The sequence below is a fragment of the Somniosus microcephalus genome, chromosome 7, assembly GCF_052327205.1.
Source record: "Somniosus microcephalus isolate GS21.2 chromosome 7, FLI_Smic_1.0, whole genome shotgun sequence".
In the NCBI taxonomy this organism is placed as follows: domain Eukaryota; kingdom Metazoa; phylum Chordata; class Chondrichthyes; order Squaliformes; family Somniosidae; genus Somniosus; species Somniosus microcephalus.
Window position 1 is genome coordinate 214,466,643 of NC_140993.1, and position 144,179 is coordinate 214,610,821.

The 144,179-nt window shown below is 47.0% G+C and overlaps 1 protein-coding gene across 2 annotated transcripts; it reads left to right on the top strand.

The window, feature by feature from the left end:
• The first annotated feature begins 5,678 nt into the window (after positions 1–5,678).
• lrp12 (low density lipoprotein receptor-related protein 12) lies at positions 5,679–64,893 on the top strand. 2 transcript variants are annotated; one of them, XM_085993397.1, is made up of 7 exons: positions 5,679–6,066; positions 12,053–12,115; positions 16,070–16,205; positions 29,841–30,043; positions 42,196–43,297; positions 53,932–54,064; positions 63,567–64,893. In XM_085993397.1, the coding sequence occupies exons 1-7, from the start codon at positions 5,967–5,969 to the stop codon at positions 64,437–64,439; spliced, it is 2,610 nt and encodes an 869-aa protein (XP_085849523.1). In that variant the 5' UTR covers positions 5,679–5,966; the 3' UTR covers positions 64,440–64,893. The 2 variants fall into 2 exon arrangements, with proteins under 2 accessions (XP_085849523.1, XP_085849524.1); XM_085993398.1 differs by lacking the exon at positions 16,070–16,205.
• The last annotated feature ends 79,286 nt before the right edge of the window (positions 64,894–144,179 follow it).

A 144,179-nucleotide genomic window follows, 5' to 3' on the forward strand; every position in this document is an offset into this window, starting at 1 on the left:
GGAAGGGGAGTTGAGTAGGTAGGGGGAGTTGTGGGGGAAGGTGGGAGTTGAGGGGGAGGAGGGAGTTGAGGGGGAGGGGGGTTGAGGGAGAGAGGAGGGTTGAGGGGGGAAGAGGTGAAGTCGGAGTTGAGTGGGAGGAGGGGGGTTGTGCGGGGAGGAGGGGGGTTGTGCGGGGAGGAGGAAATGAGTGGGTAGGGGGAGTTGCAGGGGGTGGAGGGAGTTGAGGGGGAGGAGGGAGTTGAGGGGGAGGGGGGCTTGAGGGAGCAGGAGGTGGAGTCGGGATTGAGGGGGGAGGAGGGGGTGCTGAGGGGGAGTTGAGCGGCAGGAGGGGGAGGGGGATTTGCACGGGGAGGTGGGAGTTGATGGGGAGGAGGGAGTTGAGTGGGAGGAGGGAGGTGAGGGGGAGGGGGAGAGGGGAGGAGTTGAGTGGGGAGGAGGGGGAGGCAGTAGTGGGGAGGGGAGGGAGAGAGAGAGGGGAGGCAGGAGAGGGGAGCAGGGGGGAGGGGGGTGAGTGGAGAGGGGAGGGGGACAGATGGGAGGGGGAGAGAGGGGAGGGGAGAGGAGAAGAGCGGGTGGGAGGGGAGGGGAGGGGGTGTAGGGGGTGGCCTGTGGTGGTGGCGTGTGCGCCCAGTCAATTATGCCTCTGACTGTTTGTGAGCGGTTCGAATCGCTCCCACGCCCCTGGGTTCTAGACACCGGATTTAGGTACAAGGCGGCGGTACAGAGCAAACTCGAGTAGACAGGTGGTTGGATGTAAACAAAACCAAGATTTTACTGAAGAGGAAAAACTGATACAATCTTATGGAAAATTACTAGTGTACACATCTACAGGCAAAAATACAACAGAATAATATACTTATACAGGGAATGGGGAACACATGGCACATCGAGGGAAAACAACTATCTTAACAATCCCCTTATCCTTATCCCACCCCATATACCTAACTAGATTATGCTGTGAGTGGTCAGAACTTCATGCTCACCAATCAAAAGGGTTTGTTGGACTCAAAACAGCGGCGGGGTTCACTTTTGGTGCTCTTTGGAGCCTGCTGTCGTCACGTGGTCTCCGGGTGCTGCAAGGGCATTGTCCAGGTTCGAGTACCCCAAAGTTAAAGTCTCTGTTTGGGTACTTTACCTTGCAGGGATGATTCTTCGTCGTCAGCCGACAATTTGAGCTGGTGTGCAGATATTCGCAGGTCGGCTGAGGCTGAAGGCCCGATAATTTGAAGCCTCCCCTCAGTTCGTCTCCTCAGTTGATCTTCTTCAGTCGGTCTTCCTCAGGTGGTCTTCCCTCCTCCCCTCGTCGCGTCGCGTCCCGCCTGGCCTGAATTGACCGTGTCAGCCCGATGCAGTGCCAGGGCGATTTTCAGATGGAGTGGCAAAAGGCACGGGCAAAGGCCAGGGGCTAAGTGCGGGACGGGGAAAGAGCGACAGCCACGAGGGCGAGGGGCCGAAGAGCAGAGAGAGAAGAGCAGAGAGCGATTATACTCCTTTCAAAAACCCTTATCTGCGCGCCAAATCAGGTTAGTTCTTTGTCTTAATCTTGGCGGGCTATTTTAAATAATGGTAGCAATCCATGCTAACTGTTTTTAGATGGCTGGTAATCGCATCTACCGGCCCGATAATTGACTTGCATTGTCATGAATGTTCCTTGATGGGCCTGTCCAGCCTCGATGGCCCTCTTAATCTGTTTCCGATTATATATGTAGACTGCTTGATGGCCTTAACTATGGGCCTAATTGAATTTAGAGTTGTCTCCAATTCGGTCTAATACATAATTCAAAGTCATGTCTGGTTTCAAAATACAAAGGCCTAGAAATTGGGTTCTGGCGTAGCCAGGGCTTTAGCGCCGGAAGTTAGTGCCGGCGCTAAGTCCCCCTGCGCGCGCCAAAAATTCAGTAGTGCCGCGCCCAAACGGCTGCCGGCGCTACTGAAGGGTGTTTGCGGCGGTACATCGGCGCTAACTGCCGTTTCGCGCCGCAATTCCGGCGCTGCGGCACCCGATGCGGTGCGGCAGACTGGGGACGTGCAGGCCTCCTCCTCCCGTTAAGGAGGAGCTGCCTGCACCCGGCCGCGGCCCGCGCAAATCAGCTTAAAAACGAGCCCGGCACCTCGGACAAGTGCCGGGCTTGCATCTGTTCCGGGGGGGGGGGAAGAAGTCCGGGGAGGGAGCTGCGGGCAGGCGGCCGGCGGGAAAGTGGCCGGCCGCCGCGGGGCCTTTAATGCGCCGGTGCAAACTGCAGTAAGGCACCTCTGACAGAACGTTGCTTGCGGCTGCCACGGGCGAGGCGGCCGCAGCTCAATTTCGGAGTTCGGGCGGGTTACCACGGCAACCGGGACGCTGCGCACACCGATGACGTCATCGGTGCCGGCGCAGCGCTACCGGTGCAACGCCGATTTAGGGCCCCAGGGAATTTTTAAACTGGCCATAACTCTGGCGCTAGTCCCTCTAGCGCCTCAAAAGCGGCGCTAAGGCAACTGAATTTCTAGGCCAAAGTCTCTCTTCACAGAAAACTGCAGCTTGGGTTTCGATCCACAAGCTGTCTGCGTTGCAGAGTCCATTTTAAAATCCCACAGGCTTTCTGCCACGAGGCAAGCATGGAGGGGTCCAACACCCCTGCACCACTTGGTACACACATCTTTATTAAACCGCATCGCAAAAAAACAACAAAAGAAAAAACCTTTATTAAAAATAACAAACACAAAGAAACAACAATCCTTTACTTATAATACAGGAAAAAGACTTAAACCGGCGTATCACCCTCCACCTTTACATCGTGTTCCTTCCAAATTCTCTGGTTTAGGAATTCGGACCACCGACCTTTTCCCTTACACTGAATACAACACTATCCCGAACTGACAAACCACGAGAATGTGGGAAGCCAGTCTGATCCACGAAAGGACCTCATTACTGAAAATGTTCCACCAGGGTGGAGTCACTATATCCAATATCTTAGTCCCTATCTCTACTGTTTTCTGTTCGAGTGTGTAAAAATATTTCTGCGAAACTATAACGGCTTTGAGTATTTTGGTAAGGTGTTCAGGGAGAGGGGGAATTTCGTAGCCAAAGTGCGCTACGTACTTTTGCAAATCTGTAAAATTCTCCTTCACAGTGAGGTGAACAGTGGAGGGTTCAGGAATGGGGACAATTCGCTCCTCGGCCACTTGAACTTCTGCCTCGGGTTTAAAACAGACACTGCTGTCACTAACCGGACACCAGCTATGCTGTCCATGCTGGTAGTGGGACGCGCCGGTGGTGACACAATATGTCCCACCCCCTATATATGCTACCTGCGGGGGAACATGGCCTTGTGCCATTGCCTCCATGGTACAATTTATAGGTTTCGCGTCAGCAGCTCTGAACCCACACTGCGGTTTTGAAAAGGCATTCAAGTGCTGGGGACACAGGATTATGTGTGCTCCCCGGCTCCAGCACCCTGAGAGGTCAGTACCTGTCATAGCGTGCTCCCACTTAATGACGTAAGGCGGGACCGCTGTGAAACGAATGTGTGCACCCCCTTGAATGACTCCAATGTTCTCGACCCTGTGAACCGGTGCGGGTCGGGCTGTCCTACCCATGGCCGGCATCCTAACTACTACTCCCATGATTGTGTGGTTGGGCCGCCCACAATCCACGGGGACTAGGTAGGCTTCGGAGGCTAGCCAGAATTGGCACGGGCTCAATGCATTCTCAAAAGGGTGGAGGGTTGCAAGGTGCTTGTTTCTAATCCAGGAGGGGACCAAACCCTGTTTTAAATCCTCCAGATTACTGCGGCCCTCGCCCAGTAACCACGCCCCGTATAACACGCACACCTCATTCTGTGCAGCCTGGTCAGAAGCATTTCTGTCCTCCCTTATGAGAGCATTTACCGTCTTTGCGTGCTTTTCCAACTCGGCTATGATCTCTTTTAAATGGACCGTCATGGCCTAGTCCTCATGCAACTCCGAGCCCACTACCTTGTTCTCATCCAGTAATATCATCTTTAACTGTGTTTTTAAACCATTTATCTGGGTCTGCAGCTCGATGTCATCCCAAGCTGTTGATGACAGAGGACCCAGTATTAAACGCAGTAAAAACATCATTCCATACACCCCTTCTTTGCCTCCCTGCATTACCCAAAAACTCTCGGTGTGTGGTGTAGAGTTCGGTCTTGTCCACGTGGGCAAAATCGAACTCGTAAAACTTCTTGAACATGTCCTTTAATAGGGCCTGGTATAACTGCTCTGTTTCTTTGGGGCACCACTCCGGTAAATGTACCTCTGTGAGATTTAAAAGCACGGAGGCTACCGCGTAGTGTACTCCCTGGTACAGCATCTGATCGGTGGGGACTAATACCAACTCATTCCCTGGTCCCTTGGTGGCGGTGGGGCAACCTTCCCTGGGTAACCTCGCCGCCTGTGCCGTGGGCGGGGCACAAGCTCAGTGGCGTTGACTGGGATCGGGGTGTAAGGGACCGCGCACACCTTCAGGCTGGTATCCCACTTCATCCCCTCCCCGGTGTCATGCCACTGCCGGTGGAAAACAATGGATATGCCTGCGGGGCAGACCTCCTCTGACCCCCACATACAGATGTAAATCCCTTGATCCGGTTCCCACCACTTGAGCCAACACACGCTTAGTCCTCCATGAGTCCTGGTAATCGTCCGATGGGTGTTGTTTCCCAAACATTCACACTCGACTTCGGGGTTCCTCATGTCCTTGCTCAACTCTCTGAGCCACCACTACCACCTATCCAGTGGAATGTGTCCTTTACACGTCAAACATATTCGCTTTCCAACGGTGACGCTGACCCTCGTGGTAACGACTCGTACCCTGGGGCACAGGAGGGAGGCTTCCCCGTATGTGAATCCGGTTTGGCTGGAGTACTGAGATGAATTGGACCCTAGCCATCCTGGCCACCTTCCCTCGTGGAGGTAAACGGCGGTCTCCTCCGCATCCCGTTTACCGCTCCCATCGATCTCCAGGGGCGCCTTGTCTCCCGAACACCCGTAGACGTGGGAGTCTTGGACGTCGCCCCTCCTCTCCACACTCATCCCGATCAGGGCGAATAGGATCACGATCCATTCCATCCCGAAAATCTTTCTGCAAAAGATGTAAAAGAAACATGCAGCCAGGTCCCCAAGAGATTCTCTGGCTTGGTGAAGCATGGTCGGGTCCCACGACCTCGACCCAAAGATACACTCTTAACAGATTACTTAACTTAAAACTACCCATCACCTTATTTAACTTAAATCAAAAACACCCAAACTTAAGCTAAATAATTACACTTTACTTAAACTTAACTTAAACTAAACTAAACTATATACATCCGCCGCCCGTCCCCGGGCGGCCAGGCTAATCCCTGGTCGGACTGCGGCTCGCCGCTACCCCTGGCGTGACCACACTGTCCTTCACTGTTGGTCCCTCGCAGCCTATGGCTGCTGGCTGAGGGCCTGTGTCCTTGGACCTCTCCCTGACTAGAGGGGCAGCCCTTGGTAACTGGAGGGCTGGTGACGAGGGGGGGAGGGAGGAGTGGGAGGAGAAGAGTTGTGGGATGGGAGGGGAGCGGTTGAGGGGAGGGAGGCGAGGAAGAGGGGGTGAGCGGTTGTCGGAGAGGAGGGGAGGGGTTGAGGGGCGCGGGGCTGCAGTGGCTCCGCCCCCCGCTGTCTGCTGCTCTCTGACCCCGGGCTGGGCTGTCGGCGGGCGTAGTGAGCGTTGAGCGGCTGGGTGAGGGTGCGTGGACCGGGGCCTCGAGCGGAGCAGACTGCACTGTATTACACTGCGGAACGGAGTGCGCTGAGGGGGGCCGGCTCTGGACTCTGGTCGAGCACCGCTTTGCGGGGAGAGGCCAGGCAGGGCCCTCTGAGCCAGAGCGGCCTGTCGTGGCTCTGCTGCCCCGTGTTATGCGTTTTGTGAGGCAAGGAGCCGCTGGCCGCCGCTCGCCTGCCGGCTGGGAGTTGTTGTGAAGCCCGCTCTCTCTCTGGCTATGGCCGTGTCCCGCTCTGCCTCCAGCCGCTGCTGCTGCAGCAGCCGGTCTCCATGGACTGGGACACCGGCCCTCATCCTCATCCTCCTGCCCTTCACCGGTGAGTACTCCACTTCTCAGCCGATTGCACCGCATCCCAGACAGACAGACATCATCACTGTCTTTTTCCACTCTGGTCTCGAAGTGGAGAGGGGACAAATGCTGCATCTTGGTTATTGTTAACAGCTGCTAAGTCTCTTTTGTTTGGCTTTATTCTATTGTTTATTAATGTAATCTGTGTGAGACACACTCATGTACATGTATGTACGTACATGTATGTATGCATGCGAGTACGTATGTATGCACGCGAGCACGTATGTACTTGTGTACACGCATGAGCATGTGTGTACACGCGCAACCTCCTGATGTTTTTCAAGAGGAGGGAAAAAAGGCAGTGATCTAATGTGATAATGTGTGGAAACTACAGTTATAGATGATATATTAGTAGTTGGATATATTTCTTAAGGCTAAAGGGATCAAGGGGTATGGGGAGAAAACAGGGACAGGGTACTGAATTTGGATGATCAGCCATGATCGCATTGAATGGCGGAGCAGGCTCGAGGGGCCGAATGGCCTACTCCTGCTCCTATTTTCTATGTTATGACCTTTTTATTTTAATCCCCTGCTGTGTTTTCCCTCCTCCCTATGTCGTGGTTCCCATGCTCTAGTCGGAGCTGAGTGTTGTTAGTTAACTTGCTTCAAGGCCTCTCTGCCAGTCCTGCTTTATAAGCAGATGCTAGGCAAAATGTAAATAGTCTGAGCTAACTTGCCTGCTTTTTTTTTATTGGGGAGACACAGTCCCTTAAGAGAGAACCTGAGATCATGAACCTATCATATGGGTTGTAGTTGTGAATCTGTTTCACCACGTGGTGTAATATACAGGACTATGTTGCCCCTTACCCCACTCCCCTGTGCTGAACTTTTATGAAACTTAAAGTATTTTCTATTTGAAGTTTGTTCCTGTTGGAGTTGCTTGGTTTTGCCTGTCTGTCCATTGTAGGCCCCTGTTTACTGTAGAAGACTACATACAGTTTAGATCAAACTGTTTCATTATGATATTGCAACATTTATGGTAACATTCCAGGATGATTTGGACAGGTTGGGTGATTGGGCAGAAGCATGGCAGATGCAATATAACGTGGATAAATGTGAGGTTATCCACTTTGGTGGCAAAAACAGGAAGGCAGATTATTATCTGAATGGCAATAGATTGGGCGAAGGGGAAGTGCAACGAGACCTGGGTGTCCTTGTGCACCAGTCGCTGAAGGTAAGCATGCAGGTGCAGCAGGCGGTTAAGAAGGCAAATGGTATGTTGGCCTTCGTAGCGAGAGGGTTTGAGTACAGGAACAAGGGTGTCTTGCTGCAGTTGTACAGGGCCTTGGTGAGACCACATCTTGAGTATTGTGTGCAGTTTTGGTCGCCTTGTCTGAGGAAGGATGTTCTTACCATGGAAGGAGTGCAGCGAAGATTCACCAGGCTGATACCTGGGATGGCAGGAATGACGTATGAGGAGAGATTGGGTCGATTGGGCTTGTACTCGCTGGAGTTTAGAAGAATGAGAGGGGATCTCATTGAAACTTATAAAACTCTGACAGGACTGGACAGACTAGATGCAGGAAGGATGTTCCCGATGGTCGGGGAGTCCAGGACCAGGGGTCACAGTCTAAGGATAAAGGGTATGCCATTTAGGACCGAAACGAGGAGGAATTTCTTCATCCAGAGAGTGGTGAACCTGTGGAATTCTCTACCACAGAAGGCAGTAGAGGCCAATTCATTAAATATATTCAAGAAGGAGTTGGATATATTTCTTAAGGCTAAAGGGATCAAGGGGTATGGGGAGAAAGCAGGAACCGGGTACTGAATTTGGATGATCAGCCATGATCACATTGAATGGCGGAGCAGGCTCGAGGGGCCGAATGGCCTACTCCTGCTCCTATCTTCTATGTTTCTATGTTTGTGCCAGATTATATTAAATTACCAGCCTTCTTATCGTGTCCACGGACAGTCTATACATAGCCCAGCCAGAACTGGACACATTTTTGCGCCTTGTTGTTGAATTTGGCAAGATCTGCAACAGTGCAGGGTTCCTCTAACGTTGGGCATTGCAGGAGATGTTGCATAGTCTGTGCCTCAGTTCCACATTCACAAGTTGTCGGGCTGGCTGAAAATCCCCATTTGCTTAGTGACACCTTTGAGCAACCTACACCGGTCCTAAGTCTGTTAAGGCACTTCCAGGTTGTCCAGTTGCAATTAGCTCCTGGGGGAAGGCTTTCATCAAGTAAAATTTCCATCGCTGGGGGTTGTTCAAGACTGGCGAGCCGGTCTTTCCACAAGGCGATGCGGGCTTCAGATGAGGTTGATTGTAATGGAACAACACGGTGGGGGGCATGGTGGCATAGTGGTTTGCACTGTTGCCTCACAGCGCCAGGGACCCGGGTTCAAATCTGGCCTCGGGCGACTGTCTGTGTGGAGTTTGCACATTCTCCCTGTGTCTGCGTGGGTTTCCTCCGGGTGCTCCGGTTTCCTCCCACAGTCCAAAGATGTGCAGGTTAGGTTGATTTGGCTATGATAAATTGACCCTTAGTGTTAGGGGATTAAATACGTGGGGTTACGGGGATAGGGTGGGATATGTGTCGGTGCAGGCTCGATGGGCCGAAATGGCCTCTATCTGCACTGTAGATTCTGTGATTCTGTGAACACTGTTCATGAAGCTCTTTCTTGACTTTAGGCGGCTGGGTGTAGGTGTATGACAATGCAGAGGGTGTCTCTCATCTGATGTTTGACGGAGTCGCTCTTTCTTGCTGGCTACCGTTCTTATATCAGGGGGAGCGATACCCACCAGGATATATAGGCTGTTGGTGTTTGTTGGTTTTAAACATCCTGTGATAAATCGGCAGCTTGCATTCAGAACGGCATCCATCTTCTTGGCATGAGTAGACCTTTCCCATGCAGGGCAGGCATATTCGGCAGTGGAATAGCAAAGAGCAAGTACACTGGTTCGCAATGTTTTCAGGCTTGTTCCCCATCTTGTGTTAGTGAGCTTATTCAGGATGTTGTTTCGTACGCTCACTTTTGCCTTTGTCTTCTCGATGTGGCTCTTGAAGGTGAGGCATCGGTCAAGGGTGACTCCTAAGTAGATAGGGTGCTCGCAATGCGTCAGTGTTGCTCCACACCAGGTTACTTTCAGCTGGCGTTTGGCGTCACGGTTTCTGAGGTGGAATGCACAAACTTGCGTCTGATGGGTTTGCGCGAAGGTGGTTTTCTTCATAGTAGGATTACCAGCCTGATCCTATACTACATATTCTCTGGAAGTGCAAACTGTCTCGAATTTTGAATCAAACTGTTTACACTATTCTGTTTTCTTGATGTGAAACTGGTAGCTTGAAGCTAGTTTGAACAGTGATCCATGCAACAATAGTGGAGAAAAGTTTATATGGCTCGCAGTATCGTTTCTGGGCAGATTTAGCATGCTGGTACAATTACACTTTATGAATAATCCCACTTGAGCCCATGTATGCTTTAATGTGGCAATATGTTTAAATAATTACCCTAAATGACTCCCTATTTCAACCACCAGTAACGGGCCTGTAACCACCTGCAACTTCACCCTGTTGTATGGCTCAAAGTGTTCTCTCCAAACACAACCTACATTTGGATGAACCGCTGTATTTTTCATAATTCAACTGGAAATAGAAAATTTTTCCATGATTACCACTGTCATTATGTTCTCTAAAGCACAACACTGCTGTCTGGTATGTCATGACTTCTGATATTGTGCATTTGCCACCCCCTCCCCATCATGACCATCACCATTGATTGCCCTGCCCTCACCGACTTAGGCCCCATACACTGGAATTCCCTCCCTGAACCCTCTCCATCTTGAGGTCTCTCTCCAAAGCCCACTTCTGGCCAAGCTTTTGATCTCCCTCCATAATCTCGTCCCCTTTGTCTTGGTGTCCATTTTCTACGCACCTTGGGACCATTTTCTACAAAGCTTTAAGCTACAGCAATTTTCATAAGAGCTGAGTGCAATGTATGGTCTGGTAGAAAATGGCGATCATCACGGGCAAGGATAATTTATTTTAACAACCAAATGGGCTACTTATACATTGTAGCGGTAGTTATTAGCCTGCCATGATGCTGGTTTTTGCAGGTCAAATTATTTGATCATCTTGCTCAATCCTACTTTGCATATATTCAGGCAGTGCTAATTTCCACCTGATTCAATTTAACAGTCGACCATATATTTACTGTAATGAATGTTCCCACAGGTTAAATTAGTCACCTAGGCTTCGAACATTTTATTAACCCAAATCCTGCTTTGTAGCTGTTCTAAATTTTGAACCCCTGCAGACCGATTACATTTTAATCTTGCTGAGCGAGCACTTCACCACAGTAGAATAGAATCCAGATGCAATGACTTTAGGTAAAGTACAGCAAGATGTGTCACTGATGGAAGACGTTAGAATTGCACTCAAATTATCTGCTTTTAGGAGTAGAAGATTGCAGCTTTAAGTAAACTTGCTGAAGTCAAAAGGTTGTATACTGTTGCTAAACAGTGGATGTGGAGTGCATCATATTCATGATTTGAGTTGACTCATCTGTCAGGAATTATGAATCATGGCAGCTTTCCATGCTAGTTCAGTACACATTAGCAAATGTTGTGGGAAGACTGCCCACATCCAGGTTCACATCTGGCTTTTATTGTGTAGTGTGTTTGGGAGGGAAAGGGTTAGTGTATTTGCTGCCTTTAAGCAAGGGAATGGAATTAGGATTATTGCTTTTTTTTTAAAAGGACTTGCTGATGCTTGCACTTGGTGTGTGCCATTCAGGGATATGTGCTGTTTAGCATTCATTCCCTGAGATCCAACAAAAATGCCAACACCTCTATCACTAGTCTTCCTATATTGGTTTTAAATATCTACTCATTTGTTGTGACCATGTAGGTTGCACGTATTACACTGTATATATAAAATATACAGGAGTTCATTCAGAAGTGCACATGAGCCAGATATGAATGAGTTGTCAACAGGTTATGAAATTCCAAACTGTTGCAATTAACTTTGTAGCAACCATATTTACCCTGCCCAGTGACCAAGTGTGATAATAATAACTTCCGGGAAGTTATGTGCACATCACTTCCTGTGAACTGTGAACTCTGTGCATACATCACTTCCTGTGCATACGTCACTTCCTGTGTTTGGACTAGTATAAATACTGAACTGCTCAGTATTGTAAAAGGGCTTCACCTAGAGGCATGGTGAAGACCGCTCTTGTATATAGTTTAATTATAAGTTGCTTAAAGCTTACTTTAAAGTTCCTTGATGTGTGAGCCTTTTTATTACATCACCAAGGTTCTAATAAAATATTACCAGGCAGCTGCAGTGTTATTTAGTTATTTTTTTAACATGTCCCATCCGAAGCAGCATGGTGTTTTGAATCCTAATTTTTCATGGTGTACTGTACCTGTGTTTAGTTCTGCATGAATGTTTCGGGTCTTTTAAAATTATCTTTCGAGGTTTTTCGGAAAGCTCAGCTCCTTCTAAGAAAAATATTGCAGCTCCCTTGAAAAGAGATTTTTGTCTTGAATCATTTGTATCTAGATTTGACAGGTCTGGTTTGAGTTCACAACTCGATGAGGTGATGTTTTCAACAACATACCCTGTCGTGTTTGTTGCGTTACAGGAAATGCCCTGTTTTGTACTTGTTGTAGTATAAGCAATGTTTTGAGTAACTTGTAAATTCAATAAAAGTAACTGTAGCATTGTAGCTGGTAACTTGATTTGCAAGGATCACAGTTACTCTTTCAACATTGCACAGTTATAAAACTTACTGGTCCTCATTTCCTGCTGGCATGTTTTAATTTTAACTTATTTCAGATGATGCATTTCATAATTTTTTTTGGATAGTAATCCATCGGGAAATAAATACATGTCTCCAGTAGTTCCGTTAACAATTATTTTTTTTACAGATGAAGTAAATAAAATCTGCTTATCACAGCCGTTCTCGAGATGCTGAATTTATTATTCCTTTTACTTTTGTTTCAGGCAACATCGTTCTGGGAGAAAAGTATGGTTCGGGAAATGCACAAATTTCAGAGATCTCAACTGGTATATTTCTATTTTTTCTAATTAGTAATTTTTCCGGGGTTGGGGGGGGGGGGAGGGTACAATTGGGTAAAGGATAGATGACTTTCGAGCAATATCAAGGGTTGAAGGATTTTAGCTGCAATATTATTCAGCAGTTTTTCAAGTAGTGTGTGTGCTGGTAACTGCAAAGGCTGCATGACAGAGGTGAAAGAAAGTTAGCAGTTGATGTAGAACCTGATATGATACTATGATAATTTAGAGATTTTATTTTTGGCTATGAAGAGTGAGTACATTCAGTATATATGTTGTATACTGACCACATATCCGCAGCAGAACAAAGACCGCCTCTTTCCATCTCTGTAACATTGCCCATCTCCGCCCTTGCCTCAGCTCATCCGCTGCTGAAACCCTCATCCATGCCTTTGTTACCTCCTAGACTTGTCTATTCCAATGCGCTCCTGACTGGCCTCCCACATTCTACCCTACGTAAACTTGAGGTCATCCAAAACTCAGCTGCCTGTGTCCCAACTCGCACCAAGTCCCGTTCGCCCATCTCCCCTGTGCTACCTGATCTCCATTGGTTCCTGGTTAAGTGGTGCCTCAATTTCAAAATTCTCATCCTTGTTTTCAAATCCCTCCATGGCCTCTCCCTTGTCTATCTCTGTAATCTCCTTCAGCCCCACAACCGCTCGAGATATTTGCGCTCCTCTAATTCTGCCCTCCTGAGCATCCCTGATTATAAACGCTCAACCTTTGGTGGCCGTGCCTTCTGTTGCCTAGGCCCTAAGCTCTGGAATTCCCTCCATAAACCTCTCCACCTCTCTTTCTTCCTTTTAAGACGCTCCTTAAAACCTACCTCTTTGACCAAGCTTTTGGTCACCTGCCCTAATTTCTCCTTATGTGGCTCGGTGTCAAATTTTTTGTCTTATAATGCTCCTGTGAAGCGCCTTGGGACGTTTTACTACGTTAAAGGCGCTATATCAATACAAGTTGTTGTAAGTAACTGCAAATGTAGTACAGTTTATGTTAGTGGTTATAGTAGCGGGTTATTAGATTAGAGTGAGATTGATATTGGTGCAGTGATCAGTTAACACAACATTCTAAATCCCTGGGCATATTCATTGAGAAAGATGCATTAGACTCGTCTATAATTGTATCCTGTGAGTTTCTCTGCTTAAATATTCTGTCCCGCATTGTTGCAATTTATTCCCGGTGCTATCTAAAGCAGTACTGTGTTATAAATAGTGATTTGTTTGATTCACATGATCCTGATGTGTTTGGTATCAGTAAGTCCATTCAAACAAGCTGTACCAAACTGCCTTGATGGCCCTAGTGCACGAGTGGATGATGACTAATTAGGATTTTTACTGTGTCGAGACTTTTTAGTTCCTTGTATTGTTTCCTGCCTCAGAAAAGAATTTATTGTTGCAATACTTTAAAGTAGAATACCAACTACCCAAACCAATGGGTTTTTTCCTCTCTGCAGCAGCAATTGTAAAGCTTATACCTTTTACAGTCGCATTTTTGAAGGGTCTCTTGTTGCCAACACGGTAGCACCAAGTTCCACCCTATTCAGCATGAAGCTAAAGTGAGACCAAGGTGTTGGTAGCAAAACAACATAACTCAAATCTAATTTGGGAATCTGGTTATCCAGCATTACTTATAGGAACTTAAGAGAAGGTTGTATTCCAGTGGCACTCATAATATGGCTCGGAACTGCTTACAGGATATCTTTTCCCCCTCATCTGTGGCCCTCGGAAGACCCGCTGCTCTGTGTGTGCCTGGGCCTCTGTTCAGTTCACAGCCTGCCAGCCAGCTCGAAGCATTGATAAAGCTGAGGTCAAGGAAAGGGAAGAGTGGGAGGACTTTTTTTTTCAATTAAAAAATAAGACATGGAGTTTGTTTCTGGTAGCCACTCAGTACGCCCTTGGTAAAAACGTAATGAGAACCACTGGTATGTGCCTTTCCTGTGCTATTTTAGCTAATCGGTAGCTGTTTCTCTTCCATCTACACGGTGGCCTCTCCAAGCTCATCTCATCCATTAGAATTTTTTCCTGTTCCCTTATCTCCATTCCACTAAACTCCTGGCCACCCAAATTCCCCAACCAGAGTCACAGTGACTGTCACCATGGTGCATTATCTCTCTTGGACTCCTCGGCAACCTTCATTGTGATCAATTTCACCATCCTCCTCCAACTCCTCTCCTCCGTTGTCCAGCTTGGGAGGACAGTCGTCACTTGGTTATACTTTTGCCTATCCAGTCATAGCCAGCGCATCTCTAGCAATGGATTCTGTTCCCATCCCTGCACTGTCACCTTAGTAGCCCCCAAGGATCCATCCTTTGCCCCTTCCCTTCCTCATCTGCATGCAGCAACCTAAAGAAAAAGAAAGACTTGCATTTCTATAGCGCCTTTCACGACCACCGAATGTCTCAAAGCACTTTACAGCCAATGAAGTACTTTTGGAGTGTAGTCACTGTTGTAATGTGGCAGCTAATTTGCGCACAGCAAGCTCCCACAAACAACAATGAGATAATGACCAGATAAGCTGTTTTTGTTTCGTGGATTGAGGGATAACTATTGGCCAGGACACCGGGGAGAACTCCGCTGCTCTTATTTGAAATAGTGCCATGGGATCTTTTACGTCCACTTGAGAGAGCAGATGGGGCCTTAGTTTAACGTCTCATCCGAAAGACGGCACCTCCGACAGTGCAGCGCTCTCTCAGCACTGCACTGGAGTGTCAGCCTAGCTTTATGTGCTCAAGTCTCTGGAGCGGGAGCTGAACCCACAACCTTCTGACTCAGAGGCGAGTGTGCTATCAACTGAGCCATAGCTGACACTTTGCTATTATCCACAGACACGGAGTCAGCTTCTACACGAGCTCTGTCTATTCACCACCCCTTCGATCCCTCCACTGTCTCTGTGTTATCAGACTGCTTGACTGACATTCACTCTTGGATGAACTGTAATTTCTTCCAGCTAAACATTGGGAAGACCGAGTCTGCGATCTCCAGCCCCCGGCACAAACTTCATACCCTCTACACCAATAGCATTCCCCTGCCTGACCACTGTCTCGGGCTGAACCAGACTCTTTGCAACCTTGGCATATAGTTCAACCCTGAGCTGAGTTTCCAATCCCACATGTTCACCATCACAAAGACCCCCCACTTCCGCCCCTACATCCACACATTTGTAACTGAAATCCTCATCCATGCCTTTGTCACCTGCAGGCTTGATTTACACCAATGCCCTCATCATCCGCTTCCAATCCTCCAGCTCCATAAACTTCAGCTCATCCAAAACTCTGCTGCCAGTATCTTATGCTGCACCAAGTCCCGCTCACCCACCATGCTTGTCCCCACTAATCTATGTTTCCTAGTCCGCAATGCCTCAAATTTTAAATTTGTCATGCTCGTGTTTAAAACTGTCCATGGCCTCAGCCTGTCTCTACCTCTCCAACCTCATCTAGCCTTTCATCACACCACCTCTCCCTCACTCTCTTCCTATGACTTTGGCCTGTTGTGCAGCGCCTCTCCCTTGCCCCACAGCTGGTGACCGTGCCTTCAGCAGCCCAGGTCCTGCACTCTGGAATGCTCCTCTCCTCTCTTTCTCCTCTCTTTTCACTCTTTCTCCTCTCTCTTCTCACTCTCTCCTCTCTTTTCTCTTCTCACTCTCTCCTCTCTTCTCTTCTCACTCTCCGCTTTTCTCACCTTTTTTTCTCTTTCACCCTCCTTTAACCTTTAAACCACCTCGTTGGTCACCTCTTAATCTCTCCCTCCTGCTTCTTTGGCTCAATGTCTATTTTTTTGATTATATCTCTGAAGTACCTTCGGAAGCTTTTCCACTTTTAAAGGTGTTAAATACTTGCAAGTTGTTATAATTATGGTTATTTTATTTCCTATTACTGCAATTACAATTTTATTCAGACAATGTTGCACGTGTTAGCTGCATTAACTATCCAACTTCTTCTCTTAGCTTGTGGAGATGCACCAGAACAGCTCAGGGCACCAAGTGGGATAATTACAAGTCCAGGTTGGCCCTTTAACTATCAAACTAGAGTTAACTGTAGCTGGTACATCCAGGCCAATCAGGAGGAAGTCATCACCATCAGGTAAGCTTGAACAACTCTGGGCACTCAACCAGCACAAATTCAGGACCTGGTATTTTGCAGAAATTTTTGGATGTTTAGCCTGTAGAAAGAAAAGGGGATGGTGATGAATGTCCCTGATAGGTGTGTACTATATGGCATGTTACTAATCTGGCCAGGAACGTCTTGGGTTCAAATCCTGGCCTGTGTTGATAAATCTCAAATGTGATTGTAGCAAAGGCGTTACAATTGGCTTCCGTGTCCCAAGGCTAGGGAGGGGAAACAGTTTGCTAGCGTTTCTGTTAGCAGTGCCGTAACTGCTCCTGGAAGTGAATGTTTGTGGGCATTGGATGCGGATAGGTTAAGGGTTGGTTTTAAACTCTGCCCTCAGTGACCAAAATTCAGTGTCCATGCTCAAAATGAAGAGGTACTTGAGGGAGATACTGCAGGGCTATTGTGGCCAGTTCTGAGAAGTATGAGAGGGCAGCAAAGAGGTGATAGCATCCATGGCTAGGTAATGATACTAATAAACTTGAAAGCTAAACTGCACAAAATGCTCCAAACGTGGTCTCGCCCATGCTTGTACAATTTTAAAATCACCTCTTTTGATTTATATCTTACACTTTCCACTTTGCAGCCTAACATTTACTTTGTTTTATTTGCTACCTGGATCACTGGACTGATGGTGTGAGTAATCTGTCCATCGATATTCAGAGATATTTCTCCTCCTTTGCCTTCAGTATGTGTCCAATGAGTCAATATTGCATGTTCGATCCTTGGGTAGACCACACTTGACAAGCTCTGACGCATCACTACTGGCTACCTCCCATGTGATTTGGCCAGATGCAGTTGCCATTACTGTCGAGCTTCATCCTGTCCTTACTCAACATCCAGATGTGCACTTCCATCAAGAGCCACTAGATATACTAAATCTTTGTAAACCATTGGTTAGGCCCCAGATGGAGCATTGTGTCTAATTCTGGGCACCACACTTTAGGAAGGATGTCAAGGACTTGGGGAGGGTGCAGAGGTGATTTGCTTGAATGGTGTTAGGGGTGAGGGACTTTAGTGGAGAGACTAGAGAAGCTGGGATTGTTCTCTTTACAGCAGAGAATATGAAGAGGAGATTTAATAGAGACGTTCAAAGTCTGAAGGGTTAAGATGAGAGTAAGTAAGGAGAAACTGTTTCCACTGGCAGAAGGGTTGGTAACCAGAGGACACAGATGTAACGTAATTGGCAAAAGAACCAGTGGGGAGATTAGGAGAATTATTTTTTCACAGTGAGTTTTAATGATTTAATGAAAGGGAGGTGGAAGCAGATTCAATAACCACTTTCAAAAGGGAATTGGAGAAAGTTGGAGGGCTATATGGAAATAGCTGGGGAGTGGCACTAATTGGACAGCTCTTTCAAAGAGCCGGCACAGGCGCGATGGGCTGAATGGCCTCCTTCTGTGCTGTATGATTCTATTGCGATCAGTAGTGGGAGGCTAGCTGATTTTTTTTTTTCTTCCCTATTCTCTAACCTGGGGACGCTGAGGCCAGTTGTCAACACTCGTACTGCTCTGTTGAGGTCAGGTAACTCACACAGACCAGCAATTGAATGTGGGACCTTTCCAGCCTGTACAGCTCAGCGTCTCACTGGATAAACATGCTGAGACATCAGGACTGTTTCATATGTGGTAATATGAGTAATAGGAAGCAGCATACAAATAAGGTCTAATTGCATATTTGTTCATTCATTATTACTGTATGATTGTACCTTTTTAATTTAGCAATGGAAATATGATAACAGTGCTGTAATTTGATTTGCGCTGTTATGCAGACAAGCCTAAAAAAAGTGCATGTTTGTTGTGGGGGTGAGAATTCTGGTTCACTGGTAAATGGCCTATGAATCTGTAAGTGCAAATTCTGCTCCAGTAAAGATGCTATCCAGATACAACATGCAGAAACTGTTACATTATCAAATGCTGCATGTGCTTAAGCTCATGTTGTGTGGGATAAGACTGCTTTTGAATTTCACAGCATGCACACGTCTCCTGTAGAAGTTAGACAGATTTATCCAAGTCGAAAGACTTGCAAAGAATGTTCTTTCCGTGTTCAGATGGCAATTCAAGTGAGTAAAATTATAGACAGTAAAAATCCGTCCTCCTTTTCTTGTAAGGTTGGATAACAGCTTCAAGCTTCCATACTGCCAGCTGCAATTTTTAGATGGAGTTGGCGGGGGAAGTGGGGGTGCGGGGTGAGAGGGGAAGGAAAATCCTGTTCCTTCAGCTTTTGATTTCTCTCTCTGGTTCTTACTACAGCTTACACTGCCAGAAATTAAATAAACTGTTGAAGAGCAGTCCCAAATCTAGGATGTGGAGCTGTATGTTTTTGCTCTGCATCTGTTGAAGATCTGTTTGCTCTGCAGTGTTTGCACTACATTTCACAATTTGATCTGGTTGTGAATTTGCAGCAAATGTGAATTAAATGGCTGTAATGTTAAAGCAATCTGAGCTGGATTGAACTGTGCTGGAGCTAAATTAAACCATGCAGTGTATGATTAGGAAATGTATATATTTTTCTTTACAGCCTGAGTTCTGAATCCCAGATGAAATTCTCAACAAAAAAAACAACTTCCTCAGAGGAAGAAGGACTTTGGGGAGGAAAATTGAAGGGTGCATCAGCCTGTACCCTTTCTATGTACCACCTAGAAGCATGCATAGACTTTAGATTAGTGGTCCTGAAACTGGGACACAAAAATACTAGAGGAGAAAATAGAAGAACATCTAGAAACCAAAAATATAATAATAAATAGTCAGCATGGATTTCAAAAGGAAAAGTCTTGGTTGACCAACCTCATAGAATTCTTTGAAGAGGTAACAGAGAAAGTAGACAAGGGTAATACAGTAGATGTAATTTATCTAGATTTTCAAAAGGCCTTCAATAAGGTACCACATAATAGACTAATGAATAAGGTCAGAGAATGCAGAGTCAGGAGACAAGTAGCAGAATGGATAGCTAGCTGGCTTGAAGACAGAAAGCAGAGAGTCGGAGTAAAGGATAGCTATTCACAGTGGCAGAAGGTGGGAAGTGGTGTTCCACAAAGATCAGTGCTGGGACCACTGTTGTTCACAATTTATATTAACGATTTAGACTTTGGAATCAAAAACACAATTTCTAAATTTGCAGATGACACAAAATTTGGGGGGAGGGGGGCAGTCAATACTGAGGAGGACTGCAACAAATGGGATGTTGGGATACGAAGCTTGGTCAATTTACAAAACTGCCTGTACAGTACAGCCGCTTAACCCTTTATTGTCGGTTTACTTTAAGTTAAGTGCGTCCTTGCTGCAGGACTGGCTACAGGAGTCCATCCCCAAGTGACTGATGTACTGACTCCTCAGGGAATCGGTCACTTTTAGACCAACTTCTCCTGTTCTTGCTGAACCAAGACCTCGCGCATTCATTTTTGCTGTCTTCTTCCCCTGCCTTTTCTCCGCCATCACCAGACATAGCAAATAGATCACAATGATCAATTGGATTATGACCAATACATGAGGCACTATTCTTATCCAAGGATTTATCTCAACTGTAGTTCCCGAATTCCATAATTGTTTCCACCGTGGGATAATTTTTATATTTTGTATGTCTTTCCCCACTTCACTTTGTCTTTGTTTTAATTCCCACAATACATGCTGGGTTACATCAAGATCATTCAGTAATTTATTTATATTAGCCTGAACTTCGGGTTCAAGTAAATCTATATCATAGCCAAACTTACTAACAAATTCTTCCATGTTCAAATTAGAGAGTGGGTCTGATACATCGATACCCGTTTCCTAGGTGTAAGGGTTGTAGGATCCTATGTCCTATCAATACCACATGAGCAGGCTCAATACAAAAGGTTGGTTGTGTAACAAATTATTTCCATAAATAAAAGATTTTACAGTAGCGGTTACATAATACATTCCATTCCCTCTATAAGCAGAGTTAACAACTCCATGTCTTCCTGATGTAGATTCCATGGTACAATTTGCCCTCTTCCCAGAGAATCCACATGCTGATCCTTTGTGGTCATGTAGTCTATAGGGACAAATTACTGTCTCTCTCACTTGCTGACATCCCACCAGGTCTGTGGGAATCCACCTATCCGCTCCACTCGCGGAGATGCTATAGGCTACATAAGGAGCATTGTCTCGGTGCTCCGTTACTATTTGCGTCCCATACAATACATGTCCAATGTTTTCTACTCTAAACGGACATCCCTGATGGTTTGGAGTTATGAGAGGGAATTTCAACACTATTCCGACTACTGTATCATGAGCAGGACTATCACATTTGTGATAAACTACTTGAGCCTTAATCAATCTTCTTAATTTACATATACTCACATTAGGTGAAATTTCATAATCTGTCAATTGTGTTAAGTGTTCATTGCTAATCCAATCAGGTACGTATCCCTCCTCTAATTTCTCTAAATTATGGCGGGTTTGTTCTCCTAACCAACTCCCATACATCATGCACACGTCATTCTGAGCTGCCTCTGTGCTGGCATTTCAATCTTCCTTGATGAGCTGATCCACCTTTCTAGCAGTATCTAAAATAGGATTAGTGAGTTTTGTTAAATGGAGAGTCATTATCAGGTCCTCGTATAATTGCTGTTGCATTAAATCATTGCTGTAAGATACTTTTGATTTGCTGCTTAGCTTCCTTACTTCACTATTCACTGTTACTAAATCTAATCCTATTATAAGCCATTCCTGCCTTATTGACTCTCGTCACTATATCATTAATCAAACTCCTTCTCTTCCTCTTTCCTTGTGGGCTTTGGGCCGTGACCATGGCAGTAGGTGGAGTAGACCACTTCTCCACTTCTTCCTAATGATTTTTCAAATCTTTGGATTCCCATGAATCTCCAGTGTCCCCCCAAAAATCTTTAACTACTTGTTGCCACATTTTATCTAAGCTTTTGGGTGTCTCTTTTTCACCAGCTTGGCCATCTTGCCTCGGTCAAATTCCAAATAACTGGAATTATCTGGTAAAGTATGTTTTGATATAAAATCTGATAGGTTGGGACCAATACCAGGCCATTTTTGGTTCCTGGTACAGGTAGACTACCCTTTATCCGGACTTCCGAAAACCGAAACCCTCTAAAAACCGAAGGTTTTTTCGGTCAGCGTAAGTCGTGCGCACGACATGACCAGAGTGGCGCACGACTTACAGGCCTAGCCGGATAAGGGATAGTGTAGCATTTTTCCGCACTTCTGAAAACCGAAATCTTTATCCGCATATCCGAAACCAGAAAACCTCTGAAAGCCGAAAGTGGAGCAAAGCATGACTTCTGAAAACCGAAATGCACACGACCACGACCCCCGCCGACCTCCACCCCCGACCCCCCGGCCGAACCCGACCCCCACCGACCCCCCCGCCGTACCCCACCCCCGCCAAACCCCACCCAATTTCAGATAAGAGATAGTGTACCATCCTTTATCCACACATCCGAAACCAGAAAACCTCTGAAAGCCGAAAGTGGCGCATAGCATGACCCGACGCTGCCGATGCTTGACCCACGCAGGTGTTATGCTGCTCTGTGTGATATTTGCTGCTCTCTTAGATATTTGCTGCTACAGGTATTTGCTGCTCTCTTAGATATTTGCTGCTCTCTTAGATATTTGCTGCTCTCTTAGATATTTGCAGCTCTCTTAGATATTTGCTGGCTTTTAACAATTTGTGAAAATGCTAAAAAGAGCTGCAGATACCCCAATGGGTAACAGTGAGAAGCAGAGAAGGAAGCGTCGCTCATTATCGATATCGCAGAAAGTGGAGTTATTGCAGAAGCTTGATCGTGGTGTGTCTGTGCGACATCTTACTGAAGAATATGGTGTGGGAAGTACCACCGTATATGACTTAAAGAAACAGAAAGACAAGTTGTTGAAATTTTACACTGACAGTGATGACCATAAACTAATGAAAATTAGGAAAACATTGCATAGGGCAAAAAATGAAGATCTTGACAGTGTGCTGATTGAGTGGATTTGACAACGCAGAGGTGAACGTGTGCCACTGACTGGTTTGATGGTCATGAAGCAAGCTAGAATATACCATGAAGAACTGAACATTGAAGTTGAGTGTGAATATTCAGAAGGTTGGCTGCATAAATTTAAGAAGCGTCATGGTATAAAATATCTGAAAATCTGTGGTGAAAAAGCTTCTGCTGATCATGAAGCAGCTGAAAATTACATAGATGAGTTTGCAAAAATAATATCGGATGAAAACCTCGGTCCTGAACAAATTTACAATGCTGATGAAACAGCTCTGTTCTGGCGCTACGTTCCTAGAAAAACATTAGCAACGGCTGATGAGAGTGCACCAGCAGGTTTTAAGGATGCTAAGGACAGGTTGACTGTTCTTGGGTGTGCCAATGCTGCAGGCACACACAAGTTAAAGTTGGTAGTGATTGGAAAAAGCCAACATCCGAGATGTTTGAAAGGTGTATGCAATTTACCTGTGCATTATTATGCGAGCAGGAAAGCATGGGTAACCAGAGGAATATTTTCTCACTGGTTCAATAACCACTTCGTACCAGTGACACGAGCTCATTGCAGGCAAGTTGGACTGGAAGAAAACTGCAAAATTTTATTGTTCCTGGACAACTGCTCCGCACATCCCCCTCCTGAACCTCTTGTGAAAAGTTATGTTTTCGACATTAACTTTCCCCCTAATGTGACATCTTTAATACAGCCTTGTGACCAAGGAATTTTACGCTCCATGAAGAGCAAGTATAAAGACGTTTTTTTGAACTTTATGCTTGATGCAATCAACAGAGGCGAAGGAATCCAAAGCTTCCTGAAAGAATTCAATGTTAAGGATGCCATTTATGCAGTTGCTAATGCTTGGAACGATGTTGACAAACCAACATTTAAAAAATGCTTGGCACAGACTTTGGCCTTCAACGATGTTTCATGAAGATGGACCTGCAGATGACGAGTTTGAAGGATTTCCTGTCAGTCAGGAGAAGATGATGATATCAAACCTCCTCACTTACGCCAAAGGTTTATCATCCGAAAGTGTAAATACGTTAGAGGAAGCTGACATCGAAGAAGTGCTGAACATTGACAATGATGCACCTGTTGTGAATTCATTGAGTGATGGGGAAATTGCTGAAATGGTGTTAAATAAAGACAAGCATGAGGACAGTAGTGATGATGATGATGACATTGTGAACACAGGTGAAAAAATCCCCATAGACGATATGGTGACAATTTGTGATCAGTTAATTGCTGGCCTTGAAAAACGTGCATTTATCAGTGAGCAAGAGATTATGCAAGTTTACTCAATTAAAGAGAGACTGCTTAGACAGAAACCAATGTTAATGAGACAGATGACACTGGAAGAAGTCTTTAAAAAGGCCGTCTGTCGTAGTCATGCTTCATCACTTGAGAATCCTGCTCCTGGCCCATCTTCAGATGTCCAACTCCAACCTGATGACAATGATGACAGCACTGATGTACCATCTTCTCCAAGATCCTCAAGCCAGATGTAATGTACCTTTATTGCATGTTTATGTACAGGTATTTAGCTTAGTTTGTACCTGTACATGTTTGAAGTTTTACTGAATGTTTTCCTTACAAATAAACTGTACTACAGTATTTATCCCTGTAACTACAGTATTTATAGTCGTTATTTTCGGATAAGGGATAGTGTATCCTTTATCCGCACTCCCGAAAACCGAATTACCTCTGAAAACCGAAGTGTTTTCGCGCACCTTCCGAAAACCGAAACACGGCTGGTCCCGAGGTTTTCGGATAAAGGATAGTCTACCTGTATTTGCTTTGGACACTCTGGAGATTTGTGTTGTTTTAATTCGGGTGTTTTCTTTGGTGCCGTTTTTAAATGATACATTATTATAGTTTGATGGTTTACTTCTTTACTCGCACTCTTTCCTGCTGCATTATTCCCAAACGCACTACGCTCACAATATCTGCCTTCGAATTGCTTATTCCAATTCGGCCAACGGTAGACTATACCGTTACTCACAAAGTGATTGGTTTCATACAGTCTTACAGATACAGCCGGTTCTACATTTAACCTTTCCACACTAGGTTTTCCCGGTGCAGGCGTGAGCAGTACTACATCTGTGGCATTACGTAATTTAGATATTGTGCACTTGTTACCATCCCCGGGTGACTCAAAGCTACATTTTACACAAATTTGTCTCCCTTTACCTCTATTACCTTTACCGAAGCTAAATTACCCTAGAATCCTGTTGCCCCTTTTTCAGAGCTGTTATTACTGTCAAAAGGACATGCAAAATACAGTTCCTTAGGGTATGTTTCAGCTTCGGCCATTTTCCCCAGGTAGGTGACAGTCGATGAGCACCAATCTACTTCAGAGGTCAAACTTTCACACCACACGATCCCCCAAGAGAAGCACTAACACACTCTTCATCTTTTCCTCCTTTTCCCTTTTTCCCTGTAAAATAAAATAGGCAAAGGTTCGCTCTGTGTTGGCCCCTACAACACTATCCAGGCGACGCAGATCTGATTGGTTAAATAAGTAACTTATTCATTTACAGAATTTACATGTATGCCCTTGGCATTTATGACTCCAAGTTATAATTCGGGTCTCTCGGGCTACGGCCCTTTGGGCTCTCTCCCTTTCTGTTGGTACCTCTTGTTGCCATTCTTCGAGGAGCTGGGACTGATACTGGAGGCCCTTGTGGCTGTATCACCATAGATACACCCTCATCTTCCATGGTCCACCATTTTATCATACTCATAACAGTCCTTTCCGCTCTCTTTCTTTTGGGGTTTGTACAGTTTCATTTGATTGCTGTGGCACCATTTTACCTTCTTGGGTAGCTGTACTGCATATACCAGTTGGCTAGCTTTTTTCACAATATTGTATGGTCCCTTATACAGTGGTTCAAACACTCCTACCGGAGCATAATTCCTTACCATCACCTGCTCCCCTATGTCCCATTCCTGTGGTTTGTGTGGTTCTGAAGTCATTTTATTGGTTTGATGTTTTCTGCCAATATTCCCTGCAGCTTGTCTACAGAGCTCCTCCAACTGTTTCTTCAGGTCTCTCAAATCTGTCCCGAGTTACTTCCTTCTCCTGTCTTTCAGTCAGAACAGGTACCAACAAGTGTACCAGTGTTCTCCTAGGTCTCCCTGCCAACTCATGAGGTGAATATCCTGTTGTACGAGAGGTACTCCCCCTAATATTCATCAACACCAATGGTAACATTTCATCCCATTTCTTCTTTTGTTCATCTAGTCCTTTCCTAAGTCTGTCTTTTAGGGTTCTATTCATGCGCTCTACAATTCCTGAGGACTGCAGATAATGGCTTACATGCCATTTCCCTTCAATACCCAGCAGTTTCAAAGTCGCTTGCATTACTTGTAAAGCCGAAACATCCTCCGGTATCGCTAACTTTTGTACTGCTTTCCTTTTTGTCTCATCTATGCCTCTCTCTCCCGGTCTCAGTGTGAGTCCCAAAAATTGTACCGCCTTTTTAGGGTTTACCTTCAACCCGCAACACGTTAGGAGCTGCAACAACTTCAGCAACACCATATGTTCCTCAGGAGTCTTTGTGAATAGTAATAAGTCATCCACATACTGGATCAGCTTGTCCCTGCCGGAGAACCCTTCAAAACACTTAGTCCATCAATATTCTACCAGCAAATGGCTATTATGAAACCCTTGTGGCAGACATGTCCACGTGTACTGCCCTTTAAAGGTGAAGGCAAATTTGTACTGATCTTTTCTCATCACAATAGACTAAAACCCATTTGAAATATCCAACACCGTGCATACTTCCGCAGAGCTTGGTATACTGCCAATCAATTCTGCCACAGCAGCGACCGTTGGGCACATGCTGGAATGTTCTTATTTAATACCCTATAATCGACCGTCATCCTCCATGGTCTATCTGGTTTCTTAACAGGCAAATCGGTGAATTTACATGTGTCGCCAGAGGTCTTAAGCCCCCTTGATCCACGAGAGACTTTACCGCTACCTCTCAATCCCTTTCTGCTTCTTTGGGGAAATTATATTGCCTCTGCAGGGTTTTCATAGGTTCTCCCTCTACTACCACCTCTACTCCGGGTATTCTCCCGCTGTCGTGTTTGTGTTGGGCAAACGGCCCCTTCTCCTGCTCTCTAATGGCTTTACTCCACTCCGGGCTTTTTTTCACTAATGCCTCCCAGTCATATGCTCCCTTTCCCGAAGCCACACACACCTTTCCTTGCCCATCCAGCAGAACACACTGTCCTTCACTGCCCTTCCATAAACAGTGATTAACTAGATCTATCACTAAGCCATTTGCATCCATATAGTCTGGTCCCAATACTCCTCTCTCCTCGTCCCAATGCATTAATATGCATACCCACTTTATTTCGAGTGGCTCCACTTGTATGCAAAGAGGTTTTGATACCGTGCCAGCCAGCGTATTTCCCGTAAATCCTCCCCAAACGTAGGGTTCGCAGCTAGACCAATTGGACCTCCGCGGGTCCTTCGCGTTGGCACCGGTACGCGACGCCCCTGCATCTACCAGGTATTCCCCTTCCTTTCCTTCTACTATTAAATCCACAGTCGGTCTTCCGTGGCTGTCATATCTGAGTGGGCACAGGTATGATAGCTGGCTGTTACGACCCCTTCATTGCTCGGCGGGTGTGGAGGGTTCCAGTTTAGGTTCCCCTCCATCTCCTCCCTTGGAGGAATTACATTTACCTCCAGCCTGGCTTACTACCTTCTCCAAGGCCTGGGCCAGTCGTACTATTGCATCCTGAGACCCACCACCCCCAGGATTCTTTCTCGGTCCCTCCCTATTCCTCGGCGCATAGCACTCCTGTGCTATATGGTCAAGTTTCCCACAGTTATAGCATTCTCTGCTATCTCTACCTGGTTGGTTACCTACACTTGTTTTTCCCCACAGGTGGCCCCCTCGGCTTTGCTCCTTCACATCTTCATTGACTCCCCTGGCTCTGTTTAGCGGCCGGGTCTGGATTTACCTGGGGTTTCATCTCCTGTACTTTCCTTTCTTCCCCCACCCCCCCCCCTTCTACCTTGTTCTTATCCTGCTTGTCCTGTTCATCCTCCCAGAACATAATCAACTTCCTCAACACTCGAGCTTCTGTCATGCCTGGGTCTCCCAAATCAAACCCTGACATGGTTGTATTAGTAACTAGTTCTTTGGGAGCTATAAGAGCTTTTAACCATTGGCGGAGACCATCTCCTGCCAATTGAATACGATCCAACCCTCCTCCTTGTGTTTCATTATAAACAGGCCACAATCTGCTAGCAAACGCTTCTGGGTGTTCCTCCTTCCCCTGCATAGTTTGTGCCATGACCTTAATGGATCACCCCTTCTGTACTCGTTGCTTAGTATTGTCCCACGTTTCCGCGGGTTGGGCATACTTGGTGTCTTGGGGTAGCCCAGCCAGAGCCGCCCCATCCAGACTAAAAAGCAAACACCTCTTTTTCTCTAATTCATCGAAACCCTGTTGTAATGTAGAAAACGTGGCAGCCAATTTGCGCACAGCAAGCTCCCACAAACAGCAGTGTGATAATGACCAGATAATCTGTTTTAGTGATGTTGATTGAGGGATAAATATTGACCAGGACAGCAGGGAAAACTCCCCTGCTCTTCTTCGAAATAGTGCCATGGGATCTTTTACATCCGCCTGAGAGGGCGGACAGGGCCTTGGTTTAACGTCTCAGCTGAAAGACGACACCTCTGACAGTGCAGCACTCCTGCAGCACTGTACTGGAATGTCAGCCGAGATTTTTGAGCTCAAGTCTCTGGAGTGGGACTGTGAAGCCACAACCTTCTGACTCTGGTGAGGGTGTTACCAACTGAGCCACTGGCTGACACAAATAGAGGGTTATGCTAATGGAGTTAGATGAGGAAAGACAGGAGAAGGCTTGAGTGGAGCATAAATGCCATGGACTGGTTGGGCCGAATGGCCTGTTTCTGTGCCGTATAGCCTATGCAATGTAATCCTATGCATGCTCCGGGCGAGTGGAATGAATGCTTTGAAGACGGGAGCGTACAAGAAAAGGAAGAGACCAAAAAAAAAGCTAGATTCAATTTGCTGCAGTGTATGTGGAAATCACCTCACTTAGTGGAGCGAGCCTTTGGCTTAGTGGTAGCATTTATGCCTCTGAGTCAGTAGATGCAGGGTCTGAACCCCGCTCCAAAGAGTCCTGGCGAGTGGAGACTGGAGCTCTGAATTCTGAGTTTAAATCTAGTGGGGATACTCACGTCGGGTGGAAGTGGTTGTCTGCACCCCCTCCCACCCCCCCCCCCCCCCCCCCCGCCAAACCCAGAACCTCATCAGCCTGCAAATCCTTCCACTATTTTACACTATTCTCCAAGGGAAGTGTATGAAGATACGAAAAGCAAACAAAGAATTAGTTTTCAACTTTAATTGTAGTGTGTGTTGCCCAGACTCCCCTCTAACCCCTCCCCTCCCAGTGAACTGCACCTCTCGGTATTGAGACTAATCGAATCCTCTTCAATCAAACAGATGAGCTCCAGCCATACATCAGCCAGACATTGCATCAGTCTCTGCACACCACCTTTCCTAAAGAGATCGCAGCTCCCTTTAAAGACTTGCCTTCTCTTCTGGAATAGCCATAAATGATTTTTAAAAATTGTCAACATTTAATATCAGACCTGCAGAACATTGCACTGCTTTTCTTGGGTTCACTTCCTTTTAAATACATTGTTAAATGAATTTACTACTTGCCATGTTTAAAGTAACTTTTGCATATTTATACAATCCAAATGCCAAAGTGATCTGAAAGCAAACCTGTTTTATAACTGAATGGAAATACATATGTTGCTCCAAATGGTTGAGACATATGTGGATGAAAATGAAAACAACCCAACATCGAAGATAATGTTCCAATTTGTGACATTTTCTGAAGCCTACCTCTTTTCAATAAATTGTCAGCTGATACAAATACTTGCAGCAATGCGACACAGGACTGGCATATACATGTTGAATCCAATCAGCTTGTGCAAACATATCGTTTTTTTGTTACATTTTTCAGCTCAAGCTATTTTTTAGCTTCTGTATCTAGTGACGATGCCCTGGTGACTTGATTTGCTCGTATCTATAATTAATGGGAACAAGAAACAACAGGAAATTTTTGGTTGTGTGCCTTGTGAAAAACTTTTCAGAGCACCTGGTGCCCTTTTAATCGGGGAATGGCCTGCGATGCAAACAGAGCTATAGCTGAGAAAGAGTTTAAAGGAAGGGAAGTAAATACAGTGTAAGAAGAATTTGTATTTGCATAGCACTTCAGGTCCTCGGTATGGTCCAAAGAGCTTTACATCAAATCAATTGCTTTTCAAGTGAAGCCACTTGTTATGTAAGTGAATGTGGTAGCCAGTTTGTGCAAAGCAAGGTCCCACAAACAGCAAATAAATGAATGACCAGATAATCCATATTTGGTGGTTGAGGGAGGAATGTCAGCCAGGACACTGGGAGGGTTTTCTGCTCTTCGAATAGTGCTATGGGATCTTTTGTAGGCTGTCCGGGCCTCTGTTTAATGGCTCATCTGAAAGACACCACCTCAGACAATATAGTAATTGAGTTTATCATGATCAATCTGTTTTGTTGTTTTGCTCTGAAAGATGAGAACAATTGCACTTTTTTGCCTTAGCTTTCAGGATTTTGATATCCAGAGCTCTGCTTGGTGCAGTTCAGACTGGCTAACTATCGGAACGTACAAAAGCCTTGAAGGAACTCGGGTGTGTGGTTCTTCCATCCCAGCACCTTACATTTCTTCAAAAGACCACGTCTGGATTAAGTTTCATTCAGATGACAGGTACACTGGAAAAGGCTTCCGACTGTCTTATGTCACAGGTATGTATAGAATTGGTGAGTTTAAAAAAAAAAAGTGAACTGTACCTTGTTTTTCTGTTCTGGCCCTCCCTATCTCTGACCTCCTACAATCCTCCGAGATCTCTGCGCTCCTCCAATTCTGGCCTCTTGCGCATCCCTGATTTTAATCGCTCCACTATTGGCGACCATGCCTTCAACTGGAATTCCCTCCCTAAACCTCTCCACGCCTCTAGCTCTCTCTCCTCCTTTAAGACACTCCTTGAAACCTACATCACCTGTCCTAATATTTCCTTATGTGGCTCAGTGTCAAATTTTGTTTGATAATGCTCTTGGACATTTTACTACGTTAAAGGCGCTATATAAATACAAGTTGTTGTTGTCATCTTGCCATCTTCAGAAATGACAGAGTTGTTGGGCAGCGAGTTTCTGTTATGCACCCAGTTACCATATTCCAGGCTAACCTCTTGAACTTGGTTTTGAAAGAAAGATAACACCAAAAATGTTTTCGCAAAATTCATATTTCAGTTCCTTCTATGTCAGTGTTTTTAACCCACACTAGCAATTTTGTGACATGCTGATCAATGTTCCCTCTAATTTTTGCTGCGCGGCCCATTCCAAAATCCACGCATGCGCGGGTTTTGCACTTAGAAGCTGGCTCACCGACTGCACGGGACCTCTCGAGCACAGCTTAAAGGGAACGTTGATGCTGATGCATCGTTAATGAGACTCCATTATCACCAAGTTGTGAATTTGCATTTATGTAGTGCATTTCACATCCCAAAGCGCATCGCAGCCAACTAATTACTTTTGAAGTGTAGTTACTGTTTTGTAGGCAAAAGTGTCAATCAATTTGCATACAGCAGGGTCCCACAGAAAAGCAGTGAGATAAATTACCCGTTAATTTGTTTGTGGTGGTATTGGTTGAGGGATAAATGTTGCTCATAACATTGGGAACATAGAAACAGGAGTAGGCCACTCAGCCCCTTGAGCCAGTTCCGACATTCATTTAGATCATGGCTGATCTGTATCTTAACTCCGTCTACCCAACTTGGTTCTGTAACCCTTAACAGCCTTGCCTATCGACTCTTATCAATCTCAGTTTTGAAATTTTCAATTGACCTAACCTCAACAGCTTTTTGGGGGGAAGAGAGTTCCAGATTTCCACTACCCTTTGCGTGAAGTAGTGCTTCCTGACATCACCCCAAGAAAGACCTAGCTCTTCATTTAATGTTATGTCCCCTTGTTCTAGACTCCCCCGCCAGAGAAAATAGTTTCTCTCTACCCTATCGAATCCTTGAATCATCTTAAACACCTCAATAATCTTCTATACTCCAGGGAATCCAAGCCTAGTCTATGCAACCTGTCTTCATAATTTCACTCTTTTAGCCCCAGTATCATTCTGGTGAATCTGCACTGCAACCTCTCCAAAGTCAATCTATCGTTCCTGAGGTGCAGTGCTCAGAACTGAATGCAGTACACTAAATGGAGTCTAACCAGACCTTTATATAACTGTAACATAACTTCCACCCCTTTGTATTCCAGTCCTCTTGAGATAAAGGCCAACATTCCATTAGCCTTTTAAATTATTTTTTGTATCTGTCCACTAACTTTTAGTGATTTCTGTACATAGACCCCTAGACAGAGTCAACATGGTTTTATGAAAGGGAAATCGTGTTTGACAAATTTATTAGAGTTTTTTGAGGATGTAACTAGCAGGGTAGATAAAGGGGAACCAGTGGATGTAGTATATTTGGATTTCCAAAAGGCATTCGATAAGGTGCCACATAAAAGGTTATTACACAAAATTAGGGCTCATGGGGTTGGGGTAAGATAATAGCATGGATTGGTTAACGGACAGAAAACAGAGAGTAGGGATAAACAGATCTTTTTTCAGGTTGGCAGGCTATAACTAGTGGGATGCCGCAAGGATCAGTGTTGGGGCCTCAGCTATTTACAATCTATATTAATTGACCTAGAAGAAGGAACCGAGTGTAATGTATCCAAGTTTGCTGATGATACAAAGCTAGGTGGGACAGTAAGCTGTGAGGAGAACACAAATAGTCTGCAAAGGGATATAGATAGACTAAGTGAGTGGGTAGTAAGGTGGCAGATGGAGTATAATGTAGGGAAATGTGAGGTTATTCACTTTGGTAGGAAGAATAAAAAAACAGAATATTTTTTAAATGGTGAGTGTTGTGTATGTACCTTTAAGCGAATAACTGGTCTCAGACTGCAGTACCGGCAGTGAACACCCCTGTATAAAAGGCGCTAGAGAGCCTCTGTTGTTTAGTTTCGTTATTGCCTTTCAGCAGTAAAGATCTGTTTGTTTTCACTCCTGCTAGTTCGTGTCTCAATCATTCACGGACTTAACACTGGCGACGAGTAAGAAACGAACTTACCTGCAACTCGGCAGCAGCTCCGACGACGTTGTTGAAGGTCGGAGCCAGAAGAAAAAATAAAAATAGAGGCCATTGAAACTCGATAAACGGGCGTCGACCATCAATCATCGATTTAAAAACTTGCAGGAGAGACTGTCCAGAGCCAGGCTGGGTTCCTCGGTCCGTGGTTTCCCAGCTAATTGGGCTGGTGGCAGGTAGTGCTCTGATCCTTCCTGGGCTGCGGCGGGCTGAAGCTCGATCGGGTGGCTTTTCAACGGGGCCGGGCAGCGAGTCGGGAAGCAAAGAGAGAGAGAGAGGGTGGAGCACACAGGGCGCGGCCGGTGTTTCGAAGCCGGGCAGCGTTCGTACCTAAGAAGAGGGAGGGAAATGTCCCAGAGGGTCCGCTCCACGACGGGAAAATAATAAAAGAAAAAAATACGCACAAGAAACCGTGGAAAGCAGCGCTAACAACAGCGGGGAAGAAGGCAAATCGGGGACGAAGGCAAAGCGCGGGAGGCGCCATTTTAGATTTTCAAGATGCCGAAGACTGGCTGTATCACTGCTTTTGATAATACATTAGAGGATTGGACCACGTATGTGGAAAGAGTCGAGGTATATTTCGAGGCAAACGATATAGCGGAGGGGAAAAAGGCATCGATATTGTTAAACTTAATGGGCGCTAGAACGTACGGCCTATTGCGGGACCTGATTACTCCAGCCAAACCGAAGGTGAAGAGTTTTAACGAAATTGTTGCTGTCCTACAGGAACACTTAAACCCTGCACCGCTGTTGATAGCAGAAAGATTTAAATTCCACAGGAGAACTCAGCACAAAGATGAGAGCAATGCTGAGTATCTTACGGAACTACGCAAGCTATCAAAGCACTGCCAGTTCGGAGCAGGACTGGCAGATACCCTACGGGACAAATTTGTCTGTGGACTCCTGAGTGAAGGAACACAGAAGAAGTTACTCTCAGAAAAAGAGCTGACGCTAGACAAGGCTTTCAGCGTGGCAGTATCGTATGAAGCAGCAGCCAGGGGAGCTGCAGAAATTCAACAAAAACCACAGGAATACGGCACCCACGAAATGACACGGGGATTTGCAAAATGTTATCGCTGCGGCAGAACTAACCATGACCAGAAGGACTGCTGGTCCAAAGACAAAATATGCAGACAATGCGGGAAGATTGGACACATTGCATGAGTTTGTAGGTCTGGGAAGAAGACCAGCGACAACAAAAAGGCTACTAAGGAACCGTACAAGAAAGTACAAAAGATGACGGACAGTAGTTCCAAAGACCAGATGAGCGATACTGAATCCGGAAACAGGAGACTAAGCTGTCTCAAACTTCACAATGTAATCGCAAAAGAGGATCACCGAACCATTTGGGTCACTCTCACGATAGCAGGGTTCCAAGTTAAAATGGAATTGGATACAGGATCAGCGCTAACCGTCATGAATCGACGAGACTACGAGCGGCTATTTTCACACATACCCTTGAGAGAGACATCCATCGTCTTGACGACGTATACGGGGCAAAAAGTATACCCCAGAGGAAAAATAAGGGTGCCTGTCGAATACAATGGCAAGAAAATACGGAAATTGTATCTCTACATACTGCCAAATGGTGGACCACCGTTATTGGGACGGGAATGAATCAGGAAGATAAACTTAGATTGGCATTCCATTCATGCAATGACGGTGGACGGTAAAAAAGATGAAGACGTCACTCCTGGACGATTGTCAACAATCTTAGCTAACGCCAAAGAGGTATTTCAACAAGAACTGGGCACGTTTAAAGGCATAACCGCCTCGATAAAAATAGAAGAGAATGCAGTTCCCAAGTTTTTCAAAGCGAGACCGGTACCATATGCAATTCGCCCAGCCGTCGAGGCAGAGCTGGAGAATCTGGAGAAGGCGGGCATGTTGTCTAAGGTCGACTGGAGCGAGTGGGCGACACCCATCGTTCCTGTCATGAAGAAAACGTTAAGCAATAAGTCCGGAGAGCCAAGGAAGATTCGCATCTGTGGGGATTTCAAGGTGATGGTGAACCCTGTCCTTCGCACAGTACAATATCCTCTTCCAAGGATAGAAGACATCTTCGCCTCGCTGTCTGGAGGGAAGCGTTTTACAAAAATTGACCTAGCACAAGCATATTTGCAGATGGAGGTTGAAGAGTCCTCTAGGAAGTATCTTACTGGTAAAGACCTTTGTGAGTGTTTATCGTATCATCGATTGGTATTCGGAGTAGCATCGGCTCCGGCGATATGGCAAAGAGCAATGGAACAAGTCCTGCAAGGGATTCAGGGGACTCAGTGTTACTTGGACGACATCCTTGTGACAGGTGAAGATGACAGTGAACACCTTAACAACCTAGAACAGGTGCTCACTAGACTACGGGAACATGGGCTGCGAGCCAACCGCCCCAAGTGCGAATTTTTTAAGAAACAGATAACGTATTGTGGCCACGTGATTGATGAAGAGGGGTTACATAAGTCCCCTGACAAAATTGAAGCGGTTGTTAAGGCCCCAGCGCCTGAAAATGTGTCGCAACTGAAGTCATTCCTCGGGTTGGTGAATTACTATCATAAGTTTTTGCCGAATTTGTCGACAATTCTGCACCCACTGAACGCCCTGCTACGAACGGGGGTAGCATGGAAATGGAGCGATGATTGTAAGCGTGCTTTTCAGAAGAGTAAGGATTTAATCACTTCAAAGGAAGTATTGGCTCACTACAACCCAGCACTGCCAATCAGGCTGGCGTGTGATGCGTCTCCCTACGGCATTGGGGAGGTACTGTCACATAAATTCCTTGATGGTTTGGAGAGGCCGCTAGCTTTTGCGTCACGCTCGTTAACTTCTGCTGAGCGTAACTACGCCCAGATTGACAGAGAGGCCCTCAGCCTAGTGTGGGGGGTGAAGAAGTTCAATCACTATCTGCACGGTCAAAAATTTACTCTACTAACCGATCATCAACCTCTTGTCTCCATTTTAAACCCTCAGAAGGGCGTACCAATAATGACAGCACAACGGCTGCAGAGATGGTCCCTTTTCCTAGGGGCACACCAATATGACATCGAGTACAAAGGAACTAAACAGCATGGAAATGCTGATGGATTGTCACGTCTACCGTTGCCGACGGTGGAAGAAGAAGACCTTGCAGTGGATCCAATGGAGTTATTCCATTCGACCATAGTCGAATGTCTCCCTGTGACGAATGCAAACATAGAAAAGGAAACACGGAATGACCCGACACTATCACGGGTCTATGATTTAACGGTGAAGGGATGGCCAGCACATGGCGAACCACTGCTGCCAGCATTCTCGCCGAGAAGAGAACAGCTGTCAGTGTGCAGAGGAACCTTGATGTGTGGATCCAGAGTAGTAATTCCACCTAAGTTGAGGGATAGAGTGCTCAATGAGCTTCATGAGGGTCATCTGGGTGGGGTAAAAATGAAGAGCTTAGCCAGAGCGTTTGTGTGGTGGCCGGGAATCGATAGAGAAATCGAAGAGATGACCAAGAGCTGTGCAGGATGCCAGAAGGTCCAAAACGCCCCACCACAAGCTCCTCTGCATCCATGGGAGTGGCCCTCATCTCCATGGCAAAGGGTGCACATTGATTTTGCTGGTCCCTTCATGGACTCGATGTTTTTAATTGCGGTGGATGCACATTCAAAGTGTCCAGAGGTAATAAAAATGTCCTCAACCACCACGGAAAAAACTATCACAGTTTTACGAACCATATTTGCCAGGAATGGGCTGCCTGAACAGATTTGCTCTGACAATGGACCACAGTTTGTGTCTGAAGAGTTCCGGAGGTTCTTAAAGAACAATGGTGTTAAGCATTACACATCTGCCCCATATCATCCAGCCACTAATGGATTGGCCGAGAGGTTCGTCCAAACATTCTAGAAGGCTATCAAGGCAATGTGTAATGAAGATATACCCCTACAACACAAGGTGGACAACTTCTTGTTTGCCTACCGGAATGCGACACATGCGGTTACCAGCCAAACTCCAGCCATGATGTTCTTCAATCGAAGACTACGATGCCGCTTGGATTTGGTTAAGCCAAACGTCCGAAGAGATGTGGAGAACAGGCAGTTTCAGAATATGAATGAAAGGCCGACCAGGAGTTTTAAGATAGGTCAACCAGTTTTGGCCCGGGACTACCGCACTGAGAAATGGCAACCAGGAACGATTTGTACACAACAAGGACCTCTCATGTATACCGTGGACGTTGGGGAGAGAATTGTAAGACGCCATGCTGACCAGATTCTAGAGTCACTGGAAAACGTCAACTCCACACCACGATCTGATACACCTGGTAATGAAATCGACGTTCCAATTGCAGCTACCGCAGAACCGGTAATATTGGAAGCAGATGAACCAAACAACGACATTGATTCCGACTCAACATTGCCAGAAGAACCTGATACCCCAAAGAGGCGTTATCCAGACAGAATCAGGAAGCCTCCTCAAAGACTGAACTTATAATTGCTTAAACTTAACCAATGTATCTAGCAACAGTAATTGTGATTGTAATTTGTTATCATTTAGTTGTTAAATGAATGTTATGTACTGTTTATCTAAAAGGGGAGGAATTGTTGTGTATGTACCTTTAAGAGAATAACTGGTCTCAGACTGCAGTACCGGCAGTGACCACCCCTGTATAAAAGGTGCTAGAGAGCCTCTGTTGTTTAGTTTCGTTATTGCCTTTCAGCAGTAAAGATCTGTTTGTTTTCACTCCTGCTAGTTCGTGTCTCAAGTATTCACGGACTTAACAGTGAGAAACTTTCAAATGTTGGTGTTCAGAGAGATTTGGGTGTCCTCGTGAAAGAAACGCAGTAAGCAATAAGGAAGGCAAATGGCATGTTGGCCTTTATTGCAAGGGGGTTGGGGTATAAGAGTAAGGAAGTCTTGCTACAATTGTACAGGGCCTTGGTGAGACCACACCTGGAGTACTGTGCACAATTTTGGTCTCCTTATCTAAGGAAGGATATACTTGCCTTGGCGGCGGTGCAACAAAGGTTCACTAGATTGATTCCTGGGATGAGAGGGCTGTCCTATGATAAGAGATTGTGTAGAATGGGATTATACTCTGGAGTTTAGAAGAATGAGAGGTGATCTCATTGAAACATACAAGATTCTGAAGGGGATTGACAGGGTAGATGCTGAGAGGTTGTTTCCCCTGGCTGGAGTGTCTAGAACTAGGGGGCATAGTCTCAGGATAAGGGGTCGACCATTTAATACTGAGATGAGGAGGAATTTCTTCACTTAGAGAGTTGTGAATCTTTGGAATTCTCTGCCCCAGAGGGCTGTGAATGCTGAGTCTTTGAGTATATTCAAGGCTGAGATGGATAGATTTTTGGACTCTAGGGGAATCAAGGGATATGGAGATTGGGCGGGAAAGTGGAGTTGAGGTCGATGATCAGTCATGATCTTACGGAATGGCGGAGCAGGCTCGAGTGGCTGTATGGCCTACTGCTCTTATTTCTTATGTTCTTAAATCTCCCTGCTCCTCCACAGTTCCTAGCTTCTCACCATGTAGAAAATGCTCTGATCTATCTTTCTTGGGTCCAAAGTTGATGACCTCATATTTCACCACATTGAACTCCATCTGCCACAGTTTTGCCTGCTCACTTAATCTATCAATATCCCATTGCAACTTTCTGCTCCCATCTGCACTATTTACTGTGACACCTAACTTGGTGCAGTTAGCAAACATGGATATACAGCTCTCTATTCCTTCATCGAAGTCATTTATAAATATAGTGAAAAGCTTAGGCCCCATTACAGATCCCTGGGGGACATCACTAGCCACCTCCTGCCAATTGAAGTACAGACCCATTGTTCCATTGTCAATAGGTTGCCTCCAATTTGATGTTCTCTCATTTTTGTTTGCAGTCTCTTATGTGGAACCTAATTGAGATCTCCCCAGTTCTTCTTTGAATGATGCATTGGGATCTTTTGCATCCATCGGAATAGTCAGAATGGCACACACAAAATCTCAATTATCGTGAAATCTGATTCTCCTCTCCTGTCAGACATGTCATATTTTTCTGCCGCCCATGTAGTTTGACTTTTCTGCGCAGTTTTGAAATAAGATTTTTGATTATTGTTGCCAGTAAGAGCTAGTTTGTGACAAATTTGATGTACACCGTCTAGATAATGCAATTTTTCCTGCATATATAGAGAGTCTGTTTCAGTGGTTCAATTCTGTTGGCAATGCCTGGTTCAAATTAGTGCTAAACATAATTGGCCCAGAAATTCGGGTCTCCACGGGTGAGTATGCACGGGGTACTCACCCATAGGCCCAATGGAAGTGCCGGTTTCCTGCATGCACTGCGCATGCGTGGGAAACCAGCACTTCCGTTCCCCTGAAAGAAGGGGTTCAGAGTTCGAACGCGTGCGCAGGAGAGGCTGTGCGTGCGCAGGAGAGGCTGCACGTGCGCTTTGAACTTCGGGTTCTTTTGCAGGTTTTCCCGGGAGGGTAAGTCTGCAGAAGTTACACATTTAAAAAGCAGGCGTAAGGCCTGCTTTTTACAAGGTAAGTGGTGAATTAATTAAAATTAAAACATTTTTTCCGCATGTTTATTATTTTTAAATACTTTAAAACAAGGTAAGTTTATTTTTAGCCCCGTTAGAAAATAAAATTATTTTTTTCAAAAATTTAAATTATTGTTTAAAATAGTTATTTCATGTAATTTATAGTTTACTAGCTGGGGGAGCCCGGCTTTGCCAGGGCTGTTTTGGGCCGGGCGGTTTAAATCGAGTCCCAGGCTTTGGGGCCTCTGTGTCCCTCTGTGAATCTGCTGCCGGGCAACATTTTAAATCGAGTCCCAGGCTTTTGGGCCCTGTCTCTGTCCCTCTCTCAATCTGCTGCCGGGCAACATTTCTACCTTTTAATACCTTGAAAGATGAAAATGAAAGTACTTATAAAACGTTTTTGGTAAATCTTATGTTATTTTTAAAAGAGATACTATTTCGAAGCTGGATTAGCAGATTTTGAGCTGGAAGTAAATGGGGTTTTTAGCTTGAGGCAATGGCTGCCAGATCCCTGAGATGAAAACGATTAGTCCCGCCCACAGACGCAGCGATTGGCCAACCATCAGGCGACTGAACTGTAGGATTGGTCAATCGTGCCGGCACAGGATTGGTCGATCTTGACGTCAGTCAATCAATGCTACTTAGCAGATAATGAGTTTAATTTTGAAGGTTTTTTGCATAACGCGCGAACAATTTTTGTCTGGCCGAAGTGTAAATACGCTTAGGACGGTTCTGGAATCGTCAGCTTTCTTTCGACGTAACGCACGTGTAGGTACGCTCTATAACTTTCGAGTTAATTCAAGACAGACAGACGGAATGACAGACAGAAGTATCCTTTTTCCTTTTATATATATATATATAGATTTTTTAAAATGTGATTTTTTTTAAACTTATTTGAAGATTTAGTGATGTTTTGGGGCCGTAGTATTTATAAGTTTTGACAGCTCTTCCTGTCAAACTTATGAATGGAGCATTCCCTGCTCTGATTGGCCCCACGTGATCCCAGGGGACGCATCGAACTAACTGCGCCCCTGGGATACGCAAGCACTGCGTGCCGGCAGCTGGAGCAGGCCCCGGATCAGAATTCCACGGGGACCCGCAGCTCAACAGCCGGCACGCAAGGTGAGTGCAGGTCGGGGGCTTACACCTGCGGGAAGCCCCCGACCCGAATTTCTGGGCCAATGAAAATGTTAACTGGCAGTCTGGAGGAGGCATTTGGTACAGATGCTCTCACCCAGTGATTTATGACATGAAAGAGTGGGAGAAGTGGAATGCATTTTTAAGCAAACAAACTGAGGTTGAAACACTTTCCCCGCCCAACCCAAAACAAAAGTCCTGGAATCAGTCTGTGAAGAGACCGAATACGTTACCTTGAATGATACTGCAGATATTCTGAAAGCAACTACTTCGCTGGGGTCAGTCAGCACAGCTACTCACGTTCATTCTCTCAAAATGAAGGAGGTGATGTGCTTATAGTGGAACCAGTGAATGCAGAAAATGACTAAGACTGTACTTAAACATATAACTAAGTCTAATTTTTTCTGAAGTTATGTGTTTGTAACCTATTTGACCAAAAAGTAATAAAGGTTTGTAGGTGGGGTGAGGAGGGAGGGAGGGTTGGGGTCAGGGAAAGAAAAGCATTAAGTTCTGGATCAATGGTAACAAGAACCCTTTATCAAATTGCAAAGAAACCCATTTTAAACTCTGGGGATGGATCGTTTGTTGCTGATGTGCATGGCTAGGAGTTAGTAGCTGCCATTCCTGTATAATATCTATTGGTTAATTTGGAGGTAGAGATGAGGTCTTTTATCCTGCCTCTGCTGACCCAGCTACCGCCTCGAACTGTATACTTTCTTACCTTCAGCTTTATAATTATTGCAATATTAACACTTCTGTAAAAGCTCTCATGCATAATTAGCCTCGCACTACTCTAAGGAAAGACTTCCTTAATTTGTTGTTTGTGTCAAAATAGCTGTTGCTTCTCGCCTAATATTACATATCTCATTAATCAGCAATTATACGGATCATATTGGATTAATGAACGGATTAGTTGTACTCCTTTTTGAAGGTTAATTTACTGTAGGGTGTACTTAGAAGTTCACAAATATGTGAGGGATTAAAACCTTTCCCATTTCAATATTGCACAACCCTTAATGCACTCTGCTAGTCTGTTCAATGCTGAGATTTCTAAAGATACCTCCTAGGTTTTGTTTCCATTGTTTTGTTGCTGTCACTGAGATTTAAAAAAAAGTAGCTGAACGATAGACCTGCAGCTCTTTGAGGACTTGCAGTATTGTTGCACTAAAATTTAAAGAGTGGTGCAACTGGGGAGGTCCAGTGACACTGCTAATTGGAGGACCAACTTGCCATGACATGCATTGACTTTTTCTTCCACACTTTTCCTATCTGCCATTATATCCTGATGGGGGGAAAGAAGTGAGGAAATCTCCAATGGGACATTCTTGTGCGCTTCCCGGCTGCTAGTAAGCAGTTGCATTGATAACATGGATGCATTTGGCAGCCTGCCTTGCCCCCTTGGATGCAGGAGATAGATACCATGGGAGGAAGAAGCTGTGCTGTGCCCTCGTAGGAAGGTTGGGGGTATCTTCCATCAGAAAATTTAAAAAGTGGAAAAGGGAGACTAGCCTATCTTGAGTTAATGTCTTTAACTTTTGTACTTGTCACCTTTGCCTGCGGTAGGCTGTTTTTGCATTGATCCTTTCCTGGGAAAGAATTGGAAAGACATGTTCCATGATGGCCTATTCTCTATCTTTTGCTCACCCCCCCCCCCCCCCCACCACCTAAAATATCACCACCTTGGTGCCAGCAACCATACTGAACTAGAGGCACAGATTGCATTATGAATGGTGAGAGGAAGTTACAGTCATTCCAGTAACAGGCTTGTAACAGCTCCATCAATATTTGAATCAATGTGCCAAGCTGGCCCTGTGTATGATATCTTCCGCTGAAAAATTAAAATCATAGAATGGTTACAGCACGGAAAGCAGCCATTCGGCCCATCGAGCCCATGCCAGCTCTCTGCAAAAGCACTTCAGCTGGTCCCACTCCCTACCCTTTCCCCATAGCCCTGCAAAAAAATGTTTTTCTGAAATGGTTGATATAAGAAAGCATGCTTTAATATAAAGATTAACTTTGAAATTTCTGCTTCTGCAGTTTGACAAAAGCCAGTTACTTGAACAAATGCTACTTTTCACATGGTGACTTATGAGTATATTTACCTTTCAGGAAGATTTGAAGAGGCAGGCTGTGACTGGGACCAGTTCCACTGCAACAATGGAAAATGTATCCCTGATATTTGGAAGTGCAACACCATGGATGAGTGTGGAGACAATTCTGATGAAGAGCTGTGTGAGCGGTCAATGCCCCTGACTGCTTTTCCATTTCAGCCTTGTACCTACGACCAGTTCCAGTGCCTCTCGCGATATACCGCAGCTTATACATGCTTACCTGAGGCCTTGCGATGTGACGGAAATATTGACTGCCTTGATTTGGAAGATGAAATAGATTGTGATGCCCCTAGCTGTGGGGAATGGCTGAGAAACTTTTATGGCACATTTAGTTCTCCAAATTATCCTGCATTTTATCCACCTGGGAGCAACTGCACGTGGCTGATAGACACTGGAGACCGACGCAAAATCATTTTGCGTATCACTGACTTTAAGCTGGATGGCACAGGCTATGGGGATTATGTCAAAGTGTACGATGGCCTGGAGGAAAATTCACACAAGTTGCTACGTGTCCTGACCTCTTTTGATTCCCGGCCACCCATCACGGTCATCTCTTCTTCTGGACGGGTGCGGGTACACTTCTATGCTGACAAAGTGAACGCAGCCAGAGGCTTTAATGCCACCTACCAAGTTGAGGGGTTTTGCCTTCCATGGGAGATCCCCTGTGGAGGCAATTGGGGCTGCTACACTGAGCAACAGCGCTGTGACGGCTACTGGCACTGCCCAAATGGACGAGATGAACGCAACTGCAGCTCATGCCAGAAGGATGAGTTCCCCTGCTCTCGCAACGGAGTGTGCTACCCTCTGTCTGACCGCTGCAACTACCAGAACCATTGTCCGAATGGCTCGGATGAGAAGAACTGTTTCTTTTGCCAGCCTGGTAACTTTCACTGCAAGAACAACCGTTGTGTGTTTGAGAGCTGGGTGTGCGATGCACAGGATGACTGTGGTGATGGCAGTGATGAGGAGAACTGTCCGGTGATTGTACCCACCAGGGTGATAACTGCAGCAGTGATTGGAAGCCTGATCTGTGGCCTACTCCTTGTGATTGCTCTAGGATGTACCTGCAAACTGTACTCTCTGAGAATGTTTGAACGCAGGTAAGCGCTGAGTGTGCAGCTGGAGTACGGTCCAGTATTAGTAATGATTTCTGTAAAAATTGAAGTAGAGTCCTTGCATTTCAAATGCTAGAATATTTATTTCAGGTTTATCTCTTGACATTGAGTAAACCTAGCAGACGCATTTGTGCTTGTATTGGGCTGAGGAGTGAAGATTTTCCTATCTGCCATGTTCTAAACCTTTTAGTGGAATTGTTATCCAGTTGAAGGCTGGTATATTTGCACAAGAAATGGAAGAGGGGGAAAAATGTGAAAGGAAGTCACTCTGGGATCCATATAGACCAGAATTGTTAAGTAATTTGTCCCTGGGCTTCTACTTATCTCAGCCAGTGGTGATGTTTGATGTGCAGGGAAAACAAAGCGGGGGTGGGAGGAGCATGGCTTTTTGATTGAATGAGAAATCAGGCAAGAATGTCAAAAGACTTGCTGGATTAACAAGTATTTTCATGCAAAACCCTTCAAGCATACTATTACCATTATAATACCTGTGTTACAAGCCTAACTTTGCAGCGTCAGTGTTTAGAGCATCAGTTGGCACTGAGTCAACACTGCAGCTTGCAAATAATGGGAAGAAGCTGTGTGATGGAAATAGTAACACAAATATTGATCTCGGGTATACTGATTCATACTTTACTTTTCCATTTCCTACATAATGTATGGGAGCTGGGTTGTAATCCTACATGAAAATACTAAAATACCTCAGAATCATAGAATGGTTACAGCACAGAAGAAGGCCATTCGGCCCATCAAGCCCGTGCCAGCTCTCTGCAAGAGCACTTCAACTAGTCCCACTCCCCTGCCCTTTCCCCGTAGCCCTGCAAATTTTTTCCTTCAGGTACTTATCCAATTCCCCTTTGAAAGCCATGATTGAATCTGCCTCCACCACCCTTTCAGGCAGTGCATTCCAGATCCTAACCACTCGCTGCGTAAAAAAGTTTTTCCTCATGTCGCCTTTGGTTATTCTGCCAATCAACTTAAATCTGTGTCCTCTGGTTCTTGACGCTTGTGCCAATGGGAACATTTTCTCTCTATCTACTCTGTCCAGACCCCTCATGATTTTGAAAAGCTCTGTCAAATCTCCCCTCAATCTTCTCTGCTCCAAGGAGAACAACCCCAGCTTCTCCAGTCTATCCACGTAACTGAAGTCCCTCATCCCTGGAAGCATTCTCAGAAATCTCTTCCACACTCTAAGGCCTTCACGTCCTTCCTAAAGTGCAGTGCCTAGAATTGGACACAATACTCCAGTTGAGGCCGAACCAGTGTTTTATAAAGGTTCGTCATAACTTACTTGCTTTTGTACTCTATACCTCATGGAAAAAGACAAAGACGGCCCGGAAATAAGGGTTCTAAATTGGGGGAAGGCCGATTTTAATATGATAAGGCAGGATCTGGCCAAAGTGGACTGGGAGCAGCTACTTATAGGAAAATCCACATCAAAGCAGTGGGAGACTTTCAGAAGGGAAATAGAGAGAGTACAACGCCAACATGTTCCTGTAAAGGTCAAGAGTGGGACCAACAAGCAAAGGGAACCTTGGATGACAAGGGATATACAAAAATGCATTAGGAAAAAAAAGGGGGGCTTTTGGCAGTTACAAAAGACTAAAGACGGAGGAAGCCCTAGAGGAGTATAAAAAGTGCAGGGGCATACTTAATAAAGAAATTAGGAGAGCGAGGAGGGGCCATGAAATAACACTGGCGAGCAAAATAAAGGAAAATCCTAAGATGTTTTATAAGTATATTAAGGGCAAGAGGATAACCAGGGAAAGGATAGGGCCTATTAGGGACCAAAGTGGCAATCTGTGTGTAGAGCCAGATGATGTAGGCGGGGTTTTAAATGAATTTTTTGCATCTGTGTTCACTATGGAGAAAGACGATGTAGACATAGAAATCGGGCAAGGGGACTGTGATATACTTGAACATATTAGCATCGAGAGGGAGGAGGTACTAGCGGTTTTAGCAGGCCAAAAGGTGGATAAATCCCCAGGCCCGGACGAGATGTATCCCAGGCTGCTGTGTGAGGCAAAGGAGGAGATTGCAGGGGCTCTGACACAAATTTTCAGAACCTCTCTGGCCACAGGGGATGTACCAGAGGACTGGAGAACAGCTAACGTAGCACCATTATTCAAGAAGGGTAGCAGGGATAAACCAGGGAATTACAGGCCAGTGAGCCTAACATCTGGTAGGGAAATTATTGGAAAAGATTCTGAGGGACAAAATTAGTCTCCACTTGGAGAGGCAAGGATTAATCGGGGATAGTCAGCATGGCTTTGTCAAGGGTAAATCATGTCTGACCAATCTGATTGAATTTTTCGAGGGGGTGACTAGGTGTGTGGATGAGGGAAATGCTGTGGATGTGGTATACATGGACTTCAGTAAGGCTTTTGACAAAGTCCCGCATAGGAGACTGGTCAAGAAGGTAAGAGCCCATGGGATCCAGGGTGCCTTGGCATGTTGGATCCTAAACTGGCTGAGTGGCAGGAGGCAGAGGGTGATGGTCGAAGGTTGCTTTTGTGACTGGAAGCCTGTGTCCAGTGGGGTACCTTTGTGATCTACATAAATGATTTGGATGAGAATGTAAAAGGTATGATCAGTAAGTTCGCAGACGACATGAAAATTGGTGGGGTGGTAAATTGCGAGGAGGAAAGCCTCAGGCTACAGGACGATATAAATGGGTTGGTCAGATGGCGGAAAAGTGGCAAATGGAATTTAACCCTGAAAAGTGCGAGGTGATGCATTTTGGACGGACAAATAAGGCAAGGGAATACACAATGAGTGGTAGGACCCTAGGAAATACAGAGGGTCAGAGGGACCTTGGTGTACATACATGTACATAGATCCCTGAAGGCAGCGGAACAGGTAGATAAGGTGGTTAAAAAGGCATATGGGATACTTGCCTTCATTAACCGAGGCATAGAATATAAGAGCAGGGAGGTTATGATGGAGCTGTACAAAACGCTGGTAAGGCCACAGCTGGAGTATTGTGTGCAGTTCTGGTCGCCTCACTATAGGAAGGATGTGATTGCTTTGGAGAGGGTGCAGAGAAGATTCACCAGGATGTTACCTGGGATGGAGCGCCTCAGCTATGAAGAAAGACTAAACAGGCTGGGGTTGTTTTCCTTGGAGCAAAGAAGGCTGAGGGGGGACCTGATTGAGGTGTACAAAATGATGAAGGGCATAGATAGGGTAGATAAAGAGGAACTTTTCCCCTTAGTAGGGGGGTCAATAACAAGGGGGCATAGATTCAAGGTAAGGGGCAGGAGGTTTAGAGGGGATTTGAGGAGGAACTTTTTCACCCAGAGGGTGGTTGGAGTCTGGAACTCACTGCCTGAAAGGGCGGTAGAGGCAGGAACCCTCACAACATTCAAGAAGCATTTGGATGAGCACTTGAAATGCCATTGCATACAAGGCTATGGACCAAATGCTGGAAAATGGGATTAGATTGGACAGGGCTTGATGGACGGCACAGACACGATGGGCCAAGTCATTAATATATATCGAGAAAAGCAGCGGTCCAAGTAGCGACCCCTGGGGAACACCACTGTGTACCATCCTCGAGTCCGAAAAACAACTGTTCACCACTACTGTCTGTTTCCTGTCACTTAGCCAGTTTTGTACTCATTGTATCCCTTTGTAGCGCCGCTGATCCCGCTCTCTCTGTGGAGCCGCTGATCCCGCGCTCTCTGTGGAGCCGCTGATCCCGCTCTCTCTGTGGAGCCGCTGATCCCGCTCTCTCTGTGGAGCCGCTGATCCCGCTCTCTCTGTGGAGCCGCTGATCCCGCTCTCTCTGTGGAGCCGCTGATCCCGCTCTCTCTGTGGAGCCGCTGATCCCGCGCTCTCTGTGGAGCCGCTGATCCCGCGCTCTCTGTGGAGCCGCTGATCCCGCGCTCTCTGTGGAGCCGCTGATCCCGCGCTCTCTGTGGAGCCGCTGATCCCGCGCTCTCTGTGGAGCCGCTGATCCCGCGCTCTCTGTGGAGCCGCTGATCCCGCGCTCTCTGTGGAGCCGCTGATCCCGCGCTCTCTGTGGAGCCGCTGATCCCGCGCTCTCTGTGGAGCCGCTGATCCCGCGCTCTCTGTGGAGCCGCTGATCCCGCGCTCTCTGTGGAGCCGCTGATCCCGCGCTCTCTGTGGAGCCGCTGATCCCGCGCTCTCTGTGGAGCCGCTGATCCCGCGCTCTCTGTGGAGCCGCTGATCCCGCGCTCTCTGTGGAGCCGCTGATCCCGCGCTCTCTGTGGAGCCGCTGATCCCGCGCTCTCTGTGGAGCCGCTGATCCCGCGCTCTCTGTGGAGCCGCTGATCCCGCGCTCTCTGTGGAGCCGCTGATCCCGCGCTCTCTGTGGAGCCGCTGATCCCGCGCTCTCTGTGGAGCCGCTGATCCCGCGCTCTCTGTGGAGCCGCTGATCCCGCGCTCTCTGTGGAGCCGCTGATCCCGCGCTCTCTGTGGAGCCGCTGATCCCGCGCTCTCTGTGGAGCCGCTGATCCCGCGCTCTCTGTGGAGCCGCTGATCCCGCGCTCTCTGTGGAGCCGCTGATCCCGCGCTCTCTGTGGAGCCGCTGATCCCGCGCTCTCTGTGGAGCCGCTGATCCCGCGCTCTCTGTGGAGCCGCTGATCCCGCGCTCTCTGTGGAGCCGCTGATCCCGCGCTCTCTGTGGAGCCGCTGATCCCGCGCTCTCTGTGGAGCCGCTGATCCCGCGCTCTCTGTGGAGCCGCTGATCCCGCGCTCTCTGTGGAGCCGCTGATCCCGCGCTCTCTGTGGAGCCGCTGATCCCGCGCTCTCTGTGGAGCCGCTGATCCCGCGCTCTCTGTGGAGCCGCTGATCCCGCGCTCTCTGTGGAGCCGCTGATCCCGCGCTCTCTGTGGAGCCGCTGATCCCGCGCTCTCTGTGGAGCCGCTGATCCCGCGCTCTCTGTGGAGCCGCTGATCCCGCGCTCTCTGTGGAGCCGCTGATCCCGCGCTCTCTGTGGAGCCGCTGATCCCGCGCTCTCTGTGGAGCCGCTGATCCCGCTCTCTTTATAGCGCAGCTGCTGATCCCGCGCTCTCTGTGGAGCCGCTGATCCCGCTCGCTCTGTAGAGCCGCTGATCCCGCTCGCTCTGTAGAGCCGCTGATCCCGCTCTCTTTATAGCGCAGCTGCTGATCCCGCGCTCTCTGTGGAGCCGCTGATCCCGCTCGCTCTGTGGAGCCGCTGATCCCGCTCGCTCTGTGGAGCCGCTGATCCCGCTCGCTCTGTGGAGCCGCTGATCCCGCTCGCTCTGTGGAGCCGCTGATCCCGCTCGCTCTGTGGAGCCGCTGATCCCGCTCGCTCTGTGGAGCCGCTGATCCCGCTCGCTCTGTGGAGCCGCTGATCCCGCTCGCTCTGTGGAGCCGCTGATCCCGCTCGCTCTGTGGAGCCGCTGATCCCGCTCGCTCCGTGGAGCCGCTGATCCCGCTCGCTCCGTGGAGCCGCTGATCCCGCTCGCTCCGTGGAGCCGCTGATCCCGCTCGCTCCGTGGAGCCGCTGATCCCGCTCGCTCCGTGGAGCCGCTGATCCCGCTCGCTCCGTGGAGCCGCTGATCCCGCTCGCTCCGTGGAGCCGCTGATCCCGCTCGCTCCGTGGAGCCGCTGATCCCGCTCGCTCCGTGGAGCCGCTGATCCCGCTCGCTCCGTGGAGCCGCTGATCCCGCTCGCTCCGTGGAGCCGCTGATCCCGCTCGCTCCGTGGAGCCGCTGATCCCGCTCGCTCCGTGGAGCCGCTGATCCCGCTCGCTCCGTGGAGCCGCTGATCCCGCTCGCTCCGTGGAGCCGCTGATCCCGCTCGCTCCGTGGAGCCGCTGATCCCGCTCGCTCCGTGGAGCCGCTGATCCCGCTCGCTCCGTGGAGCCGCTGATCCCGCTCGCTCCGTGGAGCCGCTGATCCCGCTCGCTCCGTGGAGCCGCTGATCCCGCTCGCTCCGTGGAGCCGCTGATCCCGCTCGCTCCGTGGAGCCGCTGATCCCGCTCGCTCCGTGGAGCCGCTGATCCCGCGCTCTCTGTGGAGCCGCTGATCCCGCTCGCTCTGTGGAGCCGCTGATCCCGCTCGCTCCGTGGAGCCGCTGATCCCGCTCGCTCCGTGGAGCCGCTGATCCCGCTCGCTCCGTGGAGCCGCTGATCCCGCTCGCTCCGTGGAGCCGCTGATCCCGCTCGCTCCGTGGAGCCGCTGATCCCGCTCGCTCCGTGGAGCCGCTGATCCCGCGCTCTCCGTGGAGCCGCTGATCCCGCTCGCTCTGTGGAGCCGCTGATCCCGCGCTCTCTCTGGAGCCGCTGATCCCGCTCTCTCTCTGGAGCCGCTGATCCCGCTCTCTCTCTGGAGCCGCTGATCCCGCTCTCTCTCTGGAGCCGCTGATCCCGCTCTCTCTGTGGAGCCGCTGATCCCGCTCTCTCTCTGGAGCCGCTGATCCCGCTCTCTCTCTGGAGCCGCTGATCCCGCTCTCTCTCTGGAGCCGCTGATCCCGCTCTCTCCGTGGAGCCGCTGATCCCGCTCTCTCCCTGGAGCCGCTGATCCCGCTCGCTCTGTAGAGCCGCTGATCCCGCTCTCTTTATAGCGCAGCCGCTCTCGCTCCTCTCACTGCTCCTCTTAAAAGATTTGTTATTAAATTGCTTTTCTCCTGTACCCCCTTCCTCACTTTTCAACCTGACTGACCAGGCCGTCCCTTTCCTAAAGCTGAGTTATTTCTGGTCAGAAATCTACCACTTGAAAGTGTATTCATTACTCTCGGGCACGGGTAATTTTATGGCCATAGCACTTGTGCCTGCAGATGGCAACTCTTCAATAAGAGCAGTGTCCATAATACTTTTGTATTGTAAGTCCGTAATTTATAACTTTTATTTCCATTTTTAATGTTCCTCAAAGTATAAGACGGTTGCGGTTTTAACTTTCGCACCCAGTATCAGGATCAGCGTTCAAGTACACCACAATCCAGTGGCAGAGTAAAGCTTCCTCTTTTCTACTCCCGATAACAACTCTCAATCTCAACCTTAGAGTAACAATGATTATTGGATTTTCACAATGGGCACCCTCATGTTCTCTCATTTAAGACTGTCCATTTGTGCAGAATTATGGTTGGCATTATCCTGTGGATTTGTAGTACCTCAGGAGGTTGGAATGGAGTACCAGCAAGCTTAGGAATGGAATAAAGAGGGAGGTGGATGCTTATGCTTAGTAAAGCGAGGGCTCCTTAAATCAAACTCGGGTCTTGTAAAGGCCTAAGGGTCTCTACGTCGCCTTGTAGGTGAAATTGCAACTTTTTTCAGGTAATCGCAGGTCATTTTATTCCAATGATAATTGTAATCCACTCACCTTGGAATTTGCAATATTTAAAAAATAGAATTATCAAAAGTTTTCTCCTTAGTCTCAACCTGGATGTGGAGTGTCAGGGTGACTATGTGTTGGACAGTGTCATCTTTTTATTGTATTGATCTTGGTTGTAAACAGCAACTTTGAATATTTGACGCTACACGATTGGCATGTACAGTAGAGATTTCTAGTAATTAAAATCATAATTGCTGTATTTATCAAGTGTTTATTACTTCCGATTACTGTCAATTGGCTACATGGATTGTATTTACTGTGCCAGAAATCATACAGCTTGCAAATTAATAGTTGTGATAGTGTGCCTGAGGAGTACCTCAGGACAGTGTCCTAGGCCCAACCATCTTCAGCTGCTTCATCAACGACCTTTCCTCCATCATAAGGTCAGAAGTGGGGATGTTCGCTGATGACTGCACAGTGCACAGCGCCATTTGCAACTCCTCAGATAATGAAGCAGTCCATCCCCACATGCTGCAAGACCTGGATGACATTCAGGCTTGGGCTGATAAGTGGCAGGTAACATTCGCGCCACACAAGTGCCAGGCAATGACCATCTCCAATAAGCGAGCATCTGACCACCGCCCCTCGACATTCAACGGCATTACCCTCGCCGAATCCCCCACCATCAATATCCTGGGGGGTCACCATTGACCAGAAACTTAACTGGACCAGTCACATAAATACTGCGGCTACAAGAGCAGGTCAGAGGCTGGGTATTCTGCGGCGAGTGTCTCAGCTCCTGCCACCACCCCCCCCCCCCCCCCCCCCCCCGCCAAAAGCCTTTCCACCATCTATAAGGCACAAGTGAGGAGTGTGATGGAATACTCTCCAGTTGCCTGGAAGAGTGCAGCTCCAACAACACTCGAGAAGCTCGACACCATCCAGGACAAAGCAACCCACTTGATTGGCATCTCATCCACCACCTTAAATATTCACTCCCTCCACCACCAGCGTACCATGGCTGCAGTGTGTACCATCTACAAGATGCACTGCAGCAACTCCCAAACCCGCGACCTCTTCCATCGAGAAGGACAAGGGCAGCAGGCGCAAAGGAACACCACCACCTGCAAGTTCCCCTCCAAGTCACACACCATCCTGACATATCGCCGTTCCTTCATCGTCGCTGGGTCAAAATCCTGGAACTCCCTCCCTAACAGCACTGTGTGAGTACCTTCACCACACGGATTGCAGCGGTTCAAGAAGGCGGCTCACCACCACCATCTCAAGGGCAATTAGAGATGGGCAATAAATGCCGGCCTTGCCAGTGATGCCCACATCCTGGGAATGAATTTTTTAAAAGCCCTGACAAAATCTCCCAACACTTCACACAATGAAGTGCAGTGACTTGTGTCTGTTTTTGCAACAGAGCAATTTGGGCAGAAAATGTTGAGTGATATGGTTGGTGATTAACAAAGCTAGAAAATAACTCTGTCAAAGGAGATAAATAGGAAGAGCAACATTGACAGACTTGACACTTATCACATAGAGGACAATCACACACAATGTTATACATTTTTCGATCAAAAATATGAATTGAAATAAGCAGTACAATAAGGTCTCAATCCACACAATTCTTCCTTTATTCCTGTAATTAAGTGTCTACACTTCTAAATGTAGCTCACTATGTGAAGTGCTTCAAGAAATGTCAGCACAAGGTGCCACATGTATGCAAGTACCTTAATTTAAACAAGGTCATTATCTTCAAAATAAAAGTGGGGGATCTGTTTTCTGAAAGCAGTTGTTTAATTTCCAGCTGTTTCATTTATTTGAAGACGGAGAAAGCTGTAAGCCCAGTGGAAAAATATAGAGATACTGGGGCAACAATTATCAGCTTGTGTATAAAATTAATTAGTTTCAGTAATCCAAGGTCCTTTTCAAGGCGAAGGAAAGTCTACATAAGAGCAGTAAAGCATAAGAGAAGGCCATGCAGCCCACTTAAGATTTTCCCATTACTACCCTTGCTCTTCCAACCTAGCATCCAGCTACATTTTAATGACCCTTATCTCTGGTACCTTACCCGCCAGATTATTCTAAACATTTATCATTTTAGCAAAAACATTCTTTGCAAATTATATTTGTTTTTAAATTACTTTTTACTAACTTTTTAGTTTACCTTATTAATATTTTATACCTCTCTTGTCTAAACTGTAGAGCTTGAATTTCTCTAATGCAGTCAAATAGATAAAAATAATTAGTAAAATATATATCCTTTTTTATTTTTAACTTGTTTTATGGATGAGCAAATGCTTTTTTTTAAAAAAAACAAAATAGATCGTTCATGATATTTATATTAATATATAAATAAATTTCAAAGAGACGGCTGAAACACAATGGGCCGAATGGCCAGCCTCCTCCTGTGCTGTACGATTCTCTATGCTTTTTCTGAGATTGAGGGGTAATTCACTCGCAGGGATCAGCGGTCAGTGTTCTCACTCTGTCTCCAACCTGTACTCCCTTGAAGAGTGGCCTCCTGGGAATCTAGATTTATTTTTTCATCCTTTTTCTCATCCCCCCCGTATATTAATGAATGGATCTTAATGAAGTGTTTGCCAGTCATAAGCTGCACATTTTCTACCCTCTCAAGAGGGTTTCCTACTTGGCATCAAATAGCAAAATTGGTATGAAGTGGTACGTGGGAGGAAACCTGCTTGCACCTATGGATTTTGAGAAAATTATGTGACGCAAGTATCCATTCAGTCCTGTCTATGCCTCACATTTAAGATGTGCCAGAGTGCCCCACCTCCTCCTCTCACCACCTTCCTTCCCGCTACATTCCTCACCAACAGTGCATTGGTAATCAAACTATGAACAGGAAGTAGACCTTTTTGCCTATTAACTTAAAAGTCAATGGCCTCTAGAAGACATCCATTGATAAACACGCGATTAAGGCTTCCGATGCTCATTGTTTTACAATGCTCTGTGCAAATTTGTGCCAGATATTTTTGAAGAAATAGAAGTTGTTGGTGCACAATTTGTAAAGCCCTCATGGTACCCTTTAGAGTGAAAGATGGTAATTCTGTTTGGAAATTATTTTGGCAGTGCTGGAGAATCTATACCACTTCATGAATCTAAAGGAACAGTACAGTGCACGAAGAACTGAGAAGTGCTGTTGTATTAGCAGTTGAGTGCTTAATCAGCAAAATAATTCTCCGGTTTAGTTTGATGTATTTAAATGAAATCTCTCCAAACCAGTAACTTGTCTCATTTGATCTGTTTTGAGGAAATGGATCAATATCAATAAGTGCTACGGTGTTTACCAGTATCAGGAGATCTCAGTTGTTTTTTTTTGTTTATAAGGTCTTTTGAAACCCATTTGTCAAGAGTTGAAGCTGAACTGCTGCGAAGAGAGGCTCCTCCGTCTTATGGCCAGTTAATTGCGCAAGGCTTAATTCCCCCAGTGGAGGATTTCCCTGTTTGCTCATCAAACCAGGTAATGGCTTACAGTTTCTTGATTTTCATAGTACTTGACACATTACTACTGCAAGCTGCGTTATTTCAGATATCTTTTTGTACAGGTAAGATTCTGAGGCTGTAACTGCCTTCCTCGGTACGATTCCAATTAAATAAATCATGATCTTGCCTGTAAACCTGGTGAGACCGTTCAGGGTCTGTTGGAGTACAAACCCATGATCATAATCAGCTGTGTAATTGAACTGAACTGGAATTGACTGTGCCGACCCTTTCTCTGGAACCATATTCACCTAACCATCAGCTGCAGTATTGTTTTCATTAGCTTTTTTCTGCTGGTTGATCTATGGTGTTGCATACCAGTTGTCAGGACCAAGTGTAGAGATCCGGTCAAACAGGATTAGAGGTCGGGATAATTGGACCAAGGGAGAGGGGAGGAGGATGTCCGGTCCAAGAAAATTATCAAGGAGGGGATTCAGTTACATGAGGGGTGGGGGTGTAGCACTGGCATAGTAATTACTCAGTGACTGGGTGGTGCATGGTTCTGCTAGCACACTATAGTCCCTCATTTGGGAGAGAGGAAGATGCCACCAGCACGATGAAGTTACTCAGTGGGTGGGGAGCGGGAATCATTGGCACACCAAGATCATTCTGCGAGAGGCACAACTCTGATGGCCCAAGGGCCTAGGCAACTGAAGGCATGGCTGCCAGTGGTGAGGGTGGGGGCAGGTGGACTGGCTGGTGGATTGATCACAATGGTTGGGGGGCTGGGAGAAAGGGGGACAAATGCTGCTCAGTTTGGAACGGAGGGGGGGGTGGGGAAGGGAAATACACCTAATCTGTGGTGATGGAGGAGGATTGCAAAGTTCCTGGGGTGGGAATCGGTGCCAACATGCTTGTCAATGGTGACCAGGGGCAAGAATCCAAACTGTTTCTCGGCGGGAAGTTACAGAGTGCAAGTGGATCGGCGGGGTGGGGAATGCCAGAGTTAATTCCAGTTCTATTCAAATACACAAACAGCTATTTATTGGACATGAGGAAAAGATCACAATGCTGTCCTTTGGAGGAGGCTTAAGAATGGGGAATGAGTAGAATTCTGAGGGCACATGTTTTTTTTTGTTTATGGGATGTGGGCGTCGCTGGCAAGGCCAGCATTTATTGCCCATCCCTAATTGCCCTTGAGAAGGTGGTGGTGAGTCGCCTTCTTGAACCGCTGCAGTCCGTGTGGTGAAGGTACTCCCATAGTGCTGTTAGGGAGGGAGTTCCAGGATTTTGACCCAGTGACGATGAAGGATCGGCGATATACTTCTAAGTCAGTCAGGATGGTGTGTGACTTGGAGGTGGTGGTGTTCCCATGCGCCTGCTGCCCTTGTCCTTCTAGGTGGAAGAGGTCGCGGGTTTGGGAGGTGCTGCCGAAGAAGCATTGGTGAGTTGCCGCAGTGCAACTCGCCAATGGTACACACTGCAGCCACAGTACGCCGGTGATGGAGGGAGTGAATGTTTAAGGTGGTGGATGGGGTGCCAATCAAGCGGGCTGCTTTGTCCTGGATGGTGTCGAGCTTCTTGAGTGTTATTGGAGCTGTTATGTGGAGAGACTAGAGTAGCTGAGGTTGTTTCCCTTAGAGCAGGGAAGGTTAAGGGGAGATTTAATAGAGGCATCAGTAAATAAGAAGAAACTGTTTCCACTGGCAGAAGGGTCGGTAACCAGAGGCCACAGATTGAAGGTAATTGGCAAAAGCGCCAGAGGTGAGATGAGACTTTTTTTTATGAAGCGAGTTATTATGATCTGGAAAGCACTGCCTGAAAGGGTGGTGGAAGCAGATTCAGTAGTAACTTTCAAAAGGGAATTGGATAAATACTTGAAGGGGAGAAAATTGGAGTGCTATGGGGAAAGAGTAGGACTAATTGGATAGCTCTTTCAAAGAGCCAGCACAAGCACGACGGGCTGAATGGCCTCCTGTGCTGTAAGATTCTATTATTCTATGATACAGTGGACAGAGTCTTCAACTGCAGGTAGACTCGGCCATTTTTGGTATTAACAATGATCTGCATTCTAGGTGCTGTTGATTGATCATCTACACTTGTGGGACATTTAACGGTGAAAACTCCTATCACCGAGCCACTCACTACGGTTAAATGTTGACGGTTTGGTTCGGAGTTTTCCCACTGAGGTGGTATGATGTAGGCATTTTCAAGACGTTTTGAAATGGAATGTTGCACACCACTCAGTATGTTAGAGAGTTTTCTTTTCAGATGTTGTGATTAGCGAGTGCAGAAAGATCCAACTTTTAAGAAGTAATGGCGATCAATTCTTGTATTGAATTAAATGTAATGGATCAAAATGTCAACTAGAGCTGTTAATTATTCAGAATGGTGTGCCAAACTGAGAAATAGTGTCTCTTTTAGCTCAATTTACGCAAGAGTAGGATTTGCTGCCTTGGATGTTTTACACTAAAAAATTCACACATGGCTAGATTGTTGGTCATAGAGTCATAACGGCACAGAAGGAGGTCATTCGGCCTATCGAGTCCGTGCCGGCTCTCTGTAGAGCAATCCAGTCAGTCCCATTCCCCGCAGCCCTGCAAGCCTATCCAAACCCGTCATAATCTTGTACACCTCTATCAAATCACCCCTCAACCTCCTTTGCTCTAATGAAAACAAGTCCAGCTTCTCCAACCTGTCCTTGTAGCTAAGATCCCCCATCACTGGAACCATTCTGGTAAATATGCACACTCACAAGTGACTTCACATCCTTCCTAAAGTGTGGAGACCAGAACTGGATGCAATACTCCAGTTGTGGCCTAACCAGCGCTTTATAAAGGTTCAGCATAACTTCTCTACTTTTGTACTTAATACCTCTATTTATGAAGCCCAAGATCCCATATGCTTTGCAACCCATTCTCTCGATGTCCTGCCACCTTCAGGGACCTATGCACATTAACTCCCAGGTCCCTCTGCCCCTGCACACTCTTTAACACTGTGCCATTAAGTGTATATTGCCTCTCCCTGTTCCTTCTGCCAAAATGCATCACCTCACACTTCTCTGCATTAAATTCCATCTGCCACTTGTCTGCCTATTCTGCTAGCCTTTCTGTGTCCTGTTGCAGTCGATTGATATCATCCTCACTTTGCCACACCCCCAAGTTTGGTGTCATCGACAAATTTAGAAATTCTACTCTATTCCAATATCCAGGTCATTAAAAAAAGCAGTGGCCCCAGCACTGATCTTTAGGAAACACCACTGTCTACCATCCTCCAGTCTGAAAAACAGCCATTTCCCACAACTCGCTGTTTTCTGTCCTTAAGCCATTTCCTTGTCCAAGCTGCCACTGACCCACCTATTCCATGAGCCTCAATTTTGTCAACCAACCTTCTATGTGGTACTTTGTCAAACACCTTCCTAAAATCCATGTAGACAACATCCATTGCATTCCCTTCATCAACCCTCCCTGTTACTTCATCAAAAAATTCAATTAGATTAGTCAAACACGATCTGCCTTTCACAAATCCGTGTTGGCTCGCCTTAATTAGCTTAAACCTCTCCAAGTGCCTGTTAATTTTTTTTTTGATTATTGTTTCTAAAACGTTACCCACCACTGATGTTAAATTGACCGGCCTGTAGTTACTAGGATTGTCCTTACACCCTTTCTTGAACAATGGTGTCACATTCCCTGGACTCTGGAGAGGTCCCAGCGGATTGGAAAACCGCTAATGTAACACCCCTATTTAAGAAAGGAGGGAGACAGAAAGCAGGAAACTATAGACCAGTTAGCCGAACATCTGTTATTGGGAAAATGCTGGAGTCCTTCATTAAGGAAGCAGTAGCAGGGCATTTAGAAAAACATACTGCAGTCAAACAGAGTCAGCATGGTTTTAGGAAAGGGAAATCATGTTTAACAAATTTGCTGGAGTTCTTTGAGAATGTAACAAGCAGGGTGGACAAGGGTGAGCCAGTGGATGTGGTGTTTGGATTTCCAGAAGGCATTCGATAAGGTGCCACATAAAAGGTTACTGCATAAGATGAGAGCTCACGGAGTTGGGGGTAATATATTAGCATGGATAGAGAATTGGCTAACTAACAGAAAGCAGAGAGTCAGGATAAATGGGTCATTTTCTGGTTGGCAAACGGTAACTAGTGGGGTGCCACAAGGATCGGTGCTGGGGCCCTAACTCTTTACAATCTGCATTAATGACTTGGACGAAGGGATCAAGTGTAATGTAGCCAAGTTTGCGGATGATACAAAGATGGGTGGGAAAGCAAGTTGTGCAGAGGACTCAAAGAATCTGCAAAGGGATATGGACAGGCTAAGTGAGTGGGCAAACATTTGGCAGATGGAATATAATGTGGGAAAGTGAAAGGTTATCCACTTTGGCAGGAAAAATAAAAAAGCAAATTATTATTTAAATGGAGAGAGATTACAAAATGCTACAGTTCAGAGGGTCCTGAGGGTCCTTGTGCATGAAACACAAAAAGTTAGCATGCAGGTACAGCAAGTAATCAAAAAGGCAAATGGAATGTTGGCCTTTATTTCAAGGGGGTTGGAGAGTATAAAAGCAGGGATGTCCTGCTACAACTGTACAAGGTATTGGTGAGACCACACCTTGAGTACTGCGTACAGTTTTGGTCTCCTTATTTAAGGAAGGATATATTTGCATTGGAGGCAGTTCAGAGACGATTCACTAGTTTAATTCCAGAGATGAGGGGTTTGACTTATGAGGAAAGGTTGAACAGGCTGGGCCTATACTCATTGGAATTTAGAAGAATGAGAGGTGATCTTATCGAAACATGTAAGATACTGAGAGGGCTCGACAGGGTAGTTGCAGAGAGGATGTTTCCTCTCATGGGGAAATCTAGAACTCGGGGGCACGGTCTCAGAATAAAGGGTCGCCCTTTTAGAACTGAGATGAGGAGGAACTTCTTCTCTGAGGGTTGTAAATTTGTGGAATTCTCTGCCCCAGAGAGCTGTGGAGGCTGGGTCATTAAATACATTTAAAGTGGCGATAGACACATTTTTGCAAGATAAGGGAGTGAAGGGTTATGGGGAGCGGGCTGGGAAGTGGCTTTGAGCCCTAAATCAGCCATGATCTTATTGAATGGCGGAGCAGGCTCGAGGGGCCAAGTGGCCTATTCCTGCTCCTATTAGCCACTTTCCAATCCTCAGGCACCTCCCCCGCACCTAGGGAAGATTGGAAAATTATGGCATGCCCTTCTGCTATCTCCTCCCCCAATTCCCTTAGCAATCTGGGATGCAAGCCATCTGGACCAGGCGACATACCCAGTCTTTCTAGTACATCCTGTCTATCAATTTTCACCCCATCCATTGCTTCTACCTTTTCCACTTCTACTGATATTTTGTCAGCATCCACCTCCTTAGTAAACACCGATACAAAGTACTCATTGAGTATCCTAGCCTTGCCCTGCGCCTCTAAGCATATATCACCTACTTTGTCTCTAATAGGCCCCACCCCGTCTCTTACTATCCGCTTACTGTTTACATGCCGGTAGAAGATTTTTGGGTTCCCTTTTATGTTAATCGCCATTCTACTCTCATAATCTCTTTAATCTTATTTTCATCATCACTTTCCCTCTCAACTTACTGTATTTGGTCTGGTTCTCCCTTGAAGAATTCACCTGACATTCATCATACACCCTCTTTTTTTGTTTCATCATCTTCTCAATCTCCCTCGTCATCCAAAGAGCCCTTGCTTTGGTGCCCTTGCCCTTCCCTCTTGTTGGAATGTACCTAGCCTGTAGTTAGAACATCTCCTCCTTGAAGTTCACCCATTGTTCCGTTACAGTTTTTCCTGTCAGTCTTTGGTTCCATTTTATCCTGGCTCGATCCTTTCGCATCCCATTGAAGTTAGCCCTATTCCAGTTTAGAAGTTCCACTCTAGATTGTTCCTTGCTCCTCGCCATTGCTAACCTAAATCTTATGATACGCTGATCACTCGTACCCAAGTGTTCTCCCACAGACACTTGGTCGACCTGGCCCACCTCATTCCCCAGCACCAGATCCAGCAATGCCTTCTTCCTAGTTGGGCCAAGAACATACTTGTCAAGGAAACTCTCCTGAATACAGTTCAGAAATTCCTGCCCCTCCTTTCCCTTTACCCTAGCATTATCCCAATCGATATTTGGGTAATTAAAGTCCCCCAATATCACCACTCTATAGCTCTTGCATATCTCTGCGATTTCCCGGCAGATTTGCTCCTCTACCTCCCTATCATTATTTGGAGGCCTATAGAATACCCACAATAGCGTAATCATACCCTTTTTGCTCCTCGCCTCTAACCAAATGGATTCTGTCCTTGTCCCCTCAAGAACATCCTCCCTTTCCAACACTACAATGTCTTCCTTAATCAGCACTGTCACCCCACCTCCCTTTTTTCCTTCCCTATCTTTTCTGAACACCTTGTACCCTTGAATTTTATGTGCCCAGTCCTCACCGTTTTTAAGACACGTTTCCATTATTGCCACATCATATTGCCACACAGCTAATTGTGCTTGTAGCTCACCAACCTTATTCACCACACTTTGTGCGTTTACGTACATGCATTCTAAACCCATTTTTGTTAGTCTGCTCCTATCTAATATGGTACTACTTCCGTCTCCAGCACTACCTTCCTCTCCAATACCATCCAACACACTCACTCTTCCATGCACCCCATTCCTCCCCTCCACTCCTACATGCTGGTACCCACCCCCCTGCCAAGCTAGTTTAAACCCTCCCCAACAGCACTAGAAAACCTCCCCGTGAGAATATTGGTCCTGGCTCTGTTGAGGGAGGTGTAACCCATCTGGCTTGTACAGGTTCCACTTTCCCCAGAAATGGTCCCAATGCCTCAGGAATCTAAAGCCCTCCCTCCTGCACCATCTCTCCAGCCACGCATTCATCTGTTTTATCCTCCTATTCCTGTACTTACTAGCACGTGGGACCGAGAGTAATCCAGAGATTACTACCTTGAGGTTCTGCTTTTTAATCTCTTTCCTAGCTCATTGCTGTACTACTAATGCACTGAGCCACAAAGGGGAAAGATGCGGGTTTGTATAACCCATACGGTGAATTACCAAGCTCAGCTGCCTAAGGCCTGACCAAGATGTTGAATGTGTGTCTCCACATCACCTATGTACACCTCCCTGGAATCTATTAGAAAGAAGCACTAGCGGGGGTCCGAGCTAAGCTGGCCAATGTGGCTGGATTTTCCTCCCAACGGAGAAGGATTTCCAATGTTGGGATCCTTTCACATGCTGGGCAGGATCTCGACCACTCAAAAAGCCTGTCACTGTGACAGAGCACACGTGCAGGACACCCACTGCAGCAGAACATCTGCTGCAGTACCAAAAGAAAGAAGTTAAAGGGGCAAACGTGCCACAAAGTGATTTTTTTTATTTTTATTTAAAAGGGTTCTCAATGAGTCCAGGCTGCCAAGGGCAGGTAAAGAACCTGAAGGAAAAAGAGACTTGCTTATATAGCGCCTTTCACGACCTCAGGACTTCCCAAAGTGCTTTACAGCCAATGAAGTACTATTTGAAGTGTAGTCACTGTTGTAATGTGGGAAACACGGCAGCCAATTTGCACACAGCAAGCTCCCACAAACAGTAATGTGATAATGACCAGATAATCTGTTTCTATGATGTTGATTGAGGGATAAATATTGGCCAGGATACCAGGGATAACGCCACTGCTCTTCTTTGAAACAGTGCCATGGGATCTTTTATGTCCACCAGAGAGGGCAGACGGGGCCGATAGATGGCACCTCTGACAGTGCAGCACTCCCTCTGTACTGCACTGGAGTGTCAGCCTAGATTTTTGTACTGCAGTCTCTGCAGTGGGACTTGAACCCACAACCTTTGGACTAAGGCGAGGGTGCTACCAACTGAGCCATGGCTGACACGGCTCCTGGAAGAGAGGGAGAAGTGCCCTCTACTTGGAAACCTTCCCTCCTTTACACTGCTCTCCCAGGGCTTACTGCCACCTCTCCTGGGGATTCCTGGGGTCAGCCGCAGTAGAGGCATGGAAATTGGGTGGGTTCCTGGGCCCTGCTTCCTTCACCATTTAAATGCACCAGGGTGGACAAGATCTCGGAGGTTGAGGTGGGAAAGAAATTTACTGCTGCTCTGGTAGGGATGGGAATGTGACGGTGGGGCTCCCCACCTGATTTCCCGTGATTTTCTAGCACTGTATCGCCTGCTTTTGCATGATATAGCAGAGAAACATCCAGCAGAGTGTGCCAGGCAACTGGATCAAAAAAAGGAAAGAAAAATCAGAAAATATTTTTAAAAGACTAAGCCATACACAGAAAGTAAAAATGTATATAACGAGAATTTTGTTTAAAATACCATGCTGCTCAGCTACAGCAAATGAACAGTTGGGATAGTTCAGAAAATGTAAACCTTTTTAAAATAAAAAAAATAAAATGCCGCTTGCAAATTTCAGCTACTTCCAACATTACAAATAGGGAATAAACAGCAATTACAATTATATAGATTTGTCAGATCAGTTTTGAAGCTACTCAAATTAGTTTCAACAGTCACAGTAGATTACTATAATGTAGGAGCTCCCAATACAGCACACGTTTCTTTTTGATATGTAGTTATTTCTAAGTGTTTTTCTTTTTCCCTGTTGATTATAGATACTGTAATTATGATATTGGTTAAAACTCCTGTGGTGTTGCATCATGTTTGTTCTTTCATTCACAATGTCTCAATGGTGTAAAATTTCATTTATCAAAGTGAAACATGAAGATAGCAGTGTAGTATAAGGTAATGCCATCTGCAGTGCAGCTGTTTAAACATAAATAAAGAGGTTTGTTCATTGTAGAGGACAGCCATTTAATAGCTGTTTTGTGAAGGTTTGATTGTTGAGGTAAAGTGAACAATCGAGGAAATTGCTCGGGAGATTTGAAAATTGGACCCGAGTAGTCATCCTTATACATTTTCAGCCTTTAGATGCATGTATGTGAGTTTTGCCTGTTATCCTCCCAGAGACTTGCTGTTTCCTGCTGCACCATCCTCCGCATGTTCTCTGATGGAAACCTATAATTAGTTTAAAACTGCAATTTATTTAGTGACTTTTTTTTGCCTATATTTCTTTTGAAGACTTCAGTTTATAAAGTAACACCAACTCGATTGATTAAAGAAAAACAATGAATACTGTAAATCTGCATGCAGGGGAGGCAGAAAGTGCTGGAAGTATACAACAGCCCAATCAGCATCTCGTATAAAAAAAAAAATAATAAAGTTTCAGGAGGGACCCTTCATCAGAACTGTTTTCACAAATGCTTTTTCATATAATCTAATATTCTTCCTTCACCCAACAGCACCAAAATAAATTAACTGCTTTTTGGTACATTAGTGTTTGCAAAATGGCTGCCCTACTTATCTACATATGTCGCTGCTTTTCATTGCAATTTTTGTTTTGAGAAGTTCCTTGAGGATTCTGAGGTGTGCGATGAGGAGCTATATAAATTAAAGTCTTTATAAGGTTTGCTGCTGAACCTAATGTTGTTCAATTGCATTTTAGGCATCTATTTTGGAAAACCTCCGATTGGCTGTACGGTCACAACTTGGACTAACCTCTTTCCGATCCACTGCATCCAGTAGCCGATCTAACCTTTGGAACCGTGTCTTTAGCTTCACGAGATCCAGGAATTCAGGGTCTCTAGCACTTGTGTCAACAGATGGAGGTGATACTGCTAGCGAGCAGGATGTTACTAGGGAACCTGAAAGGAGTAGTCTGCACAGAAGTCTTCTGACACTCGAGTCTGATGACGCAGATAGAGACGGTGAGCGGAGAGATATACCAGGAGCTGTTGGTGGAGTCGCAGCCCCTCTACCTCAAAAGGCTGCACCGACTTCTGCAGTAGAAGCTGTTGTAGGAGCAACTGGAATTTCCTCTGGCTACCCCACTAGTATTGCTACTGAAGTAGTTCCCTCACAATCGGGAAGCTCAGAGCAACCAAGCATTAGTCCAGCAAGACAGCAGTTAAGCAGTGCACTGAGCAGGGTGACTCAGAGTTTGCGCTGGGTGCGGTTTTCGATTGGGAGATCCAGTTCGGCGATTCAGAACCAGAGTCCCTTGCGACAGCTCGATAATAGAGTGCATGAAAGAGATGATGGTGATGATGATGATGTTGAATTGTTAATTCCTGTTTCTGAAGCAGCGTCAGACATGGATATGAGGGACTGTTGCAGACCAGTTACTGAGCCTGGCCCCAATAGGGTGCAGGGAACTAGGCAGCACTATGTTTCAACACCTCACAGAGAACAGTCTAATAGTAGAGATGGGCCTTGTGAGTACTGTGGAATGGTACATACAGCCCAGATACCTGATGTGTGCCTAGAAGCAACACTGAAGAACGAAGCCAGTGACGATGAATCCTTGCTTGTCTGCTAGCTGTGCAATACATCGACTATTAATTTTATTTATGCTCCTGTCGGTTCGGTACAGTACATATTGTGACTTTTAAGTTCTTTCGGTACTCGAAAAAAACAACTGGATTTGTGTGACTGTCAGATACGATATTTATTACATTTTACTTTGGTTTATGGGAGTCAACTAAATGCATGGTAACATGTTCCATGGAATTTTTTTGGTTCGTGTTATGCATTCAGGATCTGAAGGTATTACATTTGTTTTAATATGTAGAATGAAAATAAATTATAACTTAAGTTTCTGCATTTACACTTTTTTTCCCTAGCTATTTCTAAAATATTGTCTTTATTTATTGCTTTTTGTCATAAATTGCATGTTTTATGATTTTTAACTATTAGGCTGTTGGTGCCCTGAAAACTGAATCTGGAACATGAAAAGTAATGTAAAAACAAATAAAAATCCACTTTTACAGTAAGGATGGTTTTTACTACTGCTACTCTTTTCTCCTCCTCCATGCATCAAAAACCCCACAAAAGCTGTGACATTTGTTCTGGTGCCTTCTATCTACAAGCTATTTTGTCTTCACATTATCAATGACTTCCTGGCAGAGTCATGCCCTTTGAAGATGGGCGTGTGAAGACATCATATGTAAACTAACATTCTGCCTAAAATGTTTCCTATAGCTGGTGCTGCCTCTTGATACTCCAGGCATGCTTGCTTAGTAACATTTGTAAATGTTCAATAAAATGTTTTTTTTAACCCATATTTTTATTTTCCTGAACGGTTTGAACTTAAGCCCAAGAATGGCAGTCGGGCCAGAATACTATTAAAAAATATAGGCTTACTCTTGCAAATGAATTTATTGGCACACTTCTGGATTTAATCCTACCACTTTGTATTTTTAAACAGTTAATTTGAGCCTCAAGCAATTGCAGTGAGCTAAAACATCCAGTTCACATGTCCATCCTTGGGTGCACTGTTGTTGTTCAGCAATGAACACATGATTTACAACTGAAAATTATCAAGAGTTATCAAACTGTGAATCCAACAATTTTCCAATGTTCCCCATTATGCCATTCACCCAGTTCTGGCCAAGAGTCTGGACAAAGTTGATTGATAAGCTATTCCCAGGACTCTGCTATTGCTGCTCTGAATTTAGCTCCACGAGTAGGTGCTGGAAGCAGTTGCGCATTTACCCTACCAAGGGCGGGACACAAAGACTGTTCTCTGGGGACTGTGAGGAAACTTTTGAAGTTGTTCAAATGTGAGTCAACATTGGTCAATCAAAATGTTGCTTTACTTCCAGCAACTGTATATGAAAGTGCCTATGAGGAGCCTGGAGTTTTTCTCCCCTTAAAAAAGTCTAGACTTCTGTTGACAGACCAGTCAAAATTGGACAGACACAGTGCAGGGAATTGTAGGTGTTATTCTCTGCAGCATGTTGCACTGATGCACCGAATATTCAGTGCCTCTTCACTGGGTTTCTTTTCCACCGTGTTGTAGCCTGTACTTTGTAAGCATGGAATTACAAACCATTGTCTGAGCATTCAATGTTAGATTGAAATGCTACACATCTACAGCCTTTATGCTAACTTTTTGTGATTGTACATAGCGCAAGTCAGATTGGACTTGGTATGCTGCAGCATGAATCGGCTTGACACAAAATTCTTGACGCGTCTGTATGAATTGAACAATTGCCTTCTATGCTTTGAGCAGCAGGGATGTGGGTAGGGCAATGCTGATTTGTTCTTTTAAATCAGCAAAAAGTCTGAACATCTGACAAGACAGGGTCATCTTCAATCTGAGCAATTACAGATGCTACTGGTGAGAGTAGTTTAAGGCTGCTAACCACTCTCCCAAAACACATCATCCAGCAGTATTTTCTTGATGGTGGTTTCCATATCCCCAGACTGGGATATTGCCATTTCTTGCAGCGACTCCTTATCCTCCAGAAGGCTGTTGTGCATTATGACAACGCCACCCCATCTAGTGTTGCTGGGCAGCTTCAGTGTGGTGCTCTTGTTCTTTGTCGTTTGCTTGGAGTTGTAGGTTGCTGCAACTACCTGCTTTCCCCTGACATATTTAACAACTTGCTTGGCTCTCTTGTACATGATAGAAACATAGAAGATAGGAGCAGGAGTAGGCCATTCGGCCCCTCGAGCCCGCTCCGCCATTTAATGAGATTATGGCTGATCATCCAAATTCAGTACCCTGTCCCTGCTTTCTCCCCATATCCCTTGATCCCTTTAACCTCAAGAAATATATCCAACTCTTTCTTGAATATATTTAATGAATTGGTCTCAACTGCCCTGTGTGGCAGAGAATTCCACAGGTTCACCACACTCTGGGTGAAGAAATTCCTCCTCATCTCAGTCCTAAATGGCTTACCCCTTATCCTTAGACTGTGACCCCTGGTTCTGGACTCCCCTGCCATCGGGAACATCCTTCCTGCATCTAGTCTGTCTAGTCCTGTTTGAAACTTATAAAATTCTATGAGAACCCCTCTCATTCTTCTAAACTCTAGCGAATATAAGCCTAATCGACCCAATCTCTCCTCGTACGTCATTCCTGCCATCCCAGGTATCAGTCTGGTGAATCTTCGCTGCACTCTCCATGGCAAGAACATCCTTCCTCAGATAAGGCGACCAAAACTGCACACAATACTCAAGGTGTGGTCCCACCAAGGCCCTGTACAACTGCAGCAAGACACCCTTGCTCCTGTACTCAAATCCTCTCACTATGAAGGCCAACAAACTATTTGCCACCTTAACCGCCTGCTGCACCTGCATGCTTACCTTCAGCGACTGGTGCACAAGGACACCCAGGTCTCGTTGCACTTCCCCTTTTCCCAATCTATTGCCGTTCAGATAATAATCTGTCTTCCTGTTTTTGCCACCGAAGTGGATAACCTCGCATTTATCCACATTAATCACCCAACCTGTTCAAATCATATTGGAGTTTCTCTGCATCCTCCTCATAGCACATACGCCCACCCAGCTTTGTGTTGTCTGCAAACTTGGAGATATTACATCTAGTTCCCTTGTCTAGATCATTTTTATACATATATATTTGTGAATAGCTGGGGTCCTAGCACCGATCCCTGCGGTACCCCACGAGTCACTGCCTGCCACTCGGAAAAAAGACCCGTTTATTACAACTCTTTGCTTCCTCTCTGCCAACCAGTTCTCTATCCAAGACAGTACCTTACCCCCAATCCCATGTTCTTTAGCTTTACACGCTAATCTCTTATGCGGGACCTTATCGAAAGCCTTCTGAAAGTCCAAATACACCACATCCACTGGTTCTCCCTTATCTATTCTATCAGTTACATCCTCAAAAAATTCCAGTAGATTAGTCAAGCATGATTTACCGTTTGTAAATCCATGTTGACTTTGTCCGATCCTGTCACTGTTTTCCAAGTGCTCAGCTATTTTATAATGGACTCTAGCATTTTCCCCACTACAGATGTCAGGCTTACCATTCTATAATTCCCTGTTTTTTCTCTACCACCCTTTTTAAATAGTGGGGTTATATTAGCTATCCGCCAATCATGGGAACTGTTCCACCAGAGTCTACAGAATTTTGGAAGATGACCAGCAATGACTATGTCTAGGGCCACTTCCTTAAGTACCCTGGGATGTAGATTATCAGGCCCTGGGGATTTATCGGCCTTCAATCCCGTCAATTTCCCTAACACCATTTCCCTACAAATACTGATTTCATTCAATTCCTCCCTCTCATTCGACCCTATGTTCCCCGACATCTCTGGGAGGTTACTTGTGTCCTCCTTTGTGAAGACCGAACCAAAGTATGTATTTAATTGGTCAGCCATTTCTTTGTTCCCCATTATAAATTCCCTGATTCTGACTGCAAGGGACCTACGCTTGGCTTCACCAATCTTTTTCTCTTCACATATCTATAAAAGCTTTTACAGTCAGTTTTTATGTGCCCTGCAAGCTTACTCTCATATTCTACTTTCCCCTTCTTAATTAATCCCTTTGTCCTCCTTTGTTGAATCCTAAACTGCTCCCAATCCTCAGGATTATTGCTTTTTCTGGCCAATTTATATGTCCTCTCCTTGGATCTTATGCTATCCCTAATTTCCCTTGTTAGTCACGGTTGAGTCACCTTTTCTGTTTTATTTTTATGCCAAACAGGGATGAACAAATTCTGTAGTTCATCCATGTGATCTTTAAATGTTTGCCATTGCCTATCCACTGTCAGCCCTTTAAGTAACATTCCCCAATCCATCCTAGCCAACTCGTGCCTCATACCATCATAGTTTCCTTTTATTTAAATTCAGGACCCTAGTCTCTGAGTCAAAGACTTCACTCTCCATTTTAATGAAGAATTCTATGATATTATGATCGCTCCTCCCCAACGGGCCTCTCACAACAAGATTGCTAATTAATCCTTTCTCATTACATAATACCCAGTCTAAGATGGCCTGATCTCTAGTTGGTTCCTCGACATATTGGTCCAGGAAACCATCCCGTATACTCTCTAGGAATTCCTCCACAGTATTGCTACTAATTTGGTTAGCCCAATCTATATGTAGATTAAAGTCACCCATGATAAGTGTTGTGGCCTTTTTGCACGTCTCTAATTTCCCATTTAATACCACCCCCCAACCTCAGCATTACTGTTTGGGGGGTCTGTATACAACTCCCACTAATGTTTTCTGCCCCATGGTATTCCTCAGCTCTGCCCATACAGATTCCACATCATCAGAGCTAATATCTTTCCTTATTATTGTGTTAATCTCCTCTTTAACCAGCAATGCTACCCCACCTCCGTTTCCTTTTTTCCTGTCCTTCCTGAATATTGAATACCCCTGGATGTTGAATTCCCAGTCTTGGTCACCCTGGAGCCATGTCTCCATAATCCCAATTATATCATATCCGTTTACATCTATTTGCGCAGCTAACTCATCCACTTATTACGAATGCTCCTCGCATTAAGACAAAAGCCTTCAGGCTTAATTTTTTAACACTCTTAGTCCTTTTAGAATTCTTATTTACTGTGGCCCTGTTTGATTTACACCCTTGATTTCTCTGCCTTCCACTTTTGCTTTTCTCGTTCCTGTCTTTTGTTTCTATCCTTGCTTCCTGTTCCTCTGTCTCCTTGCACAGGTTCCCAACCCCCTGCCATTTTATTTTAAACCCTCCCCAACAGCACTAGCAAACACTCCCTCTAGGACATCGGTTCCGCTCCCACCCAGGTGTAAACCGTCCAGTTTGTACTGGTCCCACCTCCCCCCAAAACCGGTTCCAATGTCCCAGGAATTTGAATCCCTTCCCCTTGCACCATTCCTCTAGCCACGTATTCATCTGAAATATCCTTCTATTTCTACTCTGACTAGCACGTGGCACTGGTAGCAATCCTGAGATTACCACCTTTGAGGTCCTATTTTTTAATTTACCTCCAACTCCCTATATTCAGCTTTTAGGACCTCATCCCATTTTTTACCTATATCGTTGGTACCTCTATGCACCACTACAACTGGCTGTTCACCCTCCCCTTCCAAAATGCTCTGCAGCCGCTTTGAGACATCCTTGACCCTTGCACCAGGGAGGCAACATACCATCCTGGAGTCTCATTTGCGGCCGCAGAAATGCCTATCTAGTCCCCTTACAATTGGATCCCCCGAAGGGTCCCAGACCTGAAACGTTAACCCTGTTTCTCTCTCCACGGATGCTGCCTGGCCTGCTGAGTATTTCCAGCATTTTCTGTTATTTACTATAGCTCTCCTGCTGTTTTTCCTCCTGTCCTGTGCAGCAGGTCCACCCATGGTGCCAGGAAGTTGGCTGCTGCTGCCTTCCCCTGATATGCCATCTCCCTGAACAATATCCAAAGTGGTATATCTGTTTGAAAGGGGGATGGCCACAGGGGACCCCTGCACTACCTGCCTGCGCCTACTACTCTGCCTGGTGGTCACCCAGTCCCTTCCTGCCTGTGCAGCCTTTACCTGCGGTGTGACCAACTCCCTAAATGTGCTATCCATGATGTCCTCAGCATCGCGAATGCTCCAGTATGCATCCATTCGCAGCTCCAGCACCGCAATGCGATCTGTCAGTAGCTGCAGCTGGATACACTCCCCACACACATGGTCGTCAGGGACACAGGAAGCGTCCCTAATTTCCCACATAGTACAGGAAGAGCCTGCCATGGGGCCGAGCTGTCCTGCCATGAATTACCCTTTAATTAATTCAAATTAATTTAAATCAAATCAATACCACTAATTACACTACAATTAAATGATATACTCAAGGGCCCTTGTTTACTACCACTCCCTGCTACACAACAGAGACCCTAGGAACTTTAAACCACAAAAATTAAGTTTGGAAAGAAGTGAGAGAGAGAGAGAAATACTCATCAACCAGTCACTTACCTGCTTTCTGTTGACGTCACACTTACATTACTTTTTACTTCTCGCTGCTGCCACCGGTGAGTCTGGGCTGCTCTCGCCCCCCCCCCCCTTTAACTCCTCAGTCTCCGTGCTCAGTCTCCACCCAGGGCCACTCTCGCTGCTGCTGCTGGTGTGTCTGGACCGCGCTCTCTCCCCGCTCTTTAACTCCTCGGTCTCCGCGCTCAGTCTCCTTGATGTCCTTGAGGAGCAGGTTGAGCCCATGAGCTGTGCACCCAATAGACGTAATATGAGGGTAGGCCTCCTCCACTTGAGCCCAAGCAGCCTTCATATTCGCAGTATTGTCAGTAACTACTGCAAAGACCTTTTGTGATCCAAGATTGTTGATGACTGCTTTCAGCTCATCAGCAATGTATGTGCCTGTGTGTCTGTTGTCCTTTGTGTCTGTGCTCTTGAAGAACACTGGGAGAGGAATGGAGACAATGTAGTTTATGATGCCCTCCCCTCTTGCATTTGACCACCTATCTGAGATAACTGCAACACAGTCTGCCATCTCTATCGTTTCTTTGAGCTTTCTTTGGACTCTGTTATACTCCGCTTCCAGCAAATAAGTAGACAAAGCATGTCTGGTGGGAGGACAATATACAGGGTGAATAACATTGAAAAATCTCTTCCAGTACACATTGGCTGTGACCATAAGGGGTGAGCCTGTTGCATATACAGCTCGAGCAAGGCACTCATCTGCATTCTTCTGGCTATGGTTATCCATTGTATCAAAGAACCTTCCAAGTGGGCCAGGAGTTGCTGATGAGAAGGAGCCTGATGCTGAATGTGAACCATCATCTTCTTGAATGGAAGCAGAGGAACCCTGGGCTAACTGCTGTGAGCTTTGAGTGAAGTTGTTGCATTTGGATAAATGCTGCTGCATCTTTGTGGCATTCTTTACATATGGCTTTGTACAGTGTTTGCACATGTACACAGTCTTTCCATCTTTAATGCCTTGGGTAAAATGCTTCCACACATCCGACGGTAAACGTGGCATTGTTCTATGCAGAGAAATAAAGGGCATTTATCTCTGTGTCGAACTGCGGTTGATCAGCACGATTGCAACAGGGTGAGTAAATTTTTCCTGATGCTCCATGTGATGGAAGTATGACCTGTGCACGCATGATGCTACATCACCAACAGAGGGAGCTAATCGCTCATCCACTCATCCAACCAATCAGGACACATTTGTTCACAGTCGCACACAAAACTTGTAATTATTAAAACAAGCAAAGTAAGAAGATAAACATATATTGATTAAGAAATTCCTTAATAATTAAGATTCCATTTCTATTAGTAATCTTAAGAAAGGACCTGTGGAAAAAAATGAAAGAAATACAAAAAAAAAACAATATTATGCTAGCATATGCTTTTTTGGGCAAAATTCCCAAGCTAAACTTCCCGTGGAAAATTTCTGGAAATTTACAGGAAACTTTCCACCCCTTCGCAACCCTAGTTGATCTGCATGGATCAACGTGCTGGGAACTTGATCACTATGATTTGGGACAGTGATGTTCTTTCTGTTTTAATTGTGTTGGAGTAAGGTAAATGTGAGTTTACTGAGCAGTTCTTTTATGTTTCAGGCGCTGTACACTTTCTTCCATCTTTGATTGGGACAATGCCTTTTTTCCCCCTTCCCTATCTCCACTCTCCTGAGAACTGATGAATCCAATTGTAGTTGTTGAAAATTACATAGTACTGTAGTCAAGACCATCCAATAAGTCTAATGGTCGCAAGAAATAATTACTTTTGTACTGTGGATTATTTGATTTCTATTATTGAGGAGGAATTTCTTCATTGAGGGTTGTGAATCTTTGGAATTCTCTACCCCTGCACTGGCCTCACTAGACGTGCTCCTATCTAGACATCCAGCAAGTTAAACACTTGTTCAAAATAATTCCTCGTGAAGCCGTTTGCTGTTTTGAAGCTTTACTTGAACAAATTTGTGAAACTGTAAGCAAAGACAAAGTATGTTTTGTACATAAACTGAGTACTATACATTCGATATTACATAAGATATAACATATTTACAACAGTAGAATAGACTAATTGTATAACTAACTAACATTTGGACTAACTTCTGTAACTATTAAATATTAACCTTTTATAAACATAGTGTTATCAAAATACTACACTGACAAAGTTGCTGTCATGCTAATAGACAAACATACTCACAGATATTGTGTCTGGCCTAACATATGAGCTCAGATTACATTGGATTGTGAAACCCTCATGGAATTCTCCATTACTCAGTTCAGGTTCTTCATGGAATTCTACTTCCTGGGTCACACAAGAAGAAAGGTCAAATGACCTCTTACACAGGAAGAAAGGTAGAAAGGTCAAATGACCTCTGCTTCATACAAACACACTGCTAACACAATAACGACCACCAGAGGGTGCTATCTGCATGTAATCACTGGGCCTGCTTCTGGGAAAGGTGGGACTTGTACAAGTCGGACGGGTTGCACCTGAACCAGAGCGAGACAAATATCCTTGTGGGGAGGTTTGCTAGCACTGTTCGGGGGGGTTTAAACTAAAATGGCAGGGGGTTGGGAACCTGAGCAGGGAGACCGAGGAAAGGGATACAGGGATAAAAGCAAAAGATAGGAAGGAGAAAAACAGAAGTGGCAGTCAGAGAAATCAATGGTTTAAATCAAACATGGCCACAGTAAATAATAATTCTAATAGGTCTAAGAGCGTTAAAAAAACAAGCCTGAAGGCTTTGTGTCTTAATGCGAGGAGCATTTGTAATAAGGTGGACGAATTGGCTGCGCAAATAAAGGTAAGCGAATATGATTTGGTTGGGCTTATGGAAACGTGGCTCAAGGATGGCCAAGACTGGGAACTCAACATCCAGGGGTATTCGATATTCAGGAAAGATAGGCAAAAAGGAAAGGGAGGTGGGGTAGCATTACTGGTTAAAGAAGGGATTAATACAATTGTAATGAAGGATATTAGCTCTGATGATGTGGAATCTGTATGGGTAGAATTGAGAAATACTAAGGGGAAAAAAACATTAGTGGGAGTGGTATATAGACCTCCCAACAGTAAGGCGGAGGTTGGGGATGGCATTAAAAGGGAAATTAAAGAAGCGTGCAATAAGGGCACAGTAGTCATCATGGGTGACTTTAATCTACATATAGATTGGGCCAACCAAATTAGTAACAATACTGTGGAGGAGGAATTCCTGGAGTGTTTACGGGATGGTTTCCTGGACCAATATGTCGAGGAACCAACCAGAGATCAGGTCATCTTAGACTGGATATTATGTAACGAGAAAGGATTAATTAGCAATCTTGTTGTACGAGCCCCCTTTGGTCGGAGCGATCATGATATGATCGAATTCTTCATTAAGATGGCGAATGAAGTAGTTGACTCAGAAACTAGGGTCCTCAATTTAAATAAAGGAAACTACGATGGTCTGAGGAGTGAGTTGGGTAGGATTGATTGGGGAATGGCACTCAAAGGGTTGACAGTGGATAGGCAATGGCAAACATTCAAAGACCGAATGGATGAGCTACAGAATTTGTTCATCCCAGTTTGGCATAAAAATAAAACAAAAAAGGTGACTCAACCGTAGCTAACAAGGGAAATTAGGGATAGCATAAGATCCAAGGAGACGACATATAAATTGGCCAGAAAAAGCAATAATCCTGAGGATTGGGAGCAGTTTAGGATTCAACAAAGGAGTACAAAGGGATTAATTAAGAAAGGGAAAATAGAATATGAGAGTAAGCTAGCAGAGAACATAAAAACTGACTGTAAAAGCTTTTATAGATATGTGAAGAGAAAAAGATTGGTGAAGTCAAGCGTAGGTCCCTTACAGTCAGAATCAGGGGAATTTACAATGGGAAACAAAGAAATGGCAGACCAACTAAATTCATTCTTTGGTTCTGTCTTCACAAAGGAGGACACAAATAACCTCCCAGAGATGCCGGGGAACATAGGGCCTGATGAAAGGGTGGAACTGAAAGAAATCAGTATTTCTAGGGAAATGGTGTTAGGAAAATTGATGGGACTAAAGGCCGATAAATCCCTAGGGCCTGATAATCTACATCCCAGGGTACTTACGGAAGTGGCCCTGGAAATAGTAGATGCATTGCTGGTCAACTTCCAGAACTCGATAGACTCTGGAACAGTACCCATGGATTGGAGGGTAGCTAATGTTACCCCACTATTCAAAAAAGGTGGTCGAGAAAAAGCGGGGAATTATAGACCGGTAAGCCTGACATCGGTAGTGGGGAAAATGCTAGAATCTATTATAAAAGATGTAATAGCAGAGCACTTGGTAAGCAGTGACAGGATCGGACAAAGTCAACATGGATTTACAAAAGGTAAATCATGCTTGACTAATCTACTGGAATTTTTTGAGGATGTAACTGGTAAAATAGATGAGGGAGAACCAGTGGATGTGGTGTATTTGGACTTTCAGAAGGCTTTCGATAAGGTCCCACATAAGAGATTAGCGTGCAAAATTGAGGCACATGGGATTGGGGGCAAGGTATTGACTTGGATAGAGAACTGGTTGGCGGACAGAAAGCAAAGAGTTGGAATAAACGGGTCGTTTTCCGAGTGGCAGGCAATGACTAGTGGGGTACCGAAAGGATCGGTCCTAGGACCCCAGCTGTTCACAATATATATTAATGATCTAGACGAGGGAATTGGATGTAATATCTCCAAATTTGCAGACGACACAAAGCTGGGTGGGAGGGTAAGCTGTGAGGAGGATGTCGTGAAACTCCAGTACGATTTGGACAGATTGGGTGATTGGGCAGAAACATGGCAAATGCACTATAATGTGGATAAATGTGAGCTTATCCACTTTGGTGGCAAAAACCGGAAGGCAGATTATTATTTGAATGGCAATAGATTGGGAGAAGGGGAAGTGCAAAGAGACCTGGGTGTTTTTGTGCACCAGTCGCTGAAGGTAAGCATGCAGGTGCAGCAGGCGGTTAAGAAGGCAAATGGTACGTTGGCCTTCGTAGCAAGAGGGTTCGAGTACAGGAACAAGGATGTCTTGCTACAGTTGTACAGGGCCTTGGTGCGACCACACCTTGAGTATTGTGTGCAGTTTTGGTCGCCTTATCTGAGGAAGGACGTTCTTGCCATGGAAGGAGTGCAGCGAAGATTCACCAGGCTGATACCTGGGATGGCAGGAATGACGTATGAGGAGAGATTGTGTCGATTGGGCTTATACTCACTGGAGTTTAGAAGATTGAGAGGGGATCTCATCGAAACTTATAAAATTCTGTCAGGCCTGGACAGACTAGATGCAGGAAGGATGTTTATGATGGCCGGGGAGTCCAGAACCAGGGGTCATAGTCTAAGGATAAGGGGTAAGCCATTTAGGACTGAAATGAGGAGGAATTTCTTCACCCAGAGAGTGGTGAACCTGTGGAATTCTCTGCCACAGAGGGCGGTGGAGACCAGTTCATTAAATATATTCAAAAAAGAGTTGAATATATTTCTTAAGGCTAAAGGGATCAAGGGATATGGGGAGAAGGCAGGGACAGGGTACTGAATTTGGATGATCAGCCATGATCCCATTGAATGGCGGAGCAGGCTCGAAGGGCCGAATGGCCTACTCCTGCTCCTATCTTCTATGTTTCTATGTAAAAATGTCCATAATGTCCAGAACAACCCCAGAGGGCTGTAAATGCTGAGTCTTTGAATATATTCAAGGCTGAGATAGTTAGATTTTTGGATTCTAGGGGAATCAAGGGACATGGAGATCGGGCGGGAAAGTGGAGTTGAGGTCGATGATCAGCCATGATCTTATTGAATGACGGAGCAGGCTCGAGGGACCGTATGGCATACTCCTGCTCTTACTTCTTATGTTCTATTCGGACGATCTAGATAGCAGGGAGATGATAGCATACAATACTTTAAATGAATTGTGATACTATTGATAACTGGAGCCTTATATTAAAAAGCTTGTGTCCTGGATCGGATATATACTCTAGCCAATTTCTCTTCCTCCCACCCCCAAAAATAAACACATGTAACTCAATTAAGTTGTCACCTTTTTAAATTCTAATCTTGGAAGTTTAGACTATTCCAATGTGTGATTTCAAAATTGGAATTTCCATTGAAAGGCAAATTAAATAGTTTATATATGTCAGATTAGCCTTTGACCTTCTGAAAATCTTATTTGAATAATCAGCGGAGATCCGTATGTGGCAGGCTAAGTGTTGAAATGGATATTACTTCAATGGGGAACTTTGAGTCGGCTTGGTGCTTGCTCAAGCTGGTTTAATAACTGCTGACTTGTTGAATGATAATTTTAGACCCAAATGCAGTGCTAACTCATACCAAGCAAAGATTAAAAATAATACATTTGTAGCACCAAATGCGATTTTTGTACTGATATGATGCTATCCTGTTTCCTACCTTAGTAAAAACATTAACATATTGTAATGAAATCTGTTTGTCTTGATCCTGTATTCGTTTTGCACTCATGTATATTACCCTCCCCCACTGTGTATAGTTTCACTTCCTCTTTCCCGACTAACCTGGGAGGTTCCAGGTCTTGGCTCTTGGCTCCGCCCCTGACTTCTCTTACATAAAGATCCCAGGATCTGTATGACTCATTCCTGTGAACCAGTCGGCGTGTTGAGATGTTAGCTCTGATCTTAGTGATTAAAAGCCAACTTGTTTAAGTCTATAACTTCTAGTTTTGTGGTTATTGAAGGCCCATCAATTTTAATCACTAAAGAAGGATGGATCGACTCCTAAAACCAGAGTGTCTGGACTTGGATCCACATTCTGCTGAAGCATCAAATCAATTTGGACACTGGCTCAAATGCTTCGAACTCTTCGCGGGGGCCTCATCCGCTAGCGAGGTAGATAAACTGAGTCTACTGACTACTCGCGTAAGTCATCGGATTTATTCGTTCATCCGGGATGCCACCTCTTACATGGAGGCCATCACTATCCTGAAGGCCCAATACCAGAGGCCGGTAAATGAAGTGTACACCAGACATCTGCTGGCTACACGCAGGCAGCGACCAGAGGAATCAATGGACGATTTCTTACACGGCCTAAAGGACCTGGTCCGGGACTGTAACTGCAAGGCCGTGACGGCCAACGCGTACTCTGACGAATTGGTCCGCGATTCCTTCATCACGGGCCTCAAATCGAATTATATCCGGCAGAGACTGCTGGAGAAGGAGGTCCTAGACATAAAAAAGGCAGTGGCCACTGCGCGATTGCTGGACATGGCCCAGAGAAACTCTGACTCTTATTCTTCCGGCCATGCGGCCCTCACCGCCTCGTGCGTGCCGAGGGGGCCGCCATCTTGGAATCAGCCATCTTCCCCATCCAGGTCTCACACCAGCTCTACGCCGCCGGAGTCCCCACACAGAAGTTCACCCAGGAGTCCTAATACAGCGGCATGTCTCGAGGCCCGAAATGCTACTTCTGCGGCCAGGCCAAGCACCCCAGACAACGATGCCCAGCGAAGGACGCTACATGCTTCAAATGTAAGAAAAAGGGGCATTTTAGCAAAGTCTGCAGGGGGAATCCGATTTCCAACTCCGTCACCGCCTCGTGCGTGCTGTGCGGGCCGCCATCTTGGGATCCGCCATCTTTTCCCGACTCAACGGCCGCCCAGGGCCCAACAGTGGCTTTGATCACGGTGGATCAATCCAGGCCACACCCGTTGACAAAATCCATGATGGACATACAGGTAAACGGGAATTTAACGAAATGTTTAATTGACTGTGGGAGTACCAAGAGTTTTATCCACCCTAGCCTGGTACGGCGGCACTCATTAATGGTAACCCCTACACGGAGCAGAATTGCTATGGCTGCTAAGCCCCACACTTCGGACATTTTGGGCTACTGTGTGGTAACACTGACTGTAAAAGGCACGGACTACAAGGATTTTAAACTCCTCGTGATGCCAGAACTCTGTGTTAATGTAATCTTGGGCCTGGACTTCCAGTGCCACCACGAAAGTGTCACGCTAGCATATGGCGGGTCCCAGCCGCCACTCACAGTCTGTGGCCTAGCAACCTTAAAAATCAGCCCGCCCTCTTTATTCGCTAATCGCGCTCCGAACTGTAGGCCCATAGCGACCAAAAGTAGACGGTACAGTCTGGAAGACAGACACTTTATCAAGGCGGAAGTGGACAGACTCCTGCGGGAAGGCATTATTGAATGCAGTATCAGCCCGTGGCGTGCCCAAGTAGTCATAGTTAAAAATAGCGAAAAGAAACGGATGGTAATTGACTACAGCCAAACTGTTAATATTTATACCCAGCTGGACGCCTACCCTTTACCCCGCATATCAGAAATGGTCAACCAAGTTGCGCAATACCGAGTCTTCTCGACTATCGACCTCAAATCCGCGTATCACCAGCTCCCCATTAGACCGGAGGACCGCCCATACACCGCCTTCGAGGCGAACGGGCGCCTCTACCATTTTCTCAGAGTGCCCTTTGGGGTAACAAATGGGGTCTCGGTCTTCCAACGTGAGATGGACCGCATGGTTGACGAGAATAAACTACAAGCTACCTACCCCTATCTGGACAATGTCACTATCTGCGGGCACAACCAGCAAGACCACGATCTAAATCTTGCGAGATTTTTAAAAACTGCCCTAAAGCTGAATCTAACCTACAACGAAGACAAATGTGTCTTCAACACAACCCGTCTCTGTATCCTCGGCTGTGTGGTGGAAGATGGGGTAATTGGACCGGACCCTGACCGATTACGCCCCCTAAAGGAACTGCCCCTGCCACACAATCCCAAAGCTTTAAAAAGCTGCCTGGGATTTTTTTCGTATTATGCCCAATGGGTGCCCAATTACTCTGATAAGGCCCGACCCCTCATTAAATCGACGTCCTTCCCACTATCAGCTGAAGCTCGGGAGGCTTTCACCAGTATTAAACAGGACATTGAAAGGGCTGCAGTGTGTGCAGTGGACGAATGCATTCCCTTTCAAGTCGAAAGCAATGCGTCAGACTTTACCTTAGCTGCGACCCTCAATCAGGCTTGGAGACCTGTGGCCTTCTTCTCCCGAACCCTTCAGGGACCTGAAATCAGGCACTCTTCTGTCGCGAATGAGGCACAGGCTATAGTGGAGGCAGTGCGGCACTGGAGACACTACCTAGCCGGCAAACGTTTCACCCTGCTCACTGACCAGCGGTCGGTGGCTTTCATGTTTAATAACAAACAAAGGGGGAAAATCAAGAATGACAAAATACTCAGGTATCCACGTTCGACTATGATATTATGTACAGGCCGGGAGCCCTTAATGAACCCCCAGACGCCCTATCGCAGGGAATGTGTGCCAGCATTCATACGGACAAATTACAGGGTCTCCACAACGACCTCTGTCACCCAGGGGTCACCCGACTATACCATTTTATAAAGTCCCGCAATCTGCCCCACTCCATCGAAGAGGTCAGGGCAATGACCAGAGCCTGCCGCATCTGTGCGGAATGCAAGCCTCGTTTCTACAGGCCTGACCGTGCACACCTTATCAAAGCCACACGGCCATTCGAGCGCCTAAGTCTGGACTTCAAGGGACCCCTTCCCTCTGCCGACCGTAACGTATACTTCCTCAATATCATTGATGAATATTCCCGCTTCCCCTTCGCCATTCCCTGCCCAGACATGACCAGTGCCACGGTCATCAAGTGTCTCTGTAATCTATTCTGCATGTTTGGCATGCCGAACTACATACACAGCTGTAGGGGGACGTCATTCATGAGTGACGAGCTGCGCCAGTTCTTGCTCTCGAAGGGGATAGCCACTAGCAGAACCACTAGCTACAACCCCCGGGGTAATGGGCAAGTGGAAAGGGAGAATGCTACTGTTTGGAAGGCTGTCACGTTAGCCTTAAAGTCAAAAGGCCTTCCGACCTCCCGCTGGCAGGAAGTCCTCCCAGACGTGCTCCACTCCATAAGGTCTCTGTTATGTACTGCCACTAACACTACCCCTCACGAAAAGATGTTCGTTTTCCCCCGGAAATCCACCTCGGGCATATCTCTACCCGCGTGGCTGACGTCTCCGGGGACAGTACTATTGTGGAAGCACGTGAGAGGCCATAAAATGGACCCCCTTGTGGAAAAGGTACAGCTCCTCCATGCAAACCCTCAGTACGCCTATATCGAATACTCTGACGGGCGAGAGGACACTGTTTCCATAAAAGACCTCGCTCCCTTGGGGAGCGGAGAGAACAATGGGAGACTACCCGATGAAGACCTACACTACAAAGAGACAGGACGCCCAGAGGTATCAATACCCAACTTTAACCTGGAGGACACTGCAGATAACCTGGAAGACACTGCGGAGGCCCGGACAGCGGAGGAACCAGAATCCATTCCCCTAGAGGCACCCCAACCGGCTTTGTGCCGATCACTGAGAACTGCGAAACCTCCTGACAGACTCACTTATACCAACTTTTAAGAAACATCACCCCGATGGACTAAATCTATAGAAGGGGTGAATGTAATGAAATTTGTTTGTCTTGATCCTGTATTCGTTTTGCACTCATGTATATTACCCTCCCCCACTGTGTATAGTTTCACTTCCTCTTTCCCGACTAACCTGGGAGGTTCCAGGTCTTGGCTCTTGGCTCCGCCCCTGACTTCTCTTACATAAAGATCCCAGGATCTGTATGACTCATTCCTGTGAACCAATCGGCGTGTTGAGATGTTAGCTCTGATCTTAGTGATTAAAAGCCAACTTGTTTAAGTCTATAACTTCTAGTTTTGTGGTTATTGAAGGCCTATCACATATAAAGAAGGTGGAACGAGAAAAGATCATTCAGCACCTCTGGCTGTCCCAGTGGTTTCTGTCCATGTGTAATACCTGCTCACATACTCTTCATTTTCCTCCTGTTTTAGCAGTGTATTTCTTCAATCCCTAAAGCAAGAAGCTGTCCATCTATCATTTGAATGATTTAGCTGAATCAGTGTGCTAGGTAACAGGCAATTCCATAAATTAGCATTCATTAAGGATAAAATTATTAATCTTTAAGTTACATTTATCTTTAGATTTCCTTTGCTTATAATCATGTTCCCTAGGTTTCTGGTCAGACTATTCTGTGTGCATTGTAATGATTCACTGCATGATTTAAAAAGATTATTTACTGTCTTTTTCTGGAGGGAACAGGATTATCTCTCTTAGTCTCGCTTTATTATTTATTGACTGAAGAACCAGTAACGTCCTTGCTGCTCTTCTCATGATCCGCTTTCAATAACTGTTTCTAAACATTTGTGAAAAGGTGAAGATTGGACTGAGCGTGTATTTACCGGTGGTGTTAACTTGTGTATCTACTCGTACACCTCAACCCTGACTTGTTACTACATAGATGATAATTGCACCATTTAAATACAAGAACTTCCCTTCAGCTGGGTGGGCAATTGAAATGAATTGCAATTACAGCACACTATACCTTTACTGGAGACTTACAGCTGATATTAAATATCAAAGGTTCAAATTTAAATATATGGAGCTCCCCAAGGGCTCAGTGGGGATAGGACATTGTTTAGTACTATGATTTCCAAACAATACATTCCTGTGCAGCAATGATGTAGTACAGAGGAGTCCAGATTCTTCAGTGAGTAAGGAAAAATTACATCAGATTGATTTATAGTGGCTACTTTTAGACCTAAGTTGTTTAAAAAAGGTATAATACAGTTATATTTCCTATTTTAGTACTAATCTATGCATTGCTCAATATTGAATGTTTATCTACCTGCTCAGTTGCTATTTATAGTTCTCGAAGTGATATCCATCTCCTCAGAAAATCTTATTTACCTGCATAATTTTTCTATGGCAAAAAAATTTACTTTTTACTCCTGTATCTTTTGTCAATGTTAAGTGTCTCAGGATTGAGCTCTGACACAGCTGTCCAGCTTAGAACTATTGTCATTGCGCTCACTACTTATAACTCCAATTTTCTCCCCTTCTAAAGGCAATGAGGCAGAAATTCCGGTCCCTACGGGTGTGTACGCGCTGTGTACTCACCCGTAGGGCCAATGGAAATGCCGGTCTTAAGCATGCGCTGGACACCGGCATTTCCGATCTGTCAAGAAAGCTCTTGACAGATCCTCCGGCTGCGCTGGAGCAGGGCCTCTGCGGGTGGAGAGTTCTGTTTTTTGGAGACCCTCCGCCCACAGAAAACACATACAATTCTTGCGCCTGGTAAATGCAGGTGCAAGGCCTGCTTTTACCAGGATAAGAGTTGAAAAAAAGTTTTTTTTTTAATTTAAAAAATTTCACTGATTTATCATTTAAAAATACTTTAACTAAAGGTAAGTTTATTTTTAGCCCCGTTAAAAACTTTAATTTTTCTTTTAAAAAATAAAATTTTTGTTTAAAATACTTAATTTATGTAATTTAAAGTCATTTTAAAAATGTGATTTAAAAAAAAAATTATTTAAAATTTTAACTATGTTTTTGGGGTGATCTCTATTCATATATTTGACAGGTCTTCCTGTCAAATGTATGAATGGAGATTCCTTTCTCTGATTGGCTCCCCATGGCTCACGTGATCCCAGGGACACTGCGAACCACCTGCGCCTCTGGGATACGTGGGCCCTGCGCACCGGCAGTTTGGAGAGGCCCAGCAATGGAACTCTGCGCCTCCTGGGAGCCCTCCGGTCCAGGTGCAGATTTTTCCAAATCGCAGCTCTTCGCCCGCGGGAGGCCTGTGAACAGAATTTCTGGGCCATTGGCTCACACTGAGATAAGGTTCAAGGGTACTAGCAGCACCATTGTGGTAAGGAGGGGGAATCTTCACTGACTTTCTCACCCCCACCCCCCAGCTCAGAGAAACAGATCATTTGTAACAAAATTCCACCACCCCTGCCGTGATTAACTAGTTTAACATAATCTAATGATCAAGCTTGTGGCCTTGTCTGTAGCTCCGCACCACACCTGGTGGTACTGTAAACCAGAGAGCCCTCGGGGAGCTCCATATATTTACATTTGAACCTTTGATATTTAATATCAGCTGTAAGTCTCCAGTAAAGGACCTTGTCAGATGCTTTCTAATGGCCAGCACATATTATAATTATTACCCTACATTCAGGCATCAACTCTTGCATCTTCAATAACTATGTATGGTATGACCAGCCTTTCATAACCCCATGCATTTTATTTGTTCATGGGATGTGGGCGTCACTGGCAAGGCCAGCATTTATTGCCCATCTCTAATTGCCCTTTAGAAGGTGGTGATGAGCTGCCTTCTTGAACCACTGCAGTCTGTGTGGTGAAGGTACTCCCACAGTACTGTTAGGGAGGGAGTTCCAGGATTTTGATCCAGCGATGATGAAGGAACTGCGACATATTTCCAAGTCAGGATGGTGTGTGACTTGGAGGTGGTGATGTTCCCATGCGCCTGCTGCCCTTGTCCTAGGTGGTAGAGGTAGTGTGCTTGGGAGGTGCTGTCGAAGAAGCCTTGGTGAGTTGCTGCAGTGCATCTTGTAGATAATACACACTGCAGCCACAGTACACCAGTGGTGGAGGGAGCGAATGTTTATGGAGGGTGGATGGGGTGCCAATCAAGTGGGCTGCTTTGTCCTCGATTGTAGTAACCTGGGAGGTTATGAGTAACCTGATCCACCAGGTGGTGCTGTGGCAATTGGTCTCCTGAGTTAAGTCTGATCTGTACTGGTTGTACTCTTTGTTTTTGCTGCCTCATGGCAGAAGCTTTTACGTGCAAGTGTTGATTAAACCATGTTACAGAGTTAACCTGTGTCCGTCTCCATCTATGGCCACCTCAAGATACCACATATGGCGACGAGAATAAAGGACGGAAAAGTTTTGGTGGATCAGTCATAGTTAGGGAGTATTCGGAAGAGGTGCTCGGGTTGGTTAGCAAACTAGTCAGAAAAGCACGAGGCTAGGCCGCGGGAGTCGAAACGGAGTTTGATTTTTTGGCTGAAGTGACCGGACTCCAAGGATGGCAGGAACAGTAGGCTCCGTGGCACCTTTTGATAGCAAGTCGCAGTCTTGGGAGGAGTATTGTGAAATACTGAGCCATTTCTTTATGGCAAACGAGGTGGACAGTGCTGAAAAGAAAAGGGCCATTTTACTGAGTTGTGTGGGAGCGCAAACCTATACACGGATGAGGGATCTGCTGAGCCCGGAGCGGACAGGAGAAAAATCTTTTGACGAGTTGGTGAGTCTACTAAAGAATCATTTCAATCCGAAACCTAGTGAAATAGTACAGAGATGGAAATTCAATTCGAGGATTAGGAGGCCGGAAGAAAGCATTACTGAGTATGTGGAGGAGCTTCGGAAGCTCGCACAGGACTGTAATTTTGGAAATGCGCTCACAGTCATGTTAAGGGACAGACTAGTATGCGGAGTTAACGATAACAGTATACAGCAAAGGTTGCTGTCAGAAGAAGGATTAACGTTTGAGACGGCACTTAAAAAAGCACAAGCCATGGAGACGGCTAACAAGGACATTGATGCGCTATCAATTACTCAAAAGACTGAGGTTAAGCGAGTAACTAACAGGCTTTTATTAACAAGAGAAGGAAGGTGTGCCTCAAGTGGTCAACCAGTCCAGAATACAGAGGGACTGTGGAGCAGTCACCTTTATACCTGGACTCGTGGGTGGAGTCAGCCGAGGCATGTACAGACATGTACACAGTGGAATACAAACACCCACACAGGCAGGTATAACAGTGGTTTACCACATTCACCCCTTGTTTAAAAATGAGTCCGGCGGGGTGAAGTGTATTAAAAGTTTGTGTATTGGAGTCTCTCCGGAGGTCTTGTCTGCCGCTGTGATCGACGTGGCGACGGCAGGGGTAGTGAAGCTTCCGGCGTCGAGTCCCGCGTAGGCTGGGGCACTGGTGTGTAGTCCTCATGGGTGTCGAGCGGGTCGCGGGGCCCAGGCGTGCCGTCTGCTGGGGTTGGATATTGGATCGTGGGGGGGGGTGGTAGTGGGTAGTGGGTTACTGGGGCCCCCGAGGGTGCGAGGTCTCGTATGGAGACTGTGTCCTCCCGCCCGTCCGGTTACGCAATGTAAGCATACTGGGGGTTGGCGTGGAGGAGGTCGACCCTCTCGAGCAGGGGGTCCATTTTATGGGTCCTCACGTGTCTTCTCAGTAGGACCGGCCCTGGGGACATCAGCCATGGCGGTAGCGATGTCCCCGATGTGGACTTCCTTGGGAAGACAAACATTTTCTCATGAGGGGTGGCGTTAGTGGCAGTGCAGAGCAGTGACCGAATAGAGTGGAGCGCGTCGGGGAGCACATCCTACCAGCGGGAGGTCGGAAGGCCCCTAGACTTTAAGGCTAGCAGGGCGGCCTTCCAAACTGTTGCATTCTCTCTTTCCACCTGTCCGTTCCCCCGGGGGTTGTAACTGGTGGTCCTGCTTGTGGCAATACCCCTAGCGAGCAGGTACTGGTGGAGTTCGTCGCTCATAAACGATGAGCCCCGGTCGCTATGGATATAGCTGGGGAAACTGAACAGGGTGAAGAGGTCATTCAGACATTTAATGACCGTGGCACTGGTCATGTCCGGGCAGGGGTGGCGAACGGGAAATGGGAGTACTCATCAATAATGTTGAGGAAGTACACATTGCAGTCGGAGGAGGGGAGAGGCCCTTTAAAATCAACGCTCAGGCGCTCGAAGGGGCGAGTGGCTTTTATCAGGTGAGCCCTGTCTGGTCTATAAAAGTGCGGTTTGCACTCAGCGCAGACTTGGCAGTTCCTGGTCATGGTCCTGACCTCCTCAATGGAGTAAGGCAGGTTGCGGGCCTTGATGAAGTGGAAGAACCTGGTGACCCCCGGGTGGCAGAGGTCATTGTGGAGGGCCCGCAGTCTATCGATCTGCACGCTGGCGCAGGTGCCACGCGATAGAGCATCCGGGGGTTCATTGAGCTTCCCGGGCCGGTACAAGATCTCGTAATTGTAGGTGGAAAGTTCGATTCTCCACCTCAAGATCTTGTCGTTTTTGATTTTGCCCCTCTGCTTGTTGTTCAGCATAAAAGCAACTGAACGCTGGTCAGTGAGCAGGGTAAATCGTTTTCCGGCCAGGTAGTGCCTCCAATGACGCACAGCCTCCACAATAGCCTGGGCCTCCTTCTCAACAGCGGAGTGTCTGGTCTCTGGGCCCTGGAGGGTTCGTGAAAAGAAGGCCACGGGTCTCCCCGCCTGATTAAGGGTAGCGGCCAGGGCAAAGTTGGACGCGTCGCTTTCCACCTGGAAGGGGATGGATTCGTCCACTGTGTGCATGGTGGCTTTGGCAATGTCTTCCTTGATACGGTGGAAGGCTAAGCGGGCCTCTGCCGTCAAGGGAAAAGAGGTGGACTTGATCAGCGGACGGGCCTTGTCCGCATAGTAGGGGACCCACTGGGCGTAATAGGAGAAAACCCTAGGCACCTCTTCAGGGCCTTGAGGCAGTGGGGCAGTGGGAGTTCCATAAGGGGACGCATCCGGTCGGGGTCGGGACCGCTGACTCCGAGTTCCACAATACAGCCAAGGATGGCGAGGCGGGTTGTGCGGAATATGCACTTCTCCTTGTTATACGTCAGGTTCAGGAGTTGGGCAGTGCAGAGGAATTTTTCGAGGTTTGCGTCATGGTCCTGCAAGTCATGGCCACAGATGGTCACATTGTCCAGATATGGGAAAGTGGCCTGCAACGCATTTTGATTGACCATCCGGTCCATCTCCCTTTGGAAGACGCCAAAGGGAACCCTAAGGAAGTGATAGAGGCGGCCATTTGCCTCAAAGGCAGTATACTGGCGGTCCTCAGGGCGGATAGGGAGCTGGTGGTACGCTGATTTCAGGTCAATGGTCGAGAAGACGCGGTACTGCGCAATCTGGTTGACCATATCAGCTATGCGGGGGAGTGGGTAAGCATCCAGCAGGGTGTAGCGATTTATTGTCTGGCTGTAGTCGATGACCAGGCGCTGCTTCTCGCCAGTCTTAACGACCACAACCTGGGCTCGCCAGGGGCTGGTGCTGCCCTCAATAATCCCCTCCTTCAGGAGCCGCTCCACTTCGGTTTTAAATGAAAACCCTGTCCCCGGCACTGTATCGCCTGCTCTTTGTGGCGATGGGCTTACAGTCGGGGGTGAGGTTAGCAAACAGTTGGGGGGGGGTGACTCTGAGTGTGGAGAGGTTGCACCTGGTGCGCGGTGGGCAGTTTGGAAGCTGCTGGCTGCGGACTGTGAGTGGGGGGAGGGGTCCACCGTACGCCATCATAACACTTTTAAGGTGGCACTGAAAATCTAACCCCAGTAGAACAGCAGCGCAGAGGTGGGGCAGGACCAGAAGTTTAAAATTATCGTACACAGTCCCGTCTACTAAGAGTGTCACCACGCAGTAGCCGCCAATGTCCGCCGACTGGAACTCGGAGGCCATAGAAATCCGCTGGTGCGCAGGCAGGACTCAGAGAGAGCAACGCCGCACCGTGTCGGGGTGGATGAAGCTCTCCGTGCTCCCAGAGTCAAAAAGGCAGATTGTTTCATGACCATTTACCTTAATGTCCATTGTGGACCGGGCCAGTTGGTGCGGTCTCGCTTGGTCCAGCGTAACGGAGGCCAGCGTAGGGGTCGGTGTGTCGCTGCGGGTATCAGATGAGGTGGTGTTGGGGGCCTGCTGTGTCCCGGCTGGCATCCAAGATGGCAGCGTCCATGATCCCCATGTGGCTGGAGGCGTCCAAAATGGCTGCTGTTCCGGTGGTTCGCATATGGCTGGGGAGGCCCAAGATGGCGGCCCGCACGGCCCACACGCGGCACTGCTGGGGTTCGGGGTGGCTTTGGCCCTGCAGATGCTGGCGTAGTGTCCCTTCTTCCCGCAGCCCGAGCAGATCGCATTTTTCGCCGGGCAGCGCGCTCTGGGGTGTTTGGCCTGGCCACAGAAGTAGCATTTCTGGCCTTGGGACACTGCTGCGGTAGTTGGGCCGTTGCTGGGATGTGGCTGGGGTGGCACGGCGCTATGAGACGGTCCTACCGTGTCCCAGGCTGTCGTTCCCCGCGGCGTCCACGGTGCAGAGGAGTAGGCATCCATGCCCCAGTAGGCTACGTCCAATGATAGTGCGAGTTCAGAGGCCTTGCTGAGGTCGAGGTCACTCTGCTCCAACAGTCGCTGTCGGGTGTAATTGGACCTGTGGCCCGCTACAAAAGCGTCCCGGATAAGTTCCTCTGTGTACACGGCGGCCTTTACATCCTTACAACCACAGGCCCGGCCAAGCACAGACAGTGCCTGAAGGTATTCCTCGGTCGATTCCCCAGGTTGTTGTTTACGACTCCCCAGGAGGTGCCTGGCGTACACCTCGTTCACCAGGCGCGTGTACTGGTCCTTGAGGAGCTTGAGAGCAGCCGTGTATGAGGTCGCGTCCTGGATGACCGAGTACGCTCGGTGGTTCACTTTGGAGGTCAGGACATCCAGTTTGTCCTCATCCGATTTGACCGTTGCAGCGGAGGCGATCAGGAATCTTTCAAAGCACCTAAGCCAGTGAGCAAACTTGGTGGATGCGTCCGCCTCCCGATGGTCTAAGTCCAGGCATGCTGGTGTGAGGATCTTCTCCATTATAAAAAATCTTGTTAATAAAATTGATGCGCTATCAATTACTCAAAAGACTGAGGTTAAGCGAGTAACTAACAGGCTTTTATTAACAAGAGAATGAAGGTGTGCTTCGAGTGGTCGACCAGTCCAGAATACAGAGGGACTGTGGAGCAGTCACCTTTATACCTGGACTCGTGGGAGGAGTCAGCCGAGGCATGTACAGACATGTACACAGTGGAATACAAACACCCACACAGGCAGGTATAACAGTGGTTTACCACAGACATTAAGGACTTAAACAGTATGAGCAAGGAGAAATGGAGTAAACCAGTGGGAGGAGCTGTCTTCAAGATGGAAGCTGGTGCGAAAAGTCCACCAGTCGGGGTTGGGGATTGCTACCGATGTGGCGGGACGAGCCATTATGCAAAGGACTGCAGGTTTGCAAAGGCGAAGTGCCACAATTGTGGAAAAATAGGGCACTTAAAGAAAGTCTGTAAAAGGGCAGTGAGTGAGAGAAGCAGTGCTAAAGGGGCAAAGCATGCTAAAGGGGGGAGGGAGAAGTACACAAAGCGGGCAAATTACATACAAGAAGAGGAAGAGTCTAGTGAGGAGGTTTTCACTATATACAGTATAGACACTTCAAGGCCCAACGTACCCCCTCTCACTCAGTATTTGATAGTGAACGGAGGTCAAGTAAAGTTTGAGATTGACACTGGATGTAGTGTAACCATAATGTCGCAGACTGAGTATGCCAAGCTATGGGGGGAAGCAAAAGTACCAGAGCTGGGTACATGCCCCATTAGTCTCAAAACCTACACAGGACAGAAACATAGAAGATAGGAGCAGGAGTAGGCCATTCGGCCCTTCGAGCCTGCTCCGCCATTCAATGAGATCACGGCTGATCATCCAAATTCAGTACCCTGTCCCTGCCTTCTCCCCATATCCCTTGATCCCTTTAGCCTTAAGAAATATATTCAACTCTTTTTTGAATATATTTAATGAACTGGCCTCCACCGCCCTCTGTGGCAGAGAATTCCACAGGTTCACCACTCTCTGGGTGAAGAAATTCCTCCTCATTTCAGTCCTAAATGGCTTACCCCTTATCCTTAGACTATGACCCCTGGTTCTGGACTCCCCGGCCATCATAAACATCCTTCCTGCATCTAGTCTGTCCAGGCCTGACAGAATTTTATAAGTTTCGATGAGATCCCCTCTCAATCTTCTAAACTCCAGTGAGTATAAGCACAATCGACACAATCTCTCCTCATACGTCATTCCTGCCATCCCAGGTATCAGCCTGGTGAATCTTCGCTGCACTCCTTCCATGGTAAGAATGTTCTTCCTCAAGTAAGGTGACCAAAACTGCACACAATACTCAAGGTGCGGTCTCACCAAGGCCCTGTACAACTGTAGCAAGACATCCTTGTTCCTGTACTCGAAACCTCTTGCTACGAAGGCCAACATACCATTTGCCTTCTTAACCGCCTGCTGCACCTGCATGCTTAACTTCAGCGACTGGTGCACAAGAACACCCAGGTCTCTTTGCACTTCCCCTTCTCCCAATCTATTGCCATTCAAATAATAATCTGCCTTCCTGTTTTTGCCACCAAAATGGATAACCTCACATTTATCCACATTATAGTGCATTTGCCGTGTTTCTGCCCAATCACCCAATCTGTCCAAATCATACTGGAGTTTCACGACATCCTCCTCACAGCTTACCCTCCCACCCAGCTTTGTGTCGTCTGCAAATTTGGAGATATTACATCCAATTCCCTCATCCAGATCATTAATATATATTGTGAACAGCTGGGGTCCTAGGACCGATCCTTGCAGTATCCCACTAGTCACTGCCTGCCACTCGGAAAATGACCCGTTTATTCCAACTCTTTGCTTTCTGTCCACCAACCAGTTCTCTATTCAAGTCAATACCTTGCCCCCAATCCCATGTGCCTTAATTTTGCACGCTAATTTCTTATGCGGGACCTTATCGAAAGCCTTCTGAAAGTCCAAATATACCACATCCACTGGTTTTCCCTTATCTATTTTACCAGTTACATCCTCAAAAAATTCCAGTAGATTAGTCAAGCATGATTTACCTTTTGTAAATCCATGTTGACTTTGTCCGATCCTGTCACTGCTTACCAAGTGCTCTGCTATTACATCTTTTATAATAGATTCTAGCATTTTCCCCACTACCGATGTCAGGCTTACCGGTCTATAATTCCCCGCTTTTTCTCGACCACCTTTTTTGAATAGTGGGGTAACATTAGCTACCCTCCAATCCATGGGTACTGTTCCAGAGTCTATCGAGCTCTGGAAGATGACCAGCAATGCATTTACTATTTCTAGGGCCACATCCTTAAGTACCCTGGGATGTAGATTATCAGGCCCTGGGGATTTATCGGCCTTTAGTCCCATCAGTTTTCCTAACACCATTTCCCTACAAATACTGATTTCTTTCAGTTCCACCCTTTCATCAGGCCCTATGTTCCCCGGCATCTCTGGGAGGTTATTTGTGTCCTCCTTTGTGAAGACAGAACCAAAGTATGAATTTAGTTGGTCTGCCATTTCTTTGTTTCCCATTATAAATTCCCCTGATTCTGACTTTAAGGGACCTACGCTTGACTTCACCAATCTTTTTCTCTTCACATATGTATAAAAGCTTTTACAGTCAGTTTTTATGTTCCATGCTAGCTTACTCTCATATTCTATTTTCCCTTTCTTAATTAATCCCTTTGTACTCCTTTGCTGAATCCTAAACTGCTCCCAATCCTCAGGATTATTGCTTTTTCTGGCCAATTTATATGTCGTCTCCTTGGATCTTATGCTATCCCTAATTTCCCTTGTTAGCCACGGTTGAGTCACCTTTTTTGTTTTATTTTTATGCCAAACTGGGATGAACAAATTCTGTAGCTCATCCATTCGGTCTTTGAATGTTTGCCATTGCCTATCCACTGTCAACCCTTTGAGTGCCATTCCCCAATCAATCCTACCCAACTCGCTCCTCAGACCATCGTAGTTTCCTTTACTTAAATTGAGGACCCTAGTCTCTGAGTCAACTACTTCATTCTCCATCTTAATGAAGAATTCGATCCTATTATTATCGCTCAGACCCAAGGGGCCTCGTACAACAAGATTGCTAATTAATCCTTTGTCGTTACATAATACCCAGTCTAATGTGGCCTGACCTCTGGTTGGTTCCTCGACATATTGGTCCAGGAAACCATCCCGTAAACACTCCAGGAATTCCTCCTGCACAGTATTGTTACTAATTTGGTTGGCCCAATCTATATGTAGATTAAAGTCACCCATGATGACTACTGTGCCCTTATTGCACGCTTCTTTAATTTCCCTTTTAATGCCATCCCCAACCTCCGCCTTACTGTTGGGAGGTCTATATACCACTCCCACTAATGTTTTTTTCCCCTTAGTATTTCTCAATTCTACCCATACAGATTCCACACCATCAGAGCTAATATCCTTCATTACAATTGTATTAATCTCTTCTTTAACCAGTAATGCTACCCCACCTCCCTTTCCTTTTTGCCTATCTTTCCTGAATATCGAATACCCCTGGATGTTGAGTTCCCAGCCTTGGCCATCCTTGAACCACGTTTCCGTAATCCCAACCAAATCATATTCGTTTACCTCTATTTGCGCAGCCAATTCATCCACCTTATTACAAATGCTCCTCGCATTAAGACACAAAGCCTTCAGGCTTGTTTTTTTTAACGCTCTTAGACCTATTAGAATTATTATTTACTGTGGCCACGTTTGATTTAAACTGTTGATTTCTCTGACTGCCACTTTTGTTTTTCTCCTTCCTATCTTTTGCTTTTATCCCTGTTTCCCTTTCCTCTGTCTCCCTGCTCATGTTCCCAACCCCCTGCCATTTTAGTTTAAACCCCTCCGAACAGTGCTAGCAAACCTCCCCGCAAGGATTTTTGTCCCGCTCTGGTTCAGGTGCAACCCGTCCGACTTGTACAAGTCCCACCTTCCCCAGAAGCAGGCCCAGTGATCCAGGAAACTAAAGCCCTCCCTTCTGCACCAACTCTTTAGCCATGCATTCATCTGCTCTATCCTCCTATTCCTATACTCACTAGCACGTGGCACCGGGAGTAATCCAGAGATTAGAACCTTTGAGGTCCTGCTCTTTAATCTGCTACCTAGCTCCCTAAATTCTTGCTGCAGGACCTCATCCCTCTTCCTACCCATGTCATTGGTCCCAATGTGAAACACAACCTCTGACTGTTCACCCTCCCCCTTCAGAATGCCCTGCAGCCGTTCAGTGACATCCTTGACCCTGGCACCAGGGAGGCAACAAACCATCCTGGAGTCACGTCTATGGCCACAGAAATGCCTATCTGTACCCCTTACGATAGAATCCCCTACCACTATTGCTCTCCCACTCTTTTTCCTCCCTTCCTGAGCAGCAGAAGCAGCCCTGGTGCCGGGAAGTTGGCTGCTGCTGCCTTCCTCTGGTAAGTCATCCCCCTCAACAGTATCCAAATCGGTATACCTGTTTGAGAGGTGGATGGCCACAGGGGTCCCCTGCACTACCTGCCTGCCTCTACTGCTCTGCCTGATGGTCACCCATTTCCCTTCTGCCTGTGCAGCCCTTACCTGCGGTGTGACCAACTCACTAAACGTGTTATCCACGACCCTCTCAGCATCGTGAATGCTCCAAAGCCCATCCATCTGCAGCTCCAGCGCCGCAATGCGGTCTGCTGGTAGCTGCAGCTGGATGCATTTCTGGCACACGTGGTCATCAGGGACACCGGCAGCATCCCTGAATTCCCACATAGAGCAAGAGGAGCATAACACGGGGCTGGGCTCTCCTGGCATGACTTACCCTTTAATTAATTTAAATTAATTCACTATCACCAATTAAAGATAAACTCTAAGACGCTTGTATGGTTTACCAACAGTCCCTGCTACACCAGAAAAGACCTTAGCAACTATAAACCACAGAGTTAAAGTTTAAAAAAGAGAAATACTCACCAACCAATCACTTACCTGCTCCCTGGTGACGTCACACTCTGATTACTTTTTACCTCTCTCCCCGCTGCTGAGTTGGTCGGGCCTCGCCTCGCTCCTCCTTTTATACCCGGCCTCGGTGCTCTCCTGGTCCGATCTGGTCGGGCCTCGCCTCGCTCCTCCTTTTATACCCGGCCCCGGTGCTCTCCTGGTCCGATCTGGTCTGGCCTCGCCTCGCTCCTCCTTTTATACTCGGCCTCGGTGCTCTCCTGGTCCGATCTGGTCGGGCCTCGCCTCGCTCCTCCTTTTATACCCGGCCCCGGTGCTCTCCTGGTCCGATCTGGTCGGGCCTCGCCTCGCTCCTCCTTTTATACTGCCGCCTCGGTGCTCTCCTGGTCCGATCTGGTCGGGCCTCGCCTCGCTCCTCCTCTTATACCCGGCCTCGGTGCTCTCCTGGTCCGATCTGGTCGGGCCTCGCCTCGCTCCTCCTTTTATAACCGGCCTCGGTGCTCTCCTGGTCCGATCTGGTCGGGCCTCGCCTCGCTCCTCCTTTTATACCCGGCCTCGGTGCTCTCCTGGTCCGATCTGGTCAGGCCTCGCCTCGCTCCTCCTTTTATACTGCCGCCTCGGTGCTCTCCTGGTCCGATCTGGTCGGGCCTCGCCTCGCTCCTCCTTTTATACTGCCGACTCGGTGCTCTCCTGGTCCGATCTGGTCGGGCCTCGCCTCGCTCCTCCTTTTATACTGCCGACTCGGTGCTCTCCTGGTCCGATCTGGTCGGGCCTCGCCTCGCTCCTCCTTTTATACTGCCGCCTCGGTGCTCTCCTGGTCCGAAGGTGGGCATTTTGGGGGCGGCCGAAGTACAAGTGGAACACAAAGGAGTCACCAAAGAGCTTACGGTGGTAGTGGTAGCAGGGTCAGGGCCAAACCTGTTAGGGCGAGGGTGGATCAGTGAGTTGAGTGTGGACTGGCAGGCAATGGATAAAATGGAGGACAGTACAGAGGCACTGTAAGAAGTGCTGATGAAGCATGAGTTAGTGTTCAAGGACGAACTGGGCACCTTAAGGGGAGCCACAGCCAAGATTCATGTAGCCAGTGATGCCACGCCTCGTTTCTTTAAACCAAGGTCGGTACCTTTTGCAATGAAAACCAAGGTTGAGGCGGAACTAGATCGCCTGCTAAAGGACAAAGTAATAGAACCAGTGACATTTTCAGACTGGGCGGCACCAATAGTCCCGGTATTGAAGCCCGACGGTAACGTAAGGGTGTGTGGTGACTCTAAGTTAACAGTGAACAGAGTATCATCACTGGAACAGTACCCCATTCCGAGAATGGAGGACATGTTAACATCGCTCGCTGGGGGAGAAAGATTCAGCAAACTGGACATGAGTCATGCGTATCAGCAGATATTGCTAGATGAAGAATCAAAAAAGTTTGTCACGGTGAACACGCACAAGAGGCTGTTCACGTATGCCAGGTTACCATTTGGTGTCAGTTCTAGCCCAGCAATATTCCAACGGACTATGGAGGGCATTCTGCAGGGCATTCCAAAGGTGGCCGTCTACTTAGATGATATTCTGCTAACAGGAAGTGACGATCAGGATCACTTAAAAACACTGGACAAAGTGCTACAGCGGCTGGAAGAGGCGGGGCTACGCCTGAAACGGAGTAAGTGTAGTTTCATGGAGAAGGAAGTTACATTCCTGGGACATCAGGTGGATGCCACAGGCCTCCATCCATTACCAGGGAAAGTGCGGGCAGTGCAGGATGCACCTGCACCCACCTCAGTGACTGAACTGAAAGCCTATCTAGGGCTCCTGAATTATTATAACCGGTTTCTTCCAAACTTATCGATGCTGCTGGAACCCCTGCACAAACTGCTGAGAAAGGAGAAGCCATGGCGTTGGGGGCCAGAGCAAGCGAAAGCGTTTCAGCAGTCAAAGGAGCTACTTCAGTCCAGCAGGGTGTTAGTGCATTACGACGAGACGAAGGAGCTGATAATGTCCTGCGACGCATCACCCTATGGAGTGGGGGCAGTGTTGGCCCACCGCATGCCAGATGGAGCGGAAAGGCCCATCGGGTTTGTTTCACGCACGCTCACAGCTGCGGAAAAGAACTATTCACAGTTTGATAAAGAGGGGTTAGCCATTATATTTGGAGTAAAGAAATTCCATAAGTACATATATGGGAGGAAGTTTGTAATCAGTACTGACCACAAGCCTCTTATTAGCTTACTGAATGAGATGAAAGCAGTGCCTCAAATGGCATCACAGAGAATAATGAGATGGGCAGTAATGCTAAGAGCCTATGAATATGTGATCACGTACAGAGCCGGCAAGGAAAATGGGAACGCGGATGCTCTTAGCCGCCTGCCCCTCTCAAAATCTCCTCGCAGTACTTCCCCTGAGGAGCACGTCCTGATGCTGGATCAGGAGATCAGTCCCCTGATGACTTCAGCGCAAATCCAGGGCTGGACAGCCAAGGACCCCGTTCTGTCAAGGGTCCGTGAGTATGTGTTGAAAGGCTGGCCAGATCACCGTGAGGGACCGGAGTTCGCGCCGTACAGACAGAGACAGCACGAGCTCAGTGTCCAAGATGGATGTGTGCTATGGGGAGCACGCATCATAGTCCCAGAGCGGGGACGCTCTACTTTGATGGAACAGTTGCATCAATCGCACCCAGGAATGACTAGAATGAAAGGACTGGCTAGGAGCTACCTGTGGTGGCCTAACTTGGATGCTGAAATTGAGTCAAAGGTAAAGTGATGCACTATATGTCAGGAACAGAGGAAAGCACCTGCCGGGGCACCACTCCATCCCTGGGAGTGGCCCAGCAAACCCTGGAGGAGAATTCATATAGACTATGCGGGACCTTTTATGGGCAAAATGTTTTTGGTGCTGGTAAACGCTCACTCAAAGTGGATCGACATTTATCCAGTGAGCTCTGCAACGACTGATGCCACACTGAATTGTCTCAGGAACAGCTTCAGCACGCATGGTATTCCAGAAATGATTGTATCCGACAATGCACAGTGTTTTGTTAGTGAAGGGAGCAAAGAATTCATGGTAAGGAATGGAATCACACATGTCACCTCGGCTCCATATCACCCAGCCTCAAATGGGTTAGCCGAGCGAGCCGTGCAGACTTTTAAGGAGCTCATGAGGAAGAGCTCAGGTGACACCCTGGAGACCAAGCTCAATAGAGCCTTGTTTAGTTATTGTATAACACCCCAAGCTACCACGGGGCTTTCTCCGGCTGAGTTGATGATGGGGAGAAAGTTGCGGTGCACGTTAGACCTGATACACCCAGATCTCAAAAGCAAGGTTGAGACAAAACAAACAAACCAAAAAGCGTACCATGACAAACATACTAAAGCTCGCCATTTCGCCATAGGGGACTCTGTGTACACCCAGAACTTTGGCTATGGACCTAAATGGATACCAGGACTAATCCAGGACATTACAGGACCTGTGTCGTACTCCGTGTTACTAGGGGATGGTCGAGGGGTTTGTCGGCATGTGGATCAGCTTTTCAGCCGGCAGCAGGGGGAACTGCCTCAGATGGAACAAAGGGCAGTAGGGGAGGCTGTTCCAGGACCCAGCATGGCTTATAAGGTGCCAGTGGACACTGGTACTGCCAGGCCACAGCGGGACAGAGTAAAACCAACATCAGAGACTACTCCAATCTCAAGTGCGAATGAATCTGAGAATCCACCACAAGTGGAATTAAGACGTTCACAAAGGATTCGCAAGCAACCAGAAAGACTTATATAAACCTGTTAAATTAGTCAGGGGTTAACCATGGTTAGAGCATACTGGTTAATTAAAACGTAGTACCTAGTAAGGGTTATTGTTTAAGAATTGCATACGGCAATCTTAAGGGGGGAGGAGTGTAGTAACCTGGGAGGTTATGAGTAACCTGATCCACCAGGTGGTGCTGTGGCAATTGGTCTCCTGAGTTAAGTCTGATCTGTACTGGTTGTACTCTTTGTTTTTGCTGCCTCATGGCAGAAGCTTTTATGTGCAAGTGTTGATTAAACCATGTTACGGAGTTAACCTGTGTCCGTCTCCATCTATGGCCACCTCAAGATACCACATCGATGCTGTCGAGTTTCTTGAGTGTTGTTGGAGCTGCACTCATCCAGGCAAGTGGAGAGTATGCCATCACACTCTTGACTTGTGCCTTGTAGATGGTGGAAAGGCTTTGGGGAGTCAGGAGCTGAGACACTTGCCGCAGAATACCCAGCCTCTGACCTGCTCTTGTTGCCACAGTATTTATGTGGCTGGTCCAGTTAAATTTCTGGTCAATGGTGGCCTCCCAGGATGCTGATTGTGGGGGATTCGGCGATGATAATGTTGTTGAATGTCAAGGGGCAGTGGTTAGACTCTCGCTTGTTGGAGATAGTCATTGCCTGGCACGTGTGGCACGACTGTTACCTGCCACTTATCAGCCCAAGCCTGAATGTCGTCCGGGTCTTGCTGCATGCGGGCATGGACTGCTTCATTATCTGAGGAGTTTCAAATGGCACTGAATACTGTGCAGTCATCAACGAACATCCCCACTTCTAACATTATGTTGGAGGGACGGTCATTGATGAAGCAGCTGAAGATGATTGGGCCTAGGACACTGCCCTGAGGAACTCCTGCAGCGATGTCCTGGGGCTGTGATGATTGACCTCCAACCACCACAACCATCTTCCTTTGTGCTAGGTATGACGCCAGCCAGTGGAGTGTTTTCCCCTCGATTCCCATTGACTTCAGTTTTACTAGGGCTGCATGATGCCACACTCGGCCAAGGGCAGTCACTCTCACCTCACCTCTGGAATACAGCTCTTCTGTCCATATTTGGACCAAGGCTGTAATGAGGTCTGGAGCCGAGTGATCCTGGTGGCACCCAAACTGGGCATCAGTAAGCAGGTTATTGGTGAGTAAGTACTGCTTGATAGCACTGTCGACGACACCTTCCATCGCTTTGCTGATGATTGAGAGTAGACTGATGGGGTGGTAATTGGCCGGATCGGATTTGTCCTGCTTTTTGTGGATAGAACATACCTGGGCAGTTTTCCACTTTGTCGGATAGATGCCAGTGTTGTAGCTGTACTGGAACAGCTTGGCTAGAGGCGCAGCTAGTTCTGGAGAGCAAGTCTTCAGCACGATAACTGGGATGTTGTCCGGGCCCAGAGCCTTTGCTGTATCCAGTGCACTCAGCCATTTCTTGATATGTGGAGTGAATCGAATTGGCTGAAGACTGGCTTCTGTGATGGTGAGGACCTCGGGAGGACGCCGATTTGGATCATCCACTCAGCACTTCTGACTGAAGATGGTTGCAAATGCTTCAGCTTTGTCTTTTGTACTCATGTGCTGGGTTCCCCCATCATTGAGGATGGGGATATTTATGGAGCCTCCTTCTCCCGTTAGTTGTTTAATGGTCCACCACCATTCACGACTGGATGTGGCAGGACTGCAGAGCTTTGATCTGATCTGTTGATTGTGGGATCTCTTAGCCCTGCCTATAGTATGCTGCTTCCGCTTTTTAGCATGCATGTCGTTCTGTGTTGCAGCTTCCCCTGGTTGGCACCTCATTTTTAGGTACACCTGGTGCTGCTCCTGGCGTGCTCTTCTACTCTCCTCATTGAACCAGGGTTGGTCCCCTGGCTTGATGGTAATGATAGAGTGCGGGATATGCTGGGCCATGAGGTTACAGATTGTGGTGGAATACAATTCTACTGCTGCTCATGGCCCACAGTGCCTCATGGATGCCCAGTTTTGAGTTGCTAGATCTGTTCTGAATCTATCCTATTTAGCACGGTGGTAGTGCCACACAATATGATGGATGGTGTCCTCAGTGTGAAGACTGGTCTTCGTCTCCACAATGACTGTGCAGTGGTCACTGCTACCAATGCTGTCATGGATAGATGCATCTGCAACAGGTAGATTGGTGAGGAAGAGATCAAGTAGGATTTTCCCTTGTGTTGGTCTCTCACCACCTGTCGCAGGCCCAGACTGGCAGCTATGCTCTTCAGGACTCGACCAGCTCGGACAGTAGTGGTGCTACCGAGCCACTCTTGGTGATGGACATTGAAGTCCCCCACCCAGAGTACATTCTGTGCCTTTCCAAGTATTGTTCAACATGGAGGAGTACTGATTCATCAGCTGAGGGAGGGCAGTAGGTGGTAATCAGCAGGAGGTTTCCTTGCCCATGCTTGATCTGAAGCCATGAGACTTCATGGGGTCCAGAGTCAATGTTGAGGACTTCCAGGGCCATTCCTTCCCAACTGTAAACCACTGTGCTGTCAACCCTGGCAGGTCTGACCTGCCGGTGGGACAGGACATTCCCAGAGATGGCGATGGAGGAATCTGGGACATTGGCTGAAAGGTATGATTCTGTGAGTATGACTATGTCAGGCTGTTGCTTGACTAGTCTGTGGGACAGCTCTCCCAATTTTGGCACAAGTCCCCAGATGTTGGTGAGGAGGACTTTGCAGGGTTGACTGGGCTGGGTGTGCCGTTGTCATGTCTGCAGCTGGTGCCGAGATCGATGCCGGGTGGTCCGTCCAGTTTTATTGTTTTTTGTTGCGGTTTTTTACAACTTTATATAACTGAGTGGCTTGCTTGGCCATTTCAGAGGGCAGTTAAGAATCAACCACATTGCTGTGGGTCTGGAGTCACACATAGGCCAGACCTGGTCCTTCCCTAAAGGACATTAGTGAACCAGATGGGTTTTTACGACAATCCGGTAGTTTCACAGTTACCATTACTGGTACTAGCTTTTTATTCCAGATTTATTTAATTAACTGAATTTAAATTCCCCAGCTGCCGTGGTGGGATTTAAACTCACGTCTCTGGATCACTAGTCCAGGCCTGTGGATTACAAAGCCACTATGCTACCATTCCCATAATATAAACATGGTGGCTTTTATTTCATGCAAGACCACCTGTTAGCAATGATCCTTTAACTAGCAAGACAGCTCTACAGATTATGTTCCAGTACATGCTTACATCCCAGAAGGTTACATTAGTCAAATGTACTCTTAGTGCAGGAGGGATGTGAGAGCAGGTCTTAAAATCTTATCAGTTTATGTAGGAAAGACCACTCTGATTTGGATAAAATATTACAGCTGTAATTTTAATGATTCCCTTTTGTGAGTTACAACCTGAATTTAAATGATTCCCAATAATGGCAAGGTGATGTGTGGTCCACAGCGTGTAGGAAATCGGGTTCAATATCCCACCTTCCCCACGCCCCCCCCACCCCACCCAACCAAACCTCTGCTAATTTTCCAATCCCAGCCACTTTGCAGTGGAGAGCTAAGGAGAGACCAGCTTAAGATAAAAGATGAATTTCCTGGACACCACTGCAAACAACCCAGGAGGTTTTCTGATATTCCACCCATTGCGTTGCAGACACCACTGATCCGATTGGGTCCATGAAAATGTACAACACTTCTCTTTGTAGTGCTGGAACTTGGCATTGATCAGCTGCAGAATGGGCAGGCTCCTAGTGACAATTTTTTTTTCTCTTCCCTCCCACATGGCAGCTGTCTTTCATTCTGCCAGCGCAATTGACACTTCATCTAGAGCCATCCTTTGTTTCTTAACCTGTCCCATTACCATCCCCTCTTGCCTTGAATATCTCTTAATGCCTCTTTACTTCTCCTGCCTTCCATCCTATCACAGACCTTCCCTTTTGTTCTTTCATCCCCTCCCCCATTTCCCAGCCCCTAAACTTGCTTTAAAATCTGTTCCATTTCCTGCTTTTTTCCAGTTCTGATGAAAGATCTTCGACCTGAAACATTAACTCTGTTTCTCTCTCCATGGATGCTGCCTGGCCTGCTGAGTCTTTCCAGCATTTTCTATTGTTATTCCTAGTGACAATCCCTGACTCACAAAGAGGAATCTCTGCCAATGAAGTTATTGAGCACCAGGCTCCTGCTGGCACTCTGTGCTGTGATCTGCAGCAGGTAAAGGTTGCAGCTGATAACATAAGAAATAGGAGCAGGAGTAGGCCATTTGGCCCTTCGAGCCTGCTCCTCCATTCAATAAGATCATGGCTGATCTTTTACCTCATCTCCACTTTCCTGCACTATCCCCATATCCCTTGATTCCCTTAATATCCAAAAATCTATCGATCTCTGTCTTGAATATACTCAACGACTGAGCCTCCACAGCCCTCTTGGATAGAGAATTTCAAAGATTCACCACCCTCTGAGTGAAGAAATTCCTCCTCACCTCAGTCCTAAATGGCCGTCCCCTTATTCTGAGACTGTGACCCCTGGTCCTAGACTCCCCAGCCAGGGGAAACATCCTCCCTGCATCTACCCTGTCAAGCCCTGTAAGAATGTTGTATGTTTCAACGAGATCACCTCTCATTCTTCTAAAGTCTAGAGAATATAGACCTAGTCTACTCAATCTGTCCTCATAGGACAATTCCCCCATCCCAGGAATCAGTCTGGTGAACCTTCATTGCACTCCCTCTATGGCAAGTATATCCTTCCTTAAGTAAGGAGACCAAAACTGTACACAATACTCCAGATATGGTCTTACCAGGGCCCTATATAATTGCAGTAAGATGTCTTTACTCTTATACTCAAATCCTCTTGTAATAAAGGCCAACATACCATTTGCTTTCTTAATTGCTTGCTGTACCTGCATGTTAACTTTGTGATTCATGTACAAGGGCACCCAGGTCCCTCTGAACACCAACATTTCCCAATCTCATTCCATTTAAAAAATACTCTGCTTTTCTATTTTTCCTACCAAAGTGGATAACTTCACATTTCTCCACATTATATTCCATTTGCCATGTTCTTGCCCACTCACATAGCCTGTCTATATCCCCTTGAAGCCTCTTTGCATCCTCCTCACAATTTACATTCCCACCCAGCTTTGTAGCATCAGCAAAACTTGGATATATTACATTTGGTCCCCTCATCCAAATCATTGATGTAGATTGTGAATAGCTGAGGCCCCATAACTGATACTTGTGGTACCCCACTAGTTACAGTCTGCCAACCCGAAAATGACCCTTTTATTCCTACTCCCTATTTTCTGTCCGTTAACCAATCCTCAATCCATATTACCCCCAATTTTGTTTAATAACCTCATGTGTGGCACCTTATCGAATGCCTTCTGAAAATCCCAGTACACCACATCCACTGGTTCCCCCTTATCTATTCTGCTAGTTACAACCTCAAAATACTCTAACAGATTCGTCAAACATGACTTCCCTTTCATAAATCCATGTTGACTCTGCCCAATCCTATTATAATTTTCTAAGTGCCCTGTCACCATGTCCTTAATAATAGATTCTAACATTTTCCCTACTACTGATGTCAGGCTAACTGGTCTGTAGTTCCCTGTTTTCTCTGTCCCTCCTTTCTTAAATAGTGGGGTTACATTTGCTACCTTCCAATCTGCAGGAACCGTTCTAGAATCAATGGAATTTTGGAAGATGACAACCAATGCATCCACTATCTCTATAGCCACCTCTTTCAAAACCCTAGGATGCAGGCCATCAGGCCCAGGGGATTTATTGGCTTTCAGTCCCATTAATTTCTCCAGTACTATTTTTTTTTCTAATGCTAATTCTTTCAGTTCCTCATTCTCGCTAGACCCTAGGTTCTCCACTATTTCCGGGAGGTTTTTTGCGGCGTCTTCCATGAAGACAGACACAAAGTACTTGTTTAATTTCTCTGCTATTTCCTTATTCATTAATTTCTTCTGTCTCAGCCTGTAAGGGACCCACATTTACTTTCACTAATCTTTTCCTTTTTACATGCCTATAGAAGCTTTTACAGGCTGTTTTTATGTCTCTCGCTAGTTTACTCTCATTCTATTTTCCCTTTCTTTATCAATTTCTTGGTCCTCCTTTGCTGAATTATAAAAATCCTCCCAATCCTCAGGCTTACTTTTTTGGCAACATTATAAGCCTCTTCCTTTGATCTAATATTATCTTTAACTTCTCTTGTTAGCCACGGTTGGACCACTTTTCCTGTGGGTTTTTTGTGCCTTAGGAATATATATTTGTTGTAAATTATGTATTAATTCTTTAAATGCTAGCCATTGTTTGTCTACCATCATACCTTTTAATGTAGTTTCCCAATCTACCTTAGCCAACTCGCCCCTCATACCTACGTAGTTTGCTTTATTTAGATTTAAGACCCTAGTTTCCGATTTAACTAAATCACTTTCGAACTTAATATAAAATTCTATCATATTATGGTCACTCTTCGCTAAAGACCCCTTTACTACAAGATTATTAATTACCCTTTCTCATTTCACAAAACTAGATCTAAAATAGCCTGTTCCCTAGTTGGTTCCTCAACATACTGATCTAAAAAACTATCTTGTATACATTCCATGAATTCGTCCTCCACACTATTACTGCAAATTTGGTTTGCCCAGTCTATATGTAGATTGAAGTCCCCCATGATTTTACTATATTACCCTTGTTACATGCGCCTCTAATTTCCTGATTTATACTCTGCCCTACATTACAACTACTGTTTGGGGGCCTATAAACAACTCCCCTTGCTGTTTCTTAGCTCCACCCAAATGGATTCTACTTCTTCAATAGCAAAATACTGCAGATGCTGGAATTCTGAAATAACAACAGAAAACGCTGGAAAAACTCAGCAGGCCAGGCAGCATCCATGGAGAGAGAAACAGAGTTAACGTTTCAGGTCAGCTTTTCCAGCGTTTTCTGTTGATTCTACTTCTTGATTTGCAGAGCCAAGATCCTTTCTCTCTACTGTCTTTATCCCACTCTTTATTATCAGGGCTACCCTTCCTCCTTTTCCATTTTACCTATCTTTTCTAAAAGTTAAGTACAGGAAACTCTCTTTTTACCAGCACCTAAATAACTGGAAATCTCCCTTAACCGGCAAAATTCAGGAGAAGGTTCAGGTAAGTTTTACTTCATATTAGTGGCCGTGTAACCGGGGTTCCTGCACCTGTGGCCGTGTAACCGGGGTTCCTGCACCTGTGGCCGTGTAACCGGGGTTCCTGCACCTGTGGCCGTGTAACCAAGGTTCCTGCACCTGTGGCCATGCAACAGGGACGCCTGGATCTGAGGCCTTGTACGGGGCTCTCGTACCTTAGTAGTGTAAGTATACTTCTCTGTAATCCGGACGTTTTGATCAATTGGCACCACGCTGGTCCCATCAGTGCCGGATAAAAAAGAGTTTCCTGTATCCTGGAATATTTAGTTCCCAACCTTGGTCACTTTGCAACCATGTCTCTGTAATGGCTATTAGAACAAACCTATTAATTTCTATCTCCGCTATCAATTCATCTATTTTATTGCGAATACTTCGTGCATTCAGATATAGGGGGAAAAATTGGGTATCGCCCATTTTGGGGCATTAATATTGGCAGGGTGCAAAATTTAGTGCCCGGCACTAATTATCGCCTCAGACTGCAAAATTTGCCTCTATTGCCTGTGGAGGTGATTTGAGCACTAAATCAAGCGCTACACACACCTCTCAAGGCACTAACATCGGGGAGCAAGGCGCTACCTCAGAACGCTACCGAAGCTCAGGCGATGTCCGTTACTATGGAAGCCAGACAGACTGGCGCCATCCAGTTCTTAAAGGGGAGGGGCCATCTTGCTGGCTAGCCACACCCTGCTCATTGCAGCTTTGAATCTCGGCCTGGAGAGACCTCTAAAGCAATTGTGTTGGAAGCACTAATGGATAGGCCCAGGGAAAGAGCTTGGTGTTTCGGAACCTTAAAAGTGGTGCTGAGAACCAAAACTCCTTAGGATAACGTTAAATCTCTCCAGACATCTCTCCCTCTCAACCTGTGTGTACCAAAAATTTTGCCGACAAGAAAAGGCAGGAGGCGCCCGCCTTTAAATAGCGCTCCTCCAGCCCCTTCCCCTTGAAAATGTTCCCCTCTACCTGTCGTTCCTAGCGGCGGGTGCTAAGGCAGGGGGCATGACTCAATTTCCGGTCCGGGGTGCTACCAGGACGTTGCACGCTCGACTGATGTCACGATCTGCGGGCGCAGGAGATCGTGGTGGTAGTGTTTAGCGCCGCTGCAAAAGGACTGGTCAATTTCACAAGCAGCGCTTAAATCGCCGCGCTCGAGCGCTATGTTCCTAGCACCCCATTAGCGCCCCCTGGAGGAGCTAATGGGAGGCACTAACCAACCAAATTTTCCCCACAGTGCCTTTAGCTTTGACTTTTTTCTATTTTTCCCTGATGTCACCTTAGTCACTGATGCCTTATTACCTTTGTTACACTCTGTCCCTTCCTGATCCACTCTGCTTATTTTTACCCAAGATTCTGCTTTGCTCTAGAGCTTTGACACTTCTCTTGCGTCTTTTAAATTTATTGAATCCTCCCAACCCCCCTTCATTAGTTTAAAGCCCTGTTTACTGCTCTAGTTATTCAGTTCGCCAGGACACTGGTTCCAACCTGGTTTATGTGGAGCCAGTCCCAACGGAACAGCTCCCTCTTTCCCCAGTATTGGTGCCGGTGCCCCACGAAGCAAAACCCCTGCCTCCCATACCACTCTTTGAGCCACGCATTTAACCTTCTAATCTGCTTATCCCTATGCCAATTGGCTCAGCGTGGCTCAGGTAACAATCCAGAGATTATTGCCTTTGAGGTTCTGCTTTTTAATTTGGTCCCCAACTCCTCAAACTCTCTCAGCAGAACCTCATTCCTAGTTCTACCTATGTTATTGGTCCTATGTGGACCACAACAACTGAATCCTCCCCTTTCCACTCCAAGTTCTTCACCAGCCGTGAGGAGATATCTTTAACCCTGGCACCGGGCAGACAGCACAACCTTCGGAACTCCCGGCCGTGGCTGCAGAGAATAGTATCTATTCCCCTGACTATACTGTCCCCTACCACAACTACATTCCTTTTCACTCCCCCCACTTGAATGGCCTCCTGCACCATGGTGCCATGGTCAGCTTGCTCATGCACCCTGCAGGGTTTTCCCTCATTCACAGCAAGGACCTCATACCTGTTGGATAAGGACAAATACCGAGGCTCCTCCAGCACTTCACCTGAGGTCCCCTTACCTGCCTGAGTTACAGTCACACCCTCCTGTTCCTGACCACTAACTAGCCCTGTACCACTACCTAACCTAAGGGGTGTGACTGCCTCTGGATCAAAGTGTCCAGGTAACTCTCCCCATCCCTGATGCCCCACAATGTCTGTACGTCAGACTCCAGCTCAACAAATCTGAGTTGAAGTTCCTCAAGATGTAGGCACTTACTGCAAATGTGGTTGTCCGGGATCACAATGCTCTCCACAATCTCCCACATGCTGCAGTTGTGGCACACCACCTGCTCTGTTATCCCTATAAGGCCTTGTTCTATTTAATTACATTTGTATTTAAGTAGCTTAGTTTACAGTTTAGTTTCTTGACTACTTAATTGATCTAGATTAAGTTATGGGTAATGCAATTAAATATCTACCTGTAACACAAAGCACTACAAGTAGTGTAGGCAAAAAGGAGCAATTCCTTCCTACTCTTTCCAAATTCCCAAATAAAACATTCTGTTTAAGTACACTCCGTTTAATCCCACTCTGTGCTATGCAGAAGTCTTTACTTTTATACTCTAGGAGCCTCACCCAATTTACAAGTGTTGACTCAGCTCCCCTGCTCCCTGTGATTAGCGCCTATTCAAGAGGAACACTTATAGCTGACTGACCCTTAACTGCCACTGACAGGCAGCTTCTGTTAAATACAGTTTTTAAAGTTCTAGGTTTAAATCAAAATGTTAAACTAAATTTCACTATTTACAGCTTCTACTTACCAGAAATTCCCACTCTTTCCAAATGATACACTCTGTTTAAGTGCACTCCGTTTAATTCCGCTCTGTGCAGATGGCACCCTGCAGCTTGTTGACCAATGGGATCCGATCCTCTGTGTGCTGGTTCCCCGTGGTGGGCATCCCAGTTCGCTTTTCCCAGTGATTTCTTTTCTCATGGACTCTCACTCCCTCCAGTAGCGGGAAGTCATGTGATGCAGTCTTCCGGAATACGTTCAACCAGAGCTGGCAATCCTACATCCCAATGGGGTGGAGGGGGTGTGCGGTGGAGGGGAGAGAGAATGGGAGTGATAACAGGAGGAAGAATTACCTCTACATGTTATGTAGTGCCTGGTGTTGGAGCAGGAGCCACCTACCCCACCCTTTCAACTGCAGGAAGTGGCAGTGTCCATGTAGACACTAACAGGGCAGTGAAAGGGGAAAATCACACCCAAATCCTCAGAACAAAATGGAGAAACGTTGGGGCATTTATGGTGCATCGCATCTCGAACATTTTCTGCTCAAGCAGAGCTTTATAATTGCATCAATTCAACATACACGTGGAGTACCTGTTGAGAGCAATTACTCTCTGCAGGGCTTTCATTTTAATTAAATGGCTGGAATCAATACTAATGCAGTGATTAGCTCTCTCTTGTAAAATGTCTGGTATACTTGGTAAGAATGTTGATTTTAGAATGTTAATTGTGTATATTTGCACTTGAAAACATTCTCTCCACTGCTGTTCAAAGTTTAAATTAAAATCTGTTTGGCTTTGTAGTTAGAGGGTTGGACAGTTTTTAACACTTGAATTTCCAAGCAGCAATTGATTTCTTTATTGTAGGCCAATGGGAAATAAAAGAAAAGAAAGACTTGCATTTATATAGCACCTTTCACGACCACCGGACATCTCAAAGCATTTTACAGCCAATGAAGCACTTTTGGAGTGTAGTCACTGTTGTAATGTAGGAAACGCGGCAGCCGATTTGCGCACAGCAAGCTCCCACAAACAGTAATGTGATAATGACCAGATAATCTGTTTTTTAGTGATGTTGATTGAGGGATAAATATTGGCCAGGACACCGGGGATAACTTCCCTGCTATTCTTCAAAATAGTGCCATGGGATCTTTTGCATCCACCTGAAAGAGCAGATGGGGCCTCGGTTTAATGTCTCATCCAAAAGACGGCACCTCCGACAGTGCAGCACTCCCTCAGCACTGCAGTGGAGTATCAGCCTAGATTTTTGTGCTCAGTGCATTGAATATATGTGGTGGTGATGAATTCCAGGGCTTTGTATTGTGCCAAAGCAATTGTTGGCTTTATAAGATGCTCTTTCCCATTCCCCAGCTCCAATCTAATTTAATGTGTTTTGTTTAAAAGGCAAGCTGGTTATGGTTATTTATGAACATTAGAAATTTAATTTAAGAAAATTACAAGACAAACTCCACAATTCCAAGTTCCATTTAGCTTTTGGGTTATTCAGTCCATGTTTCATTTTTACATGAAAAATTATGTGCAAACTTGCTTTGTCATGTGGTTACACACTGAAAAGATTAAGATGGTTAACAATGGACTGGATCAAGAAGATAACTGCACTAGTACACTACAAAATGCAATCACTAGTACAATGTAAGGTTAGTTGGTTGTCACTGTTATTTTCTTTTCATAATGTTGAATTGTGTCTAGCTGTAAAATGCATAGTTTGTAACAATTTTCTCTCTGAAGAACCGAGGTAAAGGATCAAGGCCCAGACACGAATAAAGAGCTGTGATAAATGGGGAATAATTAGCTGATGCCAACTTTGAGTTTTAAATGTCTGAACATTGTAGGAGGAATGAAAGAACTAAAGTGAAAATTGAATCTAAAGAAAAAGACATATAACAAGTACTTAGATACGAAAGTAGAGGAGGACAAAAGGGATAGAACTTAGGAGAGAAGTTTTAAAAAACCATCAGGATATAGGAACATAAGAAATAGGAGCAGGAGTAGGCCATTGAGCCCTTCGAGCCTGCTCCACCATTCAATAAGATCATGGCTGATCTTCGACCTCAACTCCACTTCCCTCACTATCCCCATATCCCTTGATTCCCTTAATATTCAAAAATCTATCGATTTCTGTCTTGAATATACTCAACGACTAAGCATCACAACCCTCTGGAGTACAGAATTCCAAAGATTCACCACCCTCTGAGTGAAGACATTTCTCCTCATCTCAGTCCTAAATGGCCGACCCCTTACGCTGAGACTTTGACCCCTAGTTCTAGACTCCCCAGTGAGTGGAACTATCCTCCCAGCTTCTACTCTGTAAAGCCCTGTAAGAATTTTATATGTTTCAATGAGATTGTGATGAAATATTTCCATTCATCACTGCCTGTGACTGAGATCGGTTTCAGTGTCATTTCCCTTCCCCCAGACCTCATTGTATTGTGTACTGGAATGTGCTGTATTGTATACTGGAATGTGCTGGAATGTGCTGTGTGTAGGGCTCCGCCCATACCTGGCCCCGTTTGTAAGCTAGCTTCAGTCTAGCCCCAATCTCCAGAAGGACGACATCTCTCTCGCTTACGTGTTTCGTTCTAAGTTAATAAAAGCCTTGTTTTGTTCTGCTACCTTCGAGTCTCGGAATTATTGAGGCACATCAGAGATCACTTCTTATTCTTCTAAATTCTAGGGAATATAGATCTATTCTCCTCATAGCACAAACTCCCCATCCCAGGAACCAGCCTGGTGAACCTTTGTTGCACTTCTTCTATGGCAAGTACTGTATATCCTTCCTTAGGTAAGGAGACAGAGACTGTACACAATACTCTAGGGCCTAGAAATTCAGTATAGCCACTTTTGGGGCGGTAAAGTCAGGCGGGCGCTAAAGTTAGCGCCTGCCGGAAAGTGGAGGCCACTTCGCCGAAATTCAGTAGCTTTGGCCAAGGAGTTTGGGCGAGCGCTGAAACTGACGTTGCACTCCTATCTTTAGGCGCTAAGCCGGCGGTGCGGACTGATAACGTCGAGGCCGGGCGCAGCGCAGGTGCGGTCATGTTTTGATTGACAGCAGACACCCTGACGCCGGCCAGCTCTTAAAGGGGGAAGGGTCGACTTTGTCTGCAGCCACGCCCTGGATAGTGGAGCCCTGCAGCTAGGCCTGAACACTGCTGGTGGACCCAAATAGCGCCTGAAGCCATGCAGAAGGCCCGTGAACGAGCGCAGCGCTTCTCAGAGCATGCTTTGAGGGTGCTGCTTAGGGGGTTGGAAAAGAACAGAGAGATCTTGTGCCCGGACAGTGGCAAGAAGGCTCCCAGGAGGCAGTACAGGAGAGCCTGGAGGGAAATCGCCCAGAGGGTGTCAGCCAACAGCGATGTCCCCAGGACTGGTGACCAATGCCGCAAGAAGTACAACGACCTCAGTCGGTTGGTCAGGGTGAGTACCCTTTCCAGTGTCCTCCTCATCCTTGCATGTGCACCTCACATTATGGGCAAAGGGACCTCAAAGGCCTAATGGCCAGCCCTCCTCCCGCAGCTATGGCACTGGCATGATCATCAATAGCACTCTCTGCACTTAACACACTGGCCAAGCTATTCGACCATGGGAGGCAGTGCACACAACAACAGGGCACCACACTGTACTTAGAGGCCGTCCTTTCTCTTGCAGGCCAAGCTGGCGCGGAATTTGAAGAGCCAGACTGTCACCGGGGGAGGCCGTGCCCAGTTCCAGGAGCTCAGTCAGCTGGAGGAGAGCGTGGCTCGACTCATGCGTGGCCGGGTGACTGGCCCCGTTGCTATTGGAGATGCCGACCCTGTGCTGGGACCCAATGGTAAGGACATGACCGTTTGGACCTCTCTGGTTCCCCTTGCGCTTCAGATCTACATCCTTTGCCACTGTCCCACCAATGCGCATAATGGCACCACTCATGCCTCCCTCGCTGATGCCCTGTCCTCACTCTAAAGCTACTCTTGTGCCTTCCTGCTTTCAGCTGGTGAGGAGGAGGTCCCTGAAGCTGAGAGTGCCAGTCCCTCGGAAGAGGAGGACGACGAGGACCAAGAGGAAGGCGGCACATCGGGGGAACCCTCATCCGCGCCAGGGGATGGCAATGGAGGGGACACGCCTTGCCTGGAGGAGAGCCAGGGGGAAGTGTTGCAGGGGGGTGTAGCTCCTGGGCCCAGTGGCATCCAGGCACGCGGGAAGGGTCGGGCAGCACGGCTGCCTTCTCCCCAGAGGGGGGAAGTGTTGCAGGGGAGGGCAGTTCCTGGGCCCAGTGGCGTCCAGGCACGCGGGAAGGGTCGGGCAGCACGGCTGCCTTCTCCCCAGAGGGGGGAAGTGTTGCAGGGGAGGGCAGTTGCTGGGCCCAGTGGCGTCCAGGCACGCGGGAAGGGTCGGGCAGCTCGGCGGCCTTCTCCCCAGAGGGAGAGTCCGCCCTCCAGTCCGGAGACGGTCCTCGCCCAGGAGGTGCGCCTCCTTGATGAAATGTCCGCGGCCTCGGAGCGGCGCCACAACGAGTTCATGGGGGTTGTGGGACAGTTGCCTCAGGCCATTGAGTCCCTGGCTCATAGTGTGGCCAATTTCGGGGACTCACAGGCCGGGGTGTCGAGCAACTCGCGGCAGCACAGGCCAGGGGTGTCGACCAACTCGCGGCAGCACAGGACGCGAGTCGCGAATTCATGAGTGGTGCCGTCCAGACACTGGCTGATCTGATGCGGGCACAGACCAGGGCAGTTCGCACACTCACTTCTGCCACACTCGCTGTGTCACGGAAGCATCGCCAGGGCACCCGCCGCCCTGCTGCAGCACAGCGGTCTGGCCTTCACCAGATTGCTGCGCTTGCTGCAGTGCCAGCCCGGCCGAGTGCCAGTGTCTCTGGCGACCAGCGAGCGCCTGGCATCAGCCAGCTTGCCCCCATTGCTGCAGCCGCCACTGCCACTCCCCCAGCCAAGGTGCGACGAGCTGCTGGAGAGACTGATGCTGGCCAGCCACAGCTGCAGCAGTCAGCAGCCGGCCCCTCCAGGGCCGGACCTCGTCTAGGCCGACCCCCAAGGGCATCTGCCGTCACGCATTGTGCCCCTCAGGAGCCTTCCCCCAGCCTTGCAACACCCACAGGGCCCAGGTTGAGGCGGAGCAACAGGTCGGGCAGGGGCCGGAGAAGCCTGCACAAGGTCTCGCCCTCTCGGCACACCAAGTAGAGTGTGTTGCCAACTGTTTTTTTTATATGGGGGTGTTTGTGTTCTGGAGGGGGGGGGCTTATTTTGGTAAGGCCGAAGATGAAGGCAAATGTTTTTTTATATGGGGGTGTTTGTGTTCTGGAGGGGGGGGGCTTATTTTGGTAAGGCCGAGGATGAAGGCCAATTGGATGGACGATTTTTGCAGGTGTGAGCATGTCATTACCTACTGCCCATTTTAAGGCGTGTAGAGAAATAGCTCATAAAACGTAACCAACAAGTCTCAGGTATCATGTTATAACTTGTTGGAATCCCCCATTATGAAAAACTGGTGCCTGATGGTAGCTGTTAGTTACCTTTTTTAAATAGTTAAAGTTCTTGGAAACGGCTACTCAGCAGGACTTTAATTGTATTTAAGATAATTTATTCCTTTTTAAAATAAAATACTTTTTTATAATAGATTCCCAGGTTTAAAACATAGATCATATATTAGGTACTCAAACATTTGTGCACTATACAATTAGGAACACCAGAACAAGAGTAGGCCATTCAGCCCCTTGAGCCTGTTCCGCCATTCAGTTAGATCATGCTTGATCTGTATCTTAACTCCATTTACCCGCCTTGGTTCCATATCCCTTAATACCCTTGCCCAACAAAAATCTATCTTTCAGTTCAGGATGTCGGACAAGTTGTGTGACCCATCAGATAGAATGGAGGGATCGAGAGAGGTGGTGGTGAGGTAGGGCTGGCTGTTGTCAGGGTACAACAGCTTTTTGGGGAGAAAGCTCCAGATTTCCACTACCCTTTGTGTGAAGAAGTGCTTCCTGACATCACCCCTGAATGGCTTAAATCTAATTTTAAGGTTATGTCCGCTTGTTGTGGACTCCCCCCACCAGAGGAAAGAGTTTCTCTATTTACCCTATCAACTCCTTTAATCACCTTAAATGCCTCAATTAGAGCACCCCTTAATCTTCTTTACTCGAGGGAATACAAGCCTAGTCTATGCAACCTGCACCCCTCCTCCAAGCCAATATATCCTTCCTGAGGTGCGGCACCTAGAACTGGACACAGTTCTCCAGATGGGGTCTACCCAAAGTTTTATACAACTGTCGCATAACTTCCACCCCTTTGTATTTCAGTTCCCTTGAAATGAAGGATAACATATATTGCCTTTTTAAATTATTTTTTGTACCTGTCTTCTAGTTTTTAGTGATTTCTCTACATGGACCCCTAAATCTCCCTACTCCTCCACAGTTCGTAGATTCTCATCATTTAGAAAACACTCTGTTCTATCTTTCTTCAAGTCCAAAGTGAATGACCTCACACTTCTCACATTGAACTCCATCTGCCACAGTTTTACCCACTCACTTAATCTATCAATATCCCTTTGGAACTTTCTACTCCCATCTACACGGTTTACTGTGCCACCTCATTTAGTGTTGTCAGCAGACATGGATATATGGCTCTCTATCCCTTCATCGAAGTCATTGATAAATATAATGGAAAGCTGAGGCCCCTGTACAGATCCCTGGACCTTTTCTGTTAATTAAGAATAGTTCATTTCTGAACTTTGTCATTGCTTTAATATTTTTGAGAACTAATCACATGAAACTAATGTTCAACCTCTCTTTGTCCAATTTGCGTCTACTTTGTTTTAGTATTATTATTAATAAATAGAGATGGTAGATTGGGATTGTTAGTTGAAGCATGTGAGGGCCACCCTGATCATTGGCACAAAAACATCTGCACAAATGTGCATAAGTAGACCGACCTGACCAGAGTAACATAAAGAACAAATTAATTCCCCCCAGTATAATCTGCACTGCCATGAGCACGCCTGTAATAATGAAGGAGAAAACTGGGTAATGTGCATCTGAAAACTATACTGAGTACAAAGTGCAGACAGGTGATTGTCACAATCATATTGATGTACTTATGAGCATTCTAATGAAAATAGCCTGGCAATGTGAGAGCACTGAGTATAAGTGTTTTGGCAGTTAATATATTAACCAGGGCTGCCTCAAAACAAATTTACTGTACGCATATTCTATAAAAATGTTGAATATAGGCATGTACAGATTGAACACACGTGAGCGTTTTAAAAGACTGTTCAGGACAGAAAATATTTTTGGACCAAAAAATCAGTTACAAAAAAAATGTGATTAGGTTTCACACTCCTTTATAGAGCCAGGCCATTCAGGAGAGAAGTTAGGAAGCACTTCTTCATGCAAAGGGTAGTAGAAGTGTGGAACTCTCTCCCACAAACAGCAGTAGATATTAGCTCAATTAATATTTTTTAATCGGAGGCCAGAAGGTTTTTGCTAGCCAAGGGTATTAAGGGATATAGGCCAAAGGTGCATATATGGAGTTAGGTCGCAGATCAGCCATGATCTCATTGAATGGCAGAACAGGCTCAAGGGACTGAATAGCCTACTCCTGTTCCTATGTGCCTATTTTTATTTAATTTTGTCTCTTAGTTTGGTTTTGTTTTAATGTTGAATACTGATGATATCTTTGTTGAACAGACAGGAAGGAGTTACTGTGCCCAACACTGTAAAACAGCTGATTTAGCTGAAGGCCATTGACCTCTGGTGCCTCAATGGTCATATCATTAGAACTATGTACTAAAAATTCCCCATGGGATTGCTCACAGTGTGTCAAAGGATGCTGTATTATAATAATAGTGATATTATGGACTTTGCCCTACCTTTGGTAACTGTGCCTCCAGCTGTCTAGGCCCTAAGCTCTGGAATTCTCTCCCTGAACCTGTCCATCTCTCAACCTCATCTCCTCATTTAAGACCATCCTTAAAACCTATCTCTTTAACCAAGCTTTTAGTCACCCTCCTAATATCTTCTTTGGTCCATTGTTAATTTGTGCCTGATTAGGCTTCTGGGAAGCACCTTGGTTCATTGTTAAAGGTGCTATATAAATGCAAGTTGTTATTGTTGAACAATTACTGTTGATAGTAGTTCTTAATGGGTTTGATCACATTTTGTTGCCGTTATTGGGAGAGCACACCAATAATTTTAATGGAGGCGTTAACTTGTATATTTTAAACTGGATAATGTCACTGTTAATATAACAGACAGAGAATGTGTTAAGCATTTATTTACAGTTTTTATGGGCAGGAATTTCTAGTTCATTTTTCAAATTAAAAAAAAAAAATTCTCCCCTAGATGAATGATAATGTTAGAGAATAATTTTTTTTTCATTTTTGGCACCCAATATCAGTCCTAATGAGATTAGGTATAGTATACACTAGGTACAGGGTAAAGCTATTTCTACTCTTCTCCCAGCATTGTGCCTCAACTTCAGAAGAGCTTTCTCCCCCCATGTTCCAGTATAAATCCCCCCCCCACCCCGTCTAAATATTCAAAACCATTGCTTCTCTCAGTCCCTCAAACAAGAATAATTTAAAAGATCTAGGGGAAAACATTTAAGCTCTAAGTAGCTGTAGTTATTTTGTAAAATAAATGGTTTCCTCTGTTTAAGCACTGGGTCAACATTGCAAGTTTACTGATACCACTTTTTTCTGTCAATTTATCTCCTCCACTTTGCCTTCTTTCTGAAAGTGTGTATTCCTTTTTGGGATACAAGTCAATGGGTGCCAGTTGTCCGAGTACCATATGTAAGTGACCAGTCTTCATTAATGATCTTTAACAGTAAATGCCAGCAGGCTTTTCAACTACAGGACACAGCAGAGCTGAGCTTGTTCTCACCTAATATCCCCAAGAGTACATTGCAGCATGGATAATGAGATCATGATCAAGAAAGGGACCCTAGATGATTTTCTTTCCCCTGCCTCTCCTCTTCCCTGAACCTGGAGAGCTGAGGTTAATTGCAGCATCCACACTTGCTCTAGCACAGAACTTTGATTGACCCTGTGATCTTCCTACCCATATAGCTCTGCTACGCACTACCTTAACCAGCTCAGCTATTGGGAGAGCACACCAGTAAAATGTTGAGAGCAGCAACGAACACGAATGATTGCAAGTTATGTCGAGCATAAAATTGTTTATTATTGAGGTTCCTTTGCCAAGTATAATGGAGCTTCCACTGTACTCCTATTGAAGACTCTCACTAGGACAAAGCCCCGGCTGTATAATGAAAACAAGTGGTTGGTGTGATGATGCCACAGATATGTTGTGAAAAACTCAGGACCTCTGAAAGCTTTAATACTTGAAAAAAAATGTGTTGAACTATTTTTGCCACTTTTGGTTCTTTTCTAAAGAATAATCTTGCCCCATCAATGCCTCCTCTGCACAGGCATTCATCTCAGCCAGGAGCGATGATTGATTGCTTCTGGTGGGCCTTTGCAGCCACTGTCGATGCCAATCCTAGCCTGATCAGCATGTGCTGTGATTGGATGGGAGGACCTATCAGCTGAAGAATCTTCTAGTGGAAATGTGGGCACAACTGTCAATAATTTAGATCTTATAGTCAGTGCTCTGTAGCAATGGGCATGCTTATAGTTTAACAGTATAGTCCAGATTCATATTAGAAATTTGTTTCAATAAGGTGAATGTGTGGAAAACGGAGGTTAAAATACTCTAGAGCAGCACCTCAATACATTGTATAGGGACATAAAGAAAGAGAAGAAAGACATGCATTTATATAGCGCCTTTCACGATCACTGGACGTCCCAAAGTGCTTTACAGCCAATGAAGTACTTTTTGAAGCGTAGTCACTGTGGTAATGTAGGATATAGCTAATAATAGAAATTTTTTGATTAAAAGGAAAATAAAAATGAAATTTCAAAGTGATAGGTAATTGGAGTTAACAGCACATCCATGTGATCTACTACAAACTTATACTTCACAGCAAATGATCTTGACTCGTCACTTTCAGTGTTGAGACAATGTGGATTTATAATTTTAAAACGTGTTGGAATGCACAGGACAAAACAGCCCACTTGATTGGCACCCCATCCACCACATTAAACATTCACTCCCTCCACCCCCGGCGTACCGTGACTGCAGTGTGTACCATCTACAAGATGCACTGCAGCAACTCGCCAAGGCTTCTTCGGCAGCAGCTCCCAAACCCACGATTTCTTCCACCTAGAAGGACAAGGGCATGGGAATACCACTACCTCTAAGTTTCCCTCCAAGTCACACACCATCCTGATTTAAAAGTATATCGCCGATCCTTCATCGTCGCTGGGTCAAAATCCTGGAACTCCCTCCCCAACAGCACTGTGGGAGTACGTTCACCACATGGACTGCAGCGGTTTAAGAAGGCAGCTCACCACTACCTCCTCAAGGGCAATTAGGGATGGGCAATAAATGCTGGCCTTGCCAGCGATGCCCACATCCCATGAACGAAAAAAAACCACAGAGGAGTATAAGTCTACAGAGGTTATGCTGAGGCTTTATAAAGGTATTGGTCAAACTTCATTTGGAATATTATGTGCAATTCTGGTTGCTATACTTGAAAAGGGACATGCATGCATTGGAAAGGGTACAAACAAAAGCAATAAGAATGCTTCCAAGGGCAAAGCGCTAGGAGAAAAAATGAGAGAACCTTACGTATGGTCTACAGATAAAAAGGTTATGGGAGGACTTTACTGAGGTATATAATGTATTAAATGACAGTTGTGGATCCTTGGGGCACAGCGACCACAGAATGATCAAGTTCAATGTGACCTGGGGCTCAGAAATACCAAACACCATCAGCAAGGTATATAATGTTAAGAAGAACTAAGCTCAAAGAAATGAGAAAACTACTTAAACAAATTTATTGGGGGAAGTTGTTCAAACAAACTTCTATGGAGGACAAGTGGATCACCTTTAAAGGCCAATATTGTAGGGGGGGGTGGCGGGTGTGGCACGTGCGCCTAGTCAGTTATACCCCTGACTGTTGGGGAGCAGTTCGAATCGCTCCCACGCCCCTGGGTTCTAGACACCAGACTTAGGTACAGGCGGCGACACAGAAAAACTCGAGTAGACAGGTGGTTTGGATGTAAGAAAACCAAGATTTTATTAAAATAGAAATTAAAACAGTCTTATGAGAAGTTACTAATATAAAAATACAGGCAAATACAAAATAACTATACTTATACAGGGAATGGGGAACACACAGCATATCGAGAGAAAACAAATTATATTAACAATCCCCTTATCCTTATCCCACCCCCTATACCTAACTAGATTAACCTATGAGGGGCCAGAATTCATGCTCACCAATCCAAAGCAAAAGCCAACTGTTAACGAGTGCAGGTTTTGTGGTTTGGTTCTCTGTCCTCTTAAGTACCCAGTCGCCCCGTGGTCTTCAGGGGTGCGGTGCTGGAGCTGCTGCTGCGACACACCTTCTTCCCCTCCGCTGCTGTCGTCATCTCGTCGCGATGGGTTCTCCTCTTCTTCTCCCTCGGGCGGTCGTCGGCGGCAACGTTGTGTCTATAGGGCAGTTGGCAGTTTTGACTGCCTAGATTTTCCTACCCAAGTGTAAGAATGCCAGTATACTCGTCGTGGCATGGACACCTGCATTTTCGCAGTGCTCACCAGGAATGTTCATCTCACCAAGCGCCAGCTTATAACTAGATGCTTGGCCTCATCAATACGTTTTTCGCTGCCCTGCTCTGCTCTTATCGAGTTGTTACCTTCTTCTTCGTCTCGATACGTCTCGTCTCGTTCGGTTACTATACAAGTACTGGGCTGCCTACTCACTTTCGTCTCGCCCCTTTTGTGGCCCAAGCGTCCGGGATGACTATGGACTCAGGTCTCGTTCCCCTCCCCTGCAATTGGTATGGTGTCCTTAGTTGTTGAAACTCTGCTACGGGGAGCGAGGAGAGAACCCGCCACGAGGCCAGGGCATGAGTACGAGCAGCGGCAGCCCAAGAGGCCGGAGCCACGAGAGCAGGGACAAGGGCAAGAGCAAGAGAGAGAGATTGCTACCCGGGGCCTGCAGTTATACTCCTTACGAAGCCCTTTATCTGCGCACCAAATCAGGTTAGTTCATTGTTCCAATTTTGGCGGGCTGGTTTAAATGATTGTAGCAATCTAAACTAACTGGCCTAGAAATTCAGTGCCCTTAGCGCCGATTTTGCGGCGCTAGAGGGCCTAGCGCTGCAATTGGCGCCGGCGCCGAAATTGCCTGGGGCCCTTCCGCCGCGGTAGACCGGTAGCGTTGCGCCGGCACCGATGACGTCATCGGTGTGCGCAGCGTCCCGGTTGCCATGCCGACGGGCCCCAGCACCGAAATTCAGTTGCGGCCGCCTCGCCCGTGGCAGCCGCAACTAAGACTCTGGCAACAGAGTCTTACATGACTTTGCGCCGGCGCATTAAAGGCCCCGCGGCGGCCGGCCGCTTTCCCGCCGGCCGCCTGGCCGCAGCTCCCTCCCCGGACTTCCCCCCCCCCCCCCCCGGAACAGAAGCAAGCCCGGCACTTGTCCGAGGTGCCGGGCTCATTTTTAAAAAGATTTTCGCGGGCCGCGGCCGGGTGCAGGCAGCTCCTCCTTAAGGGAAGGAGGAGGCCTGCACTTCCCGAACCTGCCGCACCGCAGCGGGCGCCGCAGCGCCGGAATAGCGCCGAAATTCAGCGCGTTGCGCCAGTTTTCAGGCGCAAACAGCTCTCAGCAGCGCCGGCAGCCGTTTGGGCGCAGAACTATTGAATTTTGGGCCCGATCAGCGCGACTTAGCTCCGGCACTAACTTCCGGCGCTAAAGCCCTGGCTGCGCCAAAACTCAATTTCTAGGCCACTGTTTTTAGATGGCTGTTTATCGCACCTAATGGCCTGATGTCCGAGCTGTATTGTTATTAATGCATTCTAATCGGCCTGTCCAGCCTTGACGGCTCCCATAAGCTGTTTCTGATTATTTATGCAGACAACTTGATGGCCTCAAGTATGGGCCTAACTGGTTTTGATCTGTCTACGATCTGGCTCAATGCATATTCAATGTTTGCTGTTGGCTTTCCAAAATACAAAGTCCTTTTTCACAGAAACTGCATTTTAGGTTTCGATTTCCCCAAAAGCCGCTTGTGCTGCCACAGAGTCCAAGCTTTAAAATCTTGCAGGCTTTTGGTCACGAGGTGCGGACGCCATCTTTTGTGTACCCTTTTTTTAAAATGTCCATGCAGGGCCCCTTTTTTTATTAATAACCTTGGGGGAAATGTGGGAATTTTGCAAATCTTACACTCCCCCCTGTGCTACTAAAACTTGCTTGAAGTATCATTCTTACAAGGTGAGCAAAATTTTCTGACCCTCCATAGTCAACCTTCCCCTGTAATTACCTATCTAATATACCCATGACACATGCACTTCCCATTCCGCGAAAATGTAGTGTACATAAGCATACATAGGATAAATTACAGACTTTTACACACATCCAAGCATGGAGGGAGTGCGAGAGTCGGCGGGAATCGCGGGGTGAGCGGCTGTATAAAGGCTCCAGAGCCCAGGTAAGGCCTCAGTGCGAGAATCAGCAGGAATCACGGGCTGAGCAGCTATAAAAGGCCACAGAGCCCAGGTAAGGCCTCAGTGCAAGAATCGGCGGGAATCGCGGGCTGAGCGGCTGTATAAAGGCTCTAGAGCCCAGGTAAGGCCTCAGTGCGAGAATCGGCGGGAATCGCGGGCTGAGCGGCTGTATAAAGGCTCCAGAGCCCAGGTAAGGCCTCAGTGCGAGAATCGGCGGGAATCGCGGGCTGAGTGGCTGTATAAAGGCTCCAGAGCCCAGGTAAGGCCTCAGTGCGAGAATCGGCGGGAATCGCGGGCTGAGCGGCTGTATAAAGGCTCCAGAGCCCAGGTAAGGCCTCAGTGCGAGAATCGGCGGGAATCGCGGGCTGAGCGGCTGTATAAAGGCACCAGAGCCCAGGTAAGGCCTCAGTGCGAGAATCGGCGGGAATCGCGGGCTGAGTGGCTGTATAAAGGCACCAGAGCCCAGGTAAGGTTTACCAATCTCCAGCCTTGGAACTCGGAGGGAAGGAGAGAGGTAAAAAGTAATCCAAGTGTGACGTCACCAGAAAGCGGGTAAGTGATTGGTTGGTAAGTATTTCTCCCTTTTTAAGCTTAAATCTCTTTGGTTTATAGTTTCTAAGGTGTGATATTCACCATCTAGAATCGGGGCAGAGGGTATTTAAGAATAATATTAATAAATTTAATTAATTACATAGAATGGGAGATCAGGTGATGTGTTGCTGCTGCAATATGTGGGAGCTGGTGGACACCATTGATGATCACGGTGATCACATTTGCAGTAAGTGTTGGCTTCTCGAGGAATTCCGGCTCCGTGTTGAAGAGCTGGAGTCCGAGCTTCAAACATTGAGACACATCAGGGAGGGGGAGAGTTACCTGGACTCTGTGTATCACGAGGTATTCACACCAATTAGATTAATTAATTCAGATGAAGTCCGTGGCCAGGGTCAGGACGGTGTTACTAGAAGTGAGGCAGGTACGGGGATCCAGGAGGTAGTGTTGGAGGAGCCGCAGCCCTTGCACTTGTCCAACAGGTTCGAGGCTCTTACTCCCTGTGAGGATGGGAAAAGGGACTGCGGGGAGGATGAGCAACCTGGCCACAGCACCGTGGAGCGGGGGGCCATTCAAGTGGGGGGAGTTAAAAGAAATGTTGTAGTGGTAGGGGATAGTATCGTTAGAGGGATAGATAGAGTTCTTTGCAGCCGAGAGCGAGAGTCCCGAAGGCTGTGTTGCCTGCCCGGTGCCAGGGTTAAGGACATCTCCTCTGGACTGGAGAGAAACTTGGAGTGGGAGGGGGAGGATCCAGTTGTCGTGGTCCATGTTGGTACCAACGACATAGATAGGACAAGGAAGGAGGTTCTGCTGAGGGAGTTTGAGCAGCTAGGGGCCAAATTAAAAAGCAGAACCACAAGGGTAATAATCTCTGGATTATTACCTGAGCCACGAGCGAGTTTGGCTAGGACAAATAAAATTAGAGAGTTAAATGCGTGGCTCAAAGACTGGTGTGGGAGAAATGGATTTTGCTTCTTGGGACACTGGCACCAGTACTGGGGCAGGAGGGAGCTGTTCCGTTGGGACGGGCTTCACTTGGCCAGTGCTGGGACTAGAGTCCTGGCGGATCATATAACTAGGGCTGTAGAGAGGGCTTTAAACTAACTAGTGGGGGGGAGGTTCCTAGAGAGCAAATAATAAAAATGACAACAGAGAAGGTCATAGACTTAGGTAGCAGTGGGGAAATTAAAAACCAGAGCGTGTCAGGAAGGGGCAGAAGGTATGGAGTAAAAGGTAAAGTAATAAAAAGGGCAAAAGCAGGAACTAAGTGTCACAAAACATATTTGAAAGTTCTCTACCTGAATGCACGTAGCATTTGTAACAAAATAGACGAGTTAATGGCACAAATAACAACATATGGGTATGATCTTGTGGCCATTACAGAAACATGGCTGCAGGGTGACAATGCCTGGGAATTAAACATACCAGGTTATTTAACGATCAGGAAGGACAGGCAGGAAAGAAGGGGAGGTGGGGTGGCTATGTTAATAAAGGAAGGAATCACTGTAATACAGATAAATGATATTGGGTCAAAAGATCAGGATAATGAAACCGTTTGGGTGGAGGTAAGGAATAATAAGGGGAAAAAAACACTAGTGGGCGTAGTCTATAGGCCTCCGAACAGTGGCAACTCTGTTGGATGGAGTATCAATCAGGAAATAGTTGAGGCTTGTAATAAGGGAACATCTATAATTAGGGGGGATTTTAACTATCATATTAATTGGACAAATCAAATTGGGCAGGGCTGCCTTGAGGATGAGTTCATTGAGTGTATTAGGGATGGGTTTCTTGAGCAGTATGTAACTGAACTGACCAGGGGGCAAGCAACCTTAGATCTGGTCCTGTGTAACGAGACAGGATTAATTAAAAATGTCCTAGTAAAGGATCCCCTTGGAATGAGTGACCATAACATGGTTGAATTCCATATTCAATTAGAGGGTGAAAAGGTTGGATCTCAAACAAGCGTGCTAAGCTTCAATAAAGGAGACTATGAAGGTATGAGAGCGGAATTGAGTAGAGTGGATTGGGAAAATAGATTAAATGGTAAGACGATACATGATCAGTGGTGTACATTTGAGGAGTTATTTTACAACTTCCAAAAAATATATATTCCACTGAGAATAAAAGGGTGTAAAAGAAAAGACAGCCATCCGTGGCTAAGTAAAGAAATTAAGGATAGTATTCGACTAAAAACAAGGGCATATAAGGTAGCCAAATCTAGTGGGAGGATAGAGGATTGGGAAAACTTTAAAAGACAGCAAAAAATAACAAAAAGATTGATTAAGAAAGGGAAGATAGATTATGAAAGTAAATTAGCAAAAAATATAAAAACAGATAGTAAGAGTTTTTATAGTTATATAAAAAGAAAAAGGGTGGCGAAAGTAAATGTTGGTCCCTTAGAGGATGAGACCGGGAAATTAATGGTGGGAAATATGGAAATGGCAAAAACACTGAATGAATATTTTATATCAGTCTTTATAATAGAAGACACTAAGAATATCCCAACACTGGACAAACAGGGGGCTAAAGGGGGGGAGGAGCTAAACACGATCAAAATCACTAAGGAAGTGGTACTCGGTAAAATAATGGGACTCAAGGCGGATAAATCACCTGGACCTGATGGCTTACATCCTAGGGTCTTGAGGGAAGTGGCGGTAGGGATTGTGGATGCATTGGTAATAATTTTCCAAAACTCCCTGGACTCGGCAAAGGTCCCGGCAGACTGGAAAACTGCTAATGTAACACCCTTATTTAAAAAGGGCAGTAGACAGAAGGCTGGAAACTATAGACCGGTTAGCCTAACATCTGTGGTAGGTAAAATTTTGGAGTCCATTATTAAGGAGACAGTAACAGGACATTTGGATAATCATAATTTAATAGGACAAAGTCAGCATGGTTTTATGAAGGGGAAGTCATGTTTGACAAATTTACTGGAGTTCTTTGAGGAAGTAACATATAGGGTGGATAAAGGGGAACCAGTGGATGTAGTGTATTTAGACTTCCAAAAGGCATTTGACAAGGTGCCACACAAAAGATTATTGCTTAAGATAAAAAATCACGGGATTGGGGGTAGTATTCTGGCATGGATAGAGGATTGGCTATCTAACAGAAGGCAGAGAGTTGGGATAAATGGTTCATTCTCAGACTGGCAATCAGTAACTAGTGGTGTTCCGCAGGGGTCAGTGCTGGGTCCCCAACTCTTTACAATCTATATTAACGATTTGGAGGAGGGGACCGAGTGTAACATATCAAAGTTTGCAGATGATACTAAGATGGGAGGGAAAGTAGTGAGTGAGGAGGACATAAAAAACCTGCAAGGGGACATAGACAGGCTAAGTAAGTGGGCAGAGATTTGGCAGATGGAATACAATACTGGAAAGTGTGAGGTTATGCACTTTGGCAGGAAAAATCGTAGAGCAAGTTATTATCTTAATGGCAAGAAACTGGAAAGTACTGAAGTACAAAGGGATCTGGGGGTCCTGGTGCACGAAACTCAAAAGGTTAGTATGCAGGTGCAGCAAGTGATTAAGAAGGCCAATGGAATGTTGGCTTTCATTGCTAGGGGGATAAGATATAAAAATAGGGAGGTATTGCTTCAGTTGTACAAGGTATTGGTGAGACCGCACCTGGAATACTGCGTACAGTTTTGGTGTCCATACTTAAGAAAGGACATACTTGCTCTCGAGTCAGTACAAAGAAGGTTCACTCGATTAATCCCGGGGATGAGGGGATGGACATATGAGGAGAGGTTGAGTAGATTGGGACTCTACTCATTGGAGTTCAGAAGAATGAGAGGCGATCTTATTGAAACATATAAGATTGTGAAGGGGTTGGATCGGGTGGATGCGGGGAGGATGTTCCCGATGATGGGTGAAACTAGAACTAGGGGGCATAGTCTTAGAATAAGGGGCTGCTCTTTCAAAACTGAGATGAGGAGGAACTACTTCACTCAGAGGGTGGTAGGTCCATGGAATATGCTGCCCCAAAAAGCTGTAGAAGCTACATCATTACATAAATTTAAAACAGAAATAGACAGTTTCCTAGAAGTAAAGGGAATTAAGGGTTACGGGGAGTGGGCAGGAATTTGGACATGAGTCTAGGTTCGGATCGGTCATGGCCCTGTGGGTAGCGGAGCGGGCCCAGGGGCCGTGTAGCCTGATCCTGCTCCTATTTCGTGTGTCTAATTCTGTTAGATTCAGGAGATGGTTCTGTGATAGTGGATTGGCGGTTAGGATCAGATCAGCCATGATCTTATTGAATGGCGGAGCAGGCTCGAGGGGCCGATTGGCCTACTCCTGCTCCTATTTCTTATGTTCTTATGTTCTTATTACCACTTGGTACACATACATCTTTATAAACCGCGTCGCAAAAAACAAAAATACTTTGTTAAAAACAACAAACACAAAAAAACAACAATCTATTAATCAAGAATACAAGGAAAAGCTCAAACAGGCGTATCTCCCTCCACCTTCACATAATGTTCCTTCCAGATCTTCTGGTTTCGGAATTCTAACAACTGACCTTTTCCCTTACATTGAATGCAAACTATATACAACACTATCCCTAACTGGCAAACCACGAGAATGTGGGAAGCCAGCCTGATCCACGAAGGGACCTCTATGTTATTGAAAATGTCACACCAGGGTGGAATTACAATATTGTAGGAGTCTCTGCACTCCTAGCAAAGAATCTCTGAACTCACTAGTAGTTAACAAACTGAGTTTAATGTGCTAAAACTTTACAAAACAAGAAAATGCAGGAGAAGCTCTAAACAGGTCTATTCACTATCATTCCACATGAGGACCCGTTGGAAACGCCCTCTACCCATGACGTCATCACGTTTCCCGCTGTTGGAACGTCACATGACCCACGTGATGACGTCATCGCTTCAGATCGCGATTTTGTCGATCTAGCTCTGTTTAACCAGAGCCAACATTAAAAGGTAATAAACATGATTAAAGGCAATTGTATCAGTCACTGTGAGAGTCTCTTAGTGGCTTTGCCACATACGACCTCCCAGAATTGTCTTTAACGAGAAGAGTCAATCGCTGAGGAGGCCGGACAAGCCTGTTGGACCGACTCCTAAATTCCCGGAGGGGAAAACGCTGAGCAGGCGGCGAGCTGGCAGGTAACACGGCGCTGTCAGGTGTGGCGGTGGCCGGCAGCCGGCCGTGGCGCAGAGGCTGCGCCAGATCAATCGGTCGTTCGAGGTCTAGGTGCGCAGGCTTAAGGCGATCGACAGAGATGTGATCAGGCTTGCCCCCAACGTCGATCACGAAATTCTTGTCCCCTGCCTGCAAAACCTGGAAGGGCCCTGCATAAGGAGGTGCGAGTGGAGTACGATGGCCGTCTTGGCGCACAAAAACGAACTTGGCCTTCGACAACTCCCCTGGGACGTTGGATGAAGGCAAACCGTGCTGTGAAGTCGGAACTGGGCGGAAACTGCGGGCTGCATCCCGGTTGGTCTCTCTTTGCCTGGCCGCGGACCATGGCCGCGTAGGAGATGGCAGGAATTCACCCAGAACTCGAAGAGGTTGCCCGTAAACCATCTCCACCACCAACGACTGGAGATCCTCCTTCGGCACCGTGCGGAGTCCTAACATCACCCACGGCAGTTTGTCGACCCAGGATGCATCCAAAAGGCTGGCCCTGAACGACGCCTTCAAGGAATGGTGGAACCGCTCCCACAAGCCGTATGCTTGCGGGTGATAGGCCGTAGTGCAGTGGAGTTTAACGCCCAACACGGAAACCACCTCATTCCACAGTTCGGATGAAAATTGCGGCCCACGATCTGATGAAATATCCGCAGTGACACCAAACCGGGCTACCCATGATGAAACGAAAGCTCGAGCAACATCCGCAGAGGTGGTGGACGTCATGCGGACTGCCTCCAGCCACCTCGTGGTGCGATCCACCATTGTCAAAAGGTACATAAAGCCCCGGGACGGTGGAAGCGGGCCCACTAAGTCAATGTGAATGTGATCAAATCGTCGCTCTGGGACCTCAAAGATGGCGATCGGGGCCCTGACATGCCGTTGCACCTTGGCCCGTTGGCAAACAACACAAGTGTTCGCCCAGTCTCTGACATCTTTGCGTATTCCCCTCCATACGAATTTGGAGACCAGCAGCTTTTGCGACGCCCGCACTCCAGGATGCGATAGGCCGTGTATGGCATCGAAAACAGCCCGGCGCCATTTAGACAGGACAATCGGACGGGGTGCACCCAATGAAACATCGCAGAGCAGAGTAATACCTGCGGAATGGAACAGCACATCCCTCAGCTGGAGGCTGGCTGGAACCGAACGAAAAACCTGGGTCTCCGGGTCGGCCGCTTGGTCAGCCGCCATCTGTGTGTAGTCAATGCCCAATTGGACGGCCTGGACGGCGGAGCGGGATAGGCAATCAGCGACGATGTTGTCCTTACCGGCCACATGCCGGACGTCGGTGGTGAACTCCGATATGCACGTCAGCTGCCTTTGCTGCTGAGCCGACCATGGTTCCGCAAACTTGGCCATTGTGAACGTCAATGGCTTGTGGTCAACAAACGCGATGAAGCGGCGCCCTTCGAGGAGGAAACGAAAATGGCGGATGGCTAAAAACAAAGCCAACAGCTCCCGGTCGAAGGTACTGTACCGGCGCTCATGCCATTGTAGCTGGCAGCTAAAAAAGGCCAGAGGTTGCCATGCGCCGTCGACCCACTGCTCCTGGACGGCCCCCACCGTGTAGTCTGATGCATCCGTCGTGAGTGCGATGGTAGCTCCCGGCAGGGGGTGTGCCAACATGGTCGCGTTGGCGAGTGCAGTCTTTGTCTCCTCGAAGGCGCGATCCATGTCTTGTGGCCATACCATGGGCTCCTTTCCCTTCGTGCCCCTGAGGGCCTCGTAGAGCAGACGCATGAGCCGTGCTGCCCTGGGGATGAAACGATGATAGAAGTTCACCATCCCCAGGAACTCCTGTAAGGCTTTCACGGATTGCGGTTTCGGGAACTCCGCGATCGCCTCCACCTTGACTCGAAGTGGCATTGCCCCAGCGGGGTTATGCGTTGGTCCAGGAAATCAAGTTGCGCTAGGCCGAAACGGCATTTGTCCGGGTTAACGATGAGGCCGTGCTGCTGAAGCCGTCAAAAAAGGACCCGAAGGTGCTCGAGGTGTTCCTCCTTGGAGGTGCTGGCAATCAGAATATCATCCAAATAAACAAATAAAAAATCAAGGTCCCGCAGGACTGAATCCATGAGGCGCTGAAACGCCTGCGCCGCGTTCTTAAGTCCAAAGGGCATTCGTAGGAATTCAAAAAGTCCAAAGGGGGTTATGATCGCCGTCTTTTCGACATCTTGAGGGTGCACTGGCACCTGGTGGTAACCACGGACGAGGGCGACTTTCGAGAAGATGGACATCACCGCCAAATGTGCTGAGAAGTCCTGTATATGGGGAATGGGGTAGCGGTCAGGCGTCGTTATCTCATTGAGGCGGTGATAATCACCACAGGGCCGCCATTCCCGCCCGGGCTTAGGGACGATGTGGAGTGGGGAGGACCAGGGACTACTGGACCAACGGATAATCCCCATTTTCTCCATCACGGCAAACTCCGCCTTCACCGCTGCTAGCTTGCTGGGCTCTAAACGTCGCGCCCTGGCGTAAACGGGAGAGCCGGTAGTCGAAATATGATGCTCCACCCTATGCTTGACGGTCGAAGCCGAAAAGGTGGGCTTCATCAGCTCGGGGAACTCCTCGAGGAGATGAATGAAATCATCGGGCGGTGGCCGCGCACATGAAATCGTGTGTGACGCAGCCGTGCTGCGCGCCCCTGAAATATTGTCGAGTGTGGCGGCGTGAACGAGGTGTCGATTTTTCACGTCCACCAACAGGCCGTTGGCGCCCAAAAAGTCGGCACCCAACAGGGCCTGCGAGATTTGAGCGGTGATGAAATTCCAGGTGAAAAGCTGTCCACCGAAACAGACTTGGACGAGCCGCTTTCTGCAAGTGCGGATCGAACTCCCGTTGGCCGCTTTCAGAGGGGGACCCCGTCTGCCGGATCGGAGGTCGATGACCGAGGCGGGAAGTATGCTGCACTGCGCCCCTGTGTCGCATAGAAAACGACGGCCCGAGATGGAGTCAGTTAATTAGGTGAGATTCCCGGAAGCGCCGATCGCCATCGTGGCCGCGGGGGAAGTACCGGTCTTATGTTCATTAATAAATAAACATTCTTATTATGAACACAGCTAGCTTTTGCTAGACACTTTATTGAGCACATGTGGACTAGGTACAGTATCTGTAGAGGCATCCATCTTGACTGCTGCCTTGTGGTTAGCCTAGTGCCTCATGGGTAATGTAGTCTTAATATACATACAGCTGGGTAGTGTAGTCTTATATACATACAGCTACATACAGCTCTACACAGCTCTACGGCTCGACCTAGTGTCCACTATAGAATGACATGTTATTGATCATTACATCCCCCTTTCTTTGAGGTTTAACAAAATCAATATCAATCAACTTTCAGGAAAACAATAAAGATAATATCAGTAACACTTTTGTTAGTGCTCTATAAACATAAGCATTTTCAAAACAGTCAACACATTTTCAAAGCTTTACATTGTACTCAAAGATTAAGTCTATCAGGCTTTTTTACTTCACGTGTGGATCTTCTCAACACGGGTAAGTCTGAAGTGTCTTCATGAGATTGTTCTGGCGGTGAATGACAAGATGCAGTTGCGGCATTGTCATCAATCTGGTCTTGAATAGTCTCTTGTGTTTTTAGCAGGGAACGGCGGTTCCTCCTGAGAATCTGACCTTCCTCAGTTCTAACAGTGTATGACCTTGGTCCTACTTCCTCAAGAACTGTAGCTTTCCTGTTCCATGCATCTGGATCCTCAATCCTGACAACATCATCCCTTGTCAATGGTTTTAGAGTTTTGGATGACTTGTCATAGTATAATTTCTGTTCCAGCTTTAACAGTTGAAGTCTCTGTCTCAGTTCCTCACAGGGTAGCGTGGTGCGCAACTTGCGACCCATTAGTAGTTCAGCAGGTGAAGAACCACAGTCTAAAGGTGAGGCTCGGTAGCTCAGCAGGGCGAGATAAGGATCAGACTTGCTTTCTGTCGCTTTCTTCAGTAGCTGCTTGAGAACTTGAACACCTTTCTCTGCCTTACCATTTGACTGAGCATACAAAGGACTGGATGTGATGTGCTGAAAGTCATAATGTGCTGCAAACTGTTGCCACTCCTTACAGTTGAAGCACGGACCATTGTCGCTAATGGCAATCCTGGGAATTCCATGACTGGCGAAGATGGATTTCACATGCATTATGACACTGCTTGCTGTAGTGCTTGAGAGCAGCACCATCTCAGGATAGTTAGAATAGTAGTCAATCACTATTAGATAGTCTTTACCATTTAAAGGAAAGAGGCCCATACCAACCTTTTGCCATGGTGCTGTTGGTAAGTCAGCTACTATCATTGGTTCCTTTGCTTGTTTGTTTTGGTGTTTCTGACATGTCTCACATATGCCTATCATGTTCTCAATGTCCTTATTTATACCAGGCCAATAAACAGTGTCTCTTGCTCTCCTTTTGCATTTTTCAATTCCGACGTGTCTCTCATGAATCCTTTTGAGCATGTCTTGATGTAGAGCCTGTGGAATGACTATTCTGTTCTGTTTTAGTAATAGTCCACTTGCGACACTCAATTCTGACCTTATGTGAAAATATTTTGGACAGGAACCTTTTGGCCAACCATGATGAATGTTCTCTATTACTGTTTGTAATACTGTATCTTTTACTGTTTCTTCTGCTATTTGCTTTGATTTTGTGTCTGACATGGGCAGCGCAGCAGTGACCATACTCACATGAACATCCACGTCTTCTTCCGTAGAGCTCACATGACTCATTGTGGGTGCTCGGGATAGTGCATCTGCTAACACTATGTATTTGCCTGGTGTGTAGATCAGTTCAAAGTCATATCTTTGCAGCTTCATCATGAGTCGTTGAATCCTTGGAGACATCTCATTCAGGTTTTTTTTTATGATGGCAACCAGAGGGCTGTGGTCTGTCTCAACTGTGAAGGTGGGAAGTCTATATATGTAGCCATGAAACTTTTCTAGTCCAATTACCAAGCATAGACATTCCTTTTCAATCTGGGCATATCGACACTCAGTATCAGTCATAGACCTGGAGGCATAGGCAACAGGCTTCCAATCTTCACCCTCTGCTTGTAGCAAGACCGCACCTAGGCCATCTTTTGATGCATCCGTTGACACTTTGATTCTTTTTGTTGGGTCAAAGAAGGTGAGTACAGGTGTGGTTGTCAGCACTGTTTTGAGGTTTATCCATTCTTGTTCATGTTTTCTGTCCATGCAAACTCATTTGTTTTATGTAGCAGGTCTCGCAGACAGGCTGTCTTGGCTGACAAGTTAGGAATGAACTTTCCAATGAAGTTTATCATCCCCATGATGCGTAGCACTCCTTTTTTGGCAGTGGGTCGGGGCATTTTGAGTATGGCGTTTACTTTTTCCATATCTGGCTCTATTCCTTTACCAGATAGATTATCTCCTAGGAAAGTGACTTCCTGGATGCCAAACTGACACTTGTCTTTGTTGAGCTTCAGTCCATTCCGGCGTATGCTCTGTAGCACTTTAGTCAGTCTCTCATTGTGTTCTTTCAGTGTGGAGCCCCAGATGATGATGTCATCAACATAGACCCGAACTCCTTCCAGACCTTCAATTATGTGTTCCATCGCTCTATGAAAGATTTCAGATGCAGATATTATCCCAAAAGGCATTCTGAGGAAACAATACCTGCCAAATGGTGTGTTGAAGGTACAGTATTTGGTGCTCTCTTCATCCAGTTTTAGTTGCCAAAATCCTTGTGAGACATCGAGCTTTGTTAAGTATCTGGCACCTGACATTTCACTGGTGATTTCTTCTCGCTTGGGAATCTGGTAGTGTTCACGTTTTATGTTTGCATTTAAGTCCTTTGGATCCATGCATATTCTTAGATCATTGTTCTTTTTCTTTACACATACCATGGAGTTAACCCAGTCTGTTGGCTCTTCGACTTTCCTGATGACTGCTAGTGTGGTCATTCTGTCCAGTTCATTCTTGAGCCGGTCACGCAGGGGTGCTGGAACTCTTCGTGGAGCATGTACCACTGGCTGAGCATCCTCCTTTAGCTGGATCTTGTAAGTGAATGGTAGAACTCCAAATCCTTTGAACACATCCTGGAAATTATTCACTACAGAATCCACTGAGTCATCTGGTCTGCTTATGGCACAGTTTATACGGTAGACTCTCTTGACCAGTTCTAAGTCCTCACAAGCTTTGTCACCCAGTAGTGAATCAAGTCTTTCAGCCACAACAGAAAACATGAGATGATGCACTTTGTCTTTGACTGTCACTTTAAGCCTGCATACACCTAAGCTATCTATTTTCTGTCCATTAGAGTCTTTCAGTAGTACTGACTTTTTCTGTATTTTGGGCTTTTCTTTCATATTGTTGATGTCACACATACTGATTAAGTTTGCTTTTGCCCCAGTGTCTAGTTTCAAGGTAACTAATGCTCCATTTACCTGCAGTGGGATCAGCCATTTGTCCTCTTTTACTGCATTAACTTTATGTTCAGCATTGTCCATTTCTGAGGGCTGCACATTTTCTGTATCCTTTTTGATATTGTCACATGACACCATTCCTACAAAAAATGTCTCACTTAAATCAGTGTCCTCAATTACATTAACTCGTTGCCCTTTCTTAGTTTTTACTTTTGAAAAGCATTGTTTGGCAAAGTGATTCTTTCCATTACACTTTGTGCACATTTTTCCAAACACTGGGCATTGTCTTAACTGGTGTTTGTAACCACAGCGTTTATAATTAAAAATGTCATCCTCCGATTGCTTTTCATTTCTGTTCTGCCCACGTTTCTTCCCCTTGTAGGACACAGCACCGACAGCAGCATTATCACTCATTACAATCGCATCATTATTGATTTCACTGAAAGTCTTCGCGTGCTTTCGAGCTAGCTCGCTGGCTTGGCATATTTTCACAGCATTTTCCAAATTTAGTTCGGTTTCTCTCAACAGACGTTCCCTGACTTTTTTATCATGAATACCAAACACAATCTGGTCACGAATCATGGATGCTTTGAGCTCAGAGAAATTACATGTCTGTGCTTTCAGTTTCAGATCAGTTATAAAGCTATCAAAAGTCTCATTTTGCTGCAGTGTCCGAGAACGGAAGATGTATCTTTCATAGGACTCATTCTTTTTGGGAGAGCAATGTGCATCAATTTTTTTTAGCACATCTTCTAATTTTTCTCTGTTCTCCTCTGGATTAAATACAAATGTATTAAATACCTCTATCGCCTGTGGGCCTGCAACCATAAGCAGCAATGCTATCTTCCTTGCGTCTGGCTTCGTACCGAATCCGATGGCTGCAATGTAGAGTTCGAATTGTTGTTTAAGAGTCTGCCAATTGTAGTCGATATTTCCTGTGAGTTTCAAATGCTCTGGTGGCTTCAAATTCTCCATGTCGCTTTTCACAATTTTCAGCAGATCTTCACCACCCTGGTACCATCTTATGTTCATTAATAAATAGACATTCTTATTATGAACACAGCTAGCTTTTGCTAGACACTTTATTGAGCACATGTGGACTAGGTACAGTATCTGTAGAGGCATCCATCTTGACTGCTGCCTTGTGGGTAGCCTAGTGCCTCATGGGTAATGTAGTCTTAATATACATACAGCAGGGTAGTGTAGTCTTATATACATACAGCTATATACAGCTCTACACAGCTCTACGGCTCCACCTAGTGTCCACTATAGAATGACATGTTATTGATCATTACAACCGGGACCGGCGTGCTTGACTCGCGGTGGTCTATTCGATGGTCTGGTAATGAAACTGCATGGTGAGCGGCAGCAGCGGGCCTTCGGGCCGAAACGAGCATGGTAGTAACAGTAACCGGTCGTCGGAGGCGCCGTGGTCGGAGCCGGGGCTGGGCTCCTCGTGGCGGGGCATTGCGCTATGGCGCAGTATTGTTGCCGGACTGCGTAAATCTTATCCGCCTCTTCGGCGAGCGCGACGCAGTCTGCAGTTTCTGCTCGGGCAAGGGTTGCCTGGACTTGCTCGGGGAGCTGAGTAAGGAACAGCTCGCGAAACAGAAAGCACTGGGGCTCGGACCCCAGGAGAGTCAGCATGTGGCTCATAAGCTCCGAGGGTTTGGAGTCACCTAACCCTGGTAGCGTCAGTAAACGGCGAGCGTGCTCCGCTTTGGTAAGACCAAATACCTGCAGCAATCGTGTCTTGATGGCTACATACTTGTCAGCATTCGGCGGATTCTCCAGAAGGCTGATGATTCTCGACGCCGTCGAGCTATCGAGGGCAGAGACCACGTGGAGATATCTCGTCTGGTCCTGTACGACGTTGCGGAGTTCAAATTGTGCCTCGGCTTGCACAAACCAAGAGGCCGCCTGTTGTTCCCAGAATTGGGGGAGCTTCAAGGCCACTGCATTGGCCTCCATTCCTGGCCCGTGTTCCGCGTTCACTGCGAAAAACGATCGCGAGGATTCGGGGTCACCAATGTAGGAGTCTCTGCACTCCTAGCAAAGAATCTATAAACTCACTAGTAGTTAACAAACTGAGTTTAATGTGCTAAAACTTTACAAAACAAGAAAATGCAGGAGAAGCTCTAAACAGGTCTATTCACTATCACTCCACACGAGGACTGGCTGGAAACGCCCTCTACCTCTGATGTCATGACGTCATCACGTTTCCTGCCGTTGGAATGTCACATGACCCCCGTGATGACATCATCGCGTCAGATCGCGATTTTGTCGATCTAGCTCTGTTTAACCAGAGCCAACATTAAAAGGTAATAAACATGATTAAAGGCAATTGTATCAGTCACTGTGAGAGTCTCTTAGTGGCTTTGCCACAATATCCAATATCTTAGCCCCTATCTCTACTGTTTTCTGCTCTAGAGTGTAAAAATGTTTTTGCGAAACAAAAACGGCTTTGAGTATTTTGGTAAGGTGTTCAGGGAGAGGGGGGATTTCATAGCCAAAGTGCGCTACGTACTTCTGCAAATTCGTAAAATTCTCCTTCACAGTGAGTTGAACAGTGGAGGGTTCAGGAATGGGGACAATTCGCTCCTGGGCCACTTGAACTTCTGCCTCGGGTTTAAAACAGAAACTGCTGTCACTAACCGGACACCAACTATGCTGTCCATGCTGGTAGTGGGATGCGCCGGTGGTGACACAATATGTCCCACCCCCTATATATGCTACCTGTGGGGGAACATGGCCTTGTGCTATTGCCTCCATGGTACAATTTATAGGTTTCGTGCCAGCAGCTCTGAACCCACACTGTGGTTTTGAATAGGCAATCAAGTGCTGGGGACACAGGATTATGTGTGCTCCTCGGCTCCGGCACCCTGAGAGGTCAGTACCTATCATAGCGTGCTCCCACTTTATGACGTAAGGTGTGACCACTGTGAAACGAATGTGCGCACCCCCTTGAATGACTCCAATGTTCTCCACCCTGTGCGGGTCGGGCTGTCCTACCCATGACCGGCATCCTAACTACTACTCCCATGATTGTGTGGTTGGACCGCCTACAACCCACGGGGACAGGGTAGGCATCGGAAGCTAGCCGGAGTTGGCACGGGCTTAATGCATTCTCATACGGGTGGAGGGCTGCGAGGTGCTTGTTGCTGATCCAGGAGGGGACTAAACCCTGTTTTAAATCCTTCAGATTACTGCGGCCTTCGCCCAGCAACCACGTCCCATATAGCACACACACCTCATTCTGCGCAGCCTGGTCAGAAGCATTTCTGTCCTCCCTTATGAGGGCATTTACCGTCTTTGCGTGCTTTTCCAACTCGGCTATAATTTCTTTTAAATGGACCGTCATGGCCTGGTCCTCATGCAACTCCGAGCCCACTACCTTGTTCTCATCCAGTAATATCTTTCTTAACTGTGTTTTTAAACCGTTTATCTGGGTCTGCAGCTCTATGTCATCTAAACTGTTGATGACAGAGGACCCAGTATTAAACACAGTAAAAACATCGGCCTAGAAATTGGGTTGGGGCGCCAAAGTGGCGCAAAAGTCGCCTGAGCGCAGGATTTAGCGCAGCGATCGGAGTGATACCGATCGCCAGAAATTCAGTTTCATTGCCCCTCAAGGGAGATGGGGCAAGGCTCGAGGCGCTCCGCGTCCCTCTTAGGGCGCTGAAACTGATTATCGCAGCGCAACGTGCCGCAGCGCCACATGCTGCGGCATGGCACGCTGCGGTACTGCAGGCCTTCCTCCCACTGTTAAGGGGGAGGTGACTGCAACAGCGCGATCCCCGATCGCGAGTGCCGGCAAATGAGCCCGGCACCAAGGAGAAGTGCCGGGCTCTCGGGAAACAGCCGGCAATGCCGCGGGGGGGGGGGGTGGGTAGGAGGCCGGGGACGGAGGTGCTGGCAGGCGGCCGCCGAAAAAGCGGCCGCCCCGCACCTCCACCTTAACTTGCGCCGCTGCCGGCACAGTAAGGCCCCGTGAACCGGGCGCGGGTAGCGAGCGGCGCAACTGCGGCATTCGCTACCAAATATCGCGAACGGGGCACGAATGGGGCGCTGCGCACACTGATGACGTCATCGGTGGCGGCGCAGTGCAAATGCCTAACGCCACCATTAGCGCCCCTACTGAATATCGCCGGAGACGCAGCCAGTGGCGCTACAGCCACTGACTGCCTCTTTAGGCGCTAACAGGTGGCGCTACTCACCCAATTTCTCCCCCATCATTCCATACTCCCCTTCTTTGTCTCCCTGCACTACCCAAAAACTCTCGGTTTGTGGTGTACAGTTTGGTTTTGTCCACATGGGCGAAATCAAACTCATAAAACTTCTTGAACATGTGCTTTAATAGGGCTTGGTATAGCTGCTCTGTTTCTTTGGGACACCACTCCGGTAAATGTACCTCTGTGAGATTTAAAATCACGGAGGCTACCGCGTAGTGTACCCCCTGGTACAGCATCTGATCGGGAGGTACTAGTACCAACCCATTCCCTGGTCCCTTGTTGCTGGTGGGGCACCCCTCTCGGTGTGTCCTTGCTGCCTGAGTCGTGGGCAAGGGCTTTCGGGCGCATGCTACTAGCTCAGTGGCTTTAACTGGGGCTGGGTACCGTGGGACTATGCATGCGTGTAGGTGAGAATCCCATTCTACCCCCTTCCCCTTATCCTGCCAGGCTGCAGAGAAGATGATAGATATGCCCGTAGGGCAGGCCCTTTTCGACCCCCACATACAGACATAGATCCCCTGTCCCGATTCCCACCACTTGTCCCAACATACACTCATCCCTTCTTGGGTCCCGCTGACCATTCGGTGGGTGTCGTTTCCCATCCGTTCCCAGTCGGCGGTGCAATCCCCCATCTCCGTGCTCAGGTTCCTGAGCCACCACCATCTTCCCAGGGGAATCTGTCCTGTGCAAGTCAGGCACACGCGTTTCCCTTCAGTGACCCCGATCCGTGAGGCCACAACCTGTACGCAGGGGCAGGAGAGGGAGGCTTCCCCGTAGGTGAATCCGGTCTGGCTGGAGTATCGGGTGGAGTTGGATCCCAACCACCCGGGCCATCTTCCCTCGTGGGCGTAGACGGCAGGTCCCTCCGTGCCCTGTTCGCTGCTCCCGGCAGTCACCACTGGAGTCTTTTCTCCCGAGCACCCGTAGATGTGCGAGTCCTCCACGTCGCCTCGCCTTCCAACGCTCATCCCAATCAGGGCAAATAGGATTTCAATCCCCTCCATCCTGAAAGTCTTTCTGCAAAAAAGATACAAAAACATGCAGCCAGGTCCCCAAGAGATTCTCTGGCTTGGTGAAGCATGGTTGGGTCCCGCGACCTCGACTCAAATACACACTCTTGGCAGATTACTACTTAATTAAAACTGCCCATCACCTTACTTAACTTAAGCTAAAACACCCAAGCTTAAGCTAAATACCTAAACTTAACAATAACCAAAATTAAACTACCTAAACTATATACATCCGCCGCCCGTCTTCGGGCGGCCAGGCTAATTCCTGGTTGGACTGTGGCTCACTGCTACCCCCGGCATGACCGCACCATCCTGCACTGTTGGTCCCTCGCAGCCCGTGGCTGCTGGCTGAGGACCTCTGTCCTTGGACCTCCCCCTGATTCGAGGGGCGGCCCTTGGTAACTGGAGGGCTGGTGACCATGGCTTTCTCAGCTGGGGCGTCCGTGGGGACCTTCTAGGGACTTTGGCTGGTGGGGCTTTCTTGGCTGATGGGTCTTTAACCGAGCCGCTGCTCCCCCGGGCTTGACCCCTCCCAAACCTGGGCTGGGGGCAGGTAACTCTCCGCAGCCTGTTGCTGCAAGCTGAGAGTCTCTGCCCCCAGGTCCCATGGCTGGGTCCGGGGTGGGGTTTTTGACCTCAGGTCCCTCCCCCTCGTCTGGATCCCAGAAGAGTGGGGGAGTGTCCCAATCGATGGGCGGGATGGCCCCTCCCTTCAAGAAAGCCACAGCGCCTGCCTGTGCAGTCTGTGAACTCGCTCCTGCTGCAGGCTGGGGATCTTTATCCTCCGACCTTACCCCAACCGGCTGTTTTCCCCTTTCAGGTTTGAACAGCTTGCACTGGTTGATATGAAACCATTTTGTATGCCGGGGCATCTTAATGGCGTATACCATGGGGCTGGCTTTATCTACAATACTGTAGGGCCCCATGTACAATGGCTCCAAACTACCTACTCGGGCATTTTTCTTACCATGACCTGATCTCCTATCTCCCACTCGTGGTGCTTTCTGGGTTCGAGCAGCAATCGGTTACTCCGATGCTGCCTTCCCATGTTCCCAGCCGCCTGCTCATGGACCTGCTTCAGGTGCTCAAAGAGGTTTCGGGCAAACCTGTCCCGGTTTACCTCTCTGAGCTGACCCTCCATGAGCACCGGGCTAGTACATGGGTGGGGGTCCGCATAACCTTGCCGGTCTTTAGCTCATACGGGGAGTAGCCTGTGCCTTTAGACTGGCTGGCCCGGATCCCCATCAAAACCTACGGTAGGACCTCGGCCCATTTACGGGGCGAGTCCACCGTCTCCTTCCTCAACCTTTCCTTGAGGGTCCGATTCATACGTTCCACAATACCGGATGACTGCGGGTTCTGGGCCACGTGCCATTTCCCCTCAATGCCTAACAGCATAAGGGTGTTCTGCATCACCTGTCTGGTGAAGTGACTCCCTTGGTCGGACTCCACATACTGTGGTAGTCCCCACCGCGAGAACACTTCCTGGACCAGGATCCTGGCAGTACCCAGAGCTGTGGCTGTTCTGCAGAAAAAGGCCTCTACCCATTTGGTGAACACGTCCACCAGGACTAGGCAGTACTTATAGCCTCCCTGGGCAGTGGTCAGAGGCCCGATGTAGTCGACTTGTATTGGCTGCCATGGTCCCTCTACCCTCCTGACGTGTCCCATAGATACCCTCCTTTTGTGGGGGTCGGGGTTATTCGCCGCGCACACAAGACAGCCTGCACAGAACTCGCGGACATCATCCCTGAGTCCCGGCCACCATCCCGCCTGTTCCACCCGCTGCCAGGTGGTCTCAGGCCCGGGGTGTCCCGCTCCTGGACCCTCATGGGCCAGTTGAAGGAATTCCCTCTGGTGCTGCTGCGGCACAACCCACTGTTTCCCCTGGAACAGCATGCCCTCTTTAACGGAGAGGGTCGCTGTGCCGTGTGGACCCTCTACTCCCTTTCCCTCAGCTACAGCGCTGAGGACTGCTTTGAGGATGGGGTCTTGGGCTTGGACCGTCTTAAGGTCCGGGGCTAACGCTACTCCTGCACTCCCTTGGGTCCCGTCCCTACCTCTGACCGTCGCCATGGGTCTGGACCCAAATGGGTCCCAGAAAGTGCCTGTGCAGGCACCCTCCTTGGCGAGCAAGTCAGCCTGCTTGTTACCTTGACTACGGGGTTCTGTGGAGGAATGGGCTTTCACCTTGTGGATGAACACCACCCCTTCCTCCCCCACTGCTGCCAGGATCTTTTCCAGCAGGGGTTTTACTGTGAGGGGTCTCCCGTCGGTGGAGGTGTATCCGCGGTGGGACCAGATGGCCAGGTACTCCGTACACGAATTGTACGTGAACATGCTGTCCGAGCAAATCATGTAGGGGGTGGGGAAGATTTTGGGGTGTGTAATGACGTACACTACCGTGGACAGTCCAGCCTGCTGGGCACTCATGGTGCTGGGGAGCTTAATCGCCAGGGCAATGTTTGCCGCTGGGTCGTAAAGTCCACACCCCGTGAGACGCTCACCAGCAGATACCGTGCTGGAACCGGCTACATAGATCTCGCAGCCTGTGGGATGTATCCCGGCCCGTAAACCTAAGTTCACTTCCCAAACCCCTTCAATGGAACACCAGTGGGCTGTTCCATGATATACCAGGTTGGCTGTGAGCTTTGGCTCGCAGAGACCCTTCACTCTAAGATCCATCTGTGAGAGGAGCAAGGTCCAGCGGGCAATGCGGGCAATGCGGGCACTGCTCACTGTCCCATCCTTGATCCTCCCATCCAGAAGCACCTGGGTGGGTGTGTGATGGGTGAGGAGGGTGATGGGAGAGGTGCCTGTGAAGATCAGTGATCTTTTCACAGCCCAATGTGTGGCCAAAAGTTGCCGCTCACAGTTGGAGTAGCTCCTCTCCACATCCATGAGTATCCTGGAGGAGTAGACCACCAGCCGCAGCCAGCCGTGCCGCTCTTGGAGCAGCACAGCACTCAGGCTGTCCCTGCTGGCTGCTACCTCCAGGAAAAACTCCTTCCCCCCATCTATAGCACCTAGAGCTGGTGCGGTCTGCAAGTCTTTCTTGAGCCTGACGAATGCTGCCTGGCAACCCTCATCCCAAAGCCACTCCACTCCCTTGTGTAGGAGTCGGAGCAGAGGGGCTGCGGTGGCTGCATAGTCCTCAATAAAGTCTCTACAGTACCCGGTTAGCCCTAGAAATGACCTCACACCCGTCACTGTGTTGGGGGCCGGTAGTTCTTGTTCCGCTTCTCTCCTAGCCTTATCTATGGCCCTTTCTCCAGCGTGCACGGTCAGGCCGAGGAATTTCACCTCCTGCTGGCCGATCTGCGCTTTCTTGGGGTTTACCTTGAAACCCTTCTGCTCTAGCAGTTCCAGCAGTTCGGCCAATAGTGGGCCATGCTCCTCTTTCGAATCAGTGAACAGGAGCAGGTCATCCACATATTGGACCAACTGCCTGGGCTGGCTAAAATCCTTCAAACTGTTTGCCATGCACTGATGGAAAATGCTGGGGCTGTTGTGAAAGCCCTGAGGCAAGCAGTTCCACGTGTACTGTTGCCCTTTAAACTTAAAGGCAAACTTGTACTGATCCTCCCTCCTTATAGGGATGGACCAAAACCCATTGGAAATATCCAGCACCGTGAAGGTGGTCGCAGATGTTGGAATACTTCCTATCAGGTCAGCAACTGCTGCTACTGTGGGTGCACAGGCTGGGATGTTACTATTGAGCACCCGGTAGTCCACCGTGGCCCTCCAGGAATTGTCTGGCTTTCTGACCGGCCATAATGGAGAATTCACGTGGGTGGCTATCGGTCTCAGAACTCCCTGCTGTACTAACGAGGACATGGCTGCTTCCATGTCTGGCTCTGCTTCCCTGGGGAAGTTATACTGTTGCTGTGGTCGGGCCATGGGGTCCCCGTCTACACTGACTTCAATCCCTGTGACCCTCCTGCAGTCGTGTTTGTGAGTGGCAAATGTGGCCAGGTGGGCCTGCACAAATGCCTGGAACTCCTGTGGGGTGTTGCTGACCATAAGCTCGAGGTTATAACCCTCTTTGGGCTTCATAGTGCAGAGGGTCCCCTTCCCTTCCTTTCCTGGGATTACTACTACCTCTCCGTTCTTTACTCTACCTGCCCCCCATAAGCAGTGATTCCTCAAATCCACTAGGATCCCGTGGCCTACAATAAAGTCGGCCCCCAGGACGCCTCTTCCACCCTCCACTTCCCATTTCATCAGGACACAGGTCCACTTAGAGCGGAGCGGTCCTAACCGAATGGCGAGCGGGATGGAAAACGAGCCAGCCTGTTCTTTGCCTGTGAACCCCGACAGACTGTATAGGACCCCGTTAGAGAGAGGCGAGGTGGTGGGGTTAGCTGAGTAGACCACGGTGCATGATGCCGCCGTGTCTAACAGATAGGTCCCCGTCACCTTTTCTACCTCCATCTCCAAAAGGGGTCTTTTCCATTCATCATACCAGAGAGAACACAGGTAAACAGGCTGTGCTGGCTCTAGTCAGGGCTGTGGGTTGGATGGGGCTGATAAGGTCAGAGCACCGGTGGCGGCTGCTACTCTCCCCTGGCCAGTCACTAGGGACCTCATGGTGTCCAGGCAGCACAGTGGCATGGTGGTTAGCACTGTTGCCTCACAGCGCCAGGGACCCGGGTTCGAATCCGGCCTTGGGTGACTGTGTGGAGTTTGCACATTCTCCCCGTGTTTGCGTGGGTTTCCTCCGGGTGCTCCGGTTTCCTCCCACAGTCCAAAGATGTGTGGGTTAGGTTGATTGGCTATGATAAATTGACCCTTAGTGTTAGGGGGATTAAATACGTGGGGTTACGGGGATAGGGTGGGATATGTGTTGGTGTAGGGGTTACGGGGATCGGGTGGGATATGTGTCGGTGCAGGCTCGATGGGCCGAAATGACCTCTATCTGCACTGTGGGGTTTCTGTGATTCTGTGATTCTGTGAAAAGTGACTCGACCTCTGCGGAAGAGATTCCTGCCCCCGCCTTTTGGGCTGGGGCTGTGGAATTCGTCCCCTTGTTATCTTTCCAAGGGTTTTTGCACTCCTTCCGCCAGTGACCATCCTTCCCACACCCGTAACAATTCGTCTTTGTGTTGGGGGGGTTATTCCCTTCCTGGTGCCACTCTTTCCTACCTGGTCCGGGTTTTACCTCATGCACCTTTCCCTTGGGTGGGTGGGCATCGGCTCCCCGACCGTTTTTGTAGGCCAGAGTTA

Excerpts from the sequence above, each read along its gene's own strand:
- lrp12 (XM_085993397.1), top strand. The coding sequence starts at position 5,967 with ATGGCCGTGTCCCGCTCTGCCTCCAGCCGCTGCTGCTGCAGCAGCCGG. Across the intron at positions 12,116-16,069 it reads AATTTCAGAGATCTCAACTG|CTTGTGGAGATGCACCAGAA; the intron begins GTATATTTCTAT and ends TTCTTCTCTTAG. Across the intron at positions 30,044-42,195 it reads CCGACTGTCTTATGTCACAG|GAAGATTTGAAGAGGCAGGC; the intron begins GTATGTATAGAA and ends TTTACCTTTCAG.